Source organism: Macaca fascicularis, chromosome 19 (genome assembly GCF_037993035.2).
Source record: "Macaca fascicularis isolate 582-1 chromosome 19, T2T-MFA8v1.1".
NCBI classification, from domain to species: Eukaryota; Metazoa; Chordata; class Mammalia; order Primates; family Cercopithecidae; genus Macaca; species Macaca fascicularis.
In genome coordinates this window covers 55,492,982-55,600,000 of record NC_088393.1, presented here as the reverse complement: position 1 = coordinate 55,600,000, position 107,019 = coordinate 55,492,982, and the positions used below count along the sequence as shown (strand labels likewise).

Below are 107,019 nucleotides of genomic sequence, written 5' to 3'. Positions count from 1 at the left end.
GCATAAGCCACCATGCCTGTCCTCTCTGCTGTCTTTCAAAAGGGTTCCACATCTTCCTGCCTCAGTGCCTTTGCACTTGCTATTCCCTCTCTTCTTTCCCCAGATATTTTCATAGGCCCCTTCCTTACTTCCTTCAGATCTCTGCTCAAAGCAATCTCACAAGAGAAGCCTTTACTGACCTGTATAAAACAATACCCTCTGACTCCATCCTCTTTCCTTTGTTTTTCTTCAAGGTATAACATACTGCATTATAAATGTATTTGCAGCCAGGCACAGTGGCTCACTCCTGTAATCCCTGTTGGAAGGCCAAGGCAGGAAGATTGCTTGAGCCCAAGAGTTTAAAACCAGCCTGGCCAACATGGCAAAACCCTGTCTCTACTAAAAGTACAAAAATTTAGCTGGGTGTGGTTATGTGTGCCTGTAGTACCAGCTACTCAGGAGGCTGAGGTGGGATAATAGCTTGGGCCCAGGAAGTCGAGAATGCAGTGAGCCATGATTACAACAATGCTCTTCAGCGTAGGCGACACAGCGAGATCGTATTTCAAAAAAATACAACAAAAAAGGTAAATGCATTTGCTTGTCTCCCTGCAGAGGTATGCTGTCCAGTACCAGAGCCAGTAGCTACAAGTGACCATGGGGCCCTGGAAATGTGGCTGGTCTGAATTGAGATGTCCCGTGAATGTAAAATGCTGTATATGTGGGGTTTTAAAGACAGCTCCAAAAGTGTAAATTATCTCTTAGTTTTTATACTGATAACATGTTGAAATATTTGGGATTAAATATTACCAAATTAATTTCACCTGCTTCTCTTTTATTTGATTTTATTATGTAATTTTATTTATTTGATATTATTATTTGATTTTTAGGTTTGGGTGTGTTGCCCAGCCTGGTCTTGACCTCCTGAACTCAAGCAGTCCTCCTGCCTCAGCCTCTCAAAGTGTTGAGATTACAGGTTGAACCACCACGCCCATCCCGACCCAATTTTTTTTTTTTTTGCGACGGAGTCTCGCTGGGTCGCCCAGGCTGGAGTGCAGTGGCCGGATCTCAGCTCACTGCAAGCCCCGCCTCCCAGGTTCACGCCATTCTTCTGCCTCAGCCTCCCGAGTAGCTGGGACTACAGGCGCCCGCCACCTCGCCCGGCTAGTTTTTTGTATTTTTTTAGTAGAGACGGGGTTTCACCATGTTAGCCAGGATGGTCTCGATCTCCTGACCTCGTGATCCGCCCGTCTCGGCCTCCCAAAGTGCTGGGATTACGGGCTTGAGCCACCACGCCCGGCCTTTTTTTTTTTTTTAAAGAGAGTGGGTCCCACTGTGTTGCCCAGGCTGGTGCAGTGGGTCTGCACAGGCAAGGCCATAGCTCACGGCAGTGTCCAAGTCCTGGGTTCAAGTGATCCTCCTGCCTCAGCCTCACAAGTAGCTGGGCTACAAGTGCCAGCCGCCACACCTGCGTTCTTTACATTTTGTTCCTTTTTTTTTGAGACGGAGTCTCGCTCTGTCGTGTGGCCCAGGCTGGAGTGCAGTGGCCGGATCTCAGCTCACTGCAAGCTCCGCCTCCCGGGTTCACGCCATTCTCCTGCCTCAGCCTCCCGAGTAGCTGGGACTACAGGCGCCCACCACCTCGCCCGGCTAGTTTTTTGTATTTTTTTTTTTTTAGTAGAGACGGGGTTTCACCGTGTTAGCCAGGATGGTCTCGATCTCCTGACCTCGTGATCCACCCCTCTCGGCGTCCCAAAGTGCTGGGATTACAGGCTTGAGCCACCGCGCCCGGCCACATTTTGTTCCTTTTTTTAAACATGGCTACTAGAAAATGTAAAATTACATATGTGGCTGGTGCTTGAAGTTTGCATTTTATTACTACTGAACAGCACTGCTCTAAAACATAAGCTCCAGGAGGAGAGGATACAGTGTTTGACCCAAACACCGTATCTGAGCACCTAGAACAGAGACCCAATAAAAACTTGCTAAATGAAGGGATCCTAAAGCAAGATGCCAGGCCCTCTTCTTTCCTCTGTTTCCTCCCCCAATAGTCAATTAAAAAAACAAAAAACAAACTTAGAGGTATAATTTATGTAAAAGTCACTCACTTAAGTGTATACTCAATGATTTTTAGAAATTTACTGAGTTGTGCAACCATCACCATAACCCTTTCTTTTTTCCCCACCAGAGTCTCACTCTGTCCCCCAGGCTGGGGTGCAATGGCCCGATCATACAGCTCACTGCAGCCTTGGACTCTCAGGCTCAAGCGATCCTCCTGCCTCAGCCCCCTCAAGTAGCTGGCACTACAGACGCAGGCCACCATCTCCAGTTAATTTTTTTTTTTTTTTTTTAAGAGACGGGGTTTCACTAGGTTGTCCAGGTTGGTCTCAAACTCCTAGGCTCAAGGGATCCTCCTACCTTGGCCTCCCAAAGAGCAGGGATTACAGGCGTGAGCCACCATACCTGGCCCATAGGCCAGTTTTAGAATATTTCCATCACCCAGATAAGATCCGCCATGCCCCTTTCCACCCCAGGTAACCACCAATCTGCTCTCATTCTCCACAGATCTTCAGCACTCCGTTTCTAAGGAATGAATTATCTGCCTTAGTTGTAGGGCAGTTCAAGCTACTCGGTCAGGCCGGGCACGGCGGCTCACGCCTGTAATCCTACCACTTTGGGAGGCAGAAGCAGGCGGATCACCTGAACACCTGAGGTCAGGAATTCAAGACCAGCCTGGCCAACATGGTGAAACCCTGTGTCTACTAAAAATACAAAAAAAAATTAGCCGGGCGTGGGGGCGCGTGCCTGTAATCCCAGCTCCTCGGGAGGCTGAGGCATGAGAATCGCTTTAACCTGGGAGGCGGAGATTGCAGTGAGCCGAGATCGCACCACTGAACTCCAGCCTGGGCGACAGAATAAGACCCTCTCTCAAAAAAAAAAAAAAAAAAAAAAAAAAAAAAAAAATGCTCCTTGGCCAGTCGGCACCAGGGCCCACCGCCCTTCCCAACACAGCTCAGCCCAGAGCAGGCGCCCCAGATGGTTCAGCCTTTCCCCAAAGAAGGGAGGAACAGGCCGGGCGCAGGGGCTCTCACCTATAATCCCAATGCTTTGGGAGACTGAGGTGGGAGGATCGCTTGAGCCCAAGGGAACCAGACCAGCCTGGGCAACATGGCGAGACCTATCTCTAAAAAATGTAAAAATTGGCAGGGTGTGGCCGCGCCCGCCTGTGGTTCCTGCTACTCAAGAGACTGAGGCAGGAGGATCTCGTGAGCCCAGGAAGGTGAGGGTGCGGAAGCCGTGATCACAGCCTGGGGGACTGGGAGAGACCCTGTCTCTGAAAAAAATTAATTAAAAAAAAAAAAGGGAGGAGCAGCTCGCCCCACATCTCCCCCACCCGCCAGGCAGAAGAGACCCCCAGAGACTCCCGCGCTCGCGACAGGGTCCCGGGAAACAGACTATACGTCCTCCCCAGCACCAGGACGCTGCTCAGAGAGGCCCCTCCGGACTGGGGGCAGCCACCCAGCTGCCGCCACCGCGTTCTAACACCGCCCACTAGGAACAATGGCTGGAGCAGAGGCTCCCGGGACTCTCGGCCTCCGGGTGCGGATCCTGGGGGACTGGCCCCTCCCCCCGCCGCCCCTCCCCGGTTCCCTCTTCTCACTCTCCGCCCTCAACCGCCCTCCTCCCAAAATGGCGACCAACCGCCTCCTTTCCCGCCCGCGGCAAGCCCCGCCCCTCGGAGGAGCAGCCGAGAGCGCGCGGCCAGGAGGCACGCGCCGGGAGCCCGGGCGGTGCGCGGCGGGCGCGAGGCCGCTCTGGGAGGCGTGAGGTGGCCCGCGGTCACGTACGCGCGCCCGCGCCGCGTGTGAGCGAGGAGATCCGGGGGTGGGCCGGCCTGCGCGTGCGCTCCGGGCGGCGCGGGGAAGGCGGGAGGCCGCTGGGAGCCCCGCGAGGCGCCAGGCGCGAGGCCCGGCGCGCGAGCCCCCGGGGGCGGGTAAAACCCGGTTGCTGCTGCCCCTGCCCCTCCCTTTCCTCCCTATCCCCCATTCTTATTCTTTCCTCCTTTTTCAGTCCCTCCCCCTTTTTACAATCTCATTCGTTTCTTTATTTCTTTTTTTAGGGGGCCCCGTCTGCCTTTCGAGGGGCGCAGCAGGAGCGGCGGGCGCCCCTCACCCCGCGTCACGCACGCACCTTCTGCATCCCAACAGCTCCGGGCCCCGCTGCACCCCACAGGCCCTTCCCCCTTGGAGAAGACCCTCCTCAGGAGCCCCTGGCCCGCTGCACCCCCTTTTCTTTCCCACTCCGTCCCCCCGGGCCTCAACTGCCCCCTCGCAGCCCCCCAGCTCGCGCCGCGGGCCCTACCCGACCTCCGCACCTTCTGCATCTCAGCCTTGCATTCGCTGGCCCCTTCCAGGCCCCTTCTGCTCAAAACCCCCCTTCCTCCTCCATAGTCCCACCTTGGGGCACCCAGATTTGTCCCGTTTTAGGATCTGCCAGCAAAACTCCAAATCTCTCCTCCCTTCCTTGACATGCCCCTCCCCCTCCTTTAAGAAACTTCCTTTAGCGCCAAAAAAAGAAAATAAATTAATCCAGTTTTTTTTTTTTTTTTTTTTTTTCATCCATTCAGGATCACTTTCCAGCAAATTTTTTTTCTTCACACCTAGAGTGCCCCTTTTTGGAATACCTTTTCACTTAGAACAAACCAACTCATTCCTTCCAGTTTCTCTCTCGTCTAATGTTTATATTTTCAGTCCTCCTCCCCTACCCCCAACAGTCCCGCAAATATCCTTCTTTTATCACCAGTTCTGCCCTAATTAAGCTTCTCCCAGTAAAATTCTCTAGGTCTCTTCCCAGGGGGGAGAAATAAGGAAAGAAGGAACAATTATTTCCTCTTATCAAAAAAACCTTTCCTCCCCACTCACATCTCCCCTGTTGATACTGCTTTCTGCCTTCTTCCAAAAATTGTTACTCTTCTCCAATTTCACATCTGTGTTCTTGTTTCTTTGCGACCCAAGTCCTGACTGCTTCTTCCTTCCCACCACCTGCTTTCAGGGCAAAAGAAATTGAGAGTGTCCTGCATTTACCACTCAGCGTTCCAGGAGGACATATCCAATGGTCTGCTTGTCACCTGAACCCCCTCCCTGTGGGGCCTAAACGGGGGTCCTCCTGTTCCCTGGAGATTCACTTACTTGCCCTTCTGGTGAGTTTCCTTCCTTTGCACATCTGCTTTGTTGGATAGATGTCTTTCTTTTTCAAGAGGGTTTCTAAGCAATCCCAAAGCCCGTACTAATGGTGAGATCATAGAAGTTACTGCTTTGGAGAAGTCAAATAGGGAAAAGGGCTGTTTATTGTGCATGTTGACCAGTTAGGAGGAGTGCAGACAGATTGATGTGTGTTTCTTTATTGACATTTATTGAAAAAAACGTTTTTCCTTCCCTAGCTCAGGGTAGCAACTCCGATATTTACACGTAAGGCACAGGTAAACGGAAGAAGTAAGGATTGTGGTGAACCAAAGATTGTATGTCCCATCCAAGTGATGCCAGTCAGTGGAAATGCCAGGCCAGTGTTGCCAGAACTTTTGATTTCTTTGAGAAAAGGCCAGAAAACTATCCTTAGTTTTTGGTTTATTCTGATTTTTGTTTGTTTGTTTTGTTTTTTTTGAGACGGAGTCTTGCTCTGTCGCCCAGGCTGGATTGCAGTGGTTGATCTCAGCTCACTGCAACCTCCACCTCCTGGGTTCAAGCAATTCTCTGCCTCAGCCTCCCTAGTAGCTGGGATTACAGGCACCTGCCACCAGGCCCAGCTAATTTTTTTTTATATTTTTAGTAGAGACAGGGTGTCACTATGTTGGCCAGGCTGGTCTTGAACTCCCGACCTTGTGATCCACCCACCTCGGCCTCCCAAAGTGCTAGGATTACAGGCATGAGCCACCGCGCCCACCTGAAACCTTCTGATTTTTATTTTTTTTTATTTTATTTATTTATTTATTTATTTATTTATTTTTTGAGACGGAGTCTCACTCTGTCACCCAGGCTGGAGTGCAGTGGCGCGATCTCGGCTCACTGCAAGCTCCGCCTCCCGGGTTCACGCCATTCTCCCGCCTCAGCCTCCGAGTAGCTGGGACTACAGGCGCCCACCACCGCGCCCGGCTAGTTTTTTGTATTTTTAGTAGAGACAGGGTTTCACCATGTTAGCCAGGATGGTCTCAATCTCCTGACCTCGTGATCCACCCGCCTCAGCCTCCCAAAGTGCTGGGATTACAGGCTTGAGCCACCGCGCCCGGCCAACCTTCTGATTTTTAAATGCTAGTAACACATTTGGTAATTTAAGAATTAAGACAGTGTAGGCCGGGCACAGTGGCTCATGCCTATAATCCCAGCACTTTGGGAGGTGGAGGCGGGCAGATCACCTGAGGTCAGGAGTTTGAAACCAGCCCTGGTCAACATGGTTAAACCCTGTCTCTACTAAAAATACAAAATAGTAGTTGGGTGTGGTGGCAGGTGCCTGTAGTCCCAGCTACTGGGAAGGCTGAAGCATGAGAATTGCGTGAACCTGGGAGACAGAGCTTGCAACGAGCGGAGATCGTGCCACTGCACTCCAACCTGGGTGACAGAGTGAGACTCCATCTCAAAAAAAAAAAAAAGGTAGCATAGGGAACTTATATGCCTGCCAGCCACCACTTTGGAATTTTCAGTTTCGAGTTACTTTCTGTTAGATGCACGTCTGCTTGGGCATATGTGTACATGCAGGACTTTTTCTTATTGGAACAGCAGTTCTGAAACATTTGCTTTTTTTTTGAGATGGAGTCTCGCTCTGTCGCCCAGGCTGGAGTGCAGTGGTGCAATCTCGGCTCACCACAACCTCTGCCTTTCGGGTTCAAGCAGTTCTCCTGTCTTAGCCTCCCAAGTAGCTGGGACTACAGATGCGTGCTACCACGCCTGGCTAATTTAAAACTTTTGCTCTTAAGACCCCTTTGCACTTAAAAATTATTGAAGGCTGTAGAGAATTTTTGTTTATGTAAACTTTATCTACTTGCATTTGCTGTGTTAGAAGTTTAAACTAATAAACTTTCAAAATAATTGATTTTAGAAAGGCAATAATAAACCCATTATATATAAACAAAATAACAAAATGAGCTTTTTTTTTTTTTTTTTTAAAGACTGAGTCTTGCTCTATCGCCCACACTGGAGTGAAGTGGCATTATCTCAGCTCACTGCAAACTCTACCTCCCAGGTTCAAGTGATTCTCATGCCTCAGCCTCCTGAGTACCTGGGATTACAGGTGCCCACCACCATGCCCGGCTAATTTTTGTATTTTTAGTAGAGTTGGGGTTTCACCATGTTGGCAAGACTGGTCTCAAACTCCTGGCCTCCAGTGATCTGCCTGCCTTGGCCTCCCAAAGTGCTGGGATTACAGGCATGAACCACCACCCCCAGCCAAAATGGACTTCCATCACCCAGGCTGGAGTGCAGTGGCGCCATCTCGGCTTGCTGCAAGCTCCGCCTCCCAGGTTCACGCCATTCTCCTGCCTCAGCCTCCCAAGTAGCTGGGACTACAGGCTCCCGCCTCCATGCCTGGCTAATTTTTTGTATCTTTAGTAGAGGCAGGATTTCACATTGTTAGCCAGGATGGTCTCAATCTCCTGACCTCATGATCCACCTGCCTTGGCCTCCCAAAGTGCTGGGATTACAGGTGTGAGCCACTGCGCCTCGCCCAAAAGACTTTTTTGAGACGGAGTCTCGCTCTGTCGCCCAGACTGGAGTGTAGTGGCCGGATCTCAGCTCACTGCAAGCTCCACCTCCCGGGTTTACGCCATTCTCTTGCCTCAGCCTCCCGAGTAGCTGGGACTACAGGCGCCCGCCACCTCGCCCAGCTAGTTTTTTGTATTTTTTAGTAGAGACGGGGTTTCACCGTGTTAGCCAGGATGGTCTTGATCTCCTGACCTCGTGATCCACCCGTCTCGGCCTCCCAAAGTGCTGGGATTACAGGCTTGAGCCACCACGCCCAGCAAGACTTTTTAAATTAAAAAACTGTTGCAGAAAAATTTAGACGAGTGGCATTGATTTATATTTTCACAGTCATCTGAATTCTCCTCCCTACCTCTTCATTCAGTCTCTTGAGATACCACATATCTTGTAGCCTCTGGAAAGCTTCACTGAGAGTGAAAAAGGCAGATAATGTCTGAATGTAATTATGAAAATAGTTTTGATATGGCATACTCCCCAAAAGATTCTTGAGGACCCCAAAGGGTCCCCCCATTCACCTAACCATGAAAATTGCTCTTCTAGGTTTTAGGGTTTGTTTGCATATTCTGCTAGGATCAGCTTTTGGGGAGAAACTTTGATGTGTGTTTCCTACTTCAGTTAACTCTGTGTATGGATTTTCCTTTGAAAGTATCCTTCTGATTTTTCTTTTTCTTTTTCTTTTTTTTTTTTTTGAGATGGAGTCTCACTATGTCACCCATACTGGAGTGCAGTGGCACGATCTCAGCTCACTGCAACCTCCTCCTCGTGGATTTAAGGGATTCTCCTGCCTCAGCCTCCCAAGTAACTGGGATTACAGGCGCACCACCACGCCCAGCTAATTTTTTGTATTTTTAATAGAGACGGGGTTTCACCATGTTGGCCAGGCTAGTCTTGAACTGAATTGCCCGCCTTGGCCTCCCAAAGTGCTGGGATTAGAGGCATGAGCCACCGTGCCCGGCCAGAGAAAACAACTTTACCTTCTGGTTAAGATTAGATATTGGTTACATGACTGTAGGAGGGAGTCTTTGTGCTTTGCTTTGCTTTGCTCTTTTCTTTTCTCCTTTCTTTTCTTGAGACAGGGTTTTGCTCTTTGCCCAGGCTGGAGTGCTGTGATATGATCATGGCTCACTGGAACCTCGACCTCCCAACATCAAGCAATCCTTCTGCTTCAGCCTCCCGAGTAGCTGGGACCACAGGTGTGCACCACCACACCTGGCTAGTTTTTAATTTTTTTGTAGTGATGGGAGGGGGAGGGTCTCACTTTGTTGCCTGGGCTGGTCTTGAACTCTTGGACTCAAGCAATCCTCCTACCTAGGCCTCAGAAAGTGCCGGGATTACAGGTGAGAACCGTCTTGTCCAGCTGGAAGTCTTTATTGATTGTTCTACTTAAGAATGTAGGCACGGAGTGTGAAGCAGGAGTCCCAGTCTCAAGTGTGTAATAATAGCATAGTGGAGTAGCCAAGGGTAAGGCTTTCAAAATTATACTACCCAGGGTTGAATCCTAACTCTGGTTTTGGGCAAGTTACTCAACTTCTCTGGACTATTTACCTCATTGGTGAAATAGGGTTAATAATACAGTACATGCCTCAAAGAAGTATTGTGGGAATTAAATATGATGATATATAAGTGATTACATGAATACCTGGCATGTCATAAAGCCTCAATAAATGTTCACTGTTATTATTCAATAATGAATATTATAAGGGCCAGGCAGGAAGATTAGTGAGGGCTGGGAAAACTGGAGACCGTAAGCCCTTTCTAGAAATGCCATTTGTCCCTCAAGTCTACTTTGTTGTTAACTGTGAAGGAATGTCAAATCTAATCATTTTCAAGAGAAACCAGAAATCCATATAGGAAGGTGAAATCTCCCCATTTGAAAAAAAAATGGTGACTAATCCAATTTGTGGAAACACTGTGTAGGCCAAAGGGTCTATAGTTTACAATAATATTTGGAGTGGAGGCTGGGTGCAGTGGCTCACGCCTGTAATACCAGCACTTTGGGAGGCTGAGGTGGGTGGATCATGAGGTCAGGAATTTGAGACCAGCCTGGCCAACGTAGTGCAACCCTTGTCTCTACTAAAACTACAAAAATTATCTGAGTGTGGTGGTGTGCGCCTGTAGTCTCAGCTACTCGGAAGGCTGAGGCAGGAGAATCACGTTAACCCGGGAGGGGGAGGTTGCAGTGAGTCAAGGCCATGCCATTGCGCTCCAGCCTGAGTGACAGAAACAGACTCCGACTCAGGGAAAAAAAAAAAATTGGAGTGGGAAAATAAGGAAGGAAATTGCAGGCTGGGTGCAGTGGCTCGAGCCTGTAATGCCAGCACTTTGGGAGGCCGAGGAGGGTGGATTGCTTGAAGGCAGGAGTTCGAGGCCAGCCTGGCCAACATGGCAAGACCCTGTCTCTATTAAAAATACAAAAATTAGCCAGGTGTGGTGGTGCATGCCTGCAAGCCCAGCTACTCAGGTGGCTGAGATGGGAGAATCGCTTGAATCTGGGAGGTGGAGGTTCCATGAGCCGAGATCACGCCACTGTACTCCAGCCTGGATGACAGAGTGAGACCCTGTCTCAAAAATAAAATAAAATAAGATAAGATAACATAAGATAAAATAAAATAAAGGAAATTGCATAGCTAGGGTGAAAGCTGCAAGTCACTCTTCTCAACTCCCAAGCACCTGCTGTTACTCAGACTTGATGACCCTCTCCTTGGTAACATGGATGCAGAGAAAGAAGGTAGAAGGTGGTGCTTGGGAGGTGGGGGGAATGGTGGCAGAACAGTGGTTGGAGCTTTTCAAAGAGGAAAAGAGGTGGCACAATGGAATTCTGTCACTCATGAATGAAAAGGATGCTGAGAGCCTTCTGTGATCAAAGTTCTGTGCTAGGCAAGATACTGTGAGAAGTTTAGACACCTAACGCCGAGTCCCAGCCATCCTAGAGCTCAGAGTCTGGGAAAAATAGAACTTTAAAGATGATTAACTTCTTAGATAATTTAGAATAAATGTTAAGTGGATTGTTACACAAGTGCTTGTCAGGGTTTAGAGGAGGGAGAAATTAATCTCAGACTTTGTTATGTTGGGAGTGTTCTCTATAGTGGAGGTGACATGTAAGCCTGAGTTTGGAGGGTTTCATTTGGAGAGTCATAAACTCAGATGCCTCCAGAGGCCTGGCAGGGCACAGAAATCAGTGAGTTGAGAGACTGTGGGAGAACAGGGAGTGGTGGGGGCTGTGGCAAAGTGGAGCGTTGCATGCCCTGTCTAAAGGTGGCTGCAGCTTCTCAGCTCAACCAATTGTTGCCTTGCAGGAATGTGGACTCAGCATTGACAGATCTTCTGATTTTTTGTTTCAGATTTTTAAATAGAAGTTAGAAAGCCTAAGTTGAATGAGAAATCTCTAGATTTGCAGCGTGTGATGTGGTAGCCATTAGCCGCTAGTACCTGTTTAAGTTTAACTGGCCGGGCGCGGTGGCTCACGCCTGTAATCCCAGCACTTTGGGAAGCTGAGGAGGGCTGATCATTTGAGGTAAGGAGTTCGAGACCAGCTTGGCCAACATGGTGAAACCCCATCTCTACTGAAAATACAAAAGTTAGGTGGGCATGGTGGCGGGCACCTGTAATCCCCAGCTACTTGGGGGGCTGAGGCAGGAAAATCACTTGAGCCCGGGAGGTGGAGTTTGCAGTGAGCTGAGATTGCACCACTACACTCCAGCCTGGGTGACAGAGTGAGACTTCGTCTCTAAATAAATAAATAAATTTAACAAATAAAATAAAGAGTTTAGTTCCTCGGGGTGTTAGCTGCATTTCTGTGCTCACCTGCTGCACGTGGCTAGAGACTGCAGTACTGGGCAGTGCAGGCTGAGTAACACTGCATTTCTGTGCTCACTTGCTGCACGTGGCTAGAGACTGCAGTATTGGGCAGTGCAGGCTGAGTAACACAGGAAGTACTTTTGGATAGTGATGCTCTAGTGCTCTCTCCATCTATTTTTCTGTTTTTTGTTTTATTTTATTTACTTATTTATTTTTGAGATGGAGTCTGGCTTTGTCACCAGGCTGGAGTGCAGTGGCATGATCTCGACTCACTGCAACCTCCGCCTCCCGGGTTCAAGCAATTCTCCTGCCTCAGCCTCCTGAGTAGCTGGGACTACAGGCAAATGCCACCACGCCCAGCTAATTTTTGTAGTTTTGATAGAGATGGGGTTTCGTTATATTGGTCAGGCTGGTCTTGAACTCCTGACCTCAGGTAATCTGCCCGCCTTGGCCTCCCAAACTGGTGGGATTACAGGCGTAAGCCACCGTACGTGGCCCCATCTATTTTTTAACTGAATAACTAATTGAAATATATTTAAATATATTGCAGACTAAATGAAATATATTTGTAAATCAGATGGGCATTCAGATTGATCCCTCCCCTCCAAACAACACCACAGTAAATATTATTTATCTATTGTGGATTTACTTCTACCGTCTAGAATCTTATGATAGGTTACTTTCCCAAAGGGTCATAGCATTTCATAGGAGAATCCCTTGATTCCCCCCCACCCCCACCAGTCATGGAATGATGGCCCTTTTTTTTTTTTTTTTTTTTTTTTGAGATGAAGTCTCACTCTGTCACCCAGGCTGGAGTGCAGTGGCACAATCTTGGCTTGCGGGTCCAAGAGATTCTTGGGCCTCAGCCTCCTGAGTAGCTGGGGTTACAGACACCCGCCACCATGCCCGGCTAATTTTTGTTATTTTTAGTAGAGACGGGGTTTCACCATGTTGGCCAGTCTGGTCTCGAACTCCTGACCTCAAGTGATCCGCCCACTTCAGCTTCCCAAAGTGCTGGGATCACAGACGTGAGCCACTGCACCGGGCTGAGAGCATTTCTTTAAAAGAAAAAAAATTAAAAATTGCTTCAGATCCCCAATGTTGACTTAAATTGTTTTAAAACTATTAAGGCATCAATGATGATAGAACAAGGCATAAGTTCCTAAAGCGTACATTTCCTGTGCAGCTATAAAGCCAAAATCAATTTGCAAATTAAATACAAACAAATCTACCAAACCGATGTAATTTGAATTACAAACATTAATTTAATGAGAGGGATACCATTTCCTGAAACTTAACTGCCCCTTGAAACAATTACTTTGCTGACTGCCACCCTGGGCCCTTTTGGGTTTAGCAGGCCCTGTGAGGTCTCAATTCTCCCATCCCTTGTCTCAATTTGAACTGCAGCAAAACCTCCGTTTGTACTGTGATGCCAGCTGGCCTCTAGTAGAGCCCAAAGGCCTTATTATGAGCTAAATCCCCCTCTATCCTCTTCTTGTTAGCCTGAAGCAATTAAAGTAGTCCTTTTTGGCATGAGTGCGATCATAAACACACCCAGGCATTGAAACCACATGGTAGTACTCAGTTACAAGGGAGTCCTCTAATGATCCAGATGTACTGGGTTTTTCTTTTTTTAATTTTTTATTTCCATAGATTTTGGGAGAATAGGTGGTATTCAGTTATATGAGTAAGTTCTTTAGTCATGATTTGTAAGATTTTGGTGCACCCATCACCCAAGCAGTATACACTTAACCCAATTTGTAGTCTTTTATCCCTCACCCCCTCCCACCCTTTCCCCCCTGAGTCCCTAAAGTCCATTGTATCATTTTTATACCGTTAATCCTCACAGCTTAGCTCTCATTTATAAAGTGAGAACATACGATGTTTGATTTCCCATTCCTGAGTTCCTTCACTTAGAAGAAGAATAGTCTCCAGTTCAATCCAGGTTGCTGCGAATGCCATTATTTCGTTCCTTTTTATGGCTGAGTAGTATTCCGTCATATATATATATATATATATATATATATATATTTCTTTATCCACTCCTTGATTGATGGTGGGCATTTGGGCTGGTTCCATATTTTTGCAATTGCAAATCGTGCTGCTCTAAACGTGTGTGCAAGTATCTTTTTCGTATAATGACTTCTTTTCTCTGAGTAGATACTCAGGAGTGGGATTGCTAGATCAAATGGTAGTTCCACTGTTAGTTCTTAAAGGAGTCTCCACACTGTTTTCCATAGTGGCTGTACTAGTTTACATTCCCACCAGCAGTGTAGAAAGGTTTCCTGTTCACCGCATCCATGCCAACATCTGTTATTTTTTGATTATGGCCGTTCTTGCAGGAGTAAGGTGGTATCATAACCACTGTGGTTTTGATTTGCATTTCCCTGATCGTTACAGATGTTGAGCATTTAAATGAAAACACAAAATGATAAAATTCTTGGAAAGAGTATTTGGGTCCTTGGGAATGTCTGCCGGGTTGCAGGAGACCGTAAACTCTGCCTCGCAAGGACTAGCAGGGAGTTTTGTACCTAGAAGGTGCTAAAACTCTTGTTGAATTGATTTGTTGACAGAGTAAAAGGAAGCTCAGTATCGGCAGAGGGGGTTTTGCTTTACTGTCTGGAGAAGGATATAAATATCAAAGCATGGCTTTTGGATTTTTGGCTTGCCTGTCTGAGGTAGTAACCCGACCAATTTGTTCTATGGACTATGGGAGTATATTGGAAAGCAGGTGATATGGCCTTGGGGAGTCCAGAGACATTCTTCCCCTGACCCAGCACCTTATGTGTTTTGTAGTTTAATAGGAGCAGTGCAGTATACAGTTTAGTTTATAGGGAATCAGTACTGTGTAACAGGCAAGACCATTAGTGCTAATGTCAAAATATCTGGATTTAAGATCTGGCTGTTAGGTTTTGACTTTGGACAAATTAATCTCTCTTTCCTTATTTGTAAAAGGGAAGTAATACTACAACCTAGGTTTTTGTGAGAAGTAAGTTAATGCATATAAAGCACTTGGTATGATACCCAACGTGGAGAAAGTGCTTAATAAATACGATTTTTAGGCCAGGCGCGGTGGTTCATGGCCTGTAATCCCAGCACTTTGGCAGGCCGAGGCCGGTGGATCACCTGAGATCAGGAGTTTGAGACCAGCCTGACCAAAATGGTGAAACCCTATCTCTACTAAAAGTACAAAAATTTGCCGGGCATGGTGGTGGGTCCCTGTAATCCCAGCTACTCGGAGGCTGAGACAGGAGAATTACTTGAACCCAGGAGGCAGAGGTTACAGTGAGCCAAGATTGCGCCACTGTACTCCAGCCTAGGGGACAGAGCAAGACTCTGTCTCAAAAATATATATATATATGATTTTTATTCACTTGTTTTTATTACTGGGAGATGCAGGAGGAGATGGGTTTTTTCCCATCATGGAGTAGTGAAAACAGTTTATAGCAGCACTGTAGCAGAAACTGTGGAATTGGTGGAATGTGAATTTGGCTTACAGAGCCACACTCCTCTCCCTGATTTTCTGGAAACCCAAAAAGCTCTGAGAATCCTGTGGCATCTCAAATATCATCTGGTGGCCAAACCTGACCTTACATGTTGCTTTTCACAGCCTTTATTTCACGTACGCTGAGTGGTCATAGGTAATGATGCAGAAATAATCATTTGGTTACCAAGTACTGCCCCAAACCCCACTGGAGGTTACTTAAAATACAGGGTATGCATTGATTTACACTTCTAAAACCCCCTCAAATTCTGAAATTCAGTTGGGTCTCAGAGTTGTATATGGGATTACGGTATCTGACTTTAAATTTTTGCTGCCTCAATAGGCTGCATACACACAGACACGCAGATAGATAACATGCAACACAGACATTGCAGGTGCAGTGGTTCTATTACATATCAACATGAAAAGTTATTAGAAAGCAGAAACTGGTGGCCTAGAAATCTAGTCCCAAACTCCCGTTATTCCAATATGCACTAGATTTATTATCAGTGAGTCATGAAGCATTTCTTAAACATCTAGGTGTGAGCAGAATTTTTCACAATAGCCCAAAAATGGAAGCAACCCAAATGTTGATCAACAGGACAGCAGATAAACACAATGTGGTCTCTTTAGACAGGGGAACCTTATTCAGCCCTGGAAAAAATGGAGGAGTGACATGTGCTGCAATATGGGTGAACCTTGAAAACGCTGTGCTTAGTGAAAGAAGCCAGACACAGAAGGTCACAGGTCATCTGATTCCATTTGTGTGAGAGGGCCCTCTGAAGGGGCCATGCTTCTTTGTTTGCATGACTCATAAACTTTTGCTGGAAAACTCGACCTTCTCATTTTTCTCAAGCTTTCATGATTCGAAAACTGGACATTTTGTCGGTTTCTTTGTTTTTGTTTTTGTTTGTTTTTTTGAGATGGAGTCTCAGTCTGTCACACTCTCAACTCACTGCAGACTCCACCTCCCGGATTCAAGCGATTCTCCTGCCTCAGTCTCCTGAGTAGCGGGAATTACAGGTGCACACCACCACACCAAGCTAATTTTTGTATTTTTAGTAGAGACGGGGTTTCACCATGTTGGCCAGGCTGGTCTTGAACAACTGACCTCAAGTTATCCGCCCTCCCAGACCTCCCAAAGTGCAGGGGTTACAGGCTTGAGCCACTGTGCCTGGCCTGTTTTTGTCTTTTTTGGAGACACAGCCTTACTCTGTTGCCCAGGCTGGAGTGCAGTGGCATGATCTTGGCTCGCTGCAGCCTCCACCTCCCGAGTTCAAGCAATTCTCCTGCCTCAGCCTCCCATGTAGGTGAGATTGCAGGTGCCTGCCACCACAGCCAGCTAATTTTTATTTGTTTATTTATTTTTTGAGATGGAGTCTTGCTCTGTCACCCAGGCTGGAGTGCAGTGGCGCGATCGCCGCTCACTGCAAGCTCCGCCTCCTGGGTTCACGCCATTCTCCTGCCTCAGCCTCCCGAGTAGCTGGGACTACAGGCGCCCGCCACCTCGCCCAGCTATTTTTTTGTATTTTTTAGTAGAGACAGGGTTTCACTGTGTTAGCCAGGATAGTCTCGATCTCCTGACCTCATGATCCGCCCATCTCAGCCTCCCAAAGTGCTGGGATTACAAACTTGAGCCACCAGGCCCGGCCGCTAATTTTTATATTTTTAGTAGGTACGGGGGTTCGCCATGTTGGCCAGGCCAGTCTTGAACTCCTGACCTCAGGTGATCCACCCGCCTCGGCCTCCCAAAGTGCTGGGATTACAGGTGTGAGTCACCGCGCCCAGCGTTTTATGCAATTTTGCATATTGCAGTCTGGTCTTTCTGGGAATGGGATCCTTCCTCTCTTCCCTGTCCTCAGGCTTGGTTGTTGCTGCTTATTGTGGGTTGTAACTGTTTGGTGGCTTTTCTAAGCTATTTTTGTAAAGACTGTGTTCTTTGTGGGGTGTGGTCAGTAGACTGTTCTGTTAGTTTTGTGGTCAGCTAGTGACTTAGCAGAGATCTCCTTAAACTCCTGGAGCAAAAAAAAAAAAAAACAAAACAGAAAACAAAAACCAAAAAGCTTCCAGTATTTGCAGCGCGGCACTCCTTCCACACTCAGGCAGGCAGTTAACAACCCTACCTTCGCCTTCACTCTGCCTGCAGAGAGCAAAGGTCAGCCAGAGGTGAGAGCTTGGAAGCCTTCTCTGGTCCTTTCCAAACATGTGCCCACCCTGAGATGACGCCTTCTAAATTCCCAGGAATATGTGGAAGCTCTTTTTTTATTCATTTGGGTTTTTAAATTTTTTAAAAAATTAATTAATTATTTTGAGACAGGGTCTCGCTGTGTTGCCCAGACTTGAGTGCTGTGGCGCAATCATAGCTCATTGCAGCCTCCAACTCTCCGGCTCAAGCGATTCACCCTCCTCAGCCTCCCAAGTAGCTGAAACCACAAGCACGTGCCACCATGCCCAGCTAATGAAAAAAATTTTTTTTTCATAGAGACAGGGTCTGACATTGTTATCCAGGTTGGTGTCAAACTCCTGGGCCAAAGTGCTGGGATTACAGGTGTAAGCTACCACACCCAGCCAGAGCTCAGCCTCTGTGTTGTATAGTTTTGTGGGTTTTGACTATGGTATAATGTCAGATATGCGCCATTAGATTATCATGCAAAAATAGGTTCACTCCTCACCCACCAAATCACACAACTGCCAATCTTTTTATTGTCTCTATAGTTTTCCTTTTTCCAGAATGTGATATAGTTGGAGTCTCACAGTATGTAGTCTTGTCTTTTTTTTCAGTATATAATGTTTTCATACTGGCTTCCTTCACTTAGCAATGTGCATTTAAGGTTCCTCCATGTCATTTTGTGGCTTGATAGCTTATTGTTTTCTATTGCTGAAGAGCATTCCATTGTCTGGATGTTCCACAGTTTGTTGATCCATTCACCTATTGAGGGATGTCTTGATTGCTTCCAGTTTGGGGCAGTTATGAACAAAGCTGCTATAAACATGTGTGTGCAGGCTTTTGTGGGGACTGAAGTTTTCAGCTCAGTTGGGTGGATGCCTAGGAGTATAGTTGCTGGATTGTATGATAAGATTTTATACATATATATATTACAATCATCAAATAGATGCAGAAAAAAATACTATATTTAGCTTTATAAGAAACTGCCATTGTGGATTTTTTTTTTTTTTTTTTTTTTTTTTTGAGACAGAATTTTGCCCTTGTCTCCTAGGCTGGAGTGCAGTGGCACAATCTCGGCTCATTGCAACCTCCGCCGCCCAGGTTCAAGTGATTCTCCTGCCTCAGCCTTCCAAGTAGCTGGGATTACAGGCACCTGCCACCATGCCCAGCTAATTTTTGAGTTTTTAGTAGAGACGCAGTTTCGCCACTTTGGCCATGCTGGTCTCAAACTCCTGATGTCAGGTGATTCACCTGCCTCAGCCTCCCAAAATGCTGGGATAACAGGCATGAACCACTGCACCTGGTTTATTTTTCAAAGCCTTTATTTCTAACTTCCCAGCTTTTCCTCCCTGGTGTTCAGCATGTCAATTGTTTGCCCCAGTCAATATCTTTTGTGCCAGGCTGCAGCGTCTAGTTCATTTGACTTTAATGTTTGTAACAAACGCCCTGCACATAGCCACACTGCACCCCAGAGAGTTCCAAGTTAGGCACAAAAAAGGCAAGATCTTTGCATTAGGCTTTCAGGGAGCCATTGACAGGTCAGACAGACAGACAACCACTGTTCAGTGATTCTTGTGCCTCAGCCTCCTGACCTCAGGTGATCTGCCCACCTCGGCCTCCCAAAGTGCTGGGATTACAGTCATGAGCCACTGTGCCTGACCCAGTCTTTTATTTCTCACAGATCTATTCAGAAATTCTATTTCTTGGCCGGGCGCGGTGGCTTACGCCTATAATCCCAGCACTGTGGGAAGCTGAGGCAGGTGGATCATAGTGTCTCCTGACACTGTTCAAGATCAGCCTGGCCAAGATGGTGAAACCCGTCTCTACTAAAAATACAAAACAAAATTAGCTGGTCCTGGTGGTGGGTGCCTGTAATCCCAGCTACTCGGGAGGCTGAGGCAGAGAATTGCTTAAACCCAGGAGGCGGAGGATGCAGCAAGCCGAGATTGCGCCACTGCACTCCAGCCTGGGCGACAGAGCGAAACTCCATCTCAAAAAAAAAAGAAAGAAATTCTGTTTCTTCTTGAGTCACTTTTGGTAATTTGTATATTTCTAGCAATTTGCCTATTTTAATCTGTTATCTAATATGTTGTATCTAATTTAAATAACTAAGTTAATGTATCTAAGTTATCTAATTTTTAAATTGTCTGAATACAGTTGTTTATAGTATTCTTTTATAATCCTTTTTATTTTTTCTAAGGTCATTAGAGATGTGTTTCCTCTTTAATTCCTAATTACAGTACTATGAGTCTTTTCTCTCTTTTCCCTGCAGTATTTTAAAGTAAATTCTACTCCCCCAACCCCCGCCACCCATTTTGGGGGGAATAAATTCTACTAGTTTAGATGTTATATGGTTTATTTTTCTTCTCTTGGTGGTTACACTTAGATTCTTCTAGTGTGCAAACTTAAAAGTATGAAGTTATCATCATCTCTTTTTTTTTTCCCAAATGACTCAAAACTTTTAGTCATTTTTTGGACCAGCGTCTATAAGGTAGATTCTTAGGCCTTGTGTGTAAAAGTCTATAGGCTCCCAGGCTGAAGTGATCGTCCTGCCTCAGCCTTCTGAATAGCTGGGACTACAGATAGATGCCACCATGCTTGGCTATTATTTTAATTTTAATTTTTTTTTTTTTTTTTTTGAGATGGAGTCTTGCTCTGTCGCCCAGGCTGGAGTACAGTGGCGCGATCTCGGCTCACTGCAAACTCCGCCTCCCAGGTTCACGCCATTCTCCTGCCTCAGCCTTGTGAGTAGCTGGGACTACAGGCGCCCGCCACCACTCCTGGCTACTTTTTTGTATTTTTTAATAGAGACGGGGTTTCACTATGGTCTCGATCTACTGACCTTGTGATCCGCCCGCCTCGGCCTCCCAAAGTGCTGGGATTACAGGCGTGAGCCACCGCGCCTGGCTATTTTAATTTTTTATAGAAGCCAGTCTTGCTGTGTTGCCCAGGCTGCTCTCAAACTCTTGGCCTCAAGCAATCGTCCCTCTTCTGCCTCCCAAAGTGTTGAGGTTACAGGTGTGAACCCTGGCACCCAGCCTCCTCCCTCCCTCTCTCATGCCTGTATGTTGAGCTCAGTGCTGGCTGACTTGTCCTTAGTCCATTGATGATATTCTTATTCTTATCTTCGAGGCTTGTTTCTGTTGAGAAGTTTGCCATCAGGGTAATTGTCATTCTTTTGTAGACTCGTAGAATGCTCGGCTTTGTTATCTCTCACTGTGCTATTTTTTTCTAGTTCTTGGGGGTGCTTTTCTAGACTTGCGTGAAGCTTTTCTTTTCATTTATTTAGTTTTCCTGTGGATAGTTCAGCTCTTCCAGGGCACCAGGCCTCCACTGCCTGGGAACTCAAGGCCCTGTTTCCTTCTCCCACATGTCTGTTATCATCCCAGGTCCCAGCCTCCAGGGCAGCATTCGATAATACAGAATATGAGCCATATATAATCTAAATTTCCTAGAAGCCACATTATAAAGATAAGTAGATGAAATTAACTTTAATAACATGTTGCATTTAGCCCATTATATAGAAAATATTATCATTGCAGGCTGGGCGCAGTGGCTCACACCTGTAATCCCACCACTTTGGGAGGCCAAGGCAGGTAGATCACCTGAGGTCAGGAGTTTGAGACCAGCCTGGGAATCACGGTGAAACCCCATCTCTACTAAAAATACAAAAATTATCTGGGTGTGGTGGCATGCGCCTGTAGTCAGTCCCAGCTACTCGGGATGCTAAGGCAGGAGAATCACTTGAACCTGGGAGGCGGAGGTTGCAGTGAGCTGAGATCCCGCCACTGTACTCCAGCCTGGGTGACAGAATGAGACTCCATCTCAAAAAAAAAAAAAAAAAAAAAAAATTATCATTCCACATTTAATCTATATAGAAACTTATTAAATTGACATTTTTTTGGTACTAAGTTTTCCAAATCCAGGTTATATTTTATACTCACAGCCTGTCCCAATTCAGGCCAATCACATTTCAAGTGCTTCACAGGGCCATGTGTGTTGGTTCATGCCTGTAATCCCAGCACTTTGGGAGGCCAAGGTGGGAGGATCACATGAGCCTAGGAGTTCAAGACAAGCCTGGGCACCATAGTGAGACCCCATATCTTAAATAAATATATTATCCATTTTTTATTTGATATCAGTAAAAAATGAAAAGAAAAATCAAGTACTTCATAGCCACATGGAGCTAGTGGCCACCATATTGGACAAATGGCTCTAGGCCCTGTATCTGATTCTGATTTTCCCCTGGGGCCTACGTGAGCTTACACTTCCAGCATTGAGTTTTCTTGTTGCTGCTGGCACTTGGGATTTTTCCTGTCTTTTGACGGAGGCTATATGTTAAAAAATTATCTTTTGTTATACATGTATATGTTTATAGCTGGAGGAAGAGGTCAGTTCAGTCCACCATGTTGCTGGAAGTACTTTTACTTCTTCCTCACAACAACCTTGTGAAGGAGGTACTCTTACACCCAGTTTACAGATGAGGCACCTGGGGCTCGTGGAGCTTAAGTGACTTGCACAAAGCCACATGACTGTTATGGGGCAGAGAACAGACCCAGATCGAGGTCTGCTTGAATTGCAAGTCTGTGCTCTGCCCACAATGCTGTTTTGCCACCTAATAACCTTCATTCTTCCTGCTTCATTTTCAGGAATTAGTTGCCATCAAGGGCTCTCTCCTCCCTGTTTCCTTACATGGTTCTGCTTATCCGGAGAGTAGCTCTTGGCCAAGACCTGGCAGTGGAGAGCCATGGACCAGTACAGCCTTGGAGACGAGGGTGCCCTCCCATCAGAAATGCACCTCCCTTCATTTTCAGAGAGCCAAGGGCTCAACTGCAGTGACACCCTCAACCGGGATCTGGGTCCCAACACGCGAGACCTGCTCTATGCTGGCCTGAGTGGTTTGGACCCGGACCCCAACCTCCCAACGCCTGACATGTCCAGCGAGGTGCTGGAGGACAACTTAGACACCCTGTCCCTGTACTCGGGGAAGGACAGTGATTCTGTGAAGCTGCTGGAGGAGTATGCAGATTCGGAGTCTCAGGCATCCTTACAAGGTGAGGCTGTCACCTGGGTAGAAAGGCCCTGCAGAATGTTCGACAGTTTCTGTGGCCAGCTAGGGACTGATTCTGCATGGATTGGTTAAGAAAATTTTTCCCTCCTACAGGTGACTTAGGGAACAGTCACCTTTTTTCCTACTTGGGAATTGTTTCCCAATTCTTTTTTTGTTTTGTTTTGTTTTGTTTCAGGCAGAGTATAGTGGTACGATCTCGGCTCACTGCAACCTCTGGCTCCTGGGTTCAAGTGATTCTCCTGCCTCAGCCTCCCAAGTAGCTGGGATTACAGGCGCCCACCACCACGCCCGGCTAATTTTTGTATTTTTAGTAGAGAGGGGGTTTCATCATATTGGCCAGGCTGGTCTTGAACTCCTGACCTCAACTGATCCTCCCACCTCGGCCTCCCAAAGTAGTGTGATTACAGGCATGAGCCACCACTCTCGGCACCCAATTCTTAGTAAAGGAAACAGAACACTCATTCTAGGGAATAATGTTCAGAAACTTAGGTGTTTGGGGATATCCTTATCTTTTGTGTAGTGTGTGGGCAGATGTTAGCATTTACTAAAGACTTTCCTTCCCATTACCACACCCTAGAGGCTGATTTCACATTTCCAGAATGAACTGGGGTCCTGTCCCTTCTGATCTTTAGTTGTCAGACCTTCTTAGACCCCAGTGTCTTTATCCATAAAGCAGGTGGACAATAACATCCTCTCTGCCTCCCCACAGAGTGAAACGAAAGAAGGAACTATTGTAAACACAATTCATAGACCTTAAAGCACTGGAGAGATATTCGTTGTTGTTTTTTGTTTTTTGTTTGTTTTTTTTTTTTTTTGAGACGGAGTCTCTCTCTGTCGCCTAGACTGGAGTGCAGTGGCACAATCTCGGCTCACTGCAACCTCTGCCTCCTAGGTTCAAGTGATTCTCCTGCCTCAGCCTCCTGAGTAGCTGGGATTACAAGTGTGTGCCACCATGCCCAGCTAACTTTTGTATTTTTAGTAGAGAAGGGGTTTTACTATGTTTCCCAGTCTGGTCTCAAAGTCCTGAGCTCAAGCAATCTGCCCACCTTGGCCTCCCAAAGTGCTTGGGACTACAGGTGTGAGCCACCATGCCTGACCTCACTTGTAAATTTTTAAACACATAGGTGAAGTCAGACATACATAGTCTTGCAGAGATAATATTATGTATGTAATTTCATTTAAGTTGTAAGAGTTGGTGTATTTGCTTTCATATTGAAGGTAGACCTTCATACTGAGGGTCACTGAAATAGCTATTCCATTGGACTGTTAGACCATATTCTTGCTGTTTGGACTGTTAAAGTGTTTCTGTGAACAACTTTGTACATGTTGAGTTTCCTTTTGGATTAGTTCTTTGAATATTTTCCTCAAAGTCAGTTTACCCAGACGGAGCATTAAATAATTTTATAGCTCTGGCCAGACATGGTGGCTCATGCCTATAATCCTAACACTTTGGGAGGCTGAGGCGGGCGGATCACACCACTGCACTCCAGCCTGGCGAAAGAGCAAGACTCCATCTCAAAAAAAAAAAAAAAAAAAAAAAGGCCAGGCGCGGTGGCTGACGTCTGTAATCCCAGCACTTTGGGAGGCCGAGGCGGGCGGATCACGAGGTCAGGAGATCGAGACCGTCCTGGCTAACATGGTGAAACCCCCATCTCTACTAAAAATACAAAAAATTAGCCGGGCGTGGCGGCGGGCACCTGTAGTCCCAGCTACTCAGGAGGCTGAGGCAGGAGAATGGCGTGAACCCAGGAAGCGGAGCTTGCAGTGAGCAGAGATCGCGCCACTGCACTCCAGCCTGGGCGACAGAGCAAGACTCTGTCTCAAAAAAAAAAAAAGCATTAACCTGGCATGGTGGTGGGTGCCTGTAATCCCAGCTACTCGGGAGGCTGAGGCAGGAGAATTGCTTGAATCTGGGAGGTGGAGGTTACAGTGAGCTGAGTCATTGTACTCCAGGCTGGGCAACAAAGTAAGACTCTGTCTCAACAAATAAATAAATGTTAAAAAACTATGGAGCCCTTATAACACTGTTTTCTAAGAAGATGAAGTGACTTCCCAGGCTAGTGCCTCTGTTTGCCTGTTTTTCAGTGTCCTAGGCAATTTTTTAAAAATTTATTTTATTTTATTAATTAGTTAAGTTATTTATTTATTTATTTTTTGAGACGGAGTCTTGCTCTGTCACCAGGTTAGAGTGCAGTGGCGCAATCTTGGCTCACTGCAACCTCTGCCTCCCGGGTTCAAGCGATTCTCCTGCCTCAGCCTCCCGAGTAGCTGGGATTACAGGCGCCCGCCACCGTGCCTGGCTAATTTTTGTATTTTTAGTAGACGTGGGGTTTCACCATCTTGGCCAGACTGGTCTCGAACTCCTGACCTCATGATCCACCCTCCTCAGCCTCCCAAAGTGCTGAGATTACAGGCATAAGCTACCGTGCCCAGCCTCCTTGCCAATTTTTAGAAATGTTTTGTTTTCTAGTTTAATAGTTGCTTTAATAGGCATTTTAAAGTGACTGAATAGGGCTAAGGACTTTCACCTGAGGGAGCCCAGTTTCTCCTTGTTTGAACTATTGGAGTTATTTGACTACTCATTATAGTAATTGCTCAGAGGACAAAGATGAAGGCCAAGCAAGTTCCATGACAAATGGCCATAGGCAGGATTGGGAGGAGAGTCTAGGCCTCAAGACTCCCAGCCCAGTTTCCCTTCTGCTGTGTCTGTCACACTGCATCTCATGAGCCACAGAGAATTTGCACGTTTGGATCCTTTAGAGCAGCCTCCTGCTTTTCCCATGCCCTGGCCCATTGAATTCTTGGGTCCCATCTCCATAGCATCCCTGATAAACAATTATTTCTAAACTTGCCGCCTTGGCTGAGTGCAGTAGCTCACACACTTTGTAATCCCAGCACTTTGGGAGGCTGAGGTGGGATGATTGCTTGAGGCCAGAAGTTTCAGACCAGCCTGGCCAACATGGCAAAACCCCGTCTCTACTAAAAATACAAGAATTAGCCTGGCATGGTGGCAGGCGTCTATAATCCCAGCTACTCAGGAGGCTGAGGCAGGAGAATCACTTGAACCCGGGAGGCAGAGGTTGCAGTGAGCCAAGATGGCACCATTGCACTCTAGCCTGGGCAACAGAATGAGGCTCCATCTCAATAAACAAACAAACAGGCCGGGTGCGGTGGCTCAAGCCTGTAATCCCAGCACTTTGGGAGGCCGAGACGGGCGGATCACGAGGTCAGGAGTTCGAGACCATCCTGGCTAACACGGTGAAACCCCGTCTCTACTAAAAAATACAAAAAACTAGCCGGGCGAGGTGGTGGGCGCCTGTAGTCCCGGCTACTCGGGAGGCTGAGGCAGGAGAATGGCGTAAAAATCCGGGAGGCGGAGCTTGCAGTGAGCTGAGATCCGGCCACTGCACTCCACCCTGGGCGACAGAGCGAGACTCCGTCTCAAAAAACAAACAAACAAACAAACAAACAAACTTGCCAACTCATAAGGCAGTTTAAGCCAGGTGCTATGTATGGTTCACGCCTGTAATCCCAGCACTTTGGGAGGCAAGTCAGGAGGATTGCGTGAGTCCAGGAGATTGAGACCAACCTGGGCAACATAGTGAGACCCTGTCTCTACAACAAATAACAATTTAAAAATTAGCTGGCAGTGGTGGTGGCCCATATAGTCCCAGCTGCTCAGGAGGCTGAGGTGGGAGGATCACGTGAGCCCAAGACTTAGAGACTGCAATAAGCTGTGATCACACCATTGTACTCCAGCCTGGGTGACAGAATAAAACCCTGTCTCAAGAAATAAAATTAAAAATTAGGTGGGCATGGTGGTGTGCACCTGTAGTCTCACCTGCTTGGGAGGCTGAGTCAGAAGGACTGCTCACGCCCAGGAGTTCAAGGCTGCAGTGAGCTATGATTGCGTCTGTGAATAACCCCTGCACTCTAGCCTGGACAACATATTGAGACCCCCATCTCTATTAAGAAAATAATAAGAAATAAGAAATTTCAAAGGCAGGCCGGGCTCGGTGGCTCATAACTGTAATCCCAACACTTTGGGAGGCCGAGGTGGGTGGATCACCTGAGGCCAGAAGTTCGTGACCAGCCTGGCCAACATGGTAAAACCCCATCTCTACTGAAAATACAAAAGTTAGTTGGGCATGGTGGTGGGTATCTGTAGTCCCAGCTACTGAGGAGGCTGAGGCTTGAACCTGGGAGGCAGAGGTTGCAGTGAGCCGAGATTGCGCCACTGCACTTCAGCCTGGGCAACAGAGTAAGACTCAGTCTCAAAAAAAAAGGCAATCTAATGCACCTTTCAGATCAATCTAAAAAGTAGAAAAATCTTTTTTTTTTTTTTTTTTTTGGAGACGGAGTCTCACGCTGTTGCCCAGGCTGGAGTGCAGTGGCGCGATCTCGGCTCACTGCAAGCTCCGCCTCCCGGGTTCCCGCCATTCTCCTGCCTCAGCCTCCTGAGTAGCTGGGACTACAGGCGCCCACCACCGCGCCCGGCTAATTTTTTGTATTTTTAGTAGAGACGGGGTTTCACTGTGGTCTCGATCTCCTGACCTTGTGATCCGCCCGCCTCGGCCTCCCAAAGTGCTGGGATTACAGGCTTGAGCCACCGCGCCCGGCCTGAAAAATCTTTTATTATTCCTTCATCTAACATACAGTTATTGAGTGCCTATAGGTGCCAAAATGGGAACTCTAGCACCTGAGAACACAGCAGTGAGCGAGGCTAAGTCCTTGCATGCATGGCCCTATGTTTCCAGTGGTGTGAGGTCAGCTTCCCTTTAATTTTCATTCACCAAGCCTAGCTCTGTCCCTTGGAGCAAGATAGAAGCAGTCTGCCATCTCCTGTGTACACTGGCCCTTCAGATATTTGAGGATATCTGCCCTCTCCAAACTGAATATTCCCAGTTCCTTTAGCTATTCCTTGGGCTATGTGATTCATAACTATGTATTTTATCATTTTATCCAAGGGATACATAAAATGTAAACAATTTACCTATACAAAAAGAGGAAAATAAAACCAGCTCATAATCCTGCTAGTCCATCTGATTCTCTTTCTTTCTTCCTTTCTTCCTTTCTTCCTTTCTCTCTCTCTCTCTCTCTCTCTCTCTCTCTCTCTCTCTTCCCCCCCCCCCCCCTCGTCCCGCTGTGTTGCCCAGGCTGGAGTGCAGTGGTGCGATCTCAGCTTACTGCAGCTTCTGCCTCCTGGGTTCAAGCAGTTCTCGTGCCTCAGCCTCCCAGATAGCTGGGAATACAGGCACACACCACCATGCCCAGCTAATTTTTGTATTTTTGGTAGAGACAGGGTTTCACCTTGTTCGCCAGGCTCGTCCTGAACTCCTGATGTCAAATGATCGACCTGCCTCGGCCTCTCCAAGTGCTGGGATTACAGGTGTGAACTACCATGCCCAACCCAGATATTAGGTTGTTTATAAAATTTCACCAGGAAAAGCAATATGACAGTTTACTCCCTTGCAGCTAGATCTTTGTACAAAGCTACATTTATTTCCTTATGTGAAAACCCCAAAAACAGAATTGGGTATGTGCAAGGATTTCCACTTTTCCAAGGGTTTGGATAATTTATTTCTTTTTTTTTTTTTTTTTTTTTTTTGAGGCGGAGTCTGGCACTCTTGCCCATACTGGAGTGCAGTGGCCCGATCTCGGCTCACTGCAAGCTCCGCCTCCTGGATTCACGCCATTCTCCTGCCTCAGCCTCCCAAGTAGCTGGGACTACAGGCGCCCGCCACCTCGCCCGGCTAGTTTTTTTGTATTTTTTAGTAGAGACGGGGTTTCACCGTGTTAGCCAGGATGGTCTCGATCTCCTGACCTCGTGATCCGCCCGTCTCGGCCTCCCAAAGTGCTGGGATTACAGGCTTGAGCCACCGCGCCCGGCCTTGGATAATTTATTTCTAATTGCCCTTCCAAGAGTACCAGGTGATGGTGTGGTCGTAAAGCCCAGCCCATTGCGGTCACACTGCTCTGGAAGGGCTTCAGCCTGCAGTCATCCCTCCACGCGTGGCACCGAGTCCGGGTGCTGTCCTGCAGGGCTTCTGTTCCCCTCACCTGCTCCTGAACCTTGTTTACTTTGTGTGGAGCAAGAGTTCCTGTGCGGCACTTCCAAGGCCACCATGGCTCTAAGAGGTGTGGAGTGCTTTAGCCGCGCTTTTCGCTTGGTTTCCTTGGCTGTGTATAACCTGTGCTTTCTCCCTCTGTGTAGACCTGGGGCTAGGTGTGCTTAAGGCTAAAGAGGCTGATGAAGGAGGAAGGGCCACCTCGGGGAGTGCCAGGAAAGGAAAGCGGCAGCACAGTTCCCCTCAAAACCCACTTCTGGACTGCAGCCTGTGCGGGAAGGTGTTCAGCAGCGCCAGTTCTCTGAGCAAGCACTACCTGACGCACAGCCAGGAAAGGAAGCACGTCTGCAAAATCTGCAGCAAGGCCTTTAAGCGCCAGGACCACCTGTATGTAGGAGTCTGGTCAGAAAAACGTCTGTTCAGGGGCTGGGGGTGGGGACGTGTTCCTGGGTCTTCTTCCTGTCCTCCCAGATCAACCTGTCTCATCCTCTGTTGGGTTTTCCAGATGTGTATAACCTCTGCTCAGCCACAGCCACAGCCCCTCCATTCTCTTTTTTTTTTTTTTTTTTTTTTTTGTCTGTCATCCAGGCTGGAGTGTAGTGGCATGATCTCAGCTCACTGCAACCTCCGCCTCCTGGGTTCAAGTGATTCTTCTGCCTCAGCCTCCTGAGTAGCTGGGATTACAGGCTCCTGCCACCATGCCCGGCTAATTTTTGTATTATTTTTAGTAGAGACAGGGTTTCACCATGTTGGCCAGACTGGTCTTGAACTCCTGACCTCAAGTGATCCTCCTGCCTCAGCCTCCCAAAGTGCTGGGATTACAGGTGTGAGCCACCACACCCCACCCACTCTGTTCTTCTTACACCATCAGAGTGCAGGGAAGAGAGTGGGTGCTGTTCCAGTCCCTAAATTAATACCTGTGGGGAAGCCACTGCTTCTGTTTGCAGACGGGCCCCTTATGGGTTAAAAACACCTAACAACTGGCTCCTGAGTCAATTGTGTTATGGGAGGAGTTGGGCTAACTTTATAGAGCTATGTCCTTACTCTCTGGTAGGTGTCTAAGGAAAGGGGATCAGCGTTCTCTGTGTGTTGATATAGCACAGGACATGAAAGATGAGACACCTGCTTCTAGAACATGGCAATGGAGCATTAACCCTTGTTTTTCTTTCCTTTTTTCCTTTTTTTTTTTTGAGACGGAGTCTTGCTCTGTCATACAGGCTGGAGTGCAGTGGCTTTATCTCGGTTCACGGCAACCTTTACCTCCCTGGTTCAAGCGATTCTCCTGCCTCAGCCTCCCGAGCAGCTGGGACTACAGGTGCTCGCCACCCTGCCCAGCTAATTTTTGTATTTTTAGTAAAGATGGGGTTTCACTATATTGGCCAGGCTGGTCTGAAACTCCTGACCTTGTGATCCACCCACCTCGGCCTCCCAAAATGCTGGGTTTACAAGCATGAGCCACTGCGCCTGGCCCTAGCCTTGTTTTTCTTTTTTTTGTTGTTTTTTTGTTTGCTTGTTTGTTTGCTTTTTTCTTTTTTAAAAAACTCATTCTGTTCCTTTTAACTTAAAAAGTGTCAGGAGCAAATTTCCTTTTTTTTTTTGGACAGTCTTGTTCTGTCACTCAGGCTGGAGTGCAGTGGTGTGGTGTGATCTCAGCTCACTGCAGCCTCTGCCTTCTGGGTTCAAGCGATTTTCCTGCCTCATCCTCTTGAGTAGCTGGGACTACAGGCATGCACTACCATGCCTGGCTAATTTTTGTATTTTTAGTAGAGACAGGGTTTCTCCATATTGGCCAGGAGTCTAGAACTCCTGGCCTCAAGTGATCTGCGTGACTCAGCTTCCCGAAAGTGCTGGGATTACAGGTGTGAGCCACCGCTTAATGTCTTGGAAATGATAAGCTTGTCTTGCCTGTGGGGGAAGGAAAGACATTTTTCAAACCAGGAGACCTGCAAGTGGGAGATGAAAGTACCTTGCATTCTTACCATGCTCCTCCCTTTCACAAGGGGCTTTGACTAATCCATCTTTCATCTTATCCTCTCACCCACACCTACCCCAGGAAAAGGAGCCGATTTGCTCATGTCACAAGTTGGTAACAGCTGGGAGTAGAACTTAGTCTCCTGATTCCCTCTGTTGCTTCCCTCAGACAGAGGCCGAGGGTGAGCCTTTGGGGAAAGACTTTATGATTTAGTCCACATCGACTAGGACTGTCCAGAGCAGGGCTGTTGGGGGCCCAGAGGGTGATGTACTCCTCTGCTTATATTTATAATGTGTTAATGCAGAGGTAGGTGTGATGCGATACATATTTTACATGCATTTCTGTTTGCAGAAACTATAGGCACATTTGGTTGGTTGGCTCTATAATGTTTCTATGGATTGGGCCTCTGTAAATTGGCTTCTTTGCTGTGCGGGGTTCCAGGTAGCATCTTCTTAGGGGTCTCCTATGGTAAGGCACAGATTCCTTTGTTAAAGGAAGGATCATACCCAAGTTAGCATCTCCTCCAGTCTGTTCTGCAGAATTCTGGTTCTCAGGAATGCTAATAGGGGCTTTTTGAAAACAAAACCAAAAACTACTCTGGGCAAATAAGTTTGAGAGACACTGAAAGTTAAACAGGTCTCTCTCTGTGTGGCTTTTAAATTTGCTACTGTGTGCTGGGCGCAGTGGCTCACGCCTATAATCTCAGCACTTTGGGAGACCGAGGCGGGCAAATCACTTGAGTTCAGGAGTTCGACACCAGCTTGGCCAACAAGGCAAAACCCCATCTCTACTAAAAATACAAAAATTAGCTGGGCGTGGTGGCACACACCTGTAGTCCCAGCTACTTGGAGCCTGAGGCACAAGAGTTGCTGGAACCTGGGGGACAGAGTTGCAGTGAGCCGAGATCGTGCCATTGCACTCCAGCCTGGGTGACAGAGCAAGACTCCGCCTCAAAAACAAAAAATTAATTAATTAAATTTGCTACTGTGCATTGTGAACCTCCAAGGAGTGAATGGTGTTTTTTCAAAACTTATTTATCAGCTGTGCCAAAGTCCTTGAGGAGCAACTCTGGAGATCTGTGTGTTCCTTGGGAACCCACTCTGGAGAAGTCTGATCTGGCCTCAGTGGATTTATTTTTCTTTTTTACATTTTTATTTATTTATTTATTGAGACAGAGTCTTACTCTGCCGCCCAGGCTGGAGTGCAAGTGGTGCGATCTCGGCTCACTGCAACCTCCTGAGTACAAGTGATTCTCTTGCTTTAGCCTCCCCAGTAGCTGGGATTACAGGCATGTGCCACCACACCCAGCTAATTTTTTGTATTTTTAGTAGAGATGGGTTTTACCATGTTGGCCAGGCTGGTCTTAAACTCCTGACCTCAAGTAGTGATCCACCACCCACCTCGGCCTCCCAAAGTGCTGGAGTTACAGGCATGAGCCACTGTGCCCCGCTGGATTTTTTTACTTTTCTGTAAGGTGTTTGCTTAAAGGTGAGGGAGAGGAACTCCCCTGCCAGATGGCGTTGACCAAAGCAGGGTTTGCTGGGTGGTCTTTCCTCGTGGGGGCTGAGTACAATTTCTGAATTGTGGTGCAACTGTACCACAGACTCTTTGGGGCCGCCAGGGTCCTACAGCAGAAAGCCCGGTCCCAGGTGCCCCGGTGACGCCCCTGCTTGTGTCTGTGGCTCCAGGACCGGGCACATGCTCACCCACCAGAAGACAAAGCCCTTCGTGTGCATCGAGCAGGGCTGCAGCAAGAGCTACTGCGACTACCGGTCTCTGCGCCGGCACTACGAAGTCCAGCACGGCCTGTGCATCCTGAAGGAAGCCCCCCCGGAGGAAGAGGCCTGCGGGGACTCCCCCCACGCCCACGAGTCGGCCGGCCAGCCTCCCTCTAGCAGCCTGCGCTCTCTGGTGCCCCCGGAGGCCAGGTCCCCCGGCTCCCTCCTGCCCCACCGGGACCTCCTGCGCCGCATCGTGAGCAGCATCGTCCACCAGAAGACCCCTTCTCCTGGCCCGGCCCCAGCGGGGGCTTCAGACAGCGAAGGGAGGAACACGGCCTGTCCCTGCCCCGCCTCATCGCGGTCCTCCTCCTGCACCCCAGCCGGTCCCCCCGCGGCCCCAGCAGCGCTGGACACCGAGCTTCCCGAGGAGCCTCGTCTCTCACAGAAAGAGTCGGCCACTGACGTGTTCACAGCCCCTCATTCCAGGGCCGCCGAGAATGGCGCCTCCGACCCGCCAGAGCCTGAGCCAGATCCCGCGCTGCTCCAGGCCCGGTCCACCGCGGAGGGCTGGCCCGAGGGCGGCTCCGTGCCCGCCTGCCTGCCTCTCTTCCGAGGCCAGACGGTCCCTGCCAGTTCCCAGCCATCGAGCCACAGCTTCCAGTGGCTCCGGAACCTGCCGGGCTGCCCCAAAAGCAAAGGAAACAACATGTTTGTTGTCCACAAGCCCCCGGCCGTGCCGTCGCGGGAGAGCTCCGAGTCTGGCCCAGGACCCAGCAGCGCCGCCCCCTCGGAGGAGTCCCCGCCCGGCCCCGGGGGCGGCCTGGAGGACGCGCTGCCCTTCCCTCCAGCGCTCCTCAGGGCCTCCGGGGAGGCCCTGAGCGACCCCAGGTCGGCCAGCGGAGAAGATGACCCCTGCGCCCCCAGGAAGGGCAAGCTCGACTGCGACTCCTTCCTGTGCCAGAACCCTGGGGAGCCCGGCCTCCAGGAGGCCCAGAAGTCTGGGGGGCTCCCTGCGGATGCCTCTCCGCTCTTCCGCCAGCTCTTCCTCAAGTCGCAGGAGCCTCTTGTGAGCCACGAACAGATGCAGGTGTTCCAGATGATCACCAAGTCCCAGCGGATCTTCTCCCACGCCCAGGTGTCCAAAGCCTCCTCCCAGCTCCCCGCGCCTGAGGGCAAGCCGGCCGCCCTGAGGCCGCTGCAGGGGCCATGGCCGCAGCAGCTTCCGCCACTGGCTCCTGCTGTGGACTCTCTCAATGCCGGCCCTGGAAACCCCGAGGCAGAGGGCTCCCCAGCCCGCAGGAGAAAAACCACACCCGGGGTTGCCAGAGAGGCCTCCCCCGGCAACACGAGACGAGACGCAAAGGGGGGACTGAAAGTGGCCGCGGTTCCAACGCCCCTTGCAGCGCCGTCTCTGGACCCTTCCAGGAATCCAGACATCTCTTCTCTGGCCAAGCAGTTGCGATCCTCTAAAGGGACCTTGGACCTGGGGGACATCTTCCCCTCCACAGGCCAACGGCAGACCCAGTTAGGTGGGGAGGAGCTGCCGGGAGCCTCGCTGCCCGGGAAGCAGGCCCCAGCTGAGAATGGCGCGGTTTCAGGGACCACGAAAGGTGAAAAGGGCCCACCCTGCTCCCGGGGTGGAGGCTACCGGCTCTTGGGCAACCCCAGGGCCCCGCGATTCTCCGGCTTCCGGAAAGAAAAGGCGAAGATGGATATGTGCTGTGCGGCTTCTCCGAGCCAGGTAGCCATGGCCTCCTTCTCATCGGCCGGGCCCCCCGCAGATCCCTCCAAGTCCAAGCTGACAATATTCAGCAGAATCCAGGTACCAGCTCTCTCTCACGTGGCCTGACCAGCGTGGAGTGAGTTTCCTTTGCATTTGTTAGTGTCCAGGCATTTTATTTCATTTCAGGGAATCCCTAGATGCAGTTTTACAAAGGAAGGAATTCAGGTTCCCAAAGTTTGTGGTTTTCCCCACTGAAAAAAAAAAAAAGACCAAAATGAGGCCAGGTGAGGTGGCTTAGGCCTGTAATCCCAGCCCTTTGAGATGGGAGGCCGAAGTGGGGAAACTGCTTGAGCTCAGGAATTCGAGATCAGCCTAGGCAACATGGCAAAACCCTGTCTTACCAAAATTTTAAAAAAATTAGCTGGGTGTGGTGGCGCACACCTGTGGTCCCAGCTACTCGGGAGGCTAAGGTGGGAGAATCGCTTGAACCTGAAAGGTGGAGGTTTCAGTGAGCTGAGATTGCGCCACTGCACTCTAGCCTGGGTGACAGAGCGAGACCGTGTCTCAAAAACACAAAAAAGATCAACATGAGGATATTCCAGAGTTGTTCAAAACTCTGTTACCTCACTAAGCCTTTTTTTTTTTTAATCTTGTTTCCCTTTGGATTTACCTTTTTAGAATCGTCAGAGGATATGAAGGTAGATGCCCTCTTTCCTTTAAAGATTCCTCTTGAAATGGCCTTGTGTTTTCTGATTGTGACTCATGGTTTCCATGAGCACAAGTGGGCACCTGTATCGTGCCCCCACACTTCAGCACATTGACGATTATTCACTGGTTCCTCCAGATATTGTGCTTGGAGTCCAGGTCTCCAGACTCCAGGTCCAACCTGGGCAACATGGCGAAACCCCGTCTCTACCAAAATTTTAAAAAATTAGCTGGGTGTGCTGGCGCACACCTGTGGTCCTAGCTACTCAGGAGGATGAGTAGCTTCCCATCATACCACAGCTACCTCATTTTTGTTTTATTAACAGCATTATTATTCAGGTGCCATATAATGCACCATTTTATTTTTTATATATTTTTTAGAGATGGTGGGGTCTTGCTATGTTGCCCAGCCTGGTCTTGAACCCCTGGGCTCAAGCGATAGTCTCAGCCTCCTAAAGTGTTGGGATTACAGGCATGAACCACCATGCCCAGCCAAATCCACCACTTTATTTTATTTTTAAAATTTATTTTATTTATTTATTTATGATGGAGTCTTACTCTGTTGCCCAGGCTGGAATGCAGTGGTGCTATCTCGGATCACCACAACCTCTGCCTCCTGGGTTCAAGCAGTTATCTGCCTCAGCCTCCGAGTAACTGGGATTACAGGCATGCGCCACCACGCCTGGCTAATTTTTTATTTTTAGTAGAGATGAGGTTTCACCATTTGGCCAGTCTGGCCTTGAACTCCTGACCTCGTGATCCACCCACCTCGGCCTCCCAAAGTGCTGAGATTACAGGCGTGAGCCACTGTGCCAGGCCAAATTTATTTTTGAGACAGAGTCTCACTCTGTTGCCCAGGCTGGAGTATAGTGGTGCAGTTTTGGCTCACTGCAACCTCTGCCTCCCAAGTTCAAGCAATTCTCCTGCCTGGGCCTTCCAAGTAGCTGGGATTACAGGCACATACCACCATGCCCAGCTAATTTTTGTATTTTTAGTAGAGCTGGGGTGTCACTATGTTGGCTAGGCTGGTCTTGAACTCCTGACCTCAGGTGATCTGCTTGCCTCGGCCTCCGAAAGTGCTGGGATTACAGGCTTGCGTCACGGTGCCCGGCCTGAATACACCATTTTAAAGCGTAGCATTGGGTAATTTGTAGTATATTCACAAGATTGTGCAACCATCCCCACTCTGCCAGAACAGTTTCATCTCCCCAAAAGGAACCCCACATTTCTTAGTTGTCACCCACAATCTCACACTCCCCCCAGCGCCCGGCAGCCACGAGTCTCCTTTCTGTCTCTGTGGATGTGTCTGTTCTGGACATTGCATGTGAGTGGAATCGTGCACTCTGTGGCTTTCGTGTCTGGCTTCCTTCACTCAGCGTGACGTTTTCCAGGCTCATCTGTGGGGTGGCAAATGGCAGAGCTGCGTTCCTTTCCATGACTGAGTGATCCTCTGTTGGATGGATAAGGCCACATTTCATTTGTCTGTTCATCCGTGGATGGACATTTGGGTTGTTTCCACTTTTTGGCTATTTTGAATATAGTGCTGCTGTGAATATTCATCCATGTACAAATTTTTATGGGGATTTATGTTCTAGGAGTAGAATTGCCAGGTGGCACAGCAGCTCCCTGTTTCAGGTCTGAGGAACTACTAGGCTGTTTTGCTTGTTTCCTCTTCCCACCCACAGTGTATGAGGGCTCCACATTTTCCACATCCTCACCAACACTTGTTATTGTCTGTGGTTTGTTCAAATTATAACTACGCTGGTGGGTGTGAAGCAGTATCTCATTGTAGTTTTGATTTGTATTTCCCCGTGACTGCTGATGTTGCACTCTTTTCTATGTGCTTATTGGCCATCTGTGTATCTTTCTAGAAGAAATGTCTGTTTAGGTCCTTTGCTTATTTTTTAAAATCAAATTACTATTTTTTGAGTTCTCTATATATTCTGGATGCAAGACCCTTATCTGACACATGACTTGCAAATATTCTCTCATTTGTGGTGTGTCTTTTCACCTTATTTATGATACCATTTGCAGGACAAAAGTTTTTTTTTTTTTCTTTTTGAGACGGAGTCTCGCTCTGTCGCCCAAGCTGGAGTGCAGTGGCGCGATCTCCACTCACTGCAAGCTCCGCCTCCCGGGTTCACGCCATTCTCCTGTCTCAGCCTCCCGAGTAGCTGGGACTACAGGCGCCCGCCACCACGCCCAGCTAATTTTTGTATTTTTAGTAGAGACGGGGTTTCACTGTGTTAGCCAGGATAGTCTCGATCTCCTGACCTCATGATCCGCCCGTCTCGGCCTCCCAAAGTGCTGGGATTACAGGTGTGAGCCACCGTGCCCAGCAGGACAAAAGTTTTTATTTTTATTTTTATTTTTTTTTTTGAGACAGGGTCTCACTCTGTCACTCAGGCTGGAGTGAAGTTGTGTGATCATGGCTCACTGCAACCTTGAACTCCTGGGCTCAAGTGATTTTCCCACCTCAGCCTCCTGAGTTGCTGGGACCTCAGGCCCACGCCAGTATGCCAGGCCAATTTTTGTATTTTTTGTAAAGGTGGGGTTTCGCCATGTTGCCCAGGCTGGTCCTAAACTCCTGGGCTGAAGCAATCCTCCCACCTCAGCCTCCCAAAGTCCTGGGATCACAGGCATGAGCCACCATGCCTGGCTAAAAGTTTTACATTTTGATGAAGTCTAATTTGTCTGTTTTGCTTTGGTGTCTTATCTAAGAAACTACTGTCTAATCCAAGGTCATGAAGATTTACTCCGATGTTTTCTTCTGAAAGTCTGTAATTTGAGCTTTTCTTGCCTCTTCATTTTGGATGTGTTGGTTCAGATGCATTTTCATCTTCAGGGTGGAAACATCTACAGGCTTCCCCATCCAGTGAAGGAAGAGAACGTGGCAGGCGGAGGGTAAGTTAAGAAGCCCCCAATCCTGCATGCACCCCGACAGGAGTCCTCTGGCCTTCCTGTGCTGGCCCTGGACAAGTGAGTGGGGAGGATGCTCTCAGTCCTAATGGGATTAGGGTACAGCCTCCATTTTTTAGGGTTTATCAAGAGTAGTCAGGCTGGGCACGGTGGCTCATGCCTGTAATCCCAGCATTTCAGGAGGCCGAGGAAGGGGGATCATTTGAGGTCAGTAATTTGAGTCCAGCCTAGCCAACATGGTGAAACTCTGTCTCTACTAGAAATACAAAAATTAGCCATGTATAGTGGCACACACCTGTAATCTTAGCTACTTGGGAGGCTGAGGCACAAAAATCACTTGAACCCTAGAAGCAGAGGTTACAGTGAGCCGAGATAGTGCCACTGCACTCCAGCCTGGGCAACAGAGTGAGACTCTATCTCCAAAAAAAAAAGAAAAAAAAAGAGTAGTCAGTGGATTGGAGTTATAGACAAAAAAGATAAAAAAACCAAAGAATCAGTGATCAAGGATGGAGTCTCAATCTCCCACCCTTCTTTCCTGCCATGTCTACCTACAGTAACCAGCAAAATGGCGGTTCCACAGACTGGACGGAGCCCAGGAGCACTTTCATCTGCAAGAACTGCAGCCAGATGTTTTATACGGAGAAAGGACTGAGCAGCCACATGTGTTTTCACAGCGACCAGTGGCCGTCACCTCGAGGGAAGCAGGAACCGCAGGTGAAGGGGGACGACCAGTGGCTTTGTGGTTACTGGGTTTCTGGCAGGCCTGTGGGGAGTAAACGAGACTGGTGTCACTTATCTCAGGATGGGGACGTCATTCTGGGTTGGGGGCTGGAGTTGGGCTGTATGGCTCTCCAGGGGCAGGCCGTCGCTATGGGCTGCAGCAGCTCTGCAGCTCAGTCCGTGCCACAGACTCACTGCTGTTTTCTATGACAGCTTTTTTTGCTGAAGCAGCTCTTTCTTTCCCCACCTACCTTATCTCTTAAAGAGCCATCTCTTCTCTTCTGTGTTTAGGTGTTTGGCACAGAGTTTTGCAAGCCGCTAAGACAGGTGCTGAGGCCAGAAGGGGACAGGCATAGTCCCCCAGGAGCCAAGAAGCCCTTGGACTCCACAGCTGCAGCCCCTTTGGTGGTCCCCCATTCGATCCCTGTGGTTCCAGTGACCCGACACGTAGGGAGCATGGCCATGGTGGGTGCTTGTCGGTCTGCCTCCTTCCTGCCACTGCCCCCAGATGCTGGGGGAAGCCGTAGGAAAAACCCAAACCAGATACCACAGAAAATCTTTGACTCCAGGCTGGGCGTGGTGGCTCATGCCTGTAATCCCAGCACTTTGGGAGGCTGAGGCGGGTGGATTGCCTGAGCTCAGGAATTCGAGACTAGCCTGGGCAACATGGTGAAACCCCGTCTCTACTAAAAATACAAAAAAATTAGCTGGGCTGGCCCTGGACAAGTGGCAGGCTCCTGTAAACCCAGCTACTCGGGAGGCTGAGGCCTGAGAATCACTTGAACCCAGGAAGCAGAGGTTGCAGTGAGCTGAGATCACGCCACTGCACTCTAACCTGGGTAACAGAGTGAGACTCTATCTCAAAAAAAAAAAAAAAATCATGATCCGGAAGAAACTGGTTTGCATGTTAGTTCAGTCATTCAGCATTGACTGAGCCCCTCTGTGCCGGACCCTGTGCTGGGTGGTGCTGGGGACACAGAGGTGACCACAGTAGCCTGGGCCCTGCCTCCCGGGGCTCCCAGTCCAGTGGAGGAGACAGGCCTGTCCCCAGACAGTGACAACCCAGAGTGGGCAGAGCTGGGAGCAGAGGGAGCCCAGGGAGTTCCCAGGGGGCTCCTCCCGAGCCTGAGGAGGTAAGGGAGGGCTTCCTGGAGGAGGTATGGGAGCTGAGACCTGGAGGATGAGGAGGAGCAGGGCTGGCAGAGCGGAGAGGAGATTTTGTGGAGGCGAGAGAGAGCGTGGTGAGTTACGAGTGATCAGTCTCGTAGGGCTTGTCTCTGCAGCCTGTACTGGAGGACCCCCTACTGGAGAAGCTCCTGCTGGACTCCAGGACAGAGTCCATGGACCTGAAGGTCCCCTGAGTCAGTGGCTGGGTCTTTTGGGTGCTTGTCATTTGGGTGGAGCTACATTTCTTTCTTGTCACTGTCACACTGTATCTCTGGGGATCTCTCGCTTTTTAAGGGCCAGTTGTCTTAATGATTGAGGCCATTCTCACACAGAGTCAGGGGCTCTCCTGGGGCAGTGGGTGCAGGAGAAGGCTGCAGCCGTATCATCACCAGGCTCCGTACCTTAGGTGTGGCCCAGGTGTGGCCAGCCTCCTTCGCTGGGCGTACATGTCCTAGTTTCCTGTCTCTGGCCAGTCTCTTTTTCCTGCTTTCTTTCCATCCTGGAGATGGAGTGGTGCAGTAGGTGGCTTCAGGTGACCACCTGTGGTTCTAAACTTCTTCAGGAACAAGAGAAAGATGGGGAGGAGCGAGACAGCAAGGAGAGCAGCCAGCAGAGAAAGCGGAAGAAGCGGCCCCCACCCAAGAGGCTGTTCATCCCTCCTCCACCCTCCACGGCTGGGGAGCCCGGCCCTGCAGGATGCCACCAGAGTCGCCTGCGGTCGCCCATGTTCCTGGTGGACCGCCTCCTGAAGGGCTTATTCCAGTGCTCCCCCTACACACCGCCCCCAATGCTCAGTCCCATCCGGGAGGGCTCTGGAGTGTACTTCAACACCCTCTGTTCCACATCCACTCAGGCCAGCCCTGACCAGCTCATCAGCTCCATGCTCGGTGAGTGAGTGAGGCTGGGGCACTCACTCTGTGATCCCAGGGTGGATCGCCTGCGGATCATGGCCACTCTCCCTTGTAGCATTGGGTTCAGTGATTGTCTCCTGCCTGGGTATACCTAGTCTGAGGGTTCCTTTGCTATTCAGATGTGCCCTAGAACTAAGCTAAGTGCCTTCTAGTGCATAGAATTTTACAGCCCGAAAGAAAACATAGAGGCCATTTATCTTACCATGCTTCCTCCTGCGCTTCTGTGTCATTATCATTTTCTTTTTTGAGGCAGGGTCTTGCTCTGTCACCCAGGCTAGAGTGCAGTGGCTCGATCACAGCTCACTGCAGCCTCGATCTCCTGGTCTCAAGCGATCCTCCAGCCTTAGACTCCCAAATAGTTGGGACTACAGATGCACATCACCACACCTGGCCAATGTTTTAGCTTTCGAAGAGATGGGGTCTTGCTATGCTGTCCAGGCTGGTCTCGAGTTCCCAGACTCATGTGATTTTGTTGCCTTGACCTCCCAAAGTACTGGCATTAAATGTGTGAGCCACCCTGTCTAGCCTGTGTCATTTCCTTTTTTTTTTTTTGAGACAGAGTATCACTCTGTCACCCAGGCTAGAGTGCAGTGGTGCAATCTTGGCTCACTGCAACCTCCAACTCCCAGGTTCAAGCAATTCCTGCCTCAGCCTCCCAAGTAGCTGGGACTACAGGCATGTGCCATCATGCCTGGGTAATTTTTGTATTTTTAGTAGAGATGGGGTTTCACTATGTTACCAGGCTGGTCTCGAACTCCTGACCTCCAGTAATCTACCCTCCTCAGCCTCCCAAAGTGCTGGGATTACAGGTGTGAGCCACTGCGCCTGGCCTGGCCTGGCCTATGTAATTTTCCTAACAGCTTTATTGAGCTATACTACACATGCCATGCAAATCACCCATTTAGAGTATGCAGTGTTTTTTAGGATATTCACAAGGCCGTGCACCCATCACACAGTCTAATTTTAGAGCACGCTTCGCATCCTCAGAAGAAGCCAGAGCTCATTAGCAGTGACTCTGCCCATATCCCCACAGTCCCTTCTTCCCCCAGCCTAGGCACCCACTCATCTGCCTTCTCTCTTTGGATTTGCCTATTTGGGACATTTCATGTAAGTAGAATCATACAATATGCAGCCTTTTGTGTCTAGTTTATTTCACTTGGCGTGTTTTCAGAGTCCCTTCATATTGTAGTGCATATCAGTGCTCAATTCCTTTTTATGGCTGAACATTTTTCCCTTGTACAGATGGGCCCCATTTTATTTATTCATCAGTTGATGGACATTTGGGTTGTTTCCACTTCGGGCTATTATGAATAATGCTGCCATAAACATTCGTGTAGAAATTTTTTGGGTTTTTTTTTGGGAGACAGGGCCTCACTCTATCACCCAGGCTGGAGTGCAGTGGTGTGATCACAGCTCACTGCAGCTTCAACCTCCTGGGCTCAACTGATCCTTCTGCTTCGGCCTCCAGAGTAGCTGGGCCTACAGGCGTGTGTCTCCGTGCCCGGCTAATTTTTTGTAATTGTTTTTATGTAGGGAGGGGGGTCTTGCCATGTTGCCCAGACCGGTCTCAAACTCTGGGGTGGGCCAGGCATGGTGGCTCATGCCTGTAATCCTAGCACTTCGGGAGGCTGGGGCGGGTGGATCACCTAAGATCAGGAGTTTGAGACCAGGCTGGCCAACATGGTGAAACCTCGTCTCTACTGAAAATATAAAAATTAGCTGAGCATGGTGGCGGGTGCCTATAATCCCGGCTACTCGGGAGGCTGGAGAATCGCTTGAACTCAGGGCGGAATGTTGGGAACAGGCCCCCAAAAATCTGGCCATAAACTGACCCCAAAACTGGCTATAAACAAAATTTCTGCAGCACTGTGACATGTTCATGATGGCCAGACGCCCGTGCTGGAAGGTTGTGGGTTTACCGGAAAGAGGGCGAGGAACACCTGGCCCACCCAGGGCGGAAAACCACTTAAAGGCGTTCTTAAACCACAAACAATAGCATGAGTGAGCTGTGCCTTAAGGACATGCACCTGCAGCAGATAACTAGCCAGACCCATCCCTTTATTTCGGCCCATCCCTTTGTTTCCAGTAAGGAATACTTTTAGTTAATCTATAATCCATAGAAACAATGCTTATCACTGGCTTGCTGTCAATAAATATGTGGGTAAATCTCTGTTCAGGGCTCTCAGCTCTGAAGGCTGTGAGACCCCTGATTTCCCTCTCCACACCTCTGTATTTCTGTGTGTGTCTTTAATTCCTCTAGCGCCGCTGGGTTAGGGTCTCCCGGACCCAGCTGGTCTCGGCAGCAGAGGATGCAGTGAGCCGAGACCGTGCCATTTCACTTCAGCCTGGGCAAAAGACTGAAACTTGGTCTCAAAAAAAAAAAAAAAAGGCCGGGCTCGGTGGCTCAAGCCTGTAATCCCAGCACTCTGGGAGGCCAAGACGGGCAGATCACGAGGTCGGGAGATGGAGACTATCCTGGCTAACACGGTGAAACCCCATCTCTACTAAAAAAATACAAAAAAACTAGCTGGGCGAGGTGGCGGTCGCCTGTAGTCCCAGCTACTCGGGAGGCTGAGGCAGGAGAATGGTGTAAACCCAGGAGGCAGAGCTTGCAGTGAGCCAAGATCCGGCCACTGCACTCCAGCCTGGGCGACAGAGCGAGACCCCATCTCAAAAAAAAAAAAAAAAAAAAAAAATCTCTGGGGTGAAACAATCCTCCTGCATTGACTTTCCAAACTACTGGGATTATAGGCCTGAGCTACCACACCCAGCCCTGCGTACAGGTTTTTGTGTGGATTTATGTTATGCAGTGAGCAAAGGTGGCACCACTGCACTCCAGCCTGGGCAACAGGAAAAAAAAAAGAGTTTTGTAATTTTGACTCTTAGGTTTAGGTCTGTAATCAATTTTAAGATAACGTGTATATATATATATATATTACATGAGGTAAAGGTCCAAATTCATTTTTTTGCATGTGTATATCCAGTTCTTCCAGCAGCATTTTTTGAAGACTTCCCATTGAATTGACTCAACACAATTCAGTGTTAGAAATCAATTGACCACAAACGTGGGTTTTTTTCTGGGTGTTCAATTCTATTGCATTGATCTGTATACTTATCCTTATGCCAGTATCACACTGTCTTGATTACTGTAGCTTTCAACTTTTGATTACTGTAGCTTTTAAGTTTTTTTGTTTGTTTGTTTTTGGGGGGTGGTTTGGAGGGGTTTGTTTTTTGAGACAGAGTCTTGCTCTGCCGCCCGGGTTGGAGTGCAGTGGCCTGATCTTGGCTCACTGCAGCCTCTAACTCCCAAGTTAGCCTCCCACTTCAGCCTCCTGAGTAGCTGGGATTACAGGGGTGCACCACCACCAGGCTAATTTTTGTATTTTTAGTAGAGACGGGGTTTTCTTATGTTGGCCAGGCTGGTCTTGAACTCCTGACATCAGGTGATCCACCCGCCTCAGCCTCCCAAAGTGCTGGGATTACATTTGCGAGCTACCACGCCAGGCCTGTTTCTTTAGATATTTCTTTCTGTCTTTTTCTCCTTTCCATCTGGTACTCTTGTTACATGTAGTTGCCGTACTTAATGGTATCCCACATTTCTCTGAGGCTCTATTTCTCTTTATTCTTTTTCTCTTTGTTCTTCAGATTCCATAGTCTCTCTTGATCTGTCTTCAAGTTTACAGATTATTTTCTTCCTGTCGACTCAAACCTATTGAGCCTCATTTTGGTTATTTTTTTTCCTCAACAGCTTCACTTGCCAATATTTTACTTTCTAACCCCAGAATTCCCATTTGGTTCTCTCTTTTTAATAATTTCTATCTCTTAATGATATTCCGTCTATGATGAAAACTTGTCATTATACCTTCCTTTAATTCTTTAAGCATGGGATCCGACAGGAGAGGCAGACCCTGTCTGGGCTGCACCTACCTGGAGTAGAACCCTTGGAGCTGGGAGCTGGCTGGGTAAGGGATCAGGTCAGAGCTCAGATGCAACAGCCTCTTGTTCTTAGCAATATTCAGTTGATTATTTTTTATTTTTTTGAGATGGAATCTCACTCTGTTACCCAGACTGGAGCACAGTGGTGCAATCTCGGCTCACTGCAATCTCCGCCTCCCAGCTTCAAGTGATTCTCCTGCCTCGGCCTCCCAAGTAGCTGGGATTACAGGCACCTGCCACCACGCCCAGCTAGTTTTTGTATTCTTAGTAGAGATGGGGTTTGCCATGTTAGCTAGGCTAGTCTTGAACTCCTGACCTCAAGTGATCCACCCACCTCAGTGTCCCAAAGTGCTGGGATTACAGGCATGACCCACTGCACCCGGTCTAGTTGATTTTTTTTAATAATATTTCTCCAAGTGCTGAATGACCTTAGGACAATTTCCAGAGACTTTAGTGTGCTGTTTTTATATATACGTATGCTTGTCATGAGTTAATTTGTTTGCTGAGTTCCTTCCTCTACCTTTTCTGAAGTGCTGCCCTCTCCCATGGGATTTTTTTTTTTTTTTTTTGAGATGGAGTCTCGCTCTGTCGCCCAGGCTGGAGTGCAGTGGTGCCATCTTGGTTCACCACAAGCTCCGCCTCCTGGGTTCATACCATTCTCCTGTCTCAGCCTCCCAAGCAGCTGGGACTACAGGCGCCCGCCACCACGCCTGGCTAATTTTTTTGTATTTTTAGTAGAGACGGGGTTTCACTGTGTGTTAGCCAGGATGGGCTCAATCTCCTGACCTCGTGATCCACCCACCTCGGCCTCCCAAAGTGCTGGGATTACGGGCGTGAGCCACCGCGCCCGGCCAACCCACGAGATCTTCAAGAGCCTGCTTTCAGCTGCATCCACACAGGCAGGCAGAGGACCCTGTGGGTTACCTGCTATCTGTCTTTCTGAGCCTTTTCACTCTGTGTTTTCTAGATCAAGTGGATGGGTCTTTTGGCATCTGTGTGGTGAAGGATGACACCAAGATCAGCATTGAGCCGTAAGTTGGGTCCTTCCCAGTGAAGCTGCTTTTACCCCACCTTGAGTTCTAGTGTCACTTTTCCCAAGCGTTCCTTCTTCCCATGGCGGGGGGTTCAGGTTTACTCACATAGGCTCCCTAGGCATGAAGCGGTCGATTTTTCCAAGTATATGTAGGAAGATCCCCCAAAATTATTCCTTCTAGAAATTGTTTATATATATATATATATACCTGGAACCCTTGGGGTTCCAGGTAGAATTGGTGACGGCACAGAGCGGGACTCCAGTGTGCCTGAGGGATGTGGCTGGATGGCTGTGGTGTGGACGTAGACACATGCCGGGTGTCAGCTTGTACCTCCACTGCCTTGAACCTGAGAGAGAAATGTGACAATGAAGGAAAACAGAGGAAGGGAAGAAGTGTCCCTGCAGAAGTTTCTGAAATGCCTGTGTGCGTCTGTCGGGGACAGCATGTACCTGATGCACCTGAGACAGCAGAGGGTTTCCACAGAGCAGGCTGTAGCCCAAGAGCAGGGCACACAGTGTCTCCATTTCACTTCCCATCTCAGTCATGTTTGTACGTCTCCCTTACCTGTGTGTGTGGCCTCGTTTCAGACATATCAATATAGGAAGCCGGTTTCAGGCAGAGATCCCAGAACTTCAGGAAAGATCCCTGGCTGGAATTGACGAGCATGTAGCTTCTCTGGTCTGGAAGCCATGGGGAGATATGATGATCAACCCAGAGACACAGGATAGAGGTGGCTGAGGCTTTGGGGCTAAATTCCTAAGGGCCCTTCTTTCCCCTCCATTTCCAGGGTGTTTTTCCTCCTGGGTCTCGAACTCCTGACCACTGGATCCAAGAAGCAGTGTGCCCTGGGCGTGGGAGGGAGCTGGCCCTTGGCCAATGTTGCTTCTTCCCTGCTGCATTCTCCCTCCCGTACCTCTTTTGTCATATGGTGGCTGGTCAGGCCATCCAGAGCGGGTGCTGGGGACAGGGTTCTCCTCTTCCTCCTTGTCCCTCCCTGAGATGCAGGAGAGAGAAGGGGAAGGCGCCCCTCTCTGCTGTCTCTCGGGAAGGGTTCCTCCTTAGCAGCTGATGACTCCTGTGTGCCTCCTCTTCCTCATGTCCTTCTTGGAAACAGTGACTGAGCTCTGCAACGTGGCGTGCTCCAGCGTGATGCCAGGAGGGGGCACCAACCTGGAGCTCGCTCTGCACTGCCTGCACGAGGCTCAGGGCAACGTTCAGGTGAGGCACAGCAAGGGGACCCTCCCTGCTTTCCTGGGACCCAGGGTTCTAGGTGCATGTGACATGTGTCTGCTTCGGGGTTCAGAGCGGATGGAAGCTGGAAGAAGGCCGCCCATCCTTCTCCACAGCGGCTTTGAGATTGCAGTGGTCCTTGTACACGGACTGTAGGGGAATGCTAAGACATGGGCCCAATTCGTAGCTAATTGTCTGGGGCAACAACCAAGCACAGTGTTTCCTCTGAGATCTCAGGGGGCACTGGAGAAAGAAAGCCCCGAAGACCCAGCTCAGGCCCTGCATTCATCTACTTCATTCCTTGAGTTTTAGCTTTCAATTGAAAACTCATATATACAAACCTCTGATGCAACATAAATGCCTCTACCTACTCCAAGGACCGTCCGCCTCACAATTCTGGGTGTTAGAAAGTAAATTAAAAGTCTTACTGTGAGGAGCGGGAGAGGAAGAGCCATATTGCCTATGTTCAGGATCTAAGAGTCATGCCGTGGTCTTGCTTTTCACCAAGCTGAGAGGCAGTGTCTGGCATATAGCAGGTCCTCAGCACAGTGGCAGTACCTATTTATTGGGTACCTGCTGGTTGCCTGTACTGTAGGCACTGGGGCCAGGGCCAGCTGAGGGACTCCATGCTTGGTTTAATGCTCTGCTGTCTCTGTCTTGAAATTCTTGGCCAGGCGCGGTGGCTCACGCCTGTAATCCCAGCACTTTGGGAGGCCGAGATGGGTGGATCACCTGAGCTCAGGAGTTCAAGACCAGCCTGGACAACATGGTAAAAACCCATCTCTACTAAAAATACAAAAATTAGCCAGGCACGGTGGTGGGCGCCTGTAATCCCAGCTACTTGGGAAGCTGAGGCAGAAGAATTGCTTGAACCTTGGGAGGTGGAGGTTGCAGTGAGCCAAGATTGCACCACTGCACTCCAGCCTGGGCAACAAAGTGAGACTCCATCTCAAAAAAGAAAAAAAAACAAACAGAAATTCTTAATGCTTTTTAAACAAGGAGCCCTGCATCTTCATTTTGCAATGGGCCTCACAAATTATGCAAACCCTGCAATGATGGCTTACGCTAGTGATCGACATAAAATCCCTGCCCTCAGGGGGCTTACATTTTAGGAAAGTCAAAAGGAAATTTATTTTTAAAAATTGTTAGCTAGGCTGGGCACATGGCTCACACCTGTAATCCCAGCACTTTGGGAGGCTAAGGCAGGCGGATCACCTGAGGTCGTGAGTTCGAGACCAGCCTGGCTAACATGGTAAAATCCCGTCCCTACTAAAAATACAGAAAAAAAAAAATTAGCAGGGAGTGATGGCAGATGCCTGTAGTCCCAGCTACTTGGGAGGCGGAGGCAGGAGAATCGCTTGAACTGGGAGGTGGAGGCTACAGTAGGCCAAGATCATGCCACTGCACTCCAGCCTGGGTGACAGAGCAAGACTCTGTCCCAAAAAAAGGAAAATTGTTAGCCAGCTGAGTACAGTGGTACCCACCTGTATTCCTGGCTACTTGGGAGGCAGAGACTGAAGGAGCCCAGGAATTGGAGCTCAGCCTGGACAACATAGTGAGACCTCGTCTTTAAAAATAAAATAAAATGTTTTCAATTGTTAGCTATTGACTAGTGCTATGAAGAAAATAAAAATGGGGACCTAGACAAGGGTCATATTCCTCAAAGTGCCATTCCCTAAGGAGCTTGTGCCAGAATAAATCTACACATAGTCTCCTTCATCAAGATAGGCCTGCTGTGAAAAAATAACCAGCTGCATTCGGTGGTGTGCCTGGTGTCATAGTTGATGTGCCCACAGACAGTTACAGGCTGGTGGCCCATCCAGGGCTACTTTGAATAACCCTGGGACAGGCAGTGACTTTAGGGACAGCCACAAGTGTTTTTCAGATGAATGGGAGGATGCCGGTGGTCCTCTTCCCCCACCTGGTCCTGGGCAGCCTGCCGTTCCTCTTGTTCCAGGTCGCCCTGGAGACTCTCCTGCTCCGAGGGCCCCACAAGCCACCGACACACCTGCTCGCTGACTATCGCTACACAGGTGACGGGGAAAGGCTGCCAGGCTGGTTTGGCCCAGCTGACACCCCTATGAATCAGCCAGTTCTGTTGCAAGCTCTGCCTCTGCCTCCTGGAGTTCTCTTCGGGGCCTTTGCCTGCCTTTCAGGAGGGCCTCTCCTTATCAGGATGATTCAGTGGGCCCCACACTCTGCTAGTGGGATCCTGCTTCACCCTTTCCCAGTGGTTTCCTTACAGACTCTGCCCAGCCACAAAGGGAATGATCCTGGCCAGCGGGAGGGGAGATGGGCTTAGGTTCAGTGGTTGAATCCATCAGCCCTGGAGACAGGCTGCCAGGGCCCCCACCTGCCCTTAGGAAGCGACTGAAGCCTCAGTTGCCACATCTGTTAAGTGGGGCTAGTAGTGGTCCCTCCCTTCTGGAGACTCGGAGTTTTTTTATGAGTTTGGCACATAATTGGTGCTCAGTAATGGCAGCTATAAAAGGGAAGGTGGTCTGCATTTCAGCCATGGCTGTGGTCCCAGGACAAATGGCCTTCCTCCTGTCGGCTGTGTTCTTTGATAGGTTCAGACGTCTGGACCCCTATAGAGAAGAGGCTTTTTAAGAAGGCGTTCTATGCCCACAAGAAGGACTTCTACTTGATACACAAGACGGTAAAGTGAATGTGGGCTGGTGTCCAAGGCCCTGCCTCACACAGCTGAGACAAGCTGGAGCTGCAGGGCTGGTCGGGGTCGGAGGGCCCCACCCTCACCTGCCTGTGGTAGCACTCTTAGTGTAGACAGTTTACAGTGTCAAAAAGCCATCCTCGTGAACAGCTCCAAATGGTAGAGACCTGCATCACCTGCACACAACAGTCTTCCATGCCCCTCCTCGCAGTCCTGCTTCTGATTGGTGACCTCTGTTACGTATTCCACCAAGCAACAGGCGTTTCTGTCTGTACAAATTTTATATATACAGGTATGCATATACTTTTAAAAAGATAAGGGCCATCCATGGTGGCTTATGCCTGTAATCCCAGCACTTTGGGAGGCCAAGGCGGGAGGATCACTTGAGGTCAGGAGTTCCAGACCAGCCTGGCCAACATGGTGAAACCCCGTCTACTCAAAATACAAAAATTAGCCGGGCATGGTGGTGAGTAATCCCAACTAGATGGCAGGCTGAGGCATGAGAATCATTTGAACCTGGGAGGCAGAGGTTGCAGTGAGTGGGGATTGTGCCACTGCACTCCAGCCTGGGTGACAGAGTAAGACTCTGTCTCAAAAAAAAAAAAAAAAAGGCCAGGTGTGGTGGTTTACACCTGTAATCCCAGCACTTTGGGAGTTCGAGGTAGGTGGATCACCTGAGGTTGGGAGTTCCAGACCAGCCTGACCAACATGGAGAAACCCCATCTCTACTAAAAATACAAAATTAGCCGGGCGTGGTGGTACATGCCTGTAATCCCAGCTACTCGGGAGGCTGAAGCAGGAGAACTGCTTGAACCTGGGAGGCGGAGGTTGCGGTGAGCCAAGATCCCACTATTGCATTCCAGCCTGGGCAACAAGAGTGAAACTCCATCTCAAAAAAAGAAAAAAAGGATGAGGTCAGGCGCAGTGGCTCATGCCTGTAATCCTAGCACTTTGGGAGGTCAAGGTGGGAGGACTGCTTGAGCCTAGGAGTTCAAGACCAGCCTGGGCAATATAGTGAGACCTTGTCTCTACAAAAAAGTTAAATACTAGCTTAGCTTGGTGCTGCGTGCCTGTAGTCCCAGCTACTCGGGAGGCTGAGGTGGGAGGATTGCTTGAGCCTGGGAGGTGAAGGCTGCAATGAGGCAAGATTGCGCCACTGCACTCCAGCCTGGGTGACAAAATGAGACTGTCCCCCCCAAAAAACCCAAAGGATAAGATCTCACTACATATAATGTCCTGCTGCTTATTTTCTGTTCAAAAAAACAAAAAACTTGGATGTACACAAAATTGTACATAATTGAAGTATAATAAGATTTGCTAAGTTTTGACATATTGATACTACACCTGGGAAACCATCACCACAGTCAACATAATGAGCGTGTCCCTCAGCCCTGAATCTCCTCCTGCCCCATAGTAATCACTCCCCATTGCACCCCCTGTCCTCAGTCAGCACTGATCTGCCAGGGCACTGTAAGTTCGTTTTCATTTCCTAGAGTTTGCTATAAATGGAGTAGTCACACAGTATGAACTCTGCTTGGTCCAGCTTCTCGCACTCAGCATCATGATTTTGAGTTCATCCATGTTCCATGTTTTTTTTTTTTTTTTTTTTTTTTTTTTTTTTTTTTTTTGAGACGGAGTCTCGCTCTGTCGCCCAGGCTGGAGTGCAGTGGCCGGATCTCAGCTCACTGCAAGCTCCGCCTCCCGGGTTCACGCCATTCTCCTGCCTCAGCCTCCCGAGTAGCTGGGACTACAGGCGCCCGCCACCTCGCCCGGCTAGTTTTTTTTTTTGTATTTTTTAGTAGAGACGGGGTTTCACCGTGTTAGCCAGGATAGTCTCGATCTCCTGACCTCGTGATCCACCCGTCTCAGCCTCCCAAAGTGCTGGGATTACAGGCTTGAGCCACCGCGCCCGACCCCCATGTTCCATGTATTGATAGATCTCCCCTTTTCACTGCTGAATAGTATTCCACTGGATGGACGTACCACGGTTTATGTAATCATTTGCCTGTTGGTGGACATTTGAGTGGCTTCCAGTTTGGGGTGACTATAAATAAATTTGTTATGAACATTCAGGTACAAGTCTTGGTATTGACATGTACTTTGTTTTCTAGAGGAGTAAATACCAGGAATGGAATGACTTAGTAGGTGTACGCTTAACTTTTTAATAAACCGCCAAACAATTTTCCGAAGTAGTTGTATCATTTCACATTTCTACCAGCAGGAAATGAGATGTCTAGTTCCTCCACAACCTCGCTAGCCCTGGGTAGGGCCAGTCCTTTTAATTCCAGCCATTCTCATGGCAGTGTGGTGGCATCACATGGTGTTTCCTTCATGACTGACAATGCTGAGCATCTTTTCATGGGCCTGTTTACTGTCTGTATGCCTTCTTTGGTGAGGTGTCTGTTCATATCTCTTGCATATGTTTTTATTGGGATGTCTGCGTTTTGTTTTGTTTTTTTGTTTTTGTTTTTGAGATGGAGTACTTACTCTGTCGCCCAGGCTGGAGTGCAGTGGCACAATCCATGCTCACTGCAACCTCTGCCTCCCAGGTTCAAGCGATGCTCCTGCCTCAGCCTCCTGAGTAGCTGGGATCACAGGTGCCCACTACCACGCCTGGCTAATTTTTGTATTTTTAGTAGGGACGGGGTTTTGCTGTGTTGGCCAGGCTGGTCTTGAACTCCTGACCTCAGGTGATCTGCCCACATCAGCCTCCCAAAGTGCTGGGATTACAGGCGTGAGCCACCGCACCCAGCCATCTGTGTTTTTATTATTAAGTTGTAGCAGTTCTTTATCGGTTCAGGATACATGTCATTTATCCAGATTCATGCTTTGGGAATGTTTTCTCCCAATCTGTAGCTTTTTAATCTCTTAACAATGTCTTTTTTTTTTTTTTTTTTTTTGAGATGGAGTCTCGCTCTGTCGCCCAGGCTGGAGTGCAGTGGCGCGATCTCGGCTCACTGCAAGCTCCGCCTCCTGGGTTTACGCCATTCTCCTGCCTCAGCCTCCTGAGTAGCTGGGACTACAGGCGCCCGCCACCGCGCCCGGCTAATTTTTTGTATTTTTAGTAGAGACGGGGTTTCACCGTGGTCTCGATCTCCTGACCTTGTGATCCGCCCACCTCGGCCTCCCAAAGTGCTGGGATTACAGGCGTGAGCCACCGCGCCCGGCCTAACAATGTCTTTTAAAGAAAAATTTTGTCATTTTGATGAAGTCGTTTATTAATTTTTCTTTTATGGACTATGCTTTTGGTGTTGTATCTAAGAATTCTTTGCCTAACCCAACCACAAAGATTTTCCCCTTGTTTTCTCTAGAAGTTTTGTGTGTGTGTGTGTGTGTGTGTGTGTGAGACAGAGTCTCGCTCTGTCGCCCAGGCTAGAGTGCAGTGGCGAGATCTCAGCTCACTGCAAGCTCCACCTCCCAGCTTCATGCCATCCTCCTGCCTCAGCCTCCTGAGTAGCTGGGACTACAGGTGCCCGCCACCACCATGCCCGGCTAATTTTTTGTATTTTTGGTAGAAACGGGGTTTCACCGTGTTAGCCAGGATGGTCTTGATCTCCTGACCTTGTGATCTGCCCACCTCGGCCTCCCAAAGTGCTGGGATTACAGGTGTGAGCCACCGCGCCTGGCCTTCTCTAGAAGGTTTATAGTTTTAGGTTTTATACTTAGGTTTACAATTCATTTCATGTTAATTTTTGTATATGGTGTAAAATATGAGTTAAAGTTCATTTTTTGCATGTGGATATTCTTTTGTACCTTTTGTTGAAAAGACAAAAAGTAGTACCATACTGTTTTTACTACTGTAGCTTTATAAGTCTTGAAATCATGTATTACCATATGAACTTTCTAAGTAACTTACCCATTTTTACCAAAAAAAAAAAAAAAAACCTGCTACGATTTTGATTGGTACGGCATTGACTCTATAGGCCAATTGAGGGAGTTGACTTTTTTTTTTTTTTTTTTGGAGATGGAGTTTCACTCTTGTTGCCCAGGCTGGAGTGCAGTGGCACGATCTTTACTTACTGCAACCTCCACCTCCCAGGTTCAAGCGATTCTCGTACCTCAGCCTCCCAAGTAGCTGGGATTACAGGCGCCCACCACCATGCCTGGCTAATTTTTTTATTTTTAGTAGAGACAAGTTTCACCATGTTGGCTAGGCTGATCTTTTGAACTCCTGACCTCAGGTGATCCACCTGCCTCAGCCTCCCAAAGTGCTGGGATTACAAGTGTGAGCCACCGCACCTGGCCAAGGAGAGTTGACATTTTAATAACACTCAGTTTCTGACCCATGAACAGGGGCTGTGCTCTATGCGTCATCTTTAATTTCTCTTAGCAGTGTTTTCAAGTTTTTATTTGTTCTTATTTCTTTTAAGATCTAGGATCTCACTCTGTCGCCCAAGCTGGGGTACAGGGGTGTGATCATAGTTCACTGTACCCTTTGACCTCCTGGGCTCAAGTGATCCTCCAGCTTTGAGTAGGTGGGACTACAGGTGTGTGTCATCACACCTAGCTCTGGTATAACATTTTTCTTTTTTTTTTTTTTTTTTGAGACGGAGTCTTGCTCTGTCACCCAGTCTGGAGTGCAGTGATGATCTCGGCCCACTGCAACCTCCACCTCCTGGGTTCAAGCGATTCTTCTGCCTCAGCCTCCAGAGTAGCTGGGATTACAGGTGCACACCACCACACCCGGCTAAATTTCTTGTATTTTTAGTAGAGATAGAGTTTCCCCATGTTGGTCAGGGTGATCTCAAACTCCTGACCTCTGGTGATCCTCCTGCCTCAGCCTCCCAAAGTGGTGGGATTACAAGTGAGAGCCACCGCGCCTGTCCTCTGGCATAACTCTTTGAACGTATATTAAATAGTTATGGTAACCTTTCATGTCCTTCCCTGCTCATTCTAACATCTGTGTCTGTGGTGGGTTGACTTTGACACATTGGGTTTTCTCCTCCTGATATGCCATGTTACCCTGCTTCTTAGCATGCGTGGTGATTTTCACCAGATCACAGGCATTGTGAATGTTAGCTGTTGGATGCTGGATATTTTTGCAGCCTTATAAATATTCTTGAGTTTTGTTCTGGGACACAGCTACTTTTAGATTCAGTTTTAGATTTTTTAGATGGGACCAGCATAGCTCTTCTCTAAGGCTGATTATTTCTCCTTACTGAGGCAAGACTGTGTCACTGCCCTACCCAGTGCCCCCTGAATCATGAAGTTTCCCACTCTGGCTGTGGGAACGGGCACTCTTCCTGGCGCTGTAGGAGCAGCAGGCACTTTTCCCTCTCATCGTTGTGGATGGCTCTTTACCCAGCTTTGGCTGGTCTGTTCCCATGCATGTGCTGGGCAGTCTTTGGCTGAGTCCTTGGGGGAAATTTGCTCCCCATCTCTGGAGTGTTCTGTGTGCAGCTCTTTCCTCTCCCATCCTCTGTCTTGTGGGCTCTACCGTCCTGGTCTCCGGGGGCACTGTGCTCCACCTCGGCTCCCTAAGTCCTGCTGGGTTCTGTCTAAATTGCCCCTGCCTGGGTGGTGGCCTGGAAACATAAGGTGATAAGCCAGAGCAGTGGCAGCTTACTTCCTGTCAGGGTTCACTGCCCTTTGTTGAATGATGCCTGGTGTCTTGCCAAACATTGTTTATATTTTGACTCTGTTTTCATTGTTTTGGACGAGAGGGTAAATCTGGTTCTGTTGCTCCATCTTGTTCAGAAGCAGAAGTCCAACTTTTTTTTAAACTTAGTGATGTTTCTTAGGAAGAGTTTGTGCTGTTTTGACTCCTCGTTTGTGAAGACTTAAAAAGCTGAAAAACATTTGGGTGGAGAATGTCTTTTCTGGAGTGAGCTCAATAGCCAATTTTATTTCCTGAAAAATTTTCTTCCTAGAGCAATTAAACTTTTCCTTTTTTTTCCTTTCTTTTTTTTTTTTTTTTAAGAGACGCTAGCCGGGTGCGGTGGCTCACGCCTGTAATCCCAGCACTTTGGGAGGCTGAGGCAGGCAGATCACGAGGTCAGGAGTTCGAGACTAGCCTGGCCAATAAGGTGAAACCCCGTCTCTACTAAAAACACAAAAAATAGCTGGGTGTGGTGGTGCACACCTGTAGTCCCAGCTACTCGGGGGGCTGAGGCAGAAGAATCGCTTGAACCCAGGAGGTGGAGGTTGCAGTGAGCTTAGTCCGTGCCATTGCACTCTGGAGTCTCAAAAAAGAGATACCTGGCCGGGCGCAGTGGCTCAAGCCTGTAATCCCAGCACTTTGGGAGGCCGAGACGGGCGGATCACGAGGTCAGGAGATCGAGAGACCATCCCGGCTAACATGGTGAAACCCCGTCTCTACTAAAAAATACAAAAAAACTAGCCGGGCGAGGTGGCGGGCGCCTGTAGTCCCAGCTACTCAGGAGGCTGAGGCAGGAGAATGGCGTAAACCCGGGAGGCGGAGCTTGCAGTGAGCTGAGATCCGGCCACTGCACTCCAGCCTGGGTGACAGAGCAAGACTCCGTCTCAAAAAAAAAAAAAAAAAAAAAAGAGAGATACCTGCTCTGGAGTGCCATGACACATCATAGCTCACTGCTGGCCGGGCGCAGTGGTTCAGGCCTGTAATCCCAGCACTTTGGGAGGTCGAGGCAGGCAGATCACCTGAGATCAGGAGTTCGAGACCATCCTGGCCAACATGGTGAAACCCCGTCTCTACAAAAATACAAAAATTAGCTGGGCATGATGGCAGGTACCTGTAATCCCAGCTACTCAGGAGGCTAAGGTGGGAGAATCACTTGGACCCGGGAGGTGGAGGTTGCAGTGAGCCAAGATCATGGCATTGTACTCAAGCCTGGGCGACAGGGTGAGATTCTGTCTCAAAAAAAAAAAAAGCTCACTCTAACCTTGAACTCCTGGGCTCAATCGGTCATCTCGCCTCAGCGTCTTAAGTAGCTGGGACCACAGGCATGTACCACTATGACTGGCTAATTTTTAAAATATTTTGTAGAGATAGGGTCTTGCTATGTTGCCCAGGCTGGTCTCAAACTCCTGACCTCAAGTAGTCCTCCTGCCTCAGCCTCTCAAAGTGCTGGGATTACAGGCGTGAGCCACCAAGCCCAGCTTCCCTTTTGTTTTTAACAGAAGTTATTTTTAGTGGGATCCTTTCTTAGTGGAGGAACGGGAAAATGATCTCGTAGGTTCGTGCTGTGCACTCAAAACCTCCCCTTCTTCTAGAGTGGGCCACTTCCTGCCAAGACTTTAGAGGCTCTGCCTAGCTGTTGTAATGTCTGTGTGGTATTCTGCCTGTAGAGGGCATTCCGATTTATTAGCATGATGTCACAGTTAGCGTCCCTGGAGGGACCTTTGTGTGCATCTTCCTTAGGAAAGAATACCTGGGCTGGAATGACTGCTCAGAATGTGCAGGCTTAAGTACTGGTGGCTACTGTGTGGCTGCTCTTTGAACGGCCTCATCCCCAGGAAGGATTTTGTGGTCCTGTGCCTTTGTGGTGAGTGGTGACGCCAAGCCAAAGGAAGAGATCCTTCCAAAGGGCTTTCCAAAGGAGGCAGCTGGCCCAGTGGCAAGGTCACACTCCCAGGGCCCGCGTGGCACGGCCACAGCCTGCTTGTTTTCTTTCACTAGATCCAGACAAAGACGGTAGCTCAGTGCGTTGAGTATTATTACATCTGGAAAAAAATGATCAAGTTTGACTGTGGCCGAGCCCCAGGGCTAGAAAAGAGGGTCAAGAGAGAGCCGGAGGAGGTGGAAAGGACAGAGGAAAAGGTAGAGGAACCGGGGCAGTGTCGGGAGCTCGTCTCTCCTCCCAGTGCCTGCTGCCTGTGGAGTTGGAGGGTGGGGTCAGAGGGCGGGGATGCTCCTGATGGAAGGGTTTCCCTGCAGGAGACACGTGTGCCCTCAGCTCTGTGCCTCTCTTACAGCAGGACAGGTCAGCACCCTTATGTCACTTTTGCTCCCTCTGCAGGTCCCATGCAGCCCTCGGGAGAGACCCAGCCACCATCCAATTCCTGAGTTAAAGATAAAAACCAAGAGTTATAGGAGGGAGTCCATCCTCAGCTCCAGCCCAAATGCAGGCCCCAAGCGGACCCCCGAGCCATCGGGAAGTGTGGAGAGCCAGGGCATTTTTCCATGCAGAGAGTGTGAAAGGTACCCAGCTTTCTCCTGGAGATGTCCCCAGGGCTCCCAGCCTCAGCCCCCCATGATCCCTTCCTCCTTGCTCTGACCCCATGTCCTCTGGTGACTCCTCAGGGTATTTGACAAGATCAAGAGTCGAAATGCCCACATGAAGCGGCACCGCCTTCAGGACCACGTGGAGCCCATCGTCAGGGTGAAGTGGCCGGTGAAGCCCTTCCAGCTGAAGGAAGAGGAGCTGGGAGCTGACATCGGCCCCCTGCAGTGGTGATTCCCATGGCAGGAAGTCCGAATGGGGCCTCCGGTGCTGCCCCTCCTCCCTTCGGCCTCTCCAGGGTGTTTGGGGTACCCCTCTGCCTCCCCCCACCCTCCCCATCCCCCGTTGGCCAACCAGCCTGCAAACGTGGTGGGCATTTGGCCACAGATAGGCAGGAGGAGCTCAGTTGTTGGACAGCTATGCAGTCCCTGTCCAGTGGCGCTGGAGGCTCTACTCTCCTTAGGTTCATAGTCTCTCCCCTTCTTTCCCTTCCACTTCTAGAGCAGGGAGGCTTGGGGAGGGGAAAAGTTAGCTCTGGGTAGCTCTTAAATCTTAGCCTCAGTTGTGGGGTTTGGTTTCATGTGTTAGATAAGGCCAAGACGTAGAGAATCAGTGGGAAAAAACCTTGAGATCTCCAACATGCTGGGCCCCTCCCCAGGGCGGGGACTCTGCCTTCCAGATTCAGTCCCTAGTCTTGCGATGAATTCTGCATTGTTCCGTGTTTTTTGTACGTGTCAACTCATAAATCTGATTAAATTGGGTTCTTGAGCCGCTGTCTTTGACTTCCCTGCCTATTGATCCAATAAAGGCTTAGGAACCCCACCACGTGCTAAGGCCAGGAGGTGAGTCAGCTGTGGCCTGCCCTGGGGGCTGGGGGCCTTGGGGAGAAGACAGGCATGTTGATTTGGACATTCATTCAGCAAACATCCACGAAGCACCTGCTGTAGAATGCACTGGACGTTGCCAATCGGTGCAACAGGGATAGTGAAGTAAGACAGGCCCCTTTCCTCACGGACCTTCCTTTGTAGGAGCAGGAAGGTAGCAGTAATAATAAGCAAACAAGGTGATTTTGGGTCTTGATACTGGAAATGCTTTTGGCTGTAACATAAGAGTTGGTGTTGATTTAAACAATCATGGAGTTTGGTTGTCCCCGTGGGGGTTCAGCCTTGGAATCAGGGACCCCTGGCAGGGGCAGGGGCAGAACCAGGGCTCCAGCAGAGGCGAGAATAACCTTGAACCAAAATCCAGACCTGCAGGGGGCAGGGGAGTCAGGGAAGAGAAAACAACCCCCCTCCCTGCCTCCCTTTTTAAGAGTGAGAAAACCTTTAACAGCTCCCAGCAGATGCCCGTATGTCTCATTGAGCCTGTGTTCGCTTCTAAACTGATCCCTGTTAGTGAGAAGGGAAATGACCACAGTTAGGCTAGACTACTCAAGATGCAGCTCCATGGCCAGGTGCAGTGGCTCTTGCCAGTAATCGCAGCACTTTGGGAGGCCAAGGCAGGCGGATCATGAGGTCAAGAGATCAAGACCATAGTAGCCAACATGATGAAACCCCGTCTCTCCTAAAAATACAAAAATTAGCTGGGTGTGGTGCCACGTGACTGTAATCCCAGCGACTTGGGAGGCTGAGGTAGGAAAATCGCTTGAACCCGGGAGACGGAGGTTGCAGTGAACTGAGATTGTGTCACTGCATTTCAGCCTGGTAGAGCAAGACTCCGTCAGAAAGACAGAAAGAAAAGAAAGGTAGACTCCACAGTGGCTCACACCTGTAATTCCAGCACTTTGGGAGGCCAAGGTAGGTGGATCACTTGAAGTCAGGAGTTTGAGACCAGCCTGGCCAACATGATGAAACTCCATCTCTACTAAAAATACAAAAAAATTAGCCAGGCATGATGTTGGACACCTGTAGTCCCAGTTACTCAGGAGGCTGAGGCAGGAGAATCACTTGAACTTGAGGGGTGGAGGTTGTAGTGGGCCAAGATTGTGCCACTGCACTCCAGCCTGGGCAACAGAGTTGTCAGTGACTCACACGTCAGTGGGAGGTGGTCAAGGAAAGGACAGATCGAGTTGGCAGGGCAGGTTTGAGCCTGAGCAGCTGTAGTCGATGCCATTAGCTCAGATGGGGAATTGACTGCAGAGGATTGATTGCATCGGGGTGTGATCGTGTCTATGGTAGGGTGTGCTGTGTTCTGAGGGGCTGGGAAAGTAGATGGCAGTGTCAGGAGGTTTCACAGAGGGCCCACCTATCAGCTAAGGCTTAAAGATTGGGAGGGAAGGGGAGCAGAGGTGGACGCTGAGTTTGAAGCAGTTGGAACACTGCAGTTAAGGGAAGGGGTTCAGACGTCAGATGAACCTCATCCATCCTGGCTCCTCTTACCTCCTTGTAAACTAGGGCGAATCACTTTCCCTGTGGGAGCCTCAGTTTTCTCAATCTGTAAAATGGGATGAAAATTGCCCCTCCTCAACCCCTGCAACCTATCAGTTAAATAAAATGTAAATTATGGCCAGGTGTGGTGGCTCACGCCTGTAATTCCACACTTTGGAAGTCCGAGGTGGGCGGATCACTTGAGGTCAGGAGCTTGAGATCAGCATGGGCAACATGGTGAAACCCCATCTCTACTAAAAATATAAAATACGAACATTAGCCAGGCATGGTGGTGCATGCCTGTAATCCCAGCTACTTGGGTGGCTAAGGCACAAGAATTGCTTGAATCCAGAGGTGGAGGTTGCAGTGAGCAGAGATCGTGCCACTGCACTCCAGCCTGGGCAACAGAGCGAGACTCCATGTCAAAATAAATAAATAAAAATAAAATGTAAATTAAGCATTTGGAAAGGTGCATCATAAGAAATGAACAGCTACTAGTTAACAAGCTCTCATGTGATTGCTAATATTGTTTGGATCCCATCCTAAATAAATCCAATGAACTCTGGAAATGGAAAAATACTCCCTGGTTGAAAAGGCTGAGGGGTATATTATCTGTTGCTGCATGACAAATTACCCTGAAAAGGAACAGCTTAAACAGAAGCTTTTACATAGCGCTGCTGCTTTGACAGACATGGAACCAAAACTGCTTGTGGTAATCCAGGCTCACCCCCACCTGCTCTGTGGTCAGGACACAGTGGCAACCACAAGTGGGTGGTCCAGGCAAGTCTATTCATGTATGAAGAGAGTTGGGGGAAGACTTATGCCTTGCTCTGCTCAGCCAACCCCCTAGATAACAGCGGTTTCTCAAACTGTGGTCCCTGGATTATCTGCATCCTAATTTTACTTTTTTTTTGAGAGGAGACAGGGTCTCACTCTGTTGCCCAGGTTGGAGTGCAGTGGCACCATCATAGCCCACTGCAGCCTCAAACTCCTGGGGTCAAACAATACTCCCACCTCAGCCTCCCAAGGAGTAATTTAAAAATTTTTTAATTTTGTAGAGATAGGGTCTTGCTTTGTTGCTTAGGTTGGTCCTTAACTCCTAGGCTCAAGCAGTCCTCCCACCTTGGTCTCCCAGAGTGTTGGGATTACAGGCATGAGCTACCGGGTCTGGCTGCATCTTAATTATATGGGGTTCTGTTTTTTAAAAACGCAGATTCCTTTGACCCACCACAGACTCAGAATTGGAACCATTGTGGGTATGGCCTTCGAACCTGTTTTATTTAAAGAAGATTTTTAGGATAGTTTTAGATTTGTAGAAAAATTGCAATGACAGCAAAAAAAAATCCCACATACCCGTTTCCCCTATGATTAACATCTGATATTAGAATGGTACATTTATTACCATGAATGAACTAATATGGCACAATATTATTAACTAAACTTCATAGTTTATGTAGCTTTCCTTAGTGTTTTTTGTTTGTTTTGAGATGGAGTCTCACTCTATTGCCCAGGCTGTAGCACAGTGGCACAATCTTGGCTCACCACAACCTCCGCCTCCCGGGTTCAAGCAATTCTTCTGCTTCAGCCTCCCGAGTAGCTGGGACTATAGGTGCCCGCCACCATGCCCAGCTAATGTTTGTATTTTTAGTAGAGATGGGGTTTTGCCATGTTAGCCAGGCTGCTCTCGAAAGCCAGGCAGCTCACGAACTCCTGACCTCAGGTGATCCACCCGCCTCAGCCTCTCAAAGTGGGATTACAGGCATGAGCCACTGCGCCCGGCCGATTTCCTTGGTTTTTTTTAACCTAATGCCCTTCTGTCCCAGGATCCCACCCAAGGTAAGACATTACATTTAGCATCCATGTATCCTGGGCTGTGACGGATTCTCAGACTTTCCTTGTTTTGATGACTTGACAGTGTTACTTGTTTGAGACTGAGTCTCCCTCTTGTTGCCCAGGCTGGAGTGCAATGAGGTGATCTCAGCTCACTGCAACCTCCGCCTCCCGGGTACAAGTGATCCTCCTGCCTCAGCCTCCCAAGTAGCTGTGATTACAGGCATGTACCACCACACCCAGCCAAGTTTTTTGTATTTTCAGTAGAGACAGGGTTTCGCCATGTTGGACAGGCTGGTCTCGAACTCCTGGCCTCAAGTGATCCTCCTGCCTTGGCCTCCCAAAGTACTGGGACTACAGGTGACACACTGCGCCCACCAACAGTTTTGAGGAGTACTAGGCAAGTGTTTTGGAGGATGTGGTTCAATGGGAATTTGTCTAGTGTTTTTTTCATGATTAGATTGAAAGATCCCAGAAGTAAAGAGCCATTTTAATCACATGACTTATCAATGTTGAGGTTAACCCAACAACCTGGATGTCAAAGTCTGGTTTCTCCACTGTAAATTTAGTCTTTTTCTCCCCTTTCCTGCACCCTCCTCTTTGAAAGGATGTCACTATGCACAGTCCATACTTACAGAATGGGGAGGTATCCTTCACCTTCTTGAGAGCAGAGTATCTACACAGATTATTTGGAATTCTTCTGCACAAACTATTTGTCTATTCTCCCCCCTTTATTTTTCTCTATTCATCTTTATGACCACAGGCTCATGGATACTTTATATTTGGGATTATAACGCAATACTACTTTATTTTGCTGCTCAAATTGTTCCAGCTTTGGCCATTGGGAGCTCTTTCAGTTGGCACCCTGGCATACCCCCTAATTTTGTGTGTGAGCACACGTGTGGAATACTTCCTTCCTCTCTGGCACTACAAAGTGATACTGCGGTGAGCTATGATTGTGCTGCCGCACTCCAGCCTGGGCGACAGAGTGAGACCCTGTCTCCAAAACCAACAACCCAAAGAGTGAGACCTGTCTCAAAAACCAACTACTCAATTTTCTGGGGCAGCAGGAGGTGTGTTTGAATCTGAACTTTTTTTTTTTTTTAGAGACAGAGTCTTGCTATGCTGCCCAAGGCGGGACTTGAACCGGACTCAAACTCCTGGGCCCAAGCGATCCTCCCGCCTCCGCCTCCCGAGTAGCTGGGATTACAGGCACCAGACACCGCGCCCATCTTCGAATCGGAATTTTTTAACACGCTGTCTTCAGCTTTTTTTTTTTCCTAAGTCTCACTCTGTCACCCAGGCTGAAGTGCAGTGGCACGATCTCGGCCCACTGCAACCTCCACCTCCTCGGTTCAAGCGATTCTCCTCCCTCAGACTCCCGAGTAGCTGGGATTACGGGCGTGAGCCACCACACCCGGCTAATATTTGTATTTTAGTAGAGCGGGGTTTCGCCATGTTGGCCGGGCTGGTCTCAAACTCATGACCTCAGGTGAGCCGCCCGCCTCGGCCTCCTAAAGTGCTGGGATTACAGGCGTGAGCCACCACGCCCGGCCCTCTTCATCTATTTTTTATGAAACCAGAGTTAGAGAACCTCTTAAGTTTTTGTTTCCAGTCTCTCAACTACTTCACCGGTCTCCCCAAAGCAGTTCCAGTACTGGCCGGTAGAGGGAGCAAGAAAAAGCAGAACGGTTTCCTTTTCCCACAAACGCTTTTCCAAGTGAAGAAACGGGCGAGACCAGCCGTGGGGCGGGACTAAGCTCTGCGCAGAACTGTCAAACCCGGGCTTGGGCCCCGAGTTGTCACGTGAGTGTCCGCGGTCAGCTGACTCTGCCGGAGTACTTCAGGGAGGGCGCGGGGTGGCCCCCCTAACAACGCGAGCCGAGGGCTGCTGCTGATTGGTGGAGGAGGATCCAGCGGCAACACCGTGGGGCGGGGCCTCGGCGGTGAGTATTGCCATTGCCTTCCGCAGGGTCACGTGGGAGGTGAGGTACAGAGCGCTGAGGAGAAAGTGGGGCGTCGTTGTCCTGTGTGTGCGCATGCGTTGAGGTCTCGGGACGCCGATTGGGGGGTCCCGAGTCACGGGCGGCTTGCGGCGGCTGGTGGGGGCGTGGCCGGCGGAGCGGGCGCCGCGCTACGAGGCCTCTGGTTGGCCAGCGCGAGTCACGTGATTCCGGGCCGCAGGCGCCGCGCGCCGGTGCGACGTCAACGCAGCCGGGCGACTTCTCCCGATCTGTGTTCCGCGGCCCGGCCGCGGCTGAGTCTTCCCAGGGCCAGTGTCGGGCGCTTTGCTGAGTCCTTTTGTGGCCGCCATGGACAATTCCGGGAAAGAAGCGGAGGCGATGGCGCTGTTGGCCGAGGCGGAGCGCAAAGTGAAGAACTCGCAGTCCTTCTTCTCTGGCCTCTTTGGGTGAGAACCGGGCTGAGGGGTCGGCCGGGACCTAGGCTGAGAGGACGAAGGAGTCACGGTCGGAGGTGGCGGGTTAGGGCACGCAGAGCTCGGGCCGAGGGGACGGAGAGGAACCTGGAATGAGGTGACTTGGCCTGAAGCGGCAGAGGCTACACAGGCTGAGGGCCAAGAGCCTGGGCCGGGGCAACACGGTTTGAGGAGAGACGGTCTGACATGGCGGAAGGGATTTGGGCTGAGGACACATGGACAGAGGCGACCCTGTCTTGAGGCGAGGAAGGGGACCCAGGCCGAAGACAGGCCAGCGGGAGGGGGAGAACCTGAACCGAGGGAATACGTCCTGAAGCCTTGGAGGGGACCGGCTTGGGGGCAGGGAGGGAGTCCGCGAGATAAGCCAGGTCCGGAGGCTTTTCAGAGCTCTAGGGGAATGTGAAGGCTCTCGGGCGGCAGTGATGGGGCCTGGGGCTGAGGACGCCTGCCCGAGGGACTGACCTTTTCATCCCCCGGGGCAGTGGATTTGCGTGGGCCCTGGGCAGTGAGGGTGAAGGCTGAAGGGGGCTGACACCTTTGGAGGGGCTCAGGGCTTAGATGATCCTAGGAGCAGTGAGCTGCGTCTGAAGTGTGGGGGGTGCCTGGGGTGAGTACGGCCCTGGTTAGCAGTGACTAGTTTAAGGACAGCTGAGCAGAGGAACCGGGATGATGGAGTCAAGACTGTGGCGGTCTCAGCCCTTTGGGAGGCCGAGGTGAGTAGATCATCTGAGGCCGGGAGTTCGAGACCAGCCTGACCAACATGGTGAAACCCCGTCTCTACTAAAAATACAAAAATTAGCTGGGCCTGGTGGCGGGTGCCTGTAATCCCAGCTACTCGGGAGGCTGGGGCAGGAGAATCACTTGAACCCAGGAGGCGGAGGTTGCAGTGAGCCGAGATCACGCCTCTGCACTGCACTACAGCCTGGCAACTGAGTGGGACTCCGTTTCAAAAAAAAAAAAAAAAAAGGAAAGAAAAAAACCTGAGGAGGCCTGGGTTGAGGCCGGAGACTCCTGGGTGGGGGAACGCGTGGTGGTGGCTTGGCCAAGGAGATGGAGGGATAACAGGGAGAGACGGGGACTGAGAGAATCAAAACTGGGGATCAAATTCCTGCTGTGTGATCCTCGAGTAATGGGGATGACAGGAACATGCTGAGAAGAGGGATGGGAAAAGGCTTGGGAGACAGAACTAACGCATGTGACATGGCATAAAACTCACGGTAGCTCCTAAAAGCTGACACCACCATCCTGTGATAATTTTAGTGGCTTAAAAGTATTAAGAGCCCAGGTTTGAAATGTGGCTCTGCCACTTACTTCATGACTTTGGGTAAATGGTTTAGTCTCCCTGTTAAAGGAGATCACAAATCTAACCTGCCTCCCATTTGCTGTGAGTGTTAGAATTGAGCCTGGCGTGGAGTTACATCTCTGAGAGTGTTAGCTATTGTTAATGGACTTCCCAGAAGGAAGCAGGTTTGGAGTGTGCAGAGAGCTGATGGGGTTCAAGGTGGGCGCCCGAGAGGAGAGGTCTGGGAGGGGTCAGGAGAGGGAGAGACAGAAACATGGGTGTGCTAAGAGGAGCTGAAAGGGAGCAGTAAAGGGAGCCACGAAGACTTAGTAGGGTTGAGAGGAGCATGAGGCTCTGGGCAGAGGAAGTAAAGGGAGTTTGGCAGGGGGTGGTGGTGTGTGGGGGGGGTGGGATCTGTGCTGATGGGGGGACCCGAAAAGGTCAAGGGGAGGCTGTGGAAACTGAGGGGAGGACTGGGAAAGGACTAGTGGACTTGTAGAGAGAACGGTCTGTGGTGGCCCCTCAGAAGCAGAGCCTGGGGAAGTTGGTGGGACTGGGAGTGTCTGCAGAAGGCTGGAGAAGGGGGTTTGGGAGGAGGGCCTGGGGATGGGAAGAGACTGGGGTAGGAGCCTGGCAGAGGCCGGTAAGACACAAAGGGGAGGGATCTTTCCAAGAGAGGAAGGAACAGGAAAAGGGCTCTGGGCCACGCCCCTTGTTTGAGGTTGGATAATGTTTAGCAAAAGAACTTGAAGAACATGATGGTGAATTGCCTGGTGTGGAGAAACATCTGGGGCTGATGGACTGTATTGATTAGGTGAAAAATATTTTATTTTAGAGGCTGCGAGGAGACAGAGGGTGTGTGTGTGTTTTCTTTTTCTTCACAAGGGGAGAAGTTCAGGTGCTGTGTTTGGGGGTGGGGCCACGAGCTGGATTTTTGGTGATAGTTTTCCTAGGTGGCTCTGGGTGTCTGGTCCCTTTGGCCCAGGGATTAGTGGGCTGTTGGACTGTGTGCTTGGAGGGAGCAGCTAAGTCAGCCCCAAGGCACTTGCTACCTGGTTGGGAAGGCAGGATGCACAGCAAATGCTAGTAAAGTGGAATTACCTACTGTAAGGAAGGGCTCGATTATATCATTCCTGTGACTGTCTGAGCTCAGAGGAAGCAGTGTGAACCAGGGGGAAGCTCATGGTGAGGAGTGAGCTAGGTCCCAAGGAACCACAGGACTTGCTGGGGAGTGGGGCCAGGGAGGGTGCTCTAGGCAGCAGGGATGGTGCAACAGAGATCTAGCATGAGGGGAAGTTCTGCCTGGAAAGACAGGGAACTGAGATCCACACGGATCAGAAATGGCTTCCTGGGGGAGAGGCCCCAACCCCAGGGGGATGAACAGGAGTTCTGGGTGCTCTCTGGCAGGGAGCAGCACTCCAGGCAGGGGTTATGATGGAGTATGCCTTAGGAAGATGGAACACAGGGAGTTACACGTTAGACCATAAAGGTGGAAGCGGCAGGTGAGGCCAGACTAGGAAGGCCTGGTGAGCAAGGGCTGGGCCTGGAGGAGGCACTGAAGAGCTCCGAGGAGGCTAAGGGAGGCCCATCCTGGAGAGCTGCTGTTTGCCTTCTAGAAAGGACTGCAGCAGCTGGTGTGGGGGAGAGTGACGGCAGGAGGCTGTTGCATTGCCGGTAATACTAGCAGATGCAGGTTATTAAGTGCTCGCTCTGACTCGGACCCAGGCCTGGGCCAGGCTCAACCTGCTGATAGATGGTATGGATTTAGTCCTCACAAAATCCCCGTGGAGGTAGAGAAACTTGGGGGCTTAGAGAAGTTGACTTACTTGCCCAGCCACATGGTAAGTGGGAGAGGTGGCATTCAAACCCGGTTCTGTGTGATTCCAGAGCCTTCTCACTTAGCCCCTTTGCTGTCTTACCTCGGTAGTTTCTCCTCAAGGTTCATGACCATCTCTGGGCACTACATTTGGGAAGGCTGTTGGCAAACTAGGTGTGTTGGAAAACCGCCACCCTCTTAACTGTGGTCCCACGGCCGTTTTCTCCAAGTATTTGAAAAAAAGAGCCGGTGTGTTCATCTCAGTTCCTTCCAGCTCCCAGAGGAGCTGACCTGGTGCTGTGGGGGTGTGAGTGAGGTGAGGGCAGAGGGCAGAGGGCAGGGAGGATGGGAGGGTGGCCTGACCGGAGCTTGCATGCCTGGGAGCTGGGAGCACAGTCAGAGGCCAGCTTGGGAGGACCTGTTTGACGGGTGGGAATCACTCAGGCACCTCCTCCTCTCTGATCTGGGTTTGCTTGTGTTCAGCATTTCATAACCCACCTTTATTCAGGTCCTTGGTAGCTGCCGGGACTGGAGAAGGGAGTGTTGGGCCTCAGCTTGTCCTTGGTGCCTCTCCCTTCCCCTTTGGGAATCCCAGCAATGACAGCGTCCCACATTGAGGGTCCTCTGCTCCTATCAAAGGGCAAGTCAGAGAGCCTTCACCTGGGACGCAAGGCGGTGGGCGTCTGTGCTGTCGCCCGCTTCGGTGCTCAGACGCCGCCCTTGCTCTTCATTATTTCTGGGCTGCCAGACGCTAGGGGGCTTTGATGCACCAGCAGCCACTGAGGGCGACAGCACCAGCCAGTTAGGAGAAGCTCAAAGCCATCCCTGTTCCTCCCCTTGGTGATGGGGGTGCAGCTCAAACTTCTGCTCTGGAAGCAAAAAGACGGAGACTTCCTAACTACAGCACAGTGAGCAAGCAGCAGAAGGGGACGGCTGAGTCCAGGCGCACTAGTTCCCCCTCCCTGCTGCATGTCTCCTGGTAAATCCAGAGTGCCTGCTGTGCCCTTTGGGGATCGTGCGGCTTCTGAATGGCAGCTCTGTTCCCTGGGGCTTTTCCTCATCCCTGATGTCTCCTGGCCACCTCCCCTGCCGCCAAAACAGCCAAAATAAAAACTTCCTTCCTCTTGGATAAAAACGTGTAGAGGGAGTTTCTTCATCTGTGAAATGAAAATCCTAGTCAACTGTTTCCTCGGGTGGTTCTAAAGATAAATGAGACGATGCGTGGGAAGTGGTGGGAGCACGGTGCCTGGCTCTGGTAATGTTTATTAAGGGCTCACTGTCATCTTTATTAGTAGGTATTGTCATTGGAAGTTGAGCTAGAAGTGCTGGAGAAATAGGTGGCAGGGTGTTCTGTATACAAACAGTGCATTCCCAAGATCAGATCTTGGCAAATCAGTTCCTGTTTGAACTACCTGTAGGCAGTAACTGCGGGACCATGGGAGGGCCAGCTTGTCTGTATAGGGCCTGCATGGGATCTTGGCTGAGACTGGTGTGGGCATGAGCTTCCAGATTTCCCTCCAGACCACCTTCCTCTGCAGAGCGTGCAGAGACCCCGGCACCATTTCCAGTGGGCACCCTGGTGAATCACAGTGCCCTGCCAGCAGCCAAGATCCACAACTGAAAACTTGGCATCTCTTGTCCAGTCTCAGAGTGGAGTCTTTCCTGAGAGCACACAAGGTTTCTGGGGAATCTGAGAATTCCTGGCTTTCCTGATGGATGGAAGTTTGCTGCCTGGCCATACAAACATTTCTGTCTCCTTTTTGGAATGGGGCTACTGAAAGACAAGGGTCTTTGAGAACACCTTTTAAGGAAAAGGAAGCACATTCGCCCTTGGTCTGTGGTGAAATGTAATCCCATTGGGGTGCAGGGGGGCATTCGTATAAGAAAATAAGAAACAGAGCGCCTGCCAGGCTGTGTGCCGTGTGGCAGGTGAGGTCCTGGCTCTGAGCTTACCATCTTGAAGGGCCGTGGGCCTGTATGTATTTTGAGCATTGTGCAGTAAGGCGGAGGGTGGTGGGAGGCCAGGACTCTGGAAGCCAAAGGAGGAGCAGCACTTAGCGAATCTGGGGTGGAGATGAAGCCCATGCTGCGATTCTGAAGTAGGGAAGTGTGCCTGGAATCGGTCCTCAGCGGGGCCTGATGAGAGGGATGCTCTTGTTTACTGAGCGCCCGTGGTGTGACCGGCTCTCTGCTGGGCACGCCGTGGGGTGCTGCCTGCAAGATTGCTCATGCTTCAGCAGCACTGCAAGGTGTGGAGTCTTATCCCTAGTTACACATGAGGAAACGCAGGCTGGCACGCGATGATCTGGCACTGAGGCCAGGCCTGTTTGACTACTGTCAGCATTTATTTTATTTTATTTTTACCACCACAAGCAACTCTCTAGAATTCCTATTGCTGGGTGGCAGGCACCCCTTTGAGCGTATTTCTCTTCCTTTGTATAATGGCAACCATTTGAGCACCTCTTCCATTCTGCTCTCTGTGCCAAGTATTGAATGTGTGTCATCTCTAATCCTCACAAAGACTCCTCCCAGGCCAGATTCATTGTCTCTGTTTTATTTCATTTTTCATTTTTGAGAGACAGGATCTTGCTCTGTTGCCCAGGCTGGAGGGCAGTGGCATGATCGTAGCTCATTGCAGTCTCCACCTCCTGGGCTCAACTCCTGGGCTCAAGTGATCCTCTCACCCCAGCCTCCCAAGTAGCTGGGACTGTAGGCATATGCCACCATGCCTGGCTAGTTTTTAGTAGAGTTGGGGTCTCACTGTGTTGCCCAGGCTGGTGTCACACTCTTGAGATCAAGCAACCCTCCTCCTTCAGCCTCCCAAAACTCTGGGGTTATAGGTGTGAGCCACTGTGGCCAGCCACACTGCCATTTTATAGATAAAGAATGGAATCTCAGCACTTTGGGAGGCAGAGGCAGGAGGATTGCTTGAGCCCAGGGGTTCGAGACCAGCCTGGGCAACACAGGAAGACCCCATCTCTTATTTAAAAAAAAAAAAAAAAAAAGCCTTAGGGATAACTAGCCCCTGGTTGGACACTTAGCAAAGTACCTGAAATGAACTTCAGCCCAGGTCTCACCACCCCAAAGTCATTCTCTTTCTACCCCTTGTCCTTGCCCAGACAGTCATGTCACAAGAGGGTCCTGTGGCGATTTCAGAGCTGGGCAGTTAGGCTGTGACACTTTATCCTTTCACCGTTGTTAACCGGGGCCTGTGCCAGCACTGTGGAGAGATGGGAAAGTGAAGCTGGGCCCAGGCCCCGCCCCGCAGGAACTCATACCCTGCTTGGTCAGCCGGGGCCCACTGCAGAGTGGCGGGAGGCAGCTGGTGGTTTTGCACTTCCAGGTAATACTGGTGGCAGTGCCTTCAGGATGCTGAACCTCTAGCAGCTCCCAGCTCCAGTGCAGTCAATGGACTAGCAGGGCTGGTGGCCCCCAGCTCCCTGTGCCAGGGTGGACCCTGCACCACAGGCAGCCTTAACTTTTTCTGACGTTCCTTCTGCCTGTTGTCTTGTTACTGGCAGGCTCAGTAGGGGGCTGACTTAATTCATCCTCTTTTGCCTAGAGGATGCTCCACGCAGCTCCAGCAGAGAGCAGCCTCTGCTTTGAGATGAGGGAAGCCTCGGCGGTAAAGGTTCCTTGGCTTGTTTAATCTAGAGGAGGGGCGGGGGCAGGCAGGGACCTTGTCCTCCCTCCTCATTTTTCCGAGGACTCTTGGGCATGGGGAGGGAAGCCTTCCTGATTACTGAGTGAGAGGCAAGGGCAGCACTGGATCCCCAGGGCCCCAGTCCTCTTTCACAGCCCTGCTGCTTCCTGGCAGGGTAAGCTTGGGCAAGCCCTCCACCCTCTCTGAGCCCCAGCTTCCTCCCTTTAAAGCAAGGGCAGCACCCAAAGGGCTCTTGTGAAGAGCTGTGGGCTCCTTCTGGGGGAGTGCCCGGGAGCCAGGGAGCGCCATGCGCCAGCTGTGATTAAGGCACGTGGTCTCGAGAGCCGTGCAGGAGGTGGGCTCACAGGCATGTGACAGGCCCTAGGGCACCTTCCCCACTGAGGGTGCTGACCGGAGACTTGGGGCAGTGGGCCTTAAGTCTGAGGAGGAAGCCATAGGCCTGTGCCTGTGGCTTCCAGAGAGGCAAGAGAGATAGAGTGAGTCCAGGACCCAAAATGGGGGCCTTTGTCCACCCTACCTCATGAGGTCCTTCGGGAGCTGCAGGTGGTGGGTCAGGGCATGGTGTATTTCTGGCAGCCAGGAAGTGCCTGGTGGATGGAGGAAGGAAGGAGGGGGCTGAGACTCTGCCCTGCAGTACCCCCTGGCCCAGGTCCCACCGGGTGTCTGTGCATTCCTGGCAGCGCCTAGCCTTCCATATGGCATTCGCTGAGGTTGGTGGCTGTGTTTGGGAGACCTGAGACTCCTTCCTCCGCCTTGGAGGGGGAGAGAGCAAAGCTGAGCGGGTAATTATAGACAGCCCTGCATCAGGCAGCCCAAACCAGTTCCCTCTATTCCCAGAGCGGCTCAGAGCCGTGGGATGGGAGGAGTGAAGCAGAGGCAGCTTGGGGGAGGTCAGTGGGGGAGGGACAGTCAGCTGTCACATGCGCTGCCACCCAGGCCCTCAGGAGAGGAGGCCCAGCTAACTTTTCCTTTCATGTACTGCTGTTATCTCCTGGCACATAATAAATGCTCGGATACCTGTTCCCCAGGTGAATAAATGAGTATGTGAATGGCTTCTTCAGGATCTTCCACTGGAACCTAGGCATGTCACTTTCCCCCTTTGGGGACTTCACTCCCATTTCTAAAAGAAGAGGATGGGACTCCAGAGATCTCCTGTCATCCCCTGGCCGTGGTAATGGGCAAAACCACGGGGTGCAGGGGAAAAAGGAGGCAGGCGATCATAGAGTTTCAGCCCTGGCAGCTGGTAGACTTTGTGTCTGTCCCGTGTCTGCTCTGTCCCTCTGAGCTGAAATAAACCCGGCTGGGGCTGACTCCACTCGTTGTTGATTGCCTGCTGTGGGCCACTCAGTGACATGGGTCATTTCTGCTCATCCAGGGACTGAGCTTTTTCAGAGAGTGCATGGAGCTGGATAGGACTTAGTCACACTCAAAAAGAAGGGAAGGCTGAGCTGGGGAATCTGTGGGGTGGGCAGACCTGTGATTAAGGTCTGTGAAAATGTCCCTTTAAGAGAACATTCCAGAGAAGGTCCTTCTGAGGGTTTTTTGCAGCCAGGCCCCAAAGGACCCTTCAGGATTCTCAGCCAGAGAAGGTTTTGAAAGTTTCTTACCTCTCCAAGGCCAGGAATGGGTTCTAAAGAAGTCATTCCAGGCTGGGCACGGTGGCTCAAGCCTGTAATCCCAGCACTTTGGGAGGCCAAGGTGAGTGGATCGCTTGAGGTCAGGAGTTCGAGACCAACCTGGCCAACATGGTGAAACCCCGTCTCTACTAATAATACAAAAATTAGTAGGGTGTGATGGCACACATCTGTAATCCCAGCTACTTGGGAGGCTGAGGCAGGAGAATTGCTTGAACCTGGGAGGCAGAGGTTGCAGTGAGCTGAGATCGTGCCACTGTACTGCAGCCTGGGCGACAAGAGCGAAACTCCGTCTCCAAAAGAAAAAGAAAAAAGAAGTCACTCCAAACAAGGCCCGAGGTGTGTTGGGCCGGCTGAGGTGAGGTGGGTGAGGGAAGATGGGGTGCAGCAGGGCAAGTGCGGGAAGAACACATTGCTGAGGGCCACTTCCCGGGGACAGCAGAAGGTGGGGGACAGCATCAGCACAGCCCCAGAAGGCAGGAAGTAGGCTTTCATCTGACAAGATGACAGAGAGGATAGGAATAAATAGATTATTTACCTGGTGTGATGTGGATTCAGGAGACCAGGATCCCTGGCCCAGCCAGCCCACCCGCCCTGGGGGCATTTATTTGCCTGCTGACATTGCCAGGCCTGGCCCCTGATTGCTGGTGGCTGCTTTCCAGATAGTCAGTCTCAGTCAGCTTTTCCTTCCCAAACTCACGTGATCAGCTGAATTACCTGGGCCCCCCAAACCCCAGTGGTTAAAAATCTCAATTGCAGGCCCCATCCAGACCTGCTGAGTGAATCCCAGAGAGTGTGGCTGTGGGACTCTGGTTTGATAAAATGAGCACTTCATGTGGTTCAAAGGGATGGGCAGGTTGGCCACACTGAATCCACAGTGCAGAGGGAAGGAATGCTCACATCCCAGCTCCCAGAATTACCTTTGGGCCCCAACACAGCTGAGTTGGTATGGACAAGTTTCCAGGTACAGCATTGGGCCAGTTGACACAGGGTGTGGGATGAGATGGTGAGGACGATTTAAATGGGAAAATACCCACCCCTCCCTTTTCTCTTCCTTAAAAATAAACTCAACACTAGTTCTGTCAGTGAAGAGAGACCCTGAAATCCATTTGGTGGGACTCCTTTTTTTTTTTTTTTTTTTTTTTTTGAGACGGAGTCTCACGCTGTTGCCCAGGCTGGAGTGCAGTGGCGCGATCTCGGCTCACTGCAAGCTCCGCCTCCCGGGTTCCCGCCATTCTCCTGCCTCAGCCTCCTTAGTAGCTGGGACTACAGGCGCTCACAACCGCGCCCGGCTAATTTTTTTTTTTTGTATTTTTAGTAGAGACGGGGTTTCACTGTGGTCTCAATCTCCTGACCTTGTGATCCGCCCGCCTCGGCCTCCCAAAGTGCTGGGATTACAGGCTTGAGCCACCGCGCCCGGCCTTGGTGGGACTCCTGAGTGTGTGGATTTTATTCTACTGATTATGTGGATGATGGGAGTTTGAGCAGTTACAGAGACTACAGACCTCGCGGGCTCAGCTTGGTTGTATTATTATTATTATTATTTTTTTTTTTTTGAGACGGAGTCTTGCACTGTCACCCAGGCTGGAGTGCAGTGGCCGGATCTCAGCTCACTGCAAACTCCGCCTCCCGGGTTCACGCCATTCTCCTGCCTCCGCCCCCCGAGTAGCTGGGACTACAGGCGTCCGCCACCTCGGCCGGCTAGTTTTTTGTATTTTTTAGTAGAGACGGGGTTTCACCGTGTTAACCAGGATGGTCTCGATCTCCTGACCTCGTGATCCGCCCGTCTCAGCCTCCCAAAGTGCTGGGATTACAGGCTTGAGCCACCGCGCCCTGCCAGCTTGGTTGTATTATTAACGGCAGAAGGATTCAGTGGGACTTACGGGTTTGAGGTACTAATGAGGTCCCCCAGGAAGCTCATTTTGTACATGTGGAGGTCGAGAAGCCAGAGTGAAGCTGCCCAAACAGGGTGCCCTTTATGTTTTTAAATTCCTGTCTATCTCCCAGTGTATCTCTACTGTTGGACATTAAGTTTTTGGGGGGTTTTGCTGTTTTAAATAATGCTCTGCTGAACATCCCTGTAACTTATTCGTTTTTTAGGATAAATTGCTGGAAATGTAATTCATTGCTGGACCACAGGGCCGAATATAAATCCTAATACTTAAAAATATGTGTGTGTGTGTATTTCTATATATAGATATATACACACATATATACATATATACACATATCTATACACATATACACGTGTGTGTGTTTATGTGTGTGTGTGTGTATATATATATTTTCTTGAAAAGATGTGCAGACAGTTAAAAAAAAAAAATTCGGGTAGTACAAACGCGGGATGCCCAGTGAATAAGTTAGCCTCCCACACCTGGCCCTCCTTCTTCAGGCTCCACCTGAGAGAAAAATGCTGTTACTAGGTTTTTGTGTATTTGCCCAGAAATATCCTATGTTTATATAAACATGTATGTTTCTATTCTTCTCACTCTTTTGTTGTTGTTGTTAGATAAGGTCTGGCCCTGTCGTTGTCCAGGCTGGAGTGCAGTGGTGTGATCTTGATCTTGGCTCACTGCAACCTCCGCCCCCTGGGCTCAAGCAATCCTCCCACATCAGCCTCTCTAGTAGCTGGGACTACAGGCGTGCGCCATCACACCCTGCTAATTTTTGTATTTTCTGTAGAGATGGGGTTTTGCCGTGTTGCCCAGGCTGGTCTCGAACTCGTGAGCTCAAGCAATCTGCCCACCTTGGCCTCCCAAAGTGTTGGGATTACAGGAGCCATGAGCCACCGCACTCAGCCCACCCTCTTTTTTTTAAACACAAACGGGAACATTTTATATCTACATTTTAAAATAGTGCTTCCTGTCTATTTGTATGGCTGTGTGATATATATGCCCAGTCCTGAACTGGTAATGACACACTCCAGGGTTGCAAGGCACAGAATTAAGGCTCCCTCTGCGAAAGCAACACGATGTCTTAAACTGGGCTAATCCCCCAGAATGCTTTGCAGTCTCCTGGGGAAAGGGGATTTGTAGCGCGCCTGGGACCCAGTGGGCCCCCGGTATCCCAGGCAGGAAGTAGAAGAGGCTGTCAGACCCTGGGGTCGTGGTGGGGTCAGGAACTCTTCGCCCCACAACCCCAGCGAGCACCCAGTATCTACCCCAGTCCTCCTGAATTGAGTGTGCCATTGTATGCAGGGGCGGGGGCCACAGCCTCAGGAGGCCTGCGGGAAGCTGGCTTCACAGGTGAAGGGTGAGGGGTAGGGGCACGTCTGTACCGGCACTGGAGCAGAATGCTTGCTTTCTCCTGGATAGCAGACTAGATTGTCTCCTTTTTTTCTTTCCTTTTTCCCCAGAGGCTCATCCAAAATAGAGGAAGCATGTGAAATCTACGCCAGAGCAGCAAACATGTTCAAAATGGCCAAAAACTGGAGTGGTATGTCATCTCCGCTAGAGCTCCTCCGAGGTGCTCTCCTCCTCCCTCAGCTTCCACTCACACAGGCCTGCCCCAGAGGTTGGCCTTGAGGGCCCCTTCTCTTTTTATGCCATCTCCGTCATCGGAAAGCCACTGGCCTGCTCTCTAATTGTTTTGTGCCTGCTGGGTTACTTTATACTCTGGGTCATGGGGCCTTGGAGAAAGGACAGAGAGGATGGGAATAAATAGATTATTAGACCTGGATAAACCCATGTGGATTGATGAGCTCTTAGAGTCCTCCTTAAATTCAGAACTTCGGGTTTCCTGGTAACTTCCTTAGTGCTTCCATCAGTGTCTGAATTCTAGGCTGGGGTGGTGGCGGGGTGGGGGGATGTTCAGGTGATTCCAATAACAACATGAATCATGGCTACTGTTTGTTGAGTACTAAGTGCTCATCATTTAATGGCATTAGCACAGCAGCCCTAAGGGTCAGTCTGTAAATATCCCTGTTTTACAGATTTGGAAACTGAGGCTTGGCTTAGTCTTTTGCCCGGGGTGCCAGAACTAGTAAATGACAGAACCAAGATTCAGAAACCAAGGCTGTTACTGCAGAGCCTGAGTGTTTAACCTGCCCCAGTGAGGCAGGAGAGCTTCATGGAGGAGAGGGGTGGGGAGGAGCCCCTTGGGCCCAGGGAGGCTGGAGATCTGTTTGGGGCTCCCTGCAGGCCCAAGAAATCCAACAAGCCAGTGCATTGAGCCCTTTTGAAGCCCATTTCATAATACATCTTTCACGTCACCAAGATCGAATTAAGGAAATACAGCAAGAGACCAGTGTTTGAACACAGGGAGACACTTCCTGACTGTGGAGGAGAGGGGACCTAGTGGTAGGACCATGGAGGCAGGGCGCAGAAGTGCACAATAAAATTGATTATCATCATTTTGAGAATGTTGTTGGTTTCCCAAAAATTCAAAGAGTTACTCCTGAGTTTTCATAAAATACGTTGTGAATAAAGCCAAATGTTCTGTGTATTTTTATGCTCCCAAACTAAGAAAATTCCTCTAGAGAAAAAAAGTTTATTTTTTTAATTACATAGGTGTTGCTTTTCTCCTAAAATTTGTTACCTCTGCCCCCCAACTCTTCAAAGAAAAGCCCTAGGCCATTTTCCCCCTGGTATTATCCCGTTTTCTTGAATTTTTTTTTTTTTTTTTTTTTTTTTTTGGAGACAGTCTTGCTCTGTCGCCAGGCTGGAGTGCAGTGGCGCGATCTCGGCTCATTGTAACCTCTGCCTCCCTGGTTCAAGCGATTCTCCTGCCTCAGCCTCCCGACTAGCTGGGATTACAGGCATGTGCCACTATGCCCAGCTAATTTTCGTATCTTTAGTAGGGACAGGGTTTCACCATGTTGGCCAGGATGGTCTCCATCTCCTGATCTCGTGATTCGCCCACCTTGGCCTCCCAAAGTGCTGGGATTACAGGCATGAGACACCATGCCTGGCCGTAATTTTATACTCAAATTTGGAACTCTTGAAAATAATAATGAAATCATATAGTGAAAATCTGGAAGGCTTTGTCTCTTCTGCTGCTCAAACTTAAGAGGATGGGGCTAGGCCTCCTGGTCCTCTTCCAGCTCAGAAACTCTGACTCAGATTCAGCTGGAGGAGAATGAAGGGGAGAAGCCTCAGAACTGAGCTGGAGGTGGTCAGCTCCACGAGGAGGAGGAGAGACACTGCTGCCTCCCAAACGTCAGTTAGGAGATGTGTGGGCAGAATGGCTTGGGACCCACAGAAGCTGACTGTGTGCAGATGAGCACAGGACAGACGAGGCTTCAGGCGCCGTCTCTTCTGCCCTCCCCCATTGGCATTGGTCTGCATGTACTCATTCTTGGTGTCCACATCCTGTTTCCCTCTCTGGACGTGCAGTTCCTGGAGGGAGCCGGCTCTGTGTTGTCCGACCCCAACTCCATGAGCCTCACAATTCACACAGGTGCCTTGTCCTTGGGGATCTGCAGTGAAGGGAACAATGTGAACGGAGGCAGAGGAGTTGGGTGAATCAGGAAGAGCTTTGGGGAGCTGTGGAGAAAGAAACAGGACTTGGAAAGGGGAGTAGATGGGAAGGTGTTATGTGGTTTAATCTCAGTTGCTCCTTGCTTCCCAAAATACCCCTCCCAAGCCACCCCGTGATTCAACCTGCACTTTGCCTTCTAGTGGTGGTTCTGGGCCCTGTGCTTTGAGGCTCCCCTAGGGAGGACTGCCCAGGCTGGGAGGTGCAGGAGGCCACTCACTCTGTTTTATATCCTTTCCAACTCAGCTCTGTCTGCCTTCTCCTTGGATCTTTAGAAGTGGTGGCCCTGGAAATACCAGCATAGCTGGGATTAGGGACATGGCATTTTACCTGGGCTTACCCTGGCTCTCTTTCCATATACCTGGGGCTCAGGGGCTTCCCCTGAGGCAGCTTCCTGCCGCCCTTAGAGACTGTCAGGCACACCACCAGGAGCCTCAGTGCAGGAGCCAGCAGACCTGAGGTCTAGGCCTCAGTCTGGGCTCGCTCAGGTCACCCTCGTCCTATCTTGGGAACTCTTTCCACATTTTCAAGAGCCCGATCCACCTCCCAGGGCAGTGCCTCTGTGGCTTCATAAAGTGTGGAGCCCCACTGAGGCCGGGACCACCCTTCTCTTCTGTTCCAGCTGCTGGAAACGCGTTCTGCCAGGCTGCGCAGCTGCACCTGCAGCTCCAGAGCAAGCACGACGCAGCCACCTGCTTTGTGGACGCCGGCAACGCATTCAAGAAAGCTGACCCCCAAGGTGAGGATCTCTGTTGGCCACAGGGGCTGCCTGCCTGGCCCAAAGCGCCGTCCTAGCACCCTGCATCGAGTCCTCGGGTTTCCTGGAGGCTCTGGTTTTTCCAATGGCCGACGTGATAGGCTGGCAGGGACGCGCCTGAGGTAGAGTGAGCTTTGACTTCAGAACTGGCTCCCTTCCTTGTGGTTGGCATTCGCGCCCTGCTCAAGTCTCCGCCCCCTGTCTACCCTGTCGGTGCAGCTGATCACCCCTTCCCAAGCCCGGAGCATTTGGGAGTGGGAGTTCCATTGCAGACCCACCGCCTGCCGGGGAGAGAGGAAAATCTGTTCTGTTGTCAGAATTAACATGCAGAAGGGAGCAGGGTGGGGGGGATTTCTGAGACCAGCCAGGTAGGAGTTGCTGCCGAAAAAGGAGCGGAAATTAGCCCAACCTGGCTTCCCTACATCCTGGGGAGGAATTAGAGAGAACAGAGCCCGAGATATAGTTGCCAGAGAACAAATTACTTAAACTGAGAGCGTGTTAGGGACAGAAGCCCAGTTTGGGGCTGACTCATGGTGAGAAAACAGTTTTTGTCCCCCTGGGTGCCTCCTGAAGAGGAAGCCCAGCCCAGTGTTTGTATGGGGCGGGAATTTTAATTTATTTTTTAAAATCTTGGTGCTAGGTACAGGTTGCTAATTAGAAAGCACAGGCAGTTTTTAAAAATGACCATCTACTGTCACTGTCATCTCAGGGGAATGGAAAATATATAAATCTTTAAAAAGTAAAAAGCAGCTAAATGATCTTGGAATAAGGGTCTGTTCTTCCCAAGAGAAGACAGATTTGCAGCAGTGCAGGGCGCTTCCTCCATGGATCAGCGAGCACTGGTTCACACACCGTATTTGGGAACCGCTGGCATACCCCTTTGTCATGATCTGAGATATTAGTTCCCAGACGAGGATGAATTTGTGTGTTGACCAGTAGCACTTCTCTGTCCTTAGACTAACCAGTTGCTCCTCACCAGCCGAGCATCTCACACATTGGCCTCAGTGGTCACATGGTGGGGCTCAGGCCTGGCAAGAGGCGGAGGAGCAGCCTTGTAACTGGGTGGGCCGTGGAGCTTGCCTGGCTGGTAGCACGGGGCCACAGCGGGCTGCGTGGGTGATGCAGTGATGACCCAGGGAGACCCTGAGTTGGTTTTAAGCTTGACTTACCCCAGGAAATCTCCATGCCTTCCATTAAGCTGCCCCGCCAAGCCTTTCCTTCTGCTCCCTGGGAAACTGGTTGGCCTAGAGGCGCTGTCTTAGCATCTGTGATGTTCAGCTGCTGCCTCTTCTGGAGTGACTAGAAGGACTCTCTGGGGCAGCACTGAGCGCCAGGCTGCAGAACAGTGAGTGCCATTTGCTCTTTCAGCAGACTCTTCACTTCCTGCAGACAGGCCCTACCTGGCAGTGGGATATGGTGGGGTCCGTCCCCTGTGTTTGATCTGAGCTTTTCTAGCTCTCCAGCTAGACTCTGCAGGGTGTGGGCCTGGAGTCTGGATGTGGCCCTTCCCTTGCCTTAGGAAGCTCAGAAGGTGGCTGAGGACTCTGACTGGTAGGAAAGTATAAAGATGATGCCACATCCAGGGCACAGAGGCCGACTTGCGCAGAGCTGAGGCTAGGAGGGGGAGAATTTGGCTAGGGGAGATCTTTCGGGGAAGAAAGGGGGCAGTTCTGAGAGGCGAGCCTCACTTGAGTAGAGCTGAGAGCAGGTGCCATGTCCAGAGCCCTGGGGAGGTGGTGCTGAGCAGGGAGGGGTGTTAGCGCAGTGTCCAGAGCTACAGCCTAAAGATGCGCACCCCAGCCATGGCTCCCAGTGGGGCAAGGGGCACACTGGCATCAAGGGCAGCGGCTGCTGTGTGTCTGAGGCTAGTCAGGCCTTACAGAAGGCCAGGTGCAGTGGCTCATGCCTGTAGTTTCAGTGCTTTGGGAGGCTGAGGCAGGAGGATCACTTGAGCCCAGGAGTTCAAGACCAGTCTGGACAACATAATGAGATCCTGTCTCAAAAAAAAAAAAAACCACCTCACAGAGAATGTCATGTAGCAGCTGTGTGTGGCTCAGCAGTGCAGGTGGTGGATGGTCTGGGAGGACCCTGCCTCCCCTGTGATCCTGGGCAAGTCAGTCTCTTGGGCCTCTGTTTCCTCATCTGTTAAAGCAGAGACTGCTGTGAGATGATGGAGTCATGCCCAGCGCAGCACCTGGTGTGTGATAAACTTCCAGTCAGGACACCCTTGGCTTTCATCAGTCCGGGGGCCCCTGCCTGCCCTGGGCTCCCCACAGCCTCTGCCCTTGGCCAGGTGCCTTGTGAAACAGCTCTGGACGCCCAATTTGGAACCTTGCCTGGCTTCCTGGAGCAGGTGGCCGGCTCCCTGGGGCCCTCGTCGTCACTGGTCTCCTCGGCAGCCTAGAAGTCCTCTGTCTTGGGTCAGCACTTCCTCCAGGACTCTCTCCAGAAGGACCTGCCCCCAAGTGGCAGCTGGAGTGTGCCTAAGGCCCGGCTGGGCTCCTGAATTCCTCTCCCTCTACAGAGGGTGGCCTGCTGCCACCTTGGTGGCTCTGGGTGGGGAAGGGTGATGCTCATTTGTGTTATTGGTTCCTCGGTTACCCAACCACCGCTGCTGCTCAGGGCAGACTGGGGCCAGCGAGGCCTATTCCTGGGCCTGACTGATAGCTGGGGCTGGGGGTAGTGTGTATACCTGGGGCAGGGACGCGGCCCAGCCCCTGCTTGTCCCCTATTTCCTCTCTAGCTGCCATTTACCGGGTTCCTACTGTATACCAGATGCTTGGCATCTTTTAACCCATTTGATTTCTTTGTGCATTCTGTGATTTGCCCCCATTTTACTAAGGAGGAGATGGCCAAGTGTAACCAGGAAGGGCTCAGAGAGGCAGAAGTCAAGCTGGGCATCGCTAGTAGGAATGACTGCGGGGATGGGCAGTGGCCAGGGCCATAGCTCCCCAACTTGGGCTTTATTGCTCCGAGCCCCTTTCCAGCCCTCTGTGGGTGGGTGCAGGAGGGGCCGGGCCACAGAGCTGGGTGTTGCTCCACCTGTCCGAGTGCACAAGGCCTGGTGACCAGAGATAAGAGTAGCAGTCATGAGTGTGTCAGAAGCTCGTCCAGGAGCCAGCTGGCCCAGGTGTCTGCTGGTGGTCCGCTGCTTTCCAGGCATGGAGGAGACTTAACCCCGTGAGTCCATGTTGCTGCACGGGGGGTAAGCTGTCTCCCTGCTGCTACTGCAAGGGCTGTGCCATGCTAACAGCGGGCGCTCCAAAGCCAGTGCCAGCAGGCCCAGGTGGCAGCTATAGATCTCACTGCTCACTGCAGAGCAGCAGCCTTTGCTGCCTCAGCCTGCAGGGTGCCAGGTTGGTGTCCTGGCCAGAAGAGTGAACCAGTGAGCAGCCCGGGGCCACCAGGTGGAGGCTGCAGCCAGGTGGGGCGGGGCAAGGTGGACCGCTCACTTCACTCCAGCTGCTGCTCCCCTCCTCTGCAGCATGGCCTGGCTCAGCCATTGCTTCTGGGCCCACCGATTACAAGATGTGTGTGTCTTCAAACTGCCGGGTTTAGGTTGTGTTCTCTCCCCATCCTCCTCCTTTGCCCCCTTTTTGCCACCTTTCTCTCTTTCTGCTGCCACAGTCTCTGTCTGTCAGCTCCGGAACCTGGACTGAGTGCTGTACCTTCTGTCAGTCCCTTTCGGATCCCCAGAGGTCTTTCCGAATTGGACAAAACCTACAGACCCCAGTCCCCAGAGGAGTGCTTATGGATCCCAGTGTTCACATGTCAGAAGGAGGGGTTGGAATCCCTGAAAGCCTGGCCACAGGCCTGAGACTAAGAGCCTCTGTTCAGATGCCTCCCCATGGAGGGGTTTTGAAGTCCCATCCAGACCTCGAGCCCCTTGAGAGCTGCCCAGCCCCGGCGCTTCTTGGTAGCACCCTCATCCCAGGCGAACATGGCATGGGTGACCATGGAGACCCCCACAGTGACCAGGAACTTTCAGATGCCCAGGCTGCAGCTCAGAGCCCATGCCCTATGACCTGTCCAGGCTCCCTGCCTTTCCCTCTCCCCAGCCCAGGCCTCCCTCCCCACAACACCCCTGTTCTCCTGAGATGCGCTAAAATGGTGTTCTTAAAAAATACCCCCTGAGAGCTCATTTCTATCTGCTAGAAAATGCCTCCCACTCATGCGTTTCTCTCTCCTCCAAATAACTTGTCAAAAAAAAGCCTTTCCCAAATTTAAAATCTTGCAAGAGATAGTACAACAAAGGTAGCCCAGTTCTTCCTCAGTGCCATCCTGGTGTGTTCAGGTTTTTTGGCAAAACCTTTGAGGAGCTGGTGGGTGGCAGGGCCAGGTTAAAGGGACTGAGAGCAGAGGGCTCCCAACTGCTGAGATATGAGGAAAAGGGGGCAGTGGAGAGCACACCGAGGGCTCAGTGTTCATGACATCCAGCCTCCTCGTGCCAGAGGTCCAGGTCCTCCTGGTGCAGGGACAGAAGCTGCTCACGGTCCTGCAGAGATGGTGGCAGAGCCCAGGTAGAAGATGGCACCGCTGCCGCTGCTGCCTCCAAGACCACCTCAGATGCTGGGCTTGGCTGCCTCCCATGCCCCCTTCCCCTTTGCCAGCAGCTCAGTCCTTCAAAAACAGGGCCTTAGCAGGTCTGTCTTAAAAGACCCGTGGGAGTCTGGCCATCAGCCTGGCCGAGCACTGCTATGCCCTGTCCCTGGGAAGGGACCTTCCGTATGGGAAGCTGGTAGCATCCTGGCAGCCCGAGGGGAGTAGGACTCCCCCTGAAGCATGTGCCCAGCAAGTCACAGTCTACAGAGTCAGCCCTCTCAACACGTTTCCTGGGGCTCAGGGATTCCGTCTCCTTCTTCCCAGCCCCTTGAGAGTGTGTGGCAGCCCTGGCAGCTCTGAGTGCCTATTGATCTCTCTGCGGGCAGCCAGGTGCGCCTGTGTCCGCCTCCTCTCCTCGGCTTCTGCTGAAACGACTTCACTTTCTCATGTCTCCTCCCACCTCCCTTTCTCTCCAGAGGCCATTAACTGTTTGATGCGAGCAATCGAGATCTACACAGACATGGTAAGGGCCGCTTGCTTGTCCTGATGCCCCTCGGGTCCCACTGCATTGCCCTGGCCTTGCGTCCCCTCCTTGAGCACCCCCAGCACTGTTCTTACTCTGTGACCAAACCAGTTGGGGAGGGGGAAGTGGGAGCTGGGGGAATTAGGCCACCTGAGCTGGCCTGGGCTGGCTGGGTCTTCATCCAGCTCCCCACCAGCCTGACGGCCCCCTCACTCCAAAGGCAGTCATGGTTTTCATTCATAGAACTTAGGTTATTGAGCTGGGCACGGTGGCTCATGACTGTAATCCTGGCACGTTGGGAGGCTGAGGTGGGAGGATCTTTTGGGCACAGGAGTTCGAGACCAGCCTGGGCAACATAGCAAGACCTCTTCTCTACAAAAAATTAGCCTGGTGTAGTGGCATGCACCTGGGGTCCTAGTTCTTGGGAGGTTGAGGCAGGAAAATCACTTGAGCCCAGGAAGTTGAGGCTGCAGTGAGCTGTGATCACACCACTGCACTCCAGTGTAGGTGACAAAACAAGACCCTGTCTCAAAACAAAAAAAGAAATTGGGTTACTGGAGAGAGTGTGTCCGGCACTTTCCCTTGCCCAGCCTTCCCACAAGTGTCGTATTATTTGATAAGCCTCTTGCAGCAGGCCACAGGGATAGGCAGAGCCCACAGGAGGCTCACCACCTGTCCTGTCCCAGGGGGCTTTGCCAATGACAGATGCAGACCAGATGGGCAGCTGCCAACCGGAGCCAGAGTGAAGGGTTCCACCCAGGCCAGGGCTCCTGTCAGTGCTTTCTCTCTCTTTCTTTCTCTCTTTCTCTCTCTCTCTCTTTCTCTCTCTCTTTCTTTCTTTCTCTCTCTCTTTCTCTCTCTTTCTCTCCCTTCCTTCCTTCCTTCCTTCCTTCCTTCCTTCCTTCCTTCCTTCCTTCCTTCCTTCCTTCCTTCCTTCCTTTCTTTCTTTCTTTCTTTTCTTTCTTTTCTTTCTTTTCTTTCTTTCATTTATTTTTTTGAGACAGAGTCTGTCCCTCTCATCCAGGCTGGAGGTCAGTGGCGTGATCTCCACTCACTGCAACCTCTGTCTCCCAGGTTCAAGCAATTCTCGTGCCTCAGTCTCTCAAGTAGCTGGGATTACAGGCGTGTGCTACCACGCCCGGCTAATTTTTGTATTTTCAGTAGAGATGCGGTTTCACCATGTTGGCCAGGCTGGTCTCGGACTCCTGACCTCAAGTGATCCACCCGCCTTGGCCTCCCAAAGTGCTGGGATTACAGGCGTGAGCCACCACGCCTGGCCAGCTCCTTTTTGTCTCTCTGCTTGCCCTGTCTCAGCTCTCAAACCCCAGGCAGGGGCACGAGCCCTACCCCTTGTGTTCAGGGCAATGCTGCAGGGATGACTGTGATTAGAACAATAATAGCAGCTCCCATTTATTATGCCAGACACTGCAGGGTGGTTTAATCCACAGCCCTGTGATGTTGGCATTATTGTCATCCCCATTCCATAGTGGAGGAGAGGGGCTCAGACGAGTGACATGACTTGCCCAGGGACACGCGGCTACAAGCAGGAGTCACTGAGACCCAAAACAAGGTCTGGCTGAGCCCAGGACCTTGCCTTTTCCTACTGCCCTCAGCAAGGGGGTGGCGTTGGACCAGCCCTTGGGGCAGAGCAGTCAGGCAAGCGCCTGGACACTGGGTGGAGGCGGATGGAAGGTGCGAGGCCCCTCAGAACCTGAGGCCTCCCTGGGGAGCTCTGGGTGTGCATGGGAGAGGCTGACAGGTAGGTGTTGGCCTGGGGGCAGAGCTAGTACTCTTGGGCAGGGGTCTCAAGTCCTCCCTCCCATCCTGGTTTCTCCAAATCCTTTTGCCAAGTGACTCTGGGCTGGTCCTTCCGCCTCTCTGGCTGCTATCAGAGGCTTCCTAAGGGCCAGGGCCTTGGCCAAGTGCTCGTGCTCACATCCTCTCTGGTGTCACACCATCTGTGCCCTCATGGACAGGATGAAATTAGGCTGAGGCTCTGGAGTGGCTTGTCCAAGGTCACCAGCTCAGCCCAGCACGCACAGCCAGGCCTCTAGTGCTGGGGCCCTCCCTTCTCACCCCTGTGTTCCCCCTCCTCTCAGTGTTTTCTTCATACCTCCTCACAGGCCTGGCTGAGGGGTAGGAACTTGAAGGGTCATGGGTCAGCAGGGGTGCAGGACAGGGCATGCAGGTCATGAGTCACAGGCAGTCCCTTCCCGTGTCCCCTCCAGGGCCGATTCACGATTGCGGCCAAGCACCACATCTCCATTGCTGAGATCTATGAGACGGAGTTGGTAGACATCGAGAAGGTGAGTGGCAGCAGGGCCCTTCCTGGGCTGGCAGCCAAGACCAGCGCTGCTCTCTCTTCCCACCAGAGGAGTCCTCTGGTGTCTGAGTGCCGAGAAGGGGGCATGGGGCGCTGGCAGAGCTTGGAGAACGGGGTCTGGCTGTGTCCCAGATGGGCAGGGCGAAGGGTATGGAAGCTTCATGGAGACCTCCTCTCCCTCCCCTGCCCTCCCCTGGAACCCATCCCCCATGTCTCCCCAGGCCATCGCCCACTACGAGCAGTCCGCAGACTACTACAAAGGCGAAGAGTCCAACAGGTAGCCCCCTTCCTGCCTGCCCCAGCCCCTCAGGGACCACCACCACTTCCCCTCACTCCTCCTTCCCACACAGCTCAGCCAACAAGTGTCTGCTGAAGGTGGCTGGCTACGCCGCACTGTTGGAGCAGTATCAGAAGGCCATTGACATCTACGAGCAGGTGGGGACAGGTGGGGATGGCGGCCCCCATCCTGCCCCCTCCCAGAGCCTGTGCCTCTTCCTAAGCCCCGGCGCCTTGTTCTGGAACCACCCCTCCCCTGGCTCGCCCTCTGCCTCTTCCCGCACAGCCCTTGCCATGTCATCCCCCCACCCCATCTTCAGTCTGGCTGAACATTCTCCACCTACGACTCCATGCCGTGTCAGCACCGTCTCCCTGGCTGTGCCCCTCCCACACCCCTCACAGAGCTTCCTGGAGGGGCCCAGAGCGAGGCTGGCTAAAGAACCCAGAGGGAGGCAACGGGAAGAAGTGCCAAGAGGCCCAGGGTGGCTGTGGGCACCCCACCCCATGGCACGATGGTCCTCATCCACAGTGGGAGGGAGGGAGTGTCACATGGGGTCCCCCCAGCGTGCATGGAGCCCTGGGTGATGGCCAAGAAAAAGGCAGGCAGCTGGCCCCTGGGGAGAGAAGGGTGGGTGCCGCCTCTCATGTTCCTGCCGCCCCTCTGCCCACTGCCATGCCAGCCTCCCGTTGGTCGTGACAGCCAGGCCGCCACCTCCCCACTGTCTCAGGCTTTTGGGAGCCCTCGAACACCTGGCTACAGCCTCCACCTCCACCCAGCCACCATCACACCCTGGTCTTGGTCGCTTATGCACTGGCCACTGATCTCCCCAAGCCAGTCCCTGGCTCCCTGCCATTGGGGTCCTGGGTTAACGGCCTCACCCTGGGACATGGACCCAGCTCCCAGCTGGCCCCCCAGTGCCTGGCAGTGGCTCTAGCCCTCTGACTGCTTGCCCTGAGCTCACAGTGCCACTTCCCCATGGCTACAGGTGGGGACCAATGCCATGGACAGCCCCCTCCTCAAGTACAGTGCCAAAGACTACTTCTTCAAGGCGGCCCTCTGCCACTTCTGCATCGACATGCTCAACGCCAAGGTAGCACGCCCCATGCCCACCAGACCACCGCGCCAGGCCAGGTCCTGTTACCCCCCAAGATGGACGTGCTCCTCCCTCACGTCTGGCCCCTGCCAGGCAGCCTTTGGATGAGAAGTGTGAATCTCACAGCTATGTTTCTGTGCTGGAGTCACCTGCCCGCCCAGCCCTGGAGGCTTTTGTAGGTCCAGCTCCTGCCTCACTTAGTGCTCTTTTCTTCATGGGTGCACGTTTTGAATCCTCGCTGCATCCCATTAAAGTCAGCACCATTGTCACCTCGTCTTACAAGTGAAGGTGGTGAGGCTGGGACCAGAGTCCCTTGTTTGAGGCCACATGGCTAGGGACCTGTAGCCCCAGCGTTCCAGATCTTTGTGACTCCCGTTGTCACGACTTTAGCTGTAGCTCACATGCCCACCTATTTTCGGGGCGCTTGGCAAAAGAGGGGCCAGAGAGGGCAGTGGGAGGGGACGTGGCCAGAGGGAAGGAGCTGGAGGGTTGGTGCTAGATTTTGCTTGGCTGGAGTTTTCCTGCCATTGCCTGGCAGAAGCATGGAGTCCAGGATTTCCTGGTGTCCCTGGCTGCCCAACCCCCTGCCTCACGGCCTGGGGTGATGGCCCCACACACCCCCCACACACACACCCCATAGAGCCCTGCTCTGCTGTGGGCACCGGTGGTGGGCAAAAGCTTGGGCTTTGTCAGACCAGGTTCACATTCCCACCCCATGTCTCACCGTGCCCTGGGCAGGTCACTGCCCCCTCTGGATCTGTTCCCTCACTTTCAAAAAGGGGCTCACCGTTATTTGACCCTCTCAGGGTCCTCAAGAAGCACCAGCCCCAGGCCTGCCATGGAGGATGTGCTCATTTGTCCCCTGCCCCAGCTGAGCCAGGTGGGAGGAGGCAGTGGGTACCTGTCTGAGGAGCCTTCCCCCTCCACCCACCTCTCCCTGCAGCCGTCTCTGCCAGCCAGGCTGGTGCTGAGCTCAGCTGCGGGAAGGTACTGACAAACAGAGCCAGGTGACACCTGAGGCTAGAGGAGGGGCGCAAAGAGCTGACTCAGTATCACCAGACATCCCCAAGTCCCCTCGGCTGCTAGGCCAGCAGCTCTGAGGGCCCTCTTGTTACTAACTCATCCTCCCCTTTCCCTGCTGCCCAGCTGGCTGTCCAGAAGTATGAGGAGCTGTTCCCAGCTTTCTCTGATTCCCGGGAATGCAAGTTGATGAAAGTAAGTGCTGGGTGCTCCAGCCTCCCCCTTCCCGAACCCCAGATGGGGGTGGCCGGGGCTCCAGGTGGGACAATCATCAAGACTTGTCCAGTGGTTCTCAGAGGGTATGTTTATTTTGTTTTCTTTTCTTTGGCCATTTGACTCTCCATTTTCCAGATAAAGAAAGTACAACTTGGGGAGTGCTGGAGCTCGGGATGGCTGGGTGAACACACACACACACACCCCACATGCACATGACACACATCCCACACACACACCACACCACACACACTACGTACACCACACACTACACATACCACATACACCAAACACTACATACACTACACCAAACACTACACACACCACACCACATGCTACACACACACCACACACGACACACACCTCACACAATCACTACACACACCACACACACACACGACACATTACACGACACACCACACACATCACACACGACACCACACATACCACACACGACACACACCCCACACGACATACCTCACACACATAACACACACCACACGACATACCTCACACACATAACACACACCAAACACACCACACACACACCAAACACCACAGACACACACACCACAGACACACCACATATCCACACACACACACATTCTGTGTGATGTTCTATGTTGGTAAGGTTGCCCTGAGAGCTAGCCGTTTCTGATGAGTAGGGCAGCAGGATTGCAACACGCCCCTACCTGTCCCCAGTTTAACCCACATGGACTGACCCTCTGAGAGTCCTCAGGAAACCCCAGCCCCAGGCCTGGCATACAGATAGTGTGTGCTTTCATCTAATCCAGGCCGACCTCAGGTCAGCCTGGGCCCCAGACCCCTCTCTGCCATTTCCTTGCAGAAGTTGCTAGAGGCCCACGAGGAGCAGAATGTGGACAGCTACACCGAGTCGGTGAGTGGCCCGCATGGGGGTCAGGCCCCTTCACAGGGATGGGTCCCCTAGGAAAGCCGCCCTTCTCAGACATGCTCTCCCCTGACATTCACCCATTTTTATCTGGCCCCCAGCCCACTGTGAATTTCTTTCTCCATTCACCCCAGAAACCTCACAAGTAGCCCCAAGAGATGCAGGGAGTGTTTTCCCCATTTTACAGATGGTGGCCTTGGCACCTCAGGGGCAGAGCTGGTGGTCAGAGCCACATCTGTCTGCTCCTGAAGACCAGGGTTCCTTGAGTCCCCCAGTTGAGTGTGTGAGACTCACAGTGGCCGCCTTGGGCACCCAGGAGGCACAGACTGGGAGGGAAAGGGTGAGAAGGAGAGTGGAGCTGAGGACACGGGAGAGGCGCCAGCTTCCCTCTGCCTGGTGGAGCCGCCCACGTGGCTCTCTCTCCCTTCCCTTTCTCTGTTCCCAGCGTTCCCGGGCTCAGTGGCGTCCGGCTTATAGGTCCTGATTCGCTCCTCTAATGGCACATGTCAAGCATTTCTCCCCAGGTGCCCCTTGGGAATGGAAGCCCCTAGCTGAGGACAGCGAGCAAATGCCATCCGGTTCCTCTTGCCCCGGACAGTGGGTGGCAACTCAGCCAGGAGCTCAGGGAGGGGATGCCCAGCAGGCTGCGGCTTCTCTCTCCCATGCCCCATGGCACTCAGGAGTGGCCTTTTCCGTATCTCCAGGCCTCAGTTTCCCACCCATTCAATGAGGATGCTGGACCTTTTTTTTTTTAAAGCTACAATCCCTCTCCCCCAAGGGAAATGTTGTGCCTAGCATAGTCAAGACAGACAAGGAGGAGCTCCCCTGGCTGAGTCGGGGCCTCGAGCCCTCCCTCTGCTCCTTCTCAGAGACCAGGGTGACAGGGACAGATCTTGAAAACCTTCAGACAAGTGCCCTTGGGCTGCAGGGTTGGGAACAGGGAGGAGCATGGCCAGCCCATCACCTGGTGTGCCCTCAGGTGAAGGAATATGACTCCATCTCCCGGCTGGACCAGTGGCTCACCACCATGCTGCTGCGCATCAAGAAGACCATCCAGGGCGACGAGGAGGACCTGCGCTAAGCCCCACCCAGCCTCCCAGCGCCCGTCTTCGTGTCCCATCTGCTTAGAGAGAGGTGGGGCCGAGACTTGCTGGAGAGCTTCCCTCCTTTCCCACCTGGGGAGTCCCGCAGGCCACAGTGGGCAGGTGGCAGCGGGGGTCAGCATGCGGGGGCACCAGAGGCCCAGGCTGCTGGCTGGACAGTCACCCTCTGCTCTCGCTACATCCCTTGCTCCCTGCCCATTTATTTAAGCCCCCATAGGTGCCCTTCACCCCCAAAACCAGCTGTACAGAATCTTTGATACAGACCTATTTGCTAGGGGTGCTGCCGGGGGTTTGGGGTCAGCATCTGGCCCCCCATCTCCTGACCAGCTGATTCATGAGGCCGGTTTCTGTCTCTCCCACTTTTGTCCCCCAGCCAAGCTCTAAAGCACATGTAGCCGCTGAGACTTGCTGTCTCTACGGGGGGAAGCTCCTCTTCCCCCAAACTCTGGGAGCTTCCCCCAGCCTCCTGCAGCCCCGACCTCTCAGGTTAGACCCCGGGCCCTGGAGCTTAGGGGGTTGTCCCCGACCCCAGCCCCACACCTGCTCCTTCCCTAATGCTTTGAGGTTTTCTTGGTTGGAAGCTGCAGCTGGCCCGAGAAAGAAAATAAAAAACAACACTTTTGCATGAGTCTCTCTTCCTCCTTGTCTCTGCTACCCACTTTGCCCCTGGGCCGGTCACCTGTTCTCCTCACACTCCTGGTCCCCCAGACTCTGGGCAAGCTCTTGGGAGGTTGGGAGCATGCATCCTTGAAACACGTGTGGGCTGGGTCAGTTTCTAGGTTGGGGAGACCCAGGGATGGTGGGCCTGGGGAGGAGCTCTGGCTTGGAAGTCCCAGAGCGCCCATCTTGATCTAACTTTCTCTGGGTTCTTGGGGTCCAGGGACCTTGGTTTCCTCAACTGGGATGCATGGTGATGATGCCACCCCTCAGAGCCAGTGGGAGGGTCGAATGTGACAATCCTCATGACTGCTTTGGATGAGAATGGGTGGAAGCTCGCCGAATCTCCCATGTCCACATTTCCCTGGCAGGAAGGCTGAACGCCCCGGTGACAGTTGTTCCATCTGTCACAGGACGGGGGAGGAAGCGGCTTTGGTGGGCAGAGTCTGAGGCCCGAGTGGGTCTGGGGAGTGGGGGAGGAGATAGCAGGAGCCTTTGCCCGGGAAAAGTGGGCAGGAACCAGCTGCCTCCACCACACTCCACAATGTGCATGTTGGGGGACCTGTCTGTTACGCATGTGCTTTACCCTGCCCTGTGCAGGGCCCCTCACTATGGAGGAGACGGGCTGGAGGAGGCTCAGTGCTCAGGCAGGATGGGAAAGTGTCAGGAAGTGAGCAGGGGCAGTACCTGCACAGAGGAGGGGCTGCCTAGGAAACCAGGGTATGCTCCTGGGAGAGAGGCTGCAGCCCAGTAAGCCTAGAGAAATGCAGGCGAGGTTCAAATTCCCTGACATCTGCCCTGCTCCTCTGTCCCCTGCAGCTCCTCCCACAGCTCCAGTGCATTGATAATGGCAGCAAAGACTCCTGAGACCTGAGATTGATTACCATGTCTGCCCCCGTTGTGCGCACTGGCTGAAGGATAGTGTGAGAATCTGTTTCTGCCATTCATGACCTAAATCAGTGATGCTCAGCCCTGACTATGCTTTAAAGTCCTTGAAAGTATCCAGGCTTGGGGCTGGGTGCTGTGGCTCATGCCTGTAATCGCAGCACTTTGGGAGGCCCACGCTGGTGGATCACTTGAGGTCAGGAGTTCAAGACCAACCTAGCTGACATGGCAAAACCCTGTCTCTGCTAAAAATACAAAAATTAGGCATCATGGCGCAAAAATAAAAGTATCCAGGCTGGGGCCGCACTCTGATAAATTACGGTTTGACTAGGTTTCCTTACCCTTTTGTTTTGGGTTTTTGTTTTTGTGTTTTGTTTTTTTTTTTTTGAGATAGAGTCTCGCTCTATCACCCAGGCTGAAGTGCAGTGGTGCAATCTTGACTCACTGCAACCTCTGCCTCCCGGGTTCAAGTGATTCTCCTGCCTCAGCCTCCCGAGTAGCTGGGATTACAAGTGTGTGCCACTACGCCCAGCTAATTTTTGTATTTTTAGTAGAGACAGGGCTTCACCGTGTTGGCCAGGCTGGTCTCAAACTCCTGACCTCAGGTGATCCGCCTGCCTCAGCTTCCAAAGTGCTGGAATTACAGGCATGAGCCACCATGCCCGGCCTGTTTTGGTTTGCTTTTTAAAGCTTCATAGGCGGTTCAAGTGTGCAGTTAGGATTGGAAACCTCTGAACAGAATGATTCCTTCCTAACCTGTAACTTCATTTTTTTATTCATCCGCTCAACATGTGGCTTATAGGTTACTAGGGAGGGAAGACACCTGAAGGAAACGCACTGATGAAGTAGCACTAGACCCACGTGCCACTCCCTCAGCAAATTCACTAAGAACCTGCTGCATGCCAGGCCCTGGGAACACAGCAGCACTGATGGCATTCCCAGACTACCCTCCAGGAACTTCTCCCCACATCCAGAAATCTGGAATCATCACAAATTCCTTCTTGCCACCTCCCTTATCCAGTCTGCCTTTGAGAACTTTCCATTTGCTGTCTCTTATGTGCTCAGCACATAGTTTGTGATTTTTGACACATATTTACTGAATGCCTGCTTTGTGTCAGGTCTTGTGGTCCAGGTACAGGCGATAAGACCGTGATCAAGGGAGATCAGCTGCTTCCTTCATGGAGCTTGCAGTCTGTGTGTGCTCGAGGTGTCCAGGACAGCTGGCCAACCCATGTCTTCTGGAAATGATACACAGATGTGCACAGACTACCCAAACCTTCGTGGCCTTCTAGGGACAAAGAAGCACAGATAGGAACCCCTGAAGGCCCCAGATTGGGGAACACCTGGTTTACATCCTGTCCCCACCACTAATGAGTCAGTCAGTGGAGTTACTCTTTCCGAGCCTCCATTTCATCCTCTGTAAACTGGGATAATAAACCCCTTTGAAGAGGTTTCTTTCTTGCAAAGATTAGTGAGATAGATTTGCAAAGGATGTCCAGGCACACAGTAAAAACTCAATGAATAGCCGGGCGCGGTGGCTCAAGCCTGTAATCCCAGCACTTTGGGAGGCTGAGACGGGCGGATCACAAGGTCAGGAGATCGAGACCATCCTGGATAACACGGCGAAACCCCGTCTCTACTAAAAAATACAAAAAGCTAGCCGGGCGAGGTGGCGGGCGCCTGTAGTCCCAGCTACTTGGGAGGCTGAGGCAGGAGAATGGCGTGAACCCGGGAGGCGGAGCTTGCAGTGAGCTGAGATCCGGCCACTGCACTCCAGCCCGGGTGACAGAGCGAGACTCCGTCTCAAAAAAAAAAAAAAAAAAAAAACTCAATGAATCCTGAATAAGTGAACCGGCAGGGAGGGTAACAGTAGGCCCTTGCAGAACAATTGTGAGGAGTCAGATTATCAGAGCCAGCATGACTGTCACCAAGTAGGTGTTCGATAAAAGAGTTGGTTATTATAGCTGGATCATTTTTCCTTGGGGTCAAGAAGAATGTATTCATTATTTTAAAGGTGATACTGTTAAGATTATGAAGTATGGTCCGGGCAAGGTGGTTCACACCTATAATCCTAGCACTTTGGGAGGCCGAAGTGGATCGCCTGAGGTCAGGAGTTAAGAGACCAGCCTGGGCAACATAGCAAAACCCCATCTCTACTAAAAATAGAAAAACTAGCCAGGTGTGGTGGCGCCTGTAATCCCAGCTACTCGGGAGGCTGAGGCAGAAGAATCGCTTGAACCCAGGAGGCAGAGGTTGCAGTGAGCTGAGATCGCACCACTGCACTCCAGGGTGACAGAGCAAGACTCTGTCTCAAAAAAAAAAAAAAAAAAAAGTGAACTGTGGAATTACCTTGTTTGGTTTCCAGTACTGACCGCTCGTTACTAGCTGTGTGATCTTAGGCAAGTTACTTTACCCCTCTGTGCTTCAATTCCTTCATCTGTAAAATGGATTTAAGTACCTACCTCCACCCCCTTCCAAATTTTTAATAAATTATATGGAATGCACTTATAGTAGTTCCTGGCACATAAGGGCAATATTAAGTTTTACGATGATGATGATTCGACCTTCCACACAGCATAGAGCGAGAAGCCGTGGCCGCCACCTCCCACCTCTAGTCACAGACTCCTTATGGCAGCCGCTTGGTCCAGAAATGGAAAGGAGAAGAGTGCGCAGGCGCAGTGGGTCAAAGTTGCCTGGGAGACCCGAGCATGCAATCTGGCCGCCATCTTGGGAGAGGGCAACGCCAGCAGCTTCTTGTACGTCATCAGCCTGCGCAACGGTCGGGCACCCGGCGGTTCAGGTCGCTTAGAGAGTCGTAGGTTGGGTAGTGCGGGTTGCGGCGGGGACTGCCGAGAGGGTGCGTAACTGAGGGGCGTGATGGGGGAGGCGGCCGTGGCCGCGGGGCCTTGTCCGCTGCGCGAGGACAGCTTCACGCGCTTCTCGTCGCAGAGCAATGTGTATGGGCTGGCAGGCGGCGCCGGCGGGCGCGGGGAGCTGCTGGCCGCCACGCTTAAAGGCAAGGTGCTCGGCTTCCGCTACCAAGACCTCCGACAGAAAATCCGGCCAGTGGCCAAGGAGCTGCAGTTCAACTACATTCCCGGTGGGTGGCGCTATGGTGCTGGGAGGGCCCTGGAACGTGGTGTTGAGAAGGCTTCTGAGGCTCTCTCTGAGCCGGGTCACCGTGCTGGGAGAATGGAATCGGGGTGGTTTAAGGGGGTCACTGGGATCAGGAGGCAGGCATAGTTGGGGCCTGGATGAGCCTAGGGTTTCAGGATTCTTCAGACTTACAGGTCAGGATCCCTGGTACCCAGGGAACAGAGGTCGGGTGATGGCGGTCAGGACTCAGACCAGAGGGCATGATCATTGCGGTGGCCGGAGTTCACCATGTTTGGGAGATCGGAGTCATGAGTCTGCCTGACACTGAACTTAGAACTCTCCCCTCCCAGTGGACGCGGAGATTGTCTCCATTGACACTTTCAACAAGTCACCCCCCAAGCGGGGTCTGGTTGTGGGGATCACGTTCATCAAGGTACCTAGAGCCCCCTCCACCTCCCTTCGCCCTCCTCCTTACACACATGGTGAGTTCCACTGAGCTGCCCTAGATCCCACCTGCCACCCCTGCCCTCCCCTGAACCCCGTGTCCTCCCCCAGGATTCAGGGGACAAGGGCAGCCCCTTCCTGAACATTTACTGCGACTATGAGCCCGGCTCTGAGTACAACCTTGACTCCATTGCCCGTGAGTGAGGCGTGGACGGGAGGAGGGAGAGGGTCCCCAGCAGGTCCCCCACGCTCACGTGCCCGTCCCTACAGAGAGCTGCCTGAACCTGGAGCTCCAGTTCACTCCGTTCCAGCTGTGCCATGCAGAGTGAGTGTCCCCTGGGCATCCGCGCCCACCCCACTGTAAATGTAGAAACCCTGAGCTCTCAAACCCCTTCTTTACTTACAGACCCCTGTAGTCTGTTTCCCCTTTTGGAAAATAAAGAGGTTGTACTAGATTAGAGATTGAAAACTAAAATGCCAGCCGGGCACGGTGGCTTACACCTGTAATCTCAGCACTTTGAGAGGTTGAGGTGGATGGATCACCTGAGGTCAGGAGTTCAAGACCAGCCTGGCCAACATGACGAAACCCCATCTCTACTAAAAATACAAAAATTAGCTGGGATGGTGGTACGCACCTGTAATCCCAGCTACTCAGGAGGCTGAGGCAGGAGAATCACTTGAACCTGGGAGGTGGAGGTTGCAGTGAGCCAAGATTGCACCACGGCATTCCAGCCCAGGTGACAAGAGCAAAACTCTGTCTCAAAAATAAATAAATTAAATTAAACTAAAATGCCTTTGGGGACCAGGGAGGTCGTGTGAGAATGGAAAGCACAAGTGTAATGTAACAGGTAGCATGTGTGCACACACGCATATGCAGCTGAGGTTGGAAAGCTGTAGCTAAGTGGAGACCACGAACTTGCCCACAATCAGATTCTATGTTTGTTTTTTAGAGCATCGTGCTTTTTTTTTTTTTTTTTTGAGATGGAGTCTCGCTCTGTTGCCAGACTGGAGTGCAGTGGCTTGATCTCAGCTCACTGCAACCTCTACCTCCCAGGTGCAAGTGATTCTCCTACTTCAGCCTCCTGAGTAGCTAGGATTACAGGCTCATGCCACCATGCCTGGCTACTTTTTATATTTTTAGTATAGATTGGTTTTCACCATGTTGGCCAGGCTAGTCTCGAACTCCTGACCTCAGGCGATCCGCCTGCCTCAGCCTCCCAAAGTGCTGGGATTACAGGCGTGAGCCACCACACCCGGCCCAAGCATCATGATTTTAAGGTGGCCATAGACCAGATGGCCAAGGGGCCACCACCCTGCCATTCCTGAACTAGATAATCTGAGAGACTTGATGGAGCACCTGGGAATTCTGGGAATTCTGCACATCTAGAGTTCCCAGATTCTAACGTTCTAGAGTCTGACATTCCAAGATCAGAGATGCTAAGTTTTCTAGAGTCGTAAGCTCTAAGATTCCAACATTTGAATGTTCTACAGTAAGATAGAAGACAGAATCTTCTGAGGTTCTGTAATGATAAATTCCTGACATTCTTATCTTTCTTTTTTTTTTGAGATGGAGTCTCGCTGTCACCCAGGTTGGAGTGCGGTGGCGCGATCTCGGCTCACTGCAAGCTCCGCCTCCTGGGTTCACGCCATTCTCCTGCCTCAGCCTCCCGAGTAGCTGGGACCACAGGCGCCCGCCACCATGCCCAACTAATTTTTTGTATTTTTAGTAGAGACGGAGTTTCACCGTGTTAGCCAGGATGGTCTCGATCTCCTGACCTCGTGATCCGTCCGCCTGCCTCGGCCTCCCAAAGTGCTGGGATTACAGGCGTGAGCCACTGCGCCCGGTGACATTCTCATCTTTCAAGGAGATAGAACATAGACCATCTAGAATACCAAGGTGCTAGAACCCCAACGTGTGTGGAATCCATTCTAGAGTTCCAGATTCCATTCCAGAACACAGATGGTCTAGAACAGGGATTGGCAAACTTTTTTTGGTAGAAGTCCAGATACTAAATATTAGGCTTTGAGGGCCAGTCTGTCACAACTACTCACTTTGCCATTGTAGCCAGAAAGCAGCCATTGACACTGTGTAAATGAATGAATGTGGCTGTGTTCCAATAAAACTTTATTTACAAAAACAGATAGTGGGTTGGATTTGGTCTACAGGTCATAGTTGGCCAACCCCTGGTCTAACAGGTGAGAGTTCCCGAAACTGAAGATTCTAATTGCGCTAATGTTCTTCTTGCTAGGATTTGGATATTCTATCATTCCGTGAATCTGAAATCTGTGATGGCAAATTTTAGAAGTTTTAGTATTTCTAAGGAGACAGAAAACAGCACTTCTAGAATACTGGGGTTTCAGATTGAAGAGGTCCTAGCTTTCTAAGGTTCTACAGTTCATTCTGGAGTTCCACATTCCATTCCTAAATCCACAGAGCGAAGGTAGGAGTAGATGCGGGGTCTAAGAGTGGGAGGTTCTAGCAAGCCATGTTCCCTCAATTCTGAGATTGGGAGGTACATTCCCTGATTCTGAGATTCTCTGAGGGCTCGTTTCTACAGTTGGGTATTTCAAGGAGATAGAGTACTCAGGAGCTTGAGCCCTGAGATTCTAACCCTGGGTCTAGTGTCTGGATCCCAGAATATTAAGGTTCTCAACAGGCCGGGGTTTTTGCAAGAGGAGAGTTCTGGTTCTCAGACCACATGGACTCCACTACCTTGGGTTCTAGATTTCTCTGCTTTCAGGGTCCAGGTCGGGGATCAACTGGAGACTGTGTTTCTCTTGAGTGGGAATGACCCGGCTGTTCATCTCTACAAGGAGGTGAGGCGGGGAGGCGTGCTGGGCAGAGCCCTGTGGGGTTCACTGTGGGCTGGCGCTGGGTGGGTATATGTGTGAAACTGACTTAAGCGGGGGTGGGGTGGGTCTTGGTTCCCCCAGAACGAGGGGCTGCATCAGTTTGAGGAACAGCCCGTGGAAAACCTCTTCCCAGAGCTGACGAACCTGACCAGTAGGTAGGAGAGGCCCCGAAAGAGGCCACTGGGGACCGGGGCAGTGACCTCAGAGAAATCAGGCGGTGGGACCTTAGAGAAATTGGGCACCAGGGAGGAGCTCAGAAAAACGAGTCCACGGCCTGACTTCAGAGAAATTGATCAGCAGGGGTGACACCAGAAAAAACAAGAGGTGGACTCAGCCCTCGGGTGGTGAGAATTGACCCCAGAGGAATTGGGCGGTGAGGATTATCCAGCAGGAATCAGGGTCCCAGGGCTACAGGGAGGGGCAACTGCCCCTGGGGAGGCAGAGGGGCGGGGCTGGGCCCAGCAATGGCCCTCGGTCCTGTCCATCCATCCGCCCGCCAGCGTCCTCTGGCTGGACGTCCACAACCTCCCCGGCACGTCCCGGCGCCTCTCAGCTCTGGGCTGTCAGAGTGGTTATGTCCGTGTCGCCCACGTGGACCAGCAGAGTCGAGGTGAGGGCCACGGTGAGGCGGGGTAAGGGGTGGGGTTGAGGGCTGGGGGCGGGGCCAGGGTGGGGCTGAGGACTGGAGCTAGGTGGGGTAGGAGAGGGAGGTAAGGGGGTTGAGGGATGAGGGTGGGGCTAGCCGGGCGGGGCTAGGGTGGCGCCAAGGGCTGGAGCTGGGTGAGGTAGGGTAATGGGGGGAAGGGATGAGGGTGGGGCTTGGGGGCGGGGCTTGGGTGGGTTCGAGAGCTGCGGAGGGGCGGGGCTAGGGTGGGGCTGAACGGTGGCGGGGAAAGGCAAAAGTTTCAGGGCTGGGGGCGGGACCGGGGTGGGGCTGGGGCTCTGAGTCCTCGCTCTCCACGCAGAGGTTCTGCAGATGTGGTCGGTCCTGCAGGACGGCCCCATCTCCCGAGTGATCGTGTTCAGCCTCTCGGCCCCCAAGGGTGAGCTCTGGGTTTGAGGGGATGGGGAGAGAGCGGTGGAGGGAATGTGTCGGGGGAAGAGACAACTCTGCATTCTTGGGTCCTCCCACCCAGATTTGCACCCCTCTCCCAAAGTGTCCAGCCCCCAGTCCCTCCCTCCTGCATCCCCCACTCCAGGCCTTGAACTACAGTGCACCTCTTCCCTCCCCTCCCCTCCTGTGAATTTAACTTCCAGGACTGGCACATGGGGCCTAACCCATATATTTTCTGTTAGGGTCCAGAGTTGGTCTCCTCACTTTGGTGTAACCTTAGCCCCGCAGCCTGGGGCTGAGCGTCCACCTCTCCCTCTGTACCCTAACCTGCACGTCTCACATCGGGACTTCTTCAGCCCACTCTGTGGCCCCTTCACTGTGTGTCTTGCTGCAGTCTAGCTCCCGGCTATGCTCCTGGACTCACCACCATCCCACCACTCCGAGTCTAGCCTTTTCCCCAGTATGCTGATCATTCCTGCTCCTTTACTGGGGTCTGTCCCTGACTGGCATTTTGCTTTTTTAAAAAAGTTTTGACTAGGCGCGGTAATCCCAGCACTTTGGGAGGCTGAAGCAGGCAGATCACCTGAGGTCAGGAGTTCAGGACCAGCCTGACCAACACGGTGAAACCCCATCTCTACTAAAAATACAAAAATTAGCTGGGCCTGGTGGCGGACGCCTGTAATCCCAGCTACTCGGGAGGCTGAGGCAGAAGAAGCGCTTGAACCTAGGAGGTGGAGGTGGCAGTGAGCTGAGATCACACCACTGCCCTCCAGCCTGGGCGACGGAGTGAGACTCTGTCTCAAAAAAGAAAAAAAAAAAATTATTTCAATCACTTTGGGGACACAAGTGGTTTTGGTTGCATGGATAAATTATATAGTGATGGATTCTGAGATTTTAATACACCCATCACCCGAGTAGCGTCTGTTGTACCTAATGTGTAGCTTTTATCCCACACCCTCTCCCACCTTCCCGCTTCTGAATCTCCAAACCCCATCATATACTCTGTATGCCTTTGTGTACTCATAGCTTAGCTCCCTCTTCTGTGAGAACATACATTTTTTGGTTTTCCACTCCTGTGTTACTGCACTTAGGATAAGGATCTCCAGTTCCATCTTAAGTTGCTGCAAAAGACAACATTTCATTCCTTTTTATGACTTGTGTAGTATTCCATGGTGTATATATGCCACATTTTCTTTCTCCACTCATTAGTCGATGGCCACTTAGGTTAGTTCCACATCTTTGCAGTTGTGAAGGGCTGCTGTAAACATACATGCACAAATGTCTTTTTTTTTTTTTTTTTCCCCAGAGAGAGTCTGGCTCTGTCGCCCAGGCTGGAGTGCATTGGCTCAATCTCGGCTCACTGTCACCTCCACCTCCCGGGTTCAAGTAATTCCCCTGCCTCAGCCTCCTGAGTAGCTGGGATTACAAGCGTATGCCATCACACCGGGCTAATTTTTGTGTCTAATTTTTGTGTTTTTAGTAGAGACGGGGTTTCACCATGTTGGCCAGGCTAGTCTCGAACTCCTGACCTCAGGCGATCCGCCTGCCTCGATCTCCCAAAATGCTGGGATTACAGGCGTGAGCCACCGCACCCGGAACCTCAGACTATCATCTAACACCTATTTCTCCTTCTGGTGTCTGACGTTCATAATTTCTCTCATAGGCCAATCTCTTACCCTTCCTCTGTAACACAGCCTCAAGAGTTTTTCCAGAGATCTAACCTGCATGTCTGTCATTAAAGGGGCCTGGGGTATGACGAGGAGCTCAGAACCTGTCCCCACAAAACCATTCCCCTCTTCATTCATGTTTTTTTTTTTTCTGAGACAGAGTCTCGCTCTGTCACCCAGGCTGGAGTGCAGTGGTGCGATCTCGGCTCACTCCAACCTCCGCCTCCCAGGTTCAAGCAATTCTCCTGCCTCAGCCTCCTGAGTAGCTGGCATTACAGGTGCCTGCCACCATGCCTGACTAATTTTTATATTTTTAGTAGAGGCGGGGTTTTATCACGTTGACCAGGATGGTCTTGAACTCCTGACCTCAGCTGATCCACCCGCCTCGACCTCTCAAGAGTGCTGGGATTACCATTCATGTTTCTTCTCCAGAGACCAAGGACAAGCCAGCACAGGATGAGTACAGCGTGCTTGTGGCCAGCATGTTGGAGCCAGCAGTGGTGTATCGGTAAGGGGGCCTGAGACACATGGGTGTGGTCTAACCTTGTTTCTTTGCGCTGTGGTCTAACCTTGTCATTCTCCACAGTAAGTTCCTTTGGGTGGATTACTCAGAGCTGGACAAGTAAAGATACTTGTGACCCAGGGGCGGGGGCTGTGAATTGAAGTCTAGACTTGCAGGGAATATGTTGAGGTAGGGGGGTGGGAGCAGAGATGCCCCCTGGAGTGGATGTAGTAGGTGTGCTGGCAAATGGCTAATCACTGGCTATGCACGAGGAAAGCCCAGGTTTGTAGCATTTACCAGAGTTTCCAGAGTGTAAATACTTCTGCTACAGTGGCTTTCGAACCATGAACGTGATTACATGGGAACGTTTCCCAGTCAGCTCTCGGAAGCGACTATAGCCAGCTCTGGCACCCCTCTAGGGGTGGTGAAGGTGTCCGACCAGGGCTAAGCCCTCTTTGGGGTCCCATGAAGGCAGCGTGGGTGTCTAGATTGAGGACACGTGTGTCTGAATCCCCAGATGGGACCCCGTGGCTTTCCATCTGGGAGTGAGGTGGTCCCGGAGGTGAAGGGCTTGAGTGCACAGGTGGACCCCTCGCTGGATCTATGAATATGTCCAAATCTGAGATGATGATGTCTAGGCTTCCGGAGGACCAGTGTGTCTAGGCCTGAGAAGGGAAGCAGTACCGGTGCCCAGCTCAGCGTCTGCCAAGGGTGCCGGGCACTGCAAGCTGACCCCAGTCTGTCTGCTGCATTTGGGACCCTCAGGGACCTGCTGCACCGGGGCCTTGAAGACCAGCTTCTCCTGCCCGGCAGTGACCAATTTGACAGCGTCCTCTGCGGCCTGGTCACCGACGTGGATTTGGATGGGCGGCCAGAAGTCCTGGTGGCCACCTACGGACAGGTGGGACCTGACGGTTGGAGCCACCCCCCACCGGCCTCCCTCCACTGTGCTCCCCGTCTACCTGTGTGACCTCACTCTCCACCCCTGCAGGAACTGCTGTGTTATAAGTACCAGGGCCCAGAGTCGGGGCTCCCTGAGGCCCAGCACGGGTTCCGCCTGCTGTGGCAGCGGGGCTTCTCCAGTCCCCTGCTGGCCATGGCTCACGTGGACCTGACCGGGGACGGGCTGCAGGAGCTTGCCGTGGTCTCCCTGAAGGGCGTGCACATCCTGCAGGTAACCCCGGCTCTCGGGGAGAAGGGTTGACCTCAGCAGTTTCGGGCAGCGGGTGCAGGCCACCTCCCAGGGGAGGGAGGAACTCATTTCTGGTAGGCAGTTCCTACCGGCCAGGACAGCTCCCAGGAGAAAGGGGCACCTGTGAGCGCTCACAGCAGCTGGGGTGGGGGCACCGGCCTGATGAAGGAGATTTATTTATTTATTTATTCTTTTATTTTTGAAACAGAGTCTTGCTCTGTCACCCAAGCGGGAGTGCAGTGACTCGATCTCAGCTCACTGCAACCACCTCCCAGGTTCAAACGATTCTCATGCCTGAGCCTCTCAAACAGCTGGGATTACAGGTGCCCGCCACCACGCCCAGCTAATTTTTGTATTTTTAGTAGAGACGGGGTTTCACCATGTTGCCCAGGTTGGTCTTGAACTTCTGGCCTCAAGTCATCCGCCCACCTCGGCCTCCCAACGTGCTGGGATTACAGGCGTGAGCCACTGGCCCTTTTTGTTTTTGTTTTTTTTTTTTTTGAGACAAAGTCTTGCTCTGTTTCCCAGGCTAGAGTGCAGTGGCGTGATCTGAGTTCACTGCAACCTTCACCTTCTGGGTTGAAGTGATTCTCCTGCCTCAGCCTCCTGAGTAGCTGGGATTACAGGCGCCTGCCTCCACGCCTGGCTACATTTTATGTTCCTTCTAATCTCATTTCCTTACATTTGGGTCTAGGCTTTGTCACTCCCACCGGAAATTCGCTTAAGGCCACTCCCCTTCACCCCATCACAGAGGCCCATTCCCATCCCACACACTGTGGTCTGCTCTCTGCCCTCCCACCTGAGCCGAGCTCCTGGCCTTTGGAGTTGCTTCACTCCAGACAGTCCCGCCATGATGTAACCTTCCCCCCTGCAGCTCTTCCTCAGCTCCGTCCCCCTCCTTCTCTTGTTCCCCACAGCACAGCCTGATCCAGGCCTCGGAGCTGGTCTTGACCCGGCTTCGACGTCAAGTGGAGCAGAGGAGACGTCGGCTACAGGGGTCGGAGGACGAGGCAGGTGCAGGGCCAGCTGAGAATGCAGCCTCTTAAGCACCCACGCACCCACTCTCCCCAGACCTGGGGCGACTCATGGCGTGCTCACCGCCACCCGCTGGTGGGGGGTGTCCTGAAGGACAGGATGCTGTCCTCAGACCTCCCCAGGGTGGTGAAGCTGTGCCCTGAGACCCCAGCTAACCCACTTCTCTCTCTGTGCCTCAGTGTCCCTATTTGAAAGCAGGGATGATCCCGACCCACCCTGTCCACTCTCGATGAGAACTGGCTAACTGATGGTTATTTATATGTCCAGAAGAACAGCATTTCCCAGTTGTCTCGATTATTTTGTTCGGCAAGCATTTGGTGGGCACCTGCTGTATGCCTGGCTCTGTGATGGATGCTGGATTCACCCAGAGGAATTGAGGGAGACGGATTTGGGGGAGAGGGAATCCAAGGCTAGACCCAGAAACAGGATGGAGGTTAGGTCCCAGGGTAGAACCCGAGAGAAAGAAATGAGGTGACACCTTAGCAGAAAGGCTAAAGTTAAACCGATGTGGAACAGACTGTGTAAAGTGGAAGGAAAAGAACTGAGGTTAGACCCCAGCAAGTGAATTGAGGTTAGACCCTAGTGGAGTGGGCTGACATGAGACGCCGGTGGAAAGATCTAGATCTGAGGGTAGATCCCAGTGGAAAGGCAAGGAGCTTGAGCGTTTAGAGGAAAACTTGTGGATAGAAAGGGCTGCTGTGGGAGAGCAGTGGTCCATTTGTAGCAGAGGGTCTGAGGCTAGACTCCCTATGAATAATGCTGAGGTTGGACCCCAACAAAAAGTAGGTATGGCCAGACCCCTGCAAGGGGCCAGGGTTAAACCCCAGCAGAAAGTGAGCTTAGTTCCCAGTGGGGAGCACTGAGGCAAGACCCAGGGAGAAGACTTGCAGGCTAGACCGTGCTAGAAAGGGCTAAGCTTAGACCTAATCTAAAATGCCCAGGGGGTTGGGGGCCCAGGGAGCGGGAGACAAGCCTGATTCTCCCAGCCTGTGGTGGTAGGAGTTGCCTTGCCTGTGGTCTTGTGTGTGTGTGTGTGTGAGACGGAGTCTCATTCTGTCTCCCAGGCTGGAGTGCAGTGGCGCAATCTCTGCTCACAGCAACCTCCGCCTCCCAGTTCAAGCGATTCTCCTGCCTCAGCCGCCTGAGTAGCTGGGATTACAAGCGTGCATCACCATGCCCGGCTAATTTTTTTTGTATTTTTAGTAGAGACAGGGTTTCACCATGCTGGCCAGGCTGGTCTCAAACTCCTGATCACAGGTGATCCGCCCGCCTCGGCCTCCCAAAGTGCTGGGATGACAGGCGTGAGTCACCGTGCCCGGCCTCCTGTGCTCCTTTCTGTATTACCAGGAGAAGGAATCAGAGGCCTGTGTCTCTAGGACCAGTGGAGGGCGGGAACGATACAAGTCTTGTCCTCCCTCCACTGCAGGCCAGGAATAGAATCTGGGTCAGCAGGGTTGGGGGATGATCATTTCCTGGGCCATATCCAGGCTGGGGGCAGGAGTTGGGCAGGACACCTGCTTCCTGGGGGGTTCAGGGGAGAGGCAGACACTGTAGTCATTCTGGCCATCTGTCTGCCTCCCGCTATGGAGGTCCACCCAGAAGTCTGACCACCAGCACTGACAGAAGACCCAGCCACCAGTTGTCTACCGAGCGTTTATGGGAGTTAGGAGCTCAGCAACTCCTGGCCATTCCTGTCTTCACCCTCTTTCCCAGAAGCCAGGCCCAGGCGTGGGAAGTTGCAGGGAGCCGGATCCTCTCCCTCCCCTGGCAGCAGGCCTGATGGTGTCCAGCCAGGACTGGCAGTGGGCAGGACCGGTGGCACGAGCAGGGCCCCCTCCCTCCCACTGTCCACCTGCGGAGAAGGAGCACTCCACACCGACTCACACACCATCACCCCCTGTCGTGGGGGGGAGTGGGATTGGGAGTGGGTGTAGTGATGGTATGCCTTGCAGAGGTGTGTGCTTGTGTGGGGGTATGTGTGTGGGCCCATCAGAGGGCGCGTGAGTTTGTGTCTTCAGGAGCCCAGGCCACCTGCCTGGACCTTTGCAGTTCATTTCTGTTTCTTTTTTTTTAGAGACGGAGTCTCACTCTGTCGCCTAGGCTAGAGTGCAGTGGCATGATCACAGCTCACTGCAGCCTCCACCTTGCAGGTTCAAGCGATTCTCCTGCCTCAGCCTCCCAAGTAGGTTACAGGATTACAGGTGTGTGCCACCTCGCCCAGCTACTTTTTGTATTTTTAGTAGGGACGGGGTTTCGCTTTGTTGGCCAGGCTGGTCTCAAATTCCTGACATCAAATGATCCGCCTGCCTTGGCCTCCCAAAGTGCTGGGATTACAGGCGTGAGCCACCGTGCCCGGCCTGCAGGTCTCTTCTTGCCTTGACCCGTCCTCAGCCTGGGGAATTGTACGGTGCAGCAGTTAAGGGTGTGGAATCTGGAGCCATATTTACCACCTCGTGCCTTGGTTTCCCTGTCTGTAAGTGGAGCTCATAATAGCATTTACCTCACAAAGTTGGTGTAACGGTCGATTGTGTCAACATATGTCCTGAATTTATTAAAAAAAAAAAAGTTAGAACATGCCAGGTGCGGTGGCTCTTACCTGTAATCCCAGCACTTTGGGAGGCCGAGGCAGAAGGATTGCTTGAGCCCAGGAGTTGGAGACCAGCCTGAGTAACATAGTGAGACCTTGTCTCTTGAAAAAAAAAAAAAAAATGGAGGGAAAAAGCCTGGCGTGGTGGTGGCGGGCACCTGTAGTCCCAGCTACTCGGGAAGCTGAGACAGGAGGATTGCTTGAGCCCAGGAGGTTGAGCCTGCAGTGGGCTGAGATCGTGCCACTGCACTCCAGCCTGGGTGACAGAGTGAGACCCTGTCTCAAATAATAATGTGGTGCCGATGCCAGGCACGTGGTCAGGGCTGCCTGTATGCATGGCAGCTGTTGTTATTCTTATTAATGGGTGTCTTTGTGGTTGTTTCTGGCCTCCTTTGTGAGGCTGTGCAGGCACAGTATGTGAATTTGGATCTGACTCCAGCTAAACATTCTTGCCCTCCCCCTAGTTCTGTGAGTCTGTAACTATTTGTAGCTGTTGGCCCTTGTATGGCTGGGAGACTGTGTGCGTGTGTGTGTGTGTGCGCGTGTGTGTGTTGGGGGGCGGGGGCTGCTTCTGAAACGCACAGGAGCGCCCTCCGCTGCTGTCCCCTGCCTCTGGTGCT

At 51.3% G+C, this 107,019-nt stretch overlaps 3 protein-coding genes across 11 annotated transcripts; all 3 read left to right on the top strand.

The window, feature by feature from the left end:
- Positions 1-3,875: 3,875 nt before the first annotated feature.
- ZNF541 (zinc finger protein 541) lies at positions 3,876-57,935 on the top strand. 6 transcript variants are annotated; one of them, XM_074024018.1, is made up of 16 exons: positions 3,876-5,176; positions 21,823-22,227; positions 28,459-28,699; positions 31,973-33,827; positions 37,279-37,337; positions 37,907-38,066; positions 38,364-38,537; positions 39,802-40,126; positions 45,054-45,117; positions 45,708-45,850; positions 46,235-46,338; positions 48,308-48,383; positions 48,921-49,009; positions 56,619-56,759; positions 56,959-57,140; positions 57,243-57,935. In XM_074024018.1, the coding sequence occupies exons 2-16, from the start codon at positions 21,921-21,923 to the stop codon at positions 57,394-57,396; spliced, it is 4,074 nt and encodes a 1,357-aa protein (XP_073880119.1). In that variant the 5' UTR covers positions 3,876-5,176; positions 21,823-21,920; the 3' UTR covers positions 57,397-57,935. The 6 variants fall into 6 exon arrangements, 2 of the variants coding, with proteins under 2 accessions (XP_073880119.1, XP_073880118.1); XR_012427772.1 differs by lacking the exons at positions 3,876-5,176; positions 21,823-22,227; positions 45,708-45,850 and having other exon boundaries at positions 28,465-28,699; positions 45,908-46,338; XM_074024017.1 differs by lacking the exons at positions 3,876-5,176; positions 21,823-22,227; positions 56,619-56,759 and having other exon boundaries at positions 28,465-28,699.
- Positions 57,936-63,540: 5,605 nt separating this feature from the next.
- Positions 63,541-91,055, top strand: NAPA (NSF attachment protein alpha). 3 transcript variants are annotated; one of them, XM_045380254.2, is made up of 11 exons: positions 63,541-63,768; positions 75,547-75,626; positions 78,289-78,405; positions 83,442-83,488; positions 85,717-85,794; positions 86,033-86,088; positions 86,162-86,246; positions 87,074-87,178; positions 88,328-88,396; positions 89,262-89,312; positions 90,304-91,055. In XM_045380254.2, exons 1-11 carry the CDS (start codon positions 63,671-63,673, stop codon positions 90,403-90,405), a joined length of 888 nt encoding a protein of 295 aa, XP_045236189.1. In that variant the 5' UTR covers positions 63,541-63,670; the 3' UTR covers positions 90,406-91,055. The 3 variants fall into 3 exon arrangements, with proteins under 3 accessions (XP_045236189.1, XP_045236190.1, XP_073880115.1); XM_045380255.3 differs by having other exon boundaries at positions 88,328-88,500; XM_074024014.1 differs by lacking the exon at positions 75,547-75,626.
- A 3,729-nt stretch (positions 91,056-94,784) lies between these two features.
- On the top strand, positions 94,785-104,089 carry KPTN (kaptin, actin binding protein). Of its 2 annotated transcripts, XM_005589705.4 has the most exons (12): positions 94,785-95,069; positions 95,416-95,498; positions 95,621-95,705; positions 95,780-95,834; positions 98,251-98,326; positions 98,444-98,517; positions 98,863-98,972; positions 99,328-99,405; positions 101,516-101,591; positions 102,351-102,486; positions 102,577-102,759; positions 103,695-104,089. In XM_005589705.4, the coding sequence occupies exons 1-12, from the start codon at positions 94,847-94,849 to the stop codon at positions 103,821-103,823; spliced, it is 1,308 nt and encodes a 435-aa protein (XP_005589762.2). In that variant the 5' UTR covers positions 94,785-94,846; the 3' UTR covers positions 103,824-104,089. The 2 variants fall into 2 exon arrangements, with proteins under 2 accessions (XP_005589762.2, XP_073880114.1); XM_074024013.1 differs by lacking the exon at positions 95,416-95,498.
- Positions 104,090-107,019: the final 2,930 nt, after the last annotated feature.

What these genes read in the sequence shown, in the direction of transcription:
- ZNF541 (XM_074024018.1), top strand. Translation starts at nt 21,921, where the DNA reads ATGGACCAGTACAGCCTTGGAGACGAGGGTGCCCTCCCATCAGAAATG. An exon ending in TTTAAGCGCCAGGACCACCT is followed by an intron (nt 28,700 to 31,972) that starts GTATGTAGGAGT and finishes CTGTGGCTCCAG; the next exon opens with GACCGGGCACATGCTCACCC. An exon ending in AGGCTCAGGGCAACGTTCAG is followed by an intron (nt 46,339 to 48,307) that starts GTGAGGCACAGC and finishes CTCTTGTTCCAG; the next exon opens with GTCGCCCTGGAGACTCTCCT.
- NAPA (XM_045380254.2), top strand. Translation starts at nt 63,671, where the DNA reads ATGGACAATTCCGGGAAAGAAGCGGAGGCGATGGCGCTGTTGGCCGAG. An exon ending in AATGGCCAAAAACTGGAGTG is followed by an intron (nt 75,627 to 78,288) that starts GTATGTCATCTC and finishes CTTCTGTTCCAG; the next exon opens with CTGCTGGAAACGCGTTCTGC. An exon ending in TCGACATGCTCAACGCCAAG is followed by an intron (nt 87,179 to 88,327) that starts GTAGCACGCCCC and finishes CCTGCTGCCCAG; the next exon opens with CTGGCTGTCCAGAAGTATGA.
- KPTN (XM_005589705.4), top strand. Translation starts at nt 94,847, where the DNA reads ATGGGGGAGGCGGCCGTGGCCGCGGGGCCTTGTCCGCTGCGCGAGGAC. An exon ending in CGTGGACCAGCAGAGTCGAG is followed by an intron (nt 98,973 to 99,327) that starts GTGAGGGCCACG and finishes CTCTCCACGCAG; the next exon opens with AGGTTCTGCAGATGTGGTCG. An exon ending in CAGCCTCTCGGCCCCCAAGG is followed by an intron (nt 99,406 to 101,515) that starts GTGAGCTCTGGG and finishes TTTCTTCTCCAG; the next exon opens with AGACCAAGGACAAGCCAGCA.